Source organism: Bombyx mandarina, chromosome 09, assembly GCF_030267445.1.
Source record: "Bombyx mandarina strain Sakado chromosome 09, ASM3026744v2".
NCBI lineage: Eukaryota > Metazoa > Arthropoda > Insecta > Lepidoptera > Bombycidae > Bombyx > Bombyx mandarina.
In genome coordinates this window covers 8986523-9098095 of record NC_143216.1, presented here as the reverse complement: position 1 = coordinate 9098095, position 111573 = coordinate 8986523, and the positions used below count along the sequence as shown (strand labels likewise).

Here is a 111573-nt window from a genome sequence, read left to right as displayed (position 1 = left end):
GGGTAGGGCATTATTAAACCATGCGACCGCTCCTGACATCAAATCTACCTATGTATGCAAGGCAGTAATATATTCCAGTTCGTTAGGTGGGACAGCTGATATGTTAATACATTTCAGTTCATCCATACACCTGGTACCACTGATCCATAGTCCATTCCAGATATATTTTTCCTTTGTATTATCAGGCTCTGAAGTGAACTCCTCTCCACGGTGTTTTGAGTGCTATAACATATCCTTCTTCAGATGAGGCTTCCAAATAATCCTAAGTAGTAGGCACCAGCTTTTTTTTTATTGCTTAGGTGGGTGGACGAGCTCACAGCCCACCCGATGTTAAGTGGTTACTGGAGCCCATAGACATCTACGACGTAAATGCGCCACGCACCGTGAGAAATAAGTTCTAAGGTCTCAAGTATAGTTACAACGGCTGCCCCACTCTTCAAACCTAAACGCATAACTCCTTCACGGCAGAAATAGGAAGGGTGGTGGTACCCACCCGCACGGACTCACAATAGGTCCTACCACCAGTAATTACGCAAATTATAATTTTGTGAGTTTGATTTTTATTACACGATGCATCGCTCAACACGAATGCACCGGACGTCTTGTCTTTTCGGCCGCGACGACTTTGTGACGACTATGACTTTGCTGACGTTTATGAGTGTTTATGACCACTCACCAAGAGGTTTTTTATTATTGCCATTGAAGACAGACAGGCATACGGCCCACCTAATGATAAATATTCACTATCAGAAGCATAGCCAAATCCTATGCCTATTACCGGTGTACTATGTGCTCTCGTCTGCCTCCGAAAGTAACCGAAACAATTTAATCTTATTATAAAAATTATAGTTTGGAGGAAGAGACTGAAAGAAGAAACTAAAAAAACACATTTTAGTATAACAGTCATGTTAGTACACAATGCTTCTAAAGTAGAAAATACATTCCACTAAATTCGAAAGGATTTCAAACAAAACAGGCGTTAATACCTTCTATTAGTCTCTACTAAAAAAAAAAACGTTCAAGAAAAAAGAAACCCCTTTGACATGTAACGTTATTGTAAAATTTATGTGCATACATTAATACATGATTTCAGTGTGCGGTGATGTAATAATGTTTGAAAATCGTCCTTGTTATGTAGATTGGTATTAAAATTCATTCTGCGTGTTCACGTGTTTGCATATTAAATACGAGGAAAACCCAATTGACGCAGAGGTGAGGATCGCGTATGTACATATTTCTCCTTAAAACAGATATTGAATCGGCTAATTGGCCCAATTATATGTACGTATCATCATCATAGTGTACTGATTGAAAATTGCATATTTTGTCAGGCTTTCTCTTTTTGATAGTATTTTATATTATACAATAGATATATTTTTGGTGGGTAATACCGAGAAGCATTAACTCATTCCGTTTCTGTAGTATTGACGTTATTGAAGTGCAAAGTTAAATTGAGACCATATTTGCACCTAGTCCATAGCATCACCAAACTTAACTTTCTCGCCGGGTCTTCTGAGATATAAGTTCTAAGATCTCAGTATAGTTACAACGGCTGCCCCACCCTTCAAACCGAAACGCATTACTGCTTCACGGCAGAAATAGGCAGGGTGATGGCACCTACCCGCGCGGACTCACAAGAGGTCCTACCACCAGTAAAACAAACATAAAAACAAACAAACAAAACCATAAAATCAAACACTTTAATTACAAAACAACAGATGTCGGTTGTTTAGCTCTGGCTTATAGACTGTGTAGGCATCTTAATTGTGAAGGGCTATGAAATGTTCTCAAGTTGTAGTGCAAACCAAAATTCTTTCAACCAGATAAAAACAGGTATTGGTGGGTATTATTCGAAAAGGCCAATTGTGATTCGCGACCTTAATAATACCTAAGGTACCTCGGGGACGTCGGATAATACGAAATAAGCGAAAATAAGCGAAGGCCAGGTAAAAAAATCACTTTTATAAAAGAAACGTAGCCGAACCACAGCGTTATGATTATTGGATCACGATTATTTCCGATCTTAAACGATTTTCGATGTTTTTTTGTTTGATTTTATTGAATCAAGATTTTATTTCGTTATATGTGTTAATTAGATTATTCCGTATTGAGGAAGTCTTAAAATAAACTTATACTTGTATTCATTCATTTTTGTATCTATCCACCTTTTGTTCTTATTGCTTTGATAGGTGGGAGAGCTCACCGCTTCGGTATTAAGTATTAAGTTGAAGTCGTCGTGGCCTAAGGAATAAGACGTCCGGTGCATTCGTGTTGAGCGATGCACCCGGTGTTCGCATCTCAGGTGGGTACCAATTTTTCTAATGAAATACGTACTCAACAAATGTTCACGATAGATTTCCACGGTGAAGGAATAACATCGTGTAATAAAAATCAAACCCGCAAAAATTATAATTTGCGTAATTACTGGTGGTAGGACCTCTTGTGAGTCCGCGCGGGTGGGTACCACCACCCCGACTATTTCTTCCGTGAAGCAGTAATGCGTTTCGGTTTGAAGGGTGGGGCAGCCGTTGTAACTATACTGAGACCTTAGAACTCATATCTCAAGGTGAGTGGCGGCATTTACGTTGTAGATGTCTATGGGCTCCAGTAACTATTTAACACCAGGTGGGCTGTGAACTCGTCCAAACATCTAAGCAATAAAAAAAAATATATTAAGTGTGTACCTGAGTCCGTAGACATCACCAAATTAAATACCGCCACCTTGAGACATAAGTTCTATGTCTTAGTTTAGTCGGCTGCCCCACCCTTCAAACCGAAGCGCATTACTGCTTGACGGCAGAAATAGACAGGGTGGTAGGTAGTATTCTTACGGGCATAGAAAATGCCTTACTTACGCAATAATAACCACGTATTTTTTTAATGAAACAAGTTTTTGATCCCTTGCTCTTGGTTAACTCAGTGAAATACTCACTGTCTTATTCATATTTTATAATTAATTTATTTATTATAAAAAAAGAACACAATATTCCTAACCTTATCCGCAACATGCTTCGTCAAAAAGTACAATACTTACTTTCAGCTGCAAGCGTCGTCATGTCGTTTTTCATATTGAGTTAACAGGCTTCAAACGGAGTTAATAATAAGCTTGATAGAAAAATACTGTAAAAATAATCGATATTGATAATTTAATCGATAAAGCTAAAACGTATAGTCCGACAATGCCAAAACAGTCGAAACAGCGTTTTAAACCCTTTATCGACGTTCAACGTAGCATCAAACATTGCCGACTGATGGATCAATTCATGTCTATCAGATCAGTCAGTTTTATGTTTAGTTAGGTTTTCGATTTCCAGTCTGTCAACGTTTTTGTCAATTTTTCCTTTTGATTTTTTTTTTGTTTTCATTCATCATTGGACCGATAAATAACTCATACAGCCAAATATTTTTTACCGAAGGCCGAAGCTTAGAACGGAAAGAAGTGAAATCGATTGATATGTTATTAGTTATGGAATGATTTTATATGAAATTAAATGCCTAAGTAATGATAGTGACCTGGCAGTAAAATGGTGAAAATTTACTGACAATTTAATGGACTTTTAAAAATCTCAGAATCGATATCCAACGAGTTTGCTTCGTTTTCCCCTAATTCTACACTATCAAACTCTCTATACAGTTAATGGGTCATTATTATCACACGAATAAACCTAATAAAATACTAGATTAACAAAATGTAAGCATTCACAAAACTTGACACATCATGTTCCCGCCCAAAAGTATTTATTGTTTTGAATGAATAATTTTTTATTGCAAACTTGAGTAGATAAAACCCAAGATTGTTTCCTCACAGGTCAAATTAGGGGCTTAAAGTATGCTTTGGATCTGATTTAGACTATTTGACCATTTGATATTTCATCGTCAATAAAATACGTGCAAAGTATGAATACTTTTCAGAAATAGGTTATTTAATTTGAATAATAAAGTGAACAACCACAAAAGCGACAAATTTCACAAAAATAACTAACGTGTTATTAAACATGTTAGAATTGATTGAAATTATGATTAAATAAATAAATATTTAATAACAATCACGCCACGCTAACTGGTCCCGTGCTAAGTTCGTAAAGAACTTGTGTTACACGTACCAGATAACGGAAATAAATGTAAGATTTTTATTATACACGTACATATATTTTAATATTTAATATACATCCATAACCCTGGAAAAGAGATTTATATTTATCATACAAATATCTTCCCTTGGCGGGATTCGAACCCGCGACCCCCTTGTGTAGTGACCATGTCACTTACCACTACACCAGACGGCCGTTCGATTCGATTGTATTCGAGATTAGATTTACACAGTTTAACAAACAGTTTTTTAAATGAACACAAATTAATGGAAATCGATGGTCATCATAAGGTCAATGATAAAACGTAACGAGGTCGCAGGTCGACGCCTTGATCCGATTAGATTTGCACCACACTGAAGACATCGATATGTGACGCGTTGAATGTCACCTAGAGACGATAACGAATGATCACAAAGCAGAGGCTTTGCAAGACTCAACATAAATAGGTGGAATTAAAACAGATGAAATAATAAAATCACCCTATAAATGTCTAATTAAATAATACTGATTGTAGGATGTCTTGTGAGTCCAGCCAGGTAGTTACCACCACCCTATCTATTTCTGCCGTGAAGCAGTAATGCGTTTCACCTTGAAAGGTGAGCCAGCCGGTGTACTGTAAAAAATGAGACCTTAGAACTCGTGTCTCGATATGGGTGCCGGCATTTACGTTGTAGATGTCTATGGGCTCCGGTAGTCACTTAACACCAAGTGTGCCGTGAGCTCATCCACCCATCTAAGCATTAAAAATAATAATAATGATAATAACAATAATAGATTCTTTTGAGATAATCATTTTTCGTACCTATTTTAATAACCTTACAAAATGCCTGAACGTATTAACTTAGCTAAGATTGCTTAAGTCAAATCTTCTTTATATTAAATTTTTTTTTTTTGGCTATTACATAAAACCTTCTAGTTCTTATTTTATTATACGCACTATTAATGGAAAAGACTTGTTTACAAGACATCAACGTAACCTACAAAAACATAAAGAAAGCCAATCAACGACCTACGAAAACATATTCAGTGGTAATATTCTCTCGATATAATATTTTCGGGCAAAGAAAAACTAGATACAATGAAAATATTATTACAATTTCAAAGCAAAAGGTCTAAGCTTTCGGCCAAATACACTTGCGCGTATTCTATGAATAACAGAAGTGAAGGGTGTTACACAATTAAGCTAAATGTTACCAACAAGTTCGACGTGACATTTAAGAAAAAAATTGTTTTCGAAAGAAAAACAAGAATAATTGTGTTCTACAAATTTTGATATAATTTGCAATTGCTATTCCACACAATTATACTTAACTCACACTTACATCATAAATACGGAAGTAGATGTCTTTGCTGTTAATATTTTTACACGAAAAACAGATTTGATTAAATTCGCCATGGAAATAGTTTTTTTTATTGCTTAAAATTGTGGACGAGCTCACAGCCCACGTAGTGTCATGTGGTTACTGGAGCCTATAGACATCTACAACGTAAATCACGGCAGAAATAGGCAGGGCGGTGGTACCTATCCGCGCGGACTCACAAGTGGTCCTACCACCAGTAAAAAGTGTGTGTTTGAGATGATCCCTTCATCTCCTTTTTATCATCGCAACCCCCGCCATCGGAGCAGAGTTCATCCATATTAGCTGGAACCGCTGCGCTCATCGACAGTGCGTTTCCAGAGGTATTTTTTGCCACGCACCATCCGGCTATGGAATGAGCTCCCCTCCAAGGTGTTTCCCGAGCGCTATGACATGTCCTTCTTCAAAAGAGGCTTGTGGAGCGTATTATCTGGCATTACTGAAGTACATGGGCGACGGTAACCACTCACCATCAGGTGGGCCGTATGCTCGTCTGCCTACAAGGGCAATAAAAAAAAAACCTGTCTTTGTGAAACTGGAAAGTCCTTCTGGCCACCAGTAATATTCCTCAAACATAAAAAAGATACAACAGCTACAATTGAGAGTTGAATATAATTGAGAGCTCGAGCTTCATGTCTCAAAGTGGGTGGTGGAATTCACATTGTGACATCTATAGACTCCAGTATCTGAATACCAGATGAGTGGTAATTTCGTTTACCAATCTACTGAATTAAATAAAATCGATGCATTATTCAATATCGTCGTTATGAAATCTCACACTAACGCTAGTTTCAGCGATCTCTTAATTTTATCACTCTAATACAATAAATCGTTCAAAACACGTAGACGGATAACGAACATTATATATAGATCTACAGTTCGAAGTACCTCAGGAATTCGAAACGATCTCTCTATCAATTTCCATTGCCAGTCACGTTTTGGCTCAAATGAGAGAAAATCTAATCTTTTTTCTGCCCCGCTGAAGTGATTGGGCCCTAGTATAAAGTGTCTCTCGAATGGACGTGTTTCAACAACGCCGTCTGACTGTGAGACCTTTACAAAGCCGGATTAGATCTCGTTTGCATAATCGGACTCGATCCAGCACGGAATCATGCCGATATCCCGGACTATCTATTCTATTATCTGACGCCGTTTTCCGTACAAAGTTCGCGTTAAAATCACGCCGAAAAGTTTTATAGTAATCGTTTAAAACTTCGCTCTATCAACGACTAATTAGTTGTCGCAGATTATTTTCTGCTACAACACTAAAACGAAAATTCTAAAATAAGGTAATTGGTTTTTTTTTGGTTTGTTGGAAAATTGAATTCGAGCACAGTTGATCAATTAAATATTTTCATCATGGTCTACGATGGACAGGTACAAGGCAGTACAGGGCTTGTACTACAGGCACGGAACGATGAACAGATACAAGACTTTTCTGAAAAACTAAAAATGTATTGGCCGAGTAGTTAACTTTGACACATCCGACCTCCTACGATATTGTTTTAAAATTTTGACCGCAACTAATAATAAAAATAGAATTATGTTTTATAAGTACGAGAATGGTGTACAAGGGTGTAAGTGGTTTTGGAAGTTCATAGATGTCACTGTTACTGTCAATGTAGCTACCCTCCATTAGTAAGATAATATGTCGTTAAAATCGCATTTACATTGTGCTGTACAACGTTTTTCCTGCCGTTCAAACTGGAACGTATGCCTAGCTCGCGACAGAAATACGCAATAATACCAAGCCCGACTGAGTCGCTCACTAGATTAAGTATAAAACTATTCTAAATAATAAACTAAGAAAAGACGGTCTAAAATTAAGAAGACATTTGAAACTCTTACTACTAAGGTAAAATTCTTGTGATAAATTTAGGTGAAACAATAATCTTTGTTAGAAACTATCACAGAATTGTCGGTATTTAATCGTTTTCAACAACAAGAATAGCTTACTTTATTAGGGACTATGTATCCCGTTACATCACGTGTCTTTTATTCGTAATTTTAATATGACAATCACGTTTCATTCGAAACGTCCGCGGATTTAATAACGACGCGCTACATTTAAAGATCAAACATCGAGATATATTTACAATGAAAATTATAACTAGTACATGCGCACTTTAGTCTACAAGGAGACAGATTGTATATAAGAATAAACAGTATTGTATTTATATTTTATATATTATATTAGTTGGCTTAGATGGCGAATATCGTTTGCTTATTATAGATTATAGGCATCACAACGTGGATACAATTGCTTACGTTAAAACATAATTGTATAGTGTTTTGACATGTGTACGTCTCAATTGTATAGTTTTTTTTGTTAAGGGTTTTTATGACCTGGTAGCTAAGACCTTTAGGTCAAGTCTTATTTTAATTTTATTGATACGTAACTTTTTTATATGAAAATGATATTATGAAATGAAATGAAATTGATTATTGTGATACATGGCAATAAGTGAAATAAAAACGAAATTAAATGAGATGAGATGATATGGAATGAAGTATAATCTCAGTAAAATGGTGGTCATTTACTGTGACTTTTTCAGTGGACTTTTTGGAAGATCCCGAGAAGTTACGTTCAGTGACTTTGTTTCATTTTCCCACATTTATGCACTTTCACAGATACTAAACAGTTAATAAACCACCGCTATTACACATTTAAACCTGCAGAAACACTAATTAGAATAAAACAAACAACACAACTTCAATCCTCGCGTTCCCGCCGAAAAAAAAAAAAAAACAGTCTCAATTGTATTGTTAGAACCACCATAGATAATAAATACACTTAGTAAACCACTATCCTTCCACTAAAATCAGATCCCTTGAATGGTCGCTTTGTGGCTTTTTTTTGTAATACTTACTTAATGACTTCCACGACAAAGGAGAATAGCATCTGTAGTAAAATTCAAACCCGCAATAATATTAATTTGCGGTAATTACTAATGGCCGGACGTACCTAAGCCCAAAAGGGTAGGTACCACCACCCTGCTTATTCCTGCCGCGAAGCAGTAATGCGTTCCGGTTCAAAGGATGGTACAGCTTTTATACCATACAAAGTGGCGCATTCACGTTGTGATGCCTATGGACTCCGGTAACCACTCAACACAAGTTGGGCTGCTAGCTCTTTCACCCATCACGTGAAATAAAATAGTTATTAAACTCAATTACAAACTATTTACAAGGCTATGTATTACGTAATTTAACAAACTCAGTAAGCCAGCTCCGTGGGACTTTAATCCGTAGGTCGGAAAACAGTGTTCAAAGTTGAAACATTGACATTAGCTTTGGTGGAATTTACATAAATTCAGGTGAGATCTGCAAGTACAATTTGGTTGTGATCTCAACAGTTATAAATTGAGTTATCCGTTTCCAACTACGTTCTGTGGGGATCTATGACGTTTCGCCTGGCAGCTTAAACTATCTGTTGTTTATCTTAATACGATCTCTCGATGTTTGATGGCATGGAAATAATTCTAATTACGGATTCTAATTCTACGGATTCCTCAAAGAATCGCCATCTTTTAACGCTTAAACGTTAAACGCTTCGTAAAGCCACGTGTTTGACTTCTGTGTGCTTAGTGCGAGTTTCCTAACGTTCTCGATAGCGTAAAAGTTAAGCTCTTTTTGTATTTATGCAGTAAGCAGTAAGCAGCATGTAAGCAGTATTATTTGTATGCAGTTGGAACAGCGCTCCTAGTGGCAAACGTACACAAACGATCCCATTTCATACTTGTAACTTTTACGCTATCGAGGACGTTAAAAAACTCTCACTAAGCACACTGGTCTCCATAACCATATGCTATATAGGATATATATACCTAATCAGGTCATAAATTCTGTCACATGTTTAATGTAAAATAATTGAAACAAGTTTATTCATTATGTAACCATTCATATACCAAAATGAACTAAATAAAACATAGATTCTTATGACACTAAAGTTTATTCAAAATGATCTCCGTTATTTTGAATACAGGCCTTCAATCTGCGCGGCCAGTCGTCTATCGCAGCACGAACGAGGTCCATGTCAATATCGGCGGCTGCCTTAATCAAGGATGTATTGAGTGACTCAAAATTGGGATGAGGCTTTGAGCACGCCTTTTCCTCCAAGTGTTGCCATATCTTGTAATCTAACGGATTCAAATCTGGACTGGAGGAGGGCCAGTCTTCGTGCCGGATGAAGTCGATTTCACGCGCCGCCAGCCAGTCTTGTGTGCTCTTCGCTCTATGAGCTGGCGCCGAATCTTGTTGGAATACCCAGTGCCTGTTATTGAACATGGTATGAGAAACAGGTTCCACAAGGTTCGTCAGGACTGTATTTTGATACACAACTGCATTCGTTTTTACACCTTTCTCACAAAAATGTACCTCTGTTAAGCCCCAATAAGAAACTTCCAACCATACCATGAGCGAGGATGGAAAATGACCTCGTTGGACACGCGGAATACGGTTGCTCGTTTCTTCACTACTGTGTGCGTACACCTTATCATTTTGGTTGTTGTAGCTCTCTTCTACGGTAAAAAATTTTTCATCCGAAAAAAAAATTTCCCGATATTTTTTTCCCGCGTACCGCTTCAACAAAGCGCGGCATCTCTTCAGTCTCAGGTCCATTAGACGAGCATCCAAACGATGTCCTGTTTTTCTTCGATATGCCCGAAGCCCTAAGCCTTCATTTAACACCCTTTTCACCGTGGTTCTGCTTAACCCCATCTGAAGGGCCAACAGTTTCTGCTTACGTTTGGGATTTCTTTGAATTCGCGCCTTCACAGCTTTTATCCCTGCTGGAGTCCTAACAGACCGAGGGCGAGCCCTTCTGGACCTGTCATCTACACTAGAGTCTTCATTGTATCGTTTGATGGTACGATAAACGAATCTTTTGGTTATATTCAAATTTTTCAGTATGTTAAAAATTTGAATTGGCGCGTAACCGCAACGATGCAACGCAATAACTGCAACACGGTCTTCTTTAAGCGTCCACTCCATATTTAAAAATGAGTAAAATTCTAAAAAGTATACATTTTTATTTTCATGAACAATTGGAAATTCGAATTCAATAAACTTTTTTGTGGCCAGCATTCTAAAAGTAAAGTTTTTACTGTGTGACAATACTTATGACCTGACTAGGTATATATGAATCTATATTTGAATTAATTGGTACACCGCGTGTACTTCGTTTTCAAACGATTCTTGTCCACCTGATGGTTTTCTGAAAGAGAACGCTCTTAGCCATAAGACCGCCAATTGTACTTTTTTTTGTATTTAATCTTTCGAATTTTTGATTTTTATTGGTGTACAATAAAGAATTCTCTCTCTCTCTCTCTACATTTGTTAAATATGTATGTTAGGTCGCATGATTATGTTGTTGTAATAAAATTTACTTACTTTCAGTCGATTGTCTTGTTACGCATTTTAATTTGTCGTTCTAGAGACGAGAGTACGGTCTACCCCATTACCGAAGGCGGTATACTTCAGTGTGCATAGTGCGAGTTTTTTAACGTTCTCGATAGCGTAAAAGTTAAGCCAATTTTGTATGCAATTGGAACAGCGCCCCTAGCGGCAAACGTACGCAAACGATCCCATTCCATACAAATATGAACTAACTTTTACGCTATCGAGAACGTTAAAAAACTCGCACTAAGCACACTGAACGCGAATAAGCGCTATACCTACTTTGATATTATAAAACGGGAGTCAAACTCCTCAATTCGAAACTCGTGTCTTTTTCGCGCCAGAAACTGACAAGATGGCGGTACCGTGCGGACTTGCAATACCACAAATTAATTATCTTCTCCATCTCTATGACAGATTAAATAAATTAAATTATATATTAATTTATTTCTATAAATATTTTTAAACAAAAAATACTTTGAATTGCCTATTGGACACAAGTTCTACAAGTTAGAATTGATTACAACTATTTTTCACTTTAAAAACGTTTGAAATCCCGTATTTCTGACCATATTTTTGTAACTTTTATTAATAACTAATATGAAATACTGGTGGTAGGACCTCTTGTGAGTCCGCGCGGGTGGGTACCACCACCCTGCCTATTTCTTCTGTGAAGCAGTAATGCGTTTCGGTTTGAAGGGTGGGGCAGCCGTTGTAACTATACGTGAGACCTTAGAACTTATATCTCAAGGTGGGTGGCGCATTTACGTTGTGGATGTCTATGAGCTCCAGTAACCACTTAACACCAGGTGTACTGTGAGCTCGTCCACCCATCTAAGCAATAAAAAAAAATGTTTATTTCATAATAATAATAAAACAATTTTAACGTTTTTTTTTTTTATAATGACTGCTAATACAATACCTTAGTATTTAGTAGATACTAAGATATCTACTAATTAAAATAAACAAAAAACCTAAAAAAGAAAATATAAACGTCCAACAAATTCAACATTAAATGATGACTTAGAAATGTATTCGTTGCACATATTACGAGTATTGCATTATGTATACAAGAGATCGATTGATGTGAATTCCCGAAATTCATTGCATAATCGGATCTCGTATAGCCTAGTTTCATTTAACAAATCCCGGGTGTGGGCGCATTAATTCAGGCTAAAACTATGTACCTGCAAAGGCGCACCTGTGTTCAATGGGCTAATCTCTCATTACGGAAGCCGAGTGTGCTTGAGTGCAGCCACCGTCTTGTGTCCAATGGTTATTAAAATACACATTAAACTGTTTGAATAGTAAAATGAAATATTTCGATATTTTTTACCTGCTTATTACTTCACCCAAACAATAAAAATAATTAGAGAACAGATTTTAATGAGAAAAGTCTTGAGACGTAACCGTTCGCTAGAAATGACAACATTAAGTCCATATAAGACTTTGTCTTGAATTCGTCGTGCCCTGAAGGATATGTATGACGCCCGCTGTACTCATATCGAGCGATACGACTATGTCATACCCGATACTGTGGACCAAATGGTAAACAGTCGACGTCGCCATTACGGATCACTTAAGCACGTCATTACGGATCCCCCGATTCATTAGCGGTGCTTTTAGGTACATCAAGCACCGGTCACCATCATCGCCAAACCCGTCGCTTGCGACGAAGGTCTTGGCGAGTAAATTAACAAATAGACACATCCCACTGAGTTTCTCGCCGGATCTTCTCAGTGGATCGCGTTTCCGATCCGGTGGTAGATTCTGCGAAGCACTGGTCTTGCTACGGCCAGTATTAGCAAGACCTTCGGCTTGAGCCCCGAGAACTCACCTTACACGCTAGGGCAACGCCGATATAGTCAGTCTCTCAAGGCTATCAGATTAGGTAGGAAAAAAAAGCGACTGTGCCGGTTTTCGAGTCCGATCCACTTCCACAATGAAGTAATGAATGAGTAATAAAATTTAAACCGGCAATAATATTAATTTACGTAATTACTAGTGGTAAGGCATCTTCTGAGACCGCACGCGTAGGTACCATCATCCTGGTTATTTTTGCCGAGAAGCAGTACCTAATGCGTTTCAGTTTGAAGGGTGGTACAGCCGTAACACTATCTAAATAAGATTTTAGACCTCACGTCCAAAAAAAAACTTATCGTGCTTCGCTGTTACTACGACCGAAACCTTCTCTGAAGTGCCATCAACAACTTCACCAACTTCTGTAACAACCGATCAATCGTTTGGAAATCCTATACGGATTATCTACAATATCGATCGAGGAGATAATCTACAATAGATAACCATACAGGAGCGGAGAGTAATCTACATTGAGTAGATAAAATGTTTTAACTTCATATTGAGTATGGACGTATTGTAGTTTAACTTATTTATTTATTACATTTACATCAGATTTTGCATTTATATTACATTTAAGCCCAAACACTTTCTACTTACCGGTTCAATGTTCATGTATTATATGTTCCTAATTCGGCCCAGTCAATTAAACACCTATTACGAAAATCTTGCAATTTCTCAGTGAATACACTACGCTCTTGTGCTTTAATAAAGTTTAGTGTTGGAACGTGACCAGCACTTGTCCACTATTGTTTTATGTATTTCGCATTTAGGAACCGTAATCTTGAATTATCCGTTGAGAAACGTGACTATTTTATTTGAGCTGGAGTCCGAGTAATAGCGTCTTATTGAATATTGAAAAAATTAAGTAGAAATGTTACTGAGGTAATTCGTATGTTTGTATTACGTGATACCCATGTTCTCACCTCCTCATTCCTTTTAAAATAATTAGCAGAACCTAAAGACACGACAACGAGACACAGGTCGTATATCCTTTGGAGATTATATACTGGTGGTAGGACCTCTTAAGAGTCCGCGCGGGTAGGTACCACCACCCTGCCTATTTCTGCCGTGAAGCAGTAATGCGTTTCGGTTTGAAGGGTGGGGCAGCCGTTGTAACTATACCTGAGACCTTATAACGTATTTCTCAAGGTGGGTGGCACATTTACGCTGTAGATGTCTATGGGCTCCAGTAACCACTTAGCACCAGGTGGGCTGTGAGCTAGTCCACCCATATAAGCAATAAAAAAAAAGGATTAACCTTTTGACTAACATATAGGTCACCGGCACGCTACGCGGCGCACTGATGTAATTATGTCGATTTATGTTAGCGTCTGGATAGCCTAACTTTACCTTTGTAGGGACACAGTTTGTTATATAAACAAAATTGTTTTAGTCATGACATGCGGCTGCGCCTGCAAGCTCTGTTGCTTTTTACTTTTTAAGTTCAATCGCGAATAAACACTCCGATTTACCAGTTGTGTTACTTAATTATCTCACTTCCGATAACGCGCTGAACCTTTATTGACCACCACAAAGTAACTCCTAAACCTTCTTTGGTTTCAATGCATGTTTTGTATTTTATATCTCTTAGAAATAGATTAATTCTCAATGTCTTCGGATTCGTCGTTCCCAGAGTCAACTAGACATTCCGGCGCCTTAGTAAGAAAATTAAAGAGAGAAAACGACATAATTACTTCAGTGCGCCGTGTAGGGCACCGGTGACCTACATAGCAGTCAACGTGTTAACGACAACGCGAAGATCTTTTAGAGAGCTGGCGAAATTTCTTGGTAAATCAACAGTACGAATGTTATTGTTCGGAATTTGTATGTATGTAAGCTGATATTGAAAATGACGCAAACAAAATTTTCAGGCTTCCATCAAATATCTTCGGCATAATCCTCATAAAGATCTAAACAGGTTTTTCTGCAACGCCATTTTACGAAGTAGTAAATTATTATAATTTAAATATCAAGCTAATTCACTGAATTACCACAACAACCATAGAAGACGATTTTAAGTAGTGATATAGGACACTTCTAATATATTTTAATGGCTCCACAAAATGTCGTTACGTTACCGGAACCACGAACCCCGTAATTATTCCATCTCACATTTCAAATAATTCTCTTACGCTGAAGCATCATCCTAGTTTGACGTCTTTTCTGAATATAAATGAGTTCTCGAATGGAATTTGATAAAAGTTTTCTTGAGACAAAAAAATCCGGTAAAGCAGAAAAGTTTTGACGAATGTCGCGTTCCCCGCCTTTATCCATAATAGCTTTTGGACTTTTCAGTGCAATTATAAGAAAGAAAAGCGCTTAACAGCGATTACATGCATGCGGGTGAACATTTAAAAACTAACATACGTTTACATTTGGAAAACCTTTTAAATTTGGTAGTTAACCAGTTTGAATGAATCAAATTGAAATTTTACCCTAAATCAAATTTATTTGAATAGGTACGTCACTCAAAGCCACGCTCTTTCAGTGATTGTGAAGAATAATACGCATAGCCGCACAAACTCAAAGACTATGCAGAATTTATTAAATTAATAGGTATTCCATTACGGCTGTTACATGTTTGTTTTAAGAGTTTAAACGTGAATTGTATTCCGTGACGATTTGTTGGTTCTATTGTTATTTTGAAATGTTATGGATGGATGCACATTCAAGCCCATACATATTTGAATGCTGCCTTAAAACCTTTATATGATACTAGTGGCCCGCTCCGTCTTCGCTCGGATCTTTAACAAAAATTTCACATAAAAAAATTATAATACACACACATTAACCCTTATAGTTGCGTCAGGTTTCTAAAAATAGAAAATGTATATTTTGTTTGAATAATTATCATTATTTTAATGAACTTTTATTTTCATTTAAATAATATTTGTTTTTATCTACATTTTTATTATTTTTATATTATTATTTGTCTAATTTTCGTAACATTATTGGAGTTTTAGTAAGGATCCCTAATTAAAAAAAAGAATATAGCCTATGTCACTCGGGGATAGTGTAGCTTCCAAACAGCGAATTTTTTTTTTAAAATCGGTAGATTCGGAGCCTATTCTATATAAACAAACAAACAAACAAATCTTTCCTCTTTATAATATTAGTATAGACTAGCTGACCCGGCAGACTTCGTAGTGCCTCAATCGATAAATAAAAAACCTAAAGTTTTGTATAAAATAAACTTAAAACAAACAAAAGGAATCCGTCCGACGGGAGACACATCAAAGGAAAAAACAAAATTGTTATTTTTATTTAATTCCGAGCATTTTCATATTTATCTACCTCTTAAACCTTCTCTGGACCTCCACAAATAATTCAAGACCAAAATTAGCCAAATCGGTCCAGCCGTTCTCGAGTTTTAACAAGACTAACGAACAGCAATTCATTTTATATACTCGTATATAGGTGAGGTCGAGCTAACGCGTAACCACGCGTCAGAAATAGGCAGGTTGGCGGTTTCTGCCTGAGCGCAATAACTTTTCGGCACACTACCATTAAAGGTCAGATGCAAACAGGTTTATTAGAAAACATAGATTTGTAAACCATAGTGCTAATTCATTATAATGAACATATAAATATGTCTTTAAATTCCACTGGATTCTATGATGTGTGCATTACAACAATGATAAACAAAGCAAATACAAGGGTGGGCTTATCGCCAGCAATGAACGCTTTCAGATAACCTAATGGAATGATAATCATTGGAGAATGTAATGGCATATATTTAATAGTACGAACTACCTTTAAGATACATGCATCCTTTAACACTAACATCAAATATATTTTTATTGCCTTATTGTCGCAGTAATGCCAGGGACAGAGCCAAGGCGGTGAACCGTTAAAGTACAAGGTGGGCCAAAAGAAATCACCCTGTTGGAAGATGCTCTTATTTTTGAAAATGGCCGCTAATGTCAAATCTGTTTTGACATTTGTGGACTAGACAGTTGTAGAATACAAGTGAACAAGCCATGGAGCTATACACTCCCCAAGAATGCTGAATAATCGCGTCTATTTTTTTGCGTAATAATTCGTGCCTCGCAATTAGTCATTAGCCGGTCGTCCCTAAGGCGAATTTTGGTCAAAGACCTGCGCATGTTCCTGTACAAAGTCCAGTCCGTGCATCAGCTGCTGGTTGTCGACCGCCAAACACGTGTAACCTACGCCCAAGCCATCCTCAATCTCGACGACGAAGTGGACGATTTTTCGACCAAAATCATATTGAGCGATGAGGCTCATATCCACCTCAGCGGGTACGTAAACAAGCTGAACTATCGCTTCTGAGGCACAGAAAATCCACGTGTGATGCACGAGAAGCCATTACACCCGCTCAAAGTGACTGCATGGAGTGCTGTTCACGTTGGAAGAGTCATCGTGGATTTTTTTTTCGAGAACGCCGATGGTCATTCGACCACAATGGACGGGGCGTGCTATAGGGCCAATTAGGACTGGAGGACATGTGGTTCCAACAGGACAGAGCAATGGCAAACACTGCGCGAGCCACAACCGATATTCTGAAGGCAGCGTTCCCGGGTCGCCTCATCTCTCATTTTGGCGATTTGCACTGACCTGCAAGATCACCCGACTTAACCGTTCCAGACTTTTTTGTGGGTTTTTTGAAGTCCCGGGCTTACGTGAACAAGCTCGAGACCCTCAAGAACAACATTCGACACGAGTGCGAGAATCTGTCGCCCGAAGTTCTTGCCGAAGTGATGAAAACTGCCATAAAACGAGCCCGTAATGCAATCAATTGTGATGGCGCCCATTTGGCCGATATCATTTTCTTGACTTGACCAATAAAATTCTAAAGGTTCACATAAACATAATCAAAAAACAGAATCGAAGTTTTTCATTAAGAAAAAAAATGAGAGCCAAACAACATCGGATGACTTCTTTTGGCCCACCCACTTTTTTGGTATATATAATATGTATTGATAAAAGAAGTGAAAATGAATAGTCGGAATAACATTAATCGCTTTGCCACTTGGAAGGAAACAAAATTAATCATGTCGAAACAATAAATATGATAAATATTACAAATAGCCACCATAATACATTTGAATAAAATATTGTTTCGAACGGAACAAATTATAATTTTAATGGATACCCTCAAAACGTTTGTAACAAGATAAAATACCGGTATTTGAGCTCAAATTGAGATGTCAGCGTAATCCGTATAAACGAGCTTCCTAAACAGAATCCATTGGAGTTGGCTACCTTCATCACGGCTGCGTTTGCCTCTGACATCAATGTTAATACGTGTACTTTTTAATTAAAACTTCTCGGGCATAGCTGACTGATCATGATATAAATGTAACACTTAAGTTGTCCTATCATACTAGGAGATCGTTGAAACTTGTTTAGTTTTAAAATGATTTTACTTGAGACCGTGTGAACAGAAATATTAATCCATTGCAATGGTTTGAATAACAGAAATACAAACAATGTTTTTGAACTAACATACCCTATTCATCGTGTTCAATAAGTTCTAATCATTTTATTGGTAGCACAGTAGATGTGCCTCATATGAGGTTCGAAAAAGAGTCCTAAAGGACAAGTAAATCTCATTGTCCTCTTGAAAAAATGAATGGTAAAGTATTTCCCTAATTCACGTGCCAACCGTTTTTTGGACACGTCAATATAACGTGTAGATGATTTAGCAGATAAAATTGAAGTAACGTGCATACCTTAGCCGTAATAACCAATCTGATTGTCGAAAATATCTAAACAATCGTAATCTATCTAATCGTAGGTAATTTTTAAAAGATCTCTCTAGACACTATCCTACTATGACAGGTTGCTGCCACTTTAAATACTTCCTACTTGATCAGATAGCAGTTATACGACTTTCTTACCTACATTTTTATTAGAAAAAAAAAACGGTTTATTTCGACGTCGAGACGCAGATGAGCTTTGTGGTTACCAGGACCCGTAGATATTACAACGTGAATGTCATCACTCGTTTTGAAACTACAATCGGCTGTCCCACTCTTGAAACTGGAACGCAGAACTAGCTTCGGGCCAAAAATAGGCACGAATTTGCTAATTGTGTAAACTCTTATGAGCCCTTGAAGGTTTATGCATGGCGATTGTAATTTCTACATGAAAATTGATCCACCTATGGAAAAGACCCTTATTTTTAAGAGGCAAATTATTAATGCTCAATATACCTAGTCAGGTCATAAATTCTGTCACATGTTTAATGTAAAATAATTGAAACAAGTTTATTCATTATGTAACCATTCATATACCAAAATGAACTTAACAAAACATAGATTCTTATGACACTAAAGTTTATTCAAAATTATCTCCGTGATTTTGAATACAGGCCTTCAATCTGCGCGGCCAGTCGTCTATCGCAGCACGAACGAGGTCCATGTCAATATCGGCGGCTGCCTTAATCAAGGATGTCTTGAGTGACTCCAAATTAGGATGAGGCTTTGAGCACGCCTTTTCCTCCAAGTGTTGCCATATCTTGTAATCTAACGGATTCAAATCTGGACTGGAGGAGGGCCAGTCTTCGTGCCGGATGAAGTCGATTTCACGCGCCGCCAGCCAGTCTTGTGTGCTCTTTGCTCTATGAGCTGGCGCCGAATCTTGTTGGAATACCCAGTGCCTGTTATTGAACATGGTATGAGAAACAGTTTCCACAAGGTTCGTCAGGACTGTATTTTGATACACAACTGCATTCGTTTTTACACCTTTCTCACAAAAATGTACCTCTGTTAAGCCCCAATAAGAAACTCCCAACCATACCATGAGCGAGGATGGAAAATGACCTCGTTGGACACGCGGAATACGGTTGCTCGCTTCTTCACTACTGTGTGCGTACACCTTATCATTTTGTTTGTTGTAGCTCTCTTCTACGGTAAAAATTTTTTCATCCGAAAAAAGAATTTCCCGATATTTTTTTCCCGCGTACCGCTTCAACAAAGCGCGGCATCTCTTCAGTCTAAGGTCCATTAGACGAGCATTCAAACGATGTCCTGTTTTTCTTCGATATGCCTGAAGCCCTAAGTCTTCATTTAACACCCTTTTCACCGTGGTTCTGCTTAACCCCATCTGAAGGGCCAACAGTTTCTGCTTACGTTTGGGATTTCTTTGAATTCGCGCCTTCACAGCTTTTATCACTGCTGGAGTCCTAACAGACCGAGGGCGACCACTTCTTGACCTGTTATCTATACTAGAGTCTTCATTGTATCATTTGACGGTACGATAAACGAATCTTTTGGTTATATTCAAATTTTTCAGTATGTTACAAATTTGAATTGGCCCGTAACCGCAACGATGCAACGCAATAACTGCAACACGGTCTTCTTTAAGCGTCCACTCCATATTTAAAAATGAGTAAAATTCTAAAAGTATACATTTTTATTTTCATGAACAATTCGAAATTCGAATTCAATAAACTTTTTTGTGGCCAGCATTCTAAAAGAAAAGTTTTTACTGTGTGACAATACTTATGACCTGACTAGTTAATTCTAAATTTAAAGGCCTTTTTAAAATGGAAAAAAAAGAAAAAAAAACTTAATTATTTAAACAGTAGGTACAGGCGGGGCTGTAAGCTCGTCCAACCATCTAAGCAATAAAAAAAAGCGTTTGGCTAAAGCTGTGAAACTGTGAACTGATTTTTCTTGCGAATTTCTCAATGAATTTTGTTTATTTAGGTATATTGATTTTTTTTTGAGCCTTTGAACGTATCCCCTTTACATAGGTACCAACGGTTTCTGTATTCGCGTCATATATCCGAACATATGTTCCGGACATATGTTCCGGAAATATGCCCCACAAAAAAAGAGTTTTTGCCATCATTAAAAATATAAAATAAAAATACACTCTTCTTTTAATTCTTTTAAAGGGTAACAATGTAGTAAAAATGGTGGCCCAGTAAGCAATAATAAAATCGTGTAATACCACTGAATTATCGCGTTAAAAGGAATAATTTTAAAGTCGTGACCTAAAAAAACGCGGCGTATCTGTATGAAGCGACTATGTCCTATGACCCGCAGATAGGTTTTTTCTAAGGATAAGTTATGCACTTAACAGGTGTTCACAAATGATTTCCACGATGAAGAAATAGCATCGTGTAGTAAAAATAAAACCTGACAAATTTTCTCTATTGCTGGTGATAGGACATATTGTGGGCCCGCACGCAAGTATCATGTTTATTTTTTGCCGCAAAACGTGCGTCTGGTTTAACGACCCGTCTAATTTAGCAATGTTATGTAGGTGATGAGTCACCACTGGTGGAAAACATAATAAAGCTACCTAAAAAAGATATTATCAATCGCATAAATCAATAAAAGTCACTATTTATATCAATAGTTCAAAAAATCTTATCGCATTAAAAAAGATTACTCCATCAAATGTTTCAAAGCGTATCACTTCATTGGTTTATGATATTCAGCCACTTATCAGATGTAGAAACGTTTTTTTTTTTATTCCTTTGTTTATTTCCGCATGCGGGTTGATGACCTATCAACTTTGCAGGATTGATCGAATAGTATAATATCTAATTCACTATCAACTCTTTCAAATATCTTATAGGAATAACACAACCTAAGTATCTCTTGACTGTAGAGACACGCGATTTGCACGTTGATATGTATGATAGGAATATTCTAGAATTCAGCATTGACAGGTGTAATAATTTCAATCGGATATTTGACACCCCGGATGCATTGAGCACGAATTTACAAACAAAACGCTTTTCAATGGTAACTGTAATTTTTTCTGGACACGATACATGTGTGTGATAATATTGTGTCGTCAATAATTATTTTATAATTTTATTACAAATAAATTCTACAAAAAATTAAACTAATTATATTATATTATTTCATTTTTCTAGAATTTATTTAATTTTATGCATAATACAATTGAGACTTCGACCTCAAAACATAAGGTGGGCGGGAGCATTCACGTTGTGATGCCTATGGAATAGTAGCCGACTGTTAGAGAAGAATAATTTCATAGGGAGGTCGTTACACCTTCACATAGAGGTTGTTTATAGGTAAGTAGTTTCCGAATCGGGAGCTCTAAACGGTCCCGTCAACGAGTGCACAAGATGGCCGCGAGTGAGAAGAAGTGTCCGAATGTATCAATGTAAATAGAGTACCGTTCTCATTTCAAAGACAAAAGCGCCCTTTTTTTTATAGCTTACGTGGATGGACTCATTGGAGCCGATAGACATCAACAACGGAAATGGCACAACCCGCCTTAAGACGAGTTAAGTCTCAGTTTTATAGGTAAAGGACAGCCTACCCTTCAAACCGAAACACACTATTGCACCAAGGCAGAAATAGGTGGAGTGGTGGTACCTATCCTTGCAGTCTCTAAAGACGCTCTACCATCAGCAATTACGTAAATTATGATTTTTACAGATTTAATTTCTATTACATGATGTTATTTCTTCATCGTAGATGTCATTCGTGACCATGTGTTGTGTGTATTTCATTAGAAAAATTTGTACCTGCCTCCGGAATTCGCGTCTCGATCATTCGCATCACTTGATACAACTGCACCGGGCACCAAATCTTTAAAACCACGACGAAAGATTTCTAATGTGAATTTATTTATGAATGCTATTGAAATATTTGACTCTTACGCTCACGCCAAGGGTTCTTGCGCTTAAGATACTAAAAAATTAATAGTCGAGTTACAAGTAGAAGTTTATATTAGAAATCACGAGTCACGTATCGACACCGTTAATCTTCGGCAAAGATGCGTTTTTTAAAATGTACAAAATACGATGGACATACTAGCGTTCTCACAAATAGATATATTATTACATGTAAGTAACAGATTTATAATTTTAATACAAATGCGTGACGTTGCTACCACATAGTAGGTATTTATACAATGTACTTGTACCGTAGTTGTATCAAGATAAAATTAAAGGAAAAAACAAATTATTAAACTATATAACAAAACCAAAGCAAATACGGACCTCGCTTATGTTTACGAAAGACTACAACAATGAAAGATTAGAACGTCGCGGCGTTGGAGCGTATATTGTGATTTCAAACCGAAAGATGTTATCGTCAAGTCAATTTTTGCTGCAAAGCTATGATTCAAATGGCATAAATAAGGTCTTCGATTTTGTGTCTCGTAGTTATAAAACCACATTTCAATCCAATCATCTTATTGAACAACAACATATCACATCATTGAACAATAATGAATAAATGATACTATTTTCTTCCTTGAACTCAGGATGAGCCCCGTGAATTCACCGACCACTCATAGTGAAGCCAGAATAGTCCCTCAAGGCTACTGCTAGATAAATCTGAAAAAAAACCTTATCCTCAACATATATATTATTATATAGTCGAAAAACTGAAACAGAAAAATATGACGTTGGTAATAATTTGACGTATGTAATTATAAATATGTATAATTTTCTTTGGAAACACATATCAATGCAACGCAACGAAAACCGAAATTTAGGGTGGTTCAAATTAATAACTAAATAATGGTAATTAGCATCATTCTGATTTTGTTTTGCAAGAACTAAACGACTGACTTAGGTAACGAATGAATTTCAATTGCATGAATACACAAAGGAATAAAAAACGGCGTTTTATTCTGAAATTGTTCAGAACGAGTACAGTGCCATCATACGGCATCACGAAGGCCAATGTATGTAAATCTCCGCTGCTCGGAGTGCCAATCATAACGACAGCCTAATGAGTGACGTTAGACCTGATAAACATATTTATATCGGAACAACGCGCAGATCTCCAGATAACGTATCACCGTGCCTTATATGTATTTGTATGAAATATGTCTCCGCTTTTATAACACTCCATACGTTTCCATGATGCGAATCTGTTAAGTACAATATGTGACACTGTTCGAAAATAAGTTTTGAAATCGTAAAATGCAAAAGTGGATCACGTTCGCTTGTTTTTTTGTGTTCGCGTGCGCCGAGTCTGTCAGTGACTATGAAGGTATTTTATGTGCTAAAAACTATTCACACCATCTTTCTATCTCGTGATCTTACATGTTTTTTAATCCATTCCCATTAGTCTACGGTCTATCTCCGTTACTATTAGTTATTCACAACACAGTTAGTTTTACTACTAACAAACATCAAATAAAAATAGAATGTAATATTTTTCGACAATTTCGTCAGCATCGTGCACATTTGTGACTTAAAATTAATGGTCCTTTTTAGAAGTTTTTGTTTTTCTGTCATCCACAATGAACCAGTCCAACATCAGGAAAATAGTTACACCTAAGCTGCTAAATCCTTTAAAAAACAAGGTGTTATGGGTGCATCTAGGTACTTAATATATCACTATTAAACACGTTATTAGATTAGTAATTCTATGTAATTATTATTTTTGCGGTATTCAAACAACATAAATAGTACCCACATGAAGTGGTTTCATAACATTGTTAATAATTGAAAATTCCCACATGAAGTGGTTTCATAACATTGTTAATAATTGAAAATTCCCACATGAAGTGGTTTCATAACATTGTTAATAATTGAAAATTTTTGAGATAAAAATCCTACAGTAAATAAGCGTTTTGAATTCAGCGGAGTCGATTTAATGAGTTCAGTTAATCAAGTCCCAGTTGTACCTAACACCTATCTATTATCTCCATAATTTTGTATTATGGGTGTATTCTTTCAATCGGGAGCAAGTTAAGATCAAACGGCAAATTGTGCGTGGAATTCAGACTTCATAATTGAATGGACTCCCATCAACAAAAAACTACGCTATATGTCCACATTCCCAAAGATTGGCTACTAACATGTCTAGTCGTCCAGCAAGTTCGGGAATGTTCGGATATGTCGAACCATTGACGCCGTAATAATTAAATAATAATTATAAAATACATCGTTCATAAAATATTTATAACTATTTATAACTACTTTACCATGCACTCCACGCTTTTTTACAATAAAATATTTTTTTCTTACATTATTTTAATTCATATTTATTTTCTATTTTTTGTTGGATTTTCTATAAAAGCGTGTTTTGTTAGTTTTTTAAACTATTATTTATATTTCATTTTTTAGTTGAATTTCAATTGTTATCAATTTTTTTTAAATATTGTATTGTCATCGGTTCCTAATAGTATACCAAATTTCGACTTAATCCGTCGTTTTGAAGGGTGTCAAAATCATGTTCAAAGATTCCGTTACAAACATACATACATACGTCTGAAGCTAATAAAAGCGTATTAAAAATGCACTTATTCGTAAATTTTGCCACGGCGCATTTATGCAAGGTATGTTACCTATTCTAAATCCGCTATATCTCATTGAATGAATTTCTAATAATCATTGTAATAAGAGATGTTGTAATAGTCCTGACGGGAAACGATTAACGCAATTTCATTAGGTTTAACGTTTGTAAATGCAAAATAAAGAGGTTTATTCATTTTTATTTACTTAATTCATACTTTTTGTGCATGTAATTAAAATAAGTTAAAAAGTATGTACCATAGATGAAATTAGCTCGTACATAAGTTTTCTTATAGAAAGCAAGATAAATCGGTGAAAACTATTTTATGGAAAATAGTGTACAATAGTAAGTATCAACAATAAGAACAATCGCCTGTAGCGAATCCTTCTAATCAGTTAAATTATTTTATAGGTGATGGAAGTGCATAATAGTAAGTAAACAACAGTTGCTTGCAGCGAATCATAGCCGCTTTGTTCTATCTATCATAGTGTTAAAAGTAAGAGAGACTTTACAACACTTTTTCATAATCTCATTAAACCTATGCACAAATATTGTCCAACCGTTTTTACTACTTTGTTGTGATGGCAGCAGTTGCGACCTACAGAATGGATAGGGCAGCCATTCCCAAAGTGGGCGATAACGCCCCCTCGTGGGCGCTGCAGGCCTAAAGGGGGGGTCGGTAAGAGACCCAGAAAAAAAAGGGGGCGTTGTGTAGAAGGCTTAGAAGGCGATTTGTAATTTCATCTTGGAGGACACCGACTGAGCTCTCGCTATAATGGTTTATAGTGGGTGAAAAAATGGGGCGGAAAAAATAAATTATTCTCAAAGTGGGCAGTAGACAAAATAAGTTAGGGAGCCCCTGGGATATAATAAGATTTAACAAACTTCTAATCCAAAATCTCTAGTTACATAGTGTTGCTTCCCAACTAATTTATTATCCTCAACGCAATTATTATCACACACGTATCACTCAATCTTGGAAGCCTGAAAAATATCAGAAGCAAGATAGCCTGCATGTGTTGCCATAGAAGCTTCCAAAACGGGTTAACAAACTATATCTCTTAATTAATATTGATCAATCTAGCAACGGATTACTTATTTAATTATTACGTAGATACGAGGTATCTATTAAGGAAGCATTACCTAATTAAAACATAAGTACATATGTACGACTGCGGCACTACTAAAATTGTTTTCGAAACAGGCTAATATTCAAATCCGATGACGTTTTGTTTGTCTGGCGATACATTTATATTATCTTACCAAAATACGATAAGCTATAATTTTAGAGGATCACTATCGAATCTTGGTATATCTACCAAAATAATTCACTGTATTATTATTTTGTTCGCGAATATCAGCTGACATGGTCTGATTTATCACACAACCAAGTCAACGCCCACTATGTTACGTGTGGAACGTATATAACTTGCAATGCAATAAAGGTTACTTTTGTACCCTATAAATAAAACTAAAACACAAGATTGCTTTGCGGCAGTGATCGGCAGATCGATAATGCCAACCCGGGACCTAAAACACGCCCAGCCCCAGTTCGCCTAAGATATAAATTCTCCTCAAATCATGACTGAAACCAAACAGAATATTACAATAACCGGATAATAGAATTCGAAGACCTCTATGGGATCGGCCTGGGTGGTGTGGGGTTTAAGTTAAGATTCTGTCTTTAAAAAAATTCAGTTAAGTATTTTGGATCATAGCGACATTTGTTAAGAAATAAAAGAAACCACGATTATACTAACAACAACTGGAATTCGGATCGATTTAACAATAAAAATCCCGTTTGATGAAATATAAATCTATTAAGAAACGGAAAACCTAGGTATCCTGCAATTGTTTCTTGTCTCGACTAAAGGTTCTTTCAAAGGCACTTTAATTTTCAAGGATATGAATATCATAAGAAACAAAGGACTAAATACCATTTGTTTTATTACTTAACTAAACATAGTAACAAATCCTTAAATTCCGACATTTGTGTTCGTCATTTATTCCGTCACTTGACAAACAGAGACTTGGTTCAATGGCAAGATAAAACTTTCGCAACCAATCAGCCTTACTGTGATGAACGACAAATTACGGATGTTTTAAAACAAAATAACACATCTTTGTATACGATACACCAATTAACAAGACAATAAGCACTATTGAAATACTTCACGCGTAAAAACAGGCAGGAGTAATGAATGCTGCCTACTTGTTGCATTCATTCGTAGAAACCAAAAAAAATGTTAAATACGCGAAATCTTCGTTGCGTTGACAACAATATAAAAATATGTATGCATTGCCTCGATCGATAATTTACGCACTTTTACGCCTATCAGTTAAATGAGTCGATGCTGTTTTTACAGATACCGTATATCTAACATATCGGGCCACTCCCACTAAATGCTAAATGCCGAAATTTTAAATAATTGTTCTTAAATTCATGAGATTGAAGTACGAATGACAACTTGTTATTTACAAGTTTTTTATTTTTTATATTTACATATTTTAGTAGTGGGTTTTATTAGTTGACATTGATAAGTAAACGAGCCACCCAGTATTAAATGTGAAGACAATGATAACGACAACCCACTTCAACAAAAATAGTACAAAATTTGCATTATCATGAACAGTTTGCGAATACGGATATTTTATTAAGTTGTTTAAATATTTTCCATGTGTGATGAAAAACGTAATGTATATATCGTATTTATTTATTTATTACGTATATGGATGAACGCGCTCCATGCGCTTCTCGCGCTCCACCTGATGTGAAGGGGCTATAGAAGTACAAAGAACATGAATAACGATCAAGTATATGTATATGAATAACGATCTCGAGATATGAGACCAAAGTATCAATTGTATTGTATTATAATTAGTCTGGCCATAAATACAGCTACAATTAAAAATAAACAAAATATTACATTTGAATTTGGAATCTGTCATTTTTATATGATTGCTCATTGAGTTTGTAACTATACTGAGATCTTAGAACCTATATCTCGAGGTGGGTGGCACATTTACGTAGACGATGTCTATGGGCTCCAGTAACCACTTAACACCCGGTGGGCTGTGAGCTCGTCCATCCATCTAAGCAATAAAAAAAAAAGTTTTCTGATTTTGGCGCCAATACATTGTACAATATTTTGCGATATTAAAATGGAGTGGGGTGATAAAGAGAACCGAATCGCTGTGATGATTACACAAAGTAGGTATGGAGCCAAATGCAATTTTTAAAACTCTCCATACGCTTGGTATTAGTAAAATGTTTGTGTACCGGGCTATTAATAGGTGCAATGGGACCTCCTCTGTTTGTGACAGAAAAAGATCTGGCCGTCCACGTAGTGTTCGTACGAAAAAGGTGGTCAAAGCAGTAAGGGAAAGAATTCGAAGAAATCCTGTCCGAAAGCAAAAGATTTTATCTCGGGAGATGAATATAGCACCTAGAATCATGTCGCGTATTTTAAAAGATGACTTAGGACTTGCAGCTGCAGCCTATAAAAGACGTACTGGTCATTTCTTAACTGATAATTTAAAAGAGAATAAGGTGGTAAAATCGAAACAACTACTGAAGCGGTACGCAAAGGGAGGTCATAGAAAAATTTTGTTTACGGATGAGAAATTTTTTACAATGGAGCAACATTTTAACAAACAAAATGACCGCATTTATGCTCAAAGCTCAAAGGAAGCTTCCCAATTAGTCGACAGAGTGCAACGTGGGCACTATCCGACTTCAGTGATGGTTTGGTGGGGTATTAGCTAAGAAGGAGTGACTGAGCCATACTTTTGTGAAAAAGGTATCAAAACATCGGCACAAGTGTATCAAGATACCATTCTTGAGAAGGTAGTGAAGCCCCTTAACAACACCATGTTCAATAATCAAGAATGGTCCTTCCAGCAAGACTCGACGCCAGGTCATAAAGCTCGGTCTACGCAGTCTTGGTTGGAAACGAACGTTTCGGTATTCATCAGAGCTGAAGACTGGCCGTCGTCTAGTCCCGATCTTAATCCGCTGGATTATGATTTATGGTCAGTTTTAGAGAGTACGGCTTGCTCTAAACGCCATGATAATTTGGAGTCTCTAAAACAATCCGTACGATTGGCAGTGAAAAATTTTCCCATGGAAAGGGTGCGTGCTTCTATTGATAACTGGCCTCAACGTTTAAAGGACTGTATTGCAGCCAATGGAGACCACTTCGAATAAGCTTTTTATACTTTAAATTGTTTTATATTTATGTATTAAACTAACACGTAAACGTAATAAATGTTATTTGCAATAGATTTTTTCCCCTTTGTCTCAGTATTTATGGCAAGACTAGGTATGATTATGTCTCACCTATCAAATTGGAATGCAAGACTACAGTTTTGCCTATCGTCGTATCTACCCGTGTGTTTTTACAATATGCACTACCTCAGTAAACGCCGGCTAACGATCGCAATATGCCGGTATAATACTCAGAGAACTCTACTGCCCATTCTCCGATGAATCTTTTTGCAACATCAACGGACAGAGATAAGGTTGTGCTAAACCACACCGCACAGCCTGAATCTTTGTTTACGTAATCTGTTTGTTCGTTTTCATATATGGTACATCTAATATTCAAAGAATCTAATTGCAATACGCAACAAAACGAAACAGAAATGACTATTTATAAAATTAATATTTTTAAGTAAAAAGCAATACGCCTAATGTGAACTCACAGAAAAAATAATTTTATTCCTGCTTTTGCACCATTGTGAATTGAAACTAGATGAAACAGAGATTACACTGGAATTGTCGCTTCCAATAAAGAAAGACAAACATAAACTACTAGCTATACCCGTCCGCTTCGCTGGACATTTAAAATCAACATTATTATTTCTCACCCCACAAAAATTCTCATCACTAACGCCCCCGCAACTGGTGTAGGGAGTCCAACACTCAAATATATATTATCCTATCCATTAAGTACATGTATTTTCTACATGGAAACCAAGTTTCAAGTCAATCGGATGCATGGTTCAGTAGTTATAACGGAAAATCCGTAAAAACCACTGTAGATTTATATATTAGTATAGATGATACGATTTAGCTAGCGAGTGAATGAGATAGAAGTGGATAGAGGATAAAGTGTGAAATGCACCCATGTTTCTTTATTCACTCCTTACTTAGTATAATATTTATTTAATTAAAACCTTCTTTCAGAACAGTGTTTCGCTATAAATTGCATAGGAGTGGAATATGAATGTATAAAAGGGAAATGTTACTGCGCCGATGGATTCATACCAAACCAGTTCCATGATCATTGTGTGCCATGTCCAGGTAATTGTTTAGTTTTTCAGACACATTTTTTTCTGGCGCTAATGTGTTTTATGATCCCGCATGACCAATAATATCACCTCTGTGCGTAGTTGCTTTATGCAAATAAGTCGTTGACTTTTTACCTATTCGTCGGGGACCTATTCCAACTTCCCGCGGACCAGTACTGTATGTAACATAAAGTACTGTATAAACTGTATGTACTGTATAAACAAGTAATTACTTAACACATTTATTTTATTTCATAAATTACAAAATTACCTTAAGTTACATTAAACCAAATTGACAGCTGTTGACTAAATCGGTAGTTATTATCGACATTACCATAATTAACTAGGTCACAGTACTCGGGTGATGGTAGACCGCGTTCCCCCGACCGCTCTGGGGGAAAGTGTAACGCGGCGCCATCAAGGCGGGCTCTCGGCCCGCTGAACGAGGGAACCGGTGGTCGTGTCGCTGGCGGCCGCCGGTCCGGCGTCCGTGGGACGGTGGGATGGATGTAATGTGCTCTGCGTCAACCCTGTCCCGATGTCTCAATAGCCCCTACTGGGCTTTGGCCCGGTCCGAGGTAGGGCGCCGGTTGTGAGCGGCAGGAGTTTTTAGTGAGGTTCAACTCCCACACACCCCACCTGCCGCGCGGGTGGGGATCCGGCGATTTTCTCCAGTGGAAAAAAAAAAAAAAGGTCACAGCACCGCATTCCTCAGGATGGACACGAACTCGCGCGCCTACTGTAGGTAGGAGCTCACAGGCTCAACCTGAGAGAGCTGCTAACACTGGCCCTAGCAAAAGCAGTGCAACTGAGAATACCCGGCAAAAAACTCAGTGTGTTGATTGTTGACGAAATGCTCTTGTGCTCTACACTGATTTATTCTAGCAATGCAAAACGTTTTTTTTATTGCCCTTGTAGGCAGACGAGCATACGGCCCACCTGATGGTGAGTGGTTACCGTCGCCCATGGACTTCAGCAATGCCAGGAGCAGAGCCAAGCCGCTGCCTACATGCCAGGGGCAGAGCCAAGCCGCTGCCTACGTATTACCTTAGTACAAAGATAGTTTTATTGTATTGTTTTTTTATAGATATTCTATTGCGTAGACAGTGAGCGAGTTTATTGCCCACCTAGTATTTAATGGTTACCGGAGCACATAGACATCACAACGTGAACGCCGCGGGATCTATATTTACCTGCAGGATATGGCCGATACGGTTACGCCAGTCGTCTTATCCTTAAGGCCATGACGACCACATAATTACTCTATAGTAAAAGCTCTTCGAGAGGTATACGTTCCGTGAATATGCCGCGAATAAAGAAACAGTGAATACGGAAAAGCGCGTTGTTGGATACCTACATATTAGAATCCTTTTTATCAATGTCTATATGTACCGATTAGATTCGCAAATAAAGAAATCTTTAGCCGCGAACATAGAAATTGGGTCGCATTTTTTTAATCCGCGAATAGTGAAAACACGAATAAGCAGCTTTTACAGTATTACAAACCATATTTTTAAATTTTACAATTTATTTCAGGCCTGGGAGAAAAATGCTTCGGCCCCTGTTGTAATAGATACGGAAATGGCACACTTCAATGTTGGCAAGGAAAGTGTCAACAATGCTATGATTCTTATGGAAATTTTGTTTGTAGGTGAGCCGTATTTAGGATTTTAAGATTACCATTGACGACCCACGTCCTAATAGATCCACCTGATGCAGTCACAAAGCTTTTGGTAGCTCCTGGTGAAAGCATCCAGTCTCCGTACTCTTCGAAGAGTTCGACGTGAAAGCTAGCCTCTAGCATTAGCCCACTAAGCTTCCTGCCAAATCTACTCAGTGAGCCGCGATTCCGATCCGGTAGTAGATTCATTCACAAAGCAGCTGCTCTCAAGTTGTTACTCCTGACTGAGCCTGTTCTTGCCCGTCTGTCCTGGTGAAGCTGGAAAGGCTTCTGGAAACACAGGAATACCTCCATTCCTGAGTAAAATAAATTCATTTTCTCGACGTGCTTGTAATTTTATTCGGATTGACTAACCATTCCATTATATTTTAAGAGAGGGCATCGACCAAATTCTGCTGATTTCAACGACGCAAATAGTTATGGGATCTGCATTAATTTTCGGAATCATAGCTACATTCATACTGCTTTACAAATTATGTGCGGCGACTACCATCGGGTAAAAATCACTGGATTTTAATTTTATATCTATACTTTACATTAAGAGTATTAAAAAAACAAATACAGTCGAATTGAGAACATCCTCCTTTTTGAAGTCGGTTAAAAAGCCTTATACTAAACTTATCTTTATTATTATTCCTTAGATTAAACCTGTTAATACTATTCATATCAATATAATTTTAATACAGTTCAAATATTTCACTCTAGTTATTCGATCAGACCGAATTGTTTTAAATCAAGTTAAAACCAGACTTCCATAACATAGAGGACAAGACAGAAACAACAGACTATCGCAAACATGTGTTTGGGGAGGCTTAAACGACAAAGGGAAGATCTTCCACCGAGCGGGTGATATTTGCTCGGTAGACCGACGGTCCAGACGTTGTTGTTCGGAACTTGTTTATGCAAGCTTATCTTGAAAATGTCGTAAGCGAGATTCAGGCATCTGTCAAATATCTTGTGTTCTGTGATGGCTACCGCCACATGTGACAAAATAATTAGAATCTAAGAAGCATTAACCATTTCGTTATCTTTTATTACTTTATAATGTACTTACACTTTATTGCAAGCAGGCCTTTCGGGGGCGAATTTGAGCAGAACAGCCAACGTTTATCGATAGGCAGCCTCCAGGTGTACGTTGAAGAGAGATTACGGGATGCACCACCAAGGTATATTTACATTATCTACTTGAACCCCTATGTACCCAATGCCGAGTGTAGGTCTCTTCATATGCACTGCATTCTTTTCGGTCTCTTGCCATTCGCTTCTAGTCCCAACCAGCTATTTTGACCATCTCTTATGAGGTATATTTGCGTAATTACTGGTGGTAGGACCTCTTTTGAGTCCGCGCGGGTGGGTACCACCACCCTGCCTGTTTCTGCCGTGAAGCAGTAATGCGTTTCGGTTTGTAGGGTGGGGCAGCCGTTGTAACTATACTTGAGACCTTAAAACTTGTATCTCAAGGTGGGTGGCGCGTTTACGTTGTGGATGTCTATGGGCTCCAGTAAACACTTAACACCAGGTGGGCTGTGAGCTCGTCCAATCAACTAAGCAATAAAAAAAAGACATAGTTTATTGCTAATTCGTCCTAAAAAATATTATTTCGCTATCGTTACTATTTCGTGCACGTATTAATTATTATTATTTTACGTATTATTATTTTCGTATTAATTATGAAATATAAATAATGTTTATCATACTTTTTGCTTTAATCATGTTTTGTTTTAAATTACAGGTATTCCAGGACACCAACAACGGATATAGCCGTGTATCCAGCTATAGCATATCTGAACTCCGGATTTGTAAGTAGCCTTATTAATCAGTTAGAGTTACTTCAGATTTAATTTTTTTTTCCTACGTATGCTGATAGCCTTGAGAGGCTATTTCAGCTTACCCTAGCGTGTGTAGGTGAGCTCACGGGACTCAACCAGAGTTGCTAACATTGACCCTAGCAAGAGCAGTGCTTCGCAGAATCTACCACCGGATCGGAAACGCGACCCACTGAGAAGATCCGGCGAGAAACTAAATGGGCTGTGTTTATGAGTTAGTTCGCTCCTCGAGCCCTTCGTCGCAAGCGACGGGTTCGACGAGGACGGTGTGCTTGTGGTGCCTAAAAGCACCGTTAATGGATCAGGGGGATCCGTAATGACGTGCTTTGGGCGACGTCGACGGTTTACCATTCGGTCTGCTGGGTCGGGTATGTAGTTTCCAGCGGCTACAATGAGAGGGTTCTCATGTCGTACCGCCTTCTCAAAATGGCGCAGCGATGCCGACTGTAGATACTTACTAAACGAGTCGAACTCCAGGTCATCGTGGAGATCCACGTTCCTCAGGAACCATGGCGCTCCGACGGCTATCCTGCAGAATCGGGATTGAATAACCTGAAAGGATTTCAAGTGGGTGCGGGCTGCGTGAGCGAACACTACGCTTGCATACGTCATGACGGGGCGTATACAAGTTGTAGAGAGTTACCTTATTGCGGAGAGACAGTTTGCTTCGACTAGAAAGCATTGGGTCGAGTCGTCCTAGTATAAACGCGGCACGATTGCGTACCGTTTTAATGTGGGGACGGAATGTCATCCCTCTGTCGAGGGTGACGCCTAGGTATTTGACCTTCGAGGCCCACGGTATGGGCTGGCCAAAGAGAGTGATGGGGCTAACGGCGGAGGTGTTTGCGCGCCTATTAAGGAGTGGGATGCTCGAAGTGGTATTCGGAGGGCGACCCCTTTTGAAGAGCACCGCTGTGCTTTTCGTGGGGTTGATGTCGATTCGCCACTTCCGGAACCACTGTCCCATGGTAGCTACTGCGATCTGGAGTCGCCGATGAAGCAACGACATCTTCCTACACGAGTAGTAGATAGCCGTGTCATCGGCGAAGAGCGCTAGATGGTTCTCCAGAGACCGGGTAATATCATTGATATACAAACTAAATAATAACAGGGAGAGCGCGGAGCCTTGCGGGACTCCGGTAGTCAGATGACGGGGACGAGAGCGAGTTCCCTCTACTCGATATCGAAACGAATGGTTCGGTTTTACTATAAAAGCAGACTAATAACACATGTACTAACTTAATAACAAAAAAAATTATTGTTTTTAATATTCGCGGTTTTTTTTTATTGCTTAGATGAATGGACGAGCTCACAGCCCACCTAGTGTTAAATGGTTACTGGAGCCCATAGACATTTACAACGCAAATGCGCCACCCACCTTGAGATATAAGTTCTAAGATCTCAGTATAGTTACAACAGCTGCCCCACCCTTCAAGCCGAAACGCATTACTGCTTCACGGCAGAAATAGGCGGAAAAATATCTGCATTACAGATTTTTTTCTTTTTGTGTTTAATAAGATTGCATTCTACAATAGACGTGTATATAGCCCACATGATGGTGTGGTTACCCTCGCTCGAGACCATCATCAGTGACAATGTCATAACAGTCTTTAGCTATAGGCATCACGCAGCTGCGCTATTTTAGCATGGGCTACAGTGTAGCTGCTACACGATACAAGGATACAATGATATGATACATAAGCATCTCAAAGAGACAATCCCGAAATTTGTTAAAGATAATAATAATAATAATAATGGACCTGGCGCACGAGGTGACCGACATGTGGAGGGTGGTATCTACAGAAATAATCCCGGTAGTTGTGTCGGTGAATGGTTTGGTCCCTGAAAGCCTCTCAAAACATCTCGAGAGGCTTGGTCTCAACAAAGTCAGTGGTGGCCCAAATGCAAAAAGCAGTCTTGCTCGACAATGCCCGTATAGTTCGCCGGTTTCTCTCCCAATAGTCCCTAACGCTCCGGCCGATTGTTGCCCACCTCGCCGGAGTGTGTCCTGCCGTCTTCCCAGGCGTGGCAGTGTTTAATACATAATAATAATAATATCACTTTATTTAACACCATATGTACAGATTGAGCAAATAAAACAAATAATAGTCGGTAACATAAATTGGCGGCCTTATCGATGAAAGCGATCTCTTCCAGGCAACCTTGCAGGGAGAGGAATAAGCGAACTGGACGGTGCTATATCATAATAAACTTACATAAAAATATATACTTATATACACATGTGAAAAATAAATACAATATAAGATAGACTTACATACGATTAAATACAAATAAATACTAAAAATATGCAAGTAAATACAAAATAAGTAGCAACTTGTATACCTCTCATCATTATAATAATTTTATCAATTTTTTATTTGTTTCAGATACACGATAGTAGTATACCTCCTCCGCCATACACAGAAGAGAAGTTAGAAGAAAACACACATAATACAGTGCACATATAACTGAAAAGAAAATTGTAATTGGTTTTTAAAATTTGTACATACTTGTTAAATATATTGAAGTGATCTGCCACCTTTCGAAATAATTGCATTTTGAACTTAAATCAATCGAACTCAAAGGGATTCATTTAATATGATTAGACTTTATTGGTATATAAGAATAAGTGACCAAAATTATTATCATCATCATCATCATTTAGACTCCTATGCGGTAGGGTCTCTAATGCCCATAGCATTACTGGTGTCTATGAGCGTCAGTATCCACTCACCATCAGATAGGACACAATAATATTATGCTCGACAGCATTCAGAGCCATAAAAAGTAAAAAGGATACCCCAATTAATTGTTCACGTCATCTTCTTTTAACAACACACAATCCCCCAAGAGCCAAGCCGGGAGTTATCCAGCTCAGTCCACTTGGAACTGCTTTGTTAATCGAAAGTGCATTTAAAGGCAACAATTTTAGCATGACTAACGAGATTTGAAAGGAGTCTTCAGCAATAGGAAGCATTTGTTTACAATAATTATACATAGATTGATGTACCTACATAATTTTTTTTATGGAAAACTAATTACAGCGGCTGTAAATTTAAGATTTTTTTTTATTGCTTAGATGGATGGACGAGCTCACAGCCCACCTGATGTTAAGTGGTTACTGGAGCCCATAGACATCTACAACGTAAGTGCGCCACCCACCTTGAGATATAAGTTCTAAGCTCTCAGTATAGTTACAACGGCTGCCCCACCCTTCAAACCGAAACGCATTACTGCTTGACGGCAGAAATAGGCAGGGCGGTGGTACCTTCCCGCGCGGACTCACAAGAGGTCCTACCACCAGTAATGATGTTAATTATTTAATTTTTATTTTTTTTTAAACAAGAAGAACTGTCATAATTTTGGGCGCGTAATACATACTACTTAAAGCGCAATGACAGCCATAATCGGTTTCCTAAAACGTAATAAATTATCAATCAGTAAACATTCAAAGGCAATAAAAGGATATGGGAGGTAATTTTGTTGTTTTGCGGATATGCGCTTCCCAGATTAGAATTGGACGAACCCTTTTTTTTTTGCTTAAATGGGTAGACGAGCTCACGGCCCACCTGGTGTTAAGTAGTTACTGAAGCCCATAGACATCTACGACGTAAAAGCGCTACCCGCCTTGAGATATAAGTTCTAAGGTCTCAAGTATAGTTACAGCGGCTGCCCCACCCTTCAAACTGAAACGCATTACTGCGTCACGGCAGTAATAAGCAGGGTGGTGGTACTACCCACGCGGACTCATAAGAGGTCCTACCACCACTAAGTACGCAAATTATAATTTTGCCAGTTTGATTTTTATTACACTATGTTATTCCTTCACAGTGGAAGTCAATCGTGAACATTTGTTGAATACGTATTTCATTAGAAAAATTCCCCATAAAAAAAGAAAAATCCCATCGGGGTCGTAAAACGCGACTAAGAAACTTTTTCAGGCTTACAGTCTTATATCAACGATAGCATTCCCAAGGAAGGTCAACAAGCAGATATCAAGCAGACGGTCGGTCGTAAAACTCGTGCCAAAGAATTGTTGAATTCTTTGATGACTTTTGTTATATTCTTTTATATTTGTACTCATCAATTCATTTTAACAAAAAATTAAGGTCAGTATGTCAGTAGGTAGGTCAATGCAAGATTCCATTGTTTGAGACTTAATTGTACCATAAATATTTTTCTCAATCTTTTTAAAGCTTCCTTAATTTGCAGTAGTGTCAAATGTAAGTCACAAAGTTACATTGAGGCAATAAAAAAAGGTTTTTTTTGGCAAATACAAAATTCTATTCATTAAACAATAAATTTTTAACAGTTTTAAGAGGTGAGCATGCCAATTATGCCCGTATCAGTTAGTTAGTGTAGTCAGTGCTGCAACTACATCACCACTGTGTTCCCGTAATGTTCTCTCTGCCAGTGTTCTGGAGATTTCCAATTCCTTAACCTGTAAATAAAAAGACTTGCTTTAAGAGACATATTTAAAGGCTAGTTAAATTTCGAAATTTAACTGTAATTCTGACAGCATAAAGTTACTAGGACATCAATATGACAATACATTATATTTTTTATAGATCAGGTACTTTGTGAGATATTTTTTTTGTTCAGCCTATTGGGCACTCTCACTGTCTCTGTTGTTAATACAACCATCATTGTCAATGTAACGATCAGGTTTGAGACATTCACATTTTTATGATAGATATGGCCCACCTACTTGTGAGTGTCTATGAGTGCTTATAGACATAAATAATATTATGGAGCACAACTAAGCTGGTACCTCCGGTACATTCTAGATCTACAATAGGTAATATTACAATATTAAGATTACAATATAATTTTATTTATTGTTTTTGATTTATCAAAACAAGGAGCATATTTGGTATGGCTCTTGAATATACTACCATGTATGCTACATCATCTACATGCAAATGATTTTAGTAAATTTACAGCTAAAGTCAAAGTGATTTGAAGTATGCAAAAGTACTTTCAATCAAAATTTGATTAATTAGAATTTTATAAGCACTATAGATAGACAGTTCCTTCTCCATAATTATATACCTCAAAACCATAAACAAATTTTGAAAGCTACTAGATTTGATAGAAGTTGTTTGTACTTTTCATTTAGATTTTTACTCACAATTAACTCTATGTCATCTTTTTTGACTGAAACTTTTTGTAATTCTTGTTCTTTCTCTAAACGTTCAGCAGCTTCTTTGTTTCTTCTGTCTCCAATTAATGAAAGTGCCTGGAATTCAAATATACATCATTTTAATCACATATTTTGGATTTTTTTAATATAGCAAGAGAAATAAAAAACGTTTATTCTGATATTCATAAAACATTTGTTGAATATTGAATCTCCACCTTAAAAAGAATGTACTTCGTGAATATATCATGGAAATAGTATTTTCTGAAAATAGAGAAAACGAAATAATTTCAGGAAACAGTGAAGATGACAATATAATGAGTTACCTGCAGAAGGAACATTAATTGCTTACAACTTCAAACTAAATAACAGTATTTTTATAATTTAGTCTAACAAACAGTACATTACTTTAAGTCCCCTCTCTTTTGAACTCTCAAGTTTCAATCTTCATGCCATTTTCCTTTTTTTTGCATGTCACCCATTTTTAATAATGAATCTGGGGTTTTTCTCAAATATTTCCATGTGAATGGTATTTTATGAGCAGAATGCACCTCCTAGCACTGATTTTTGTGGCACAACTTTCAATATTTTGTTAACTTTAATCCCATCTTTTTTTTATGATTGAAAGATTATTGGTGGCCCGAAGGCCTTTCCAGTTTCACCAGGACAGGTGGGCAAGCAAAGGCTCAGCCAGGAGGGGTAGGATTTGCTAACAACTGCCTGAGCGCCTCGGAAGGAGACCTAACAACTCAAGAGCAATTGCTTCACGAATTAATCTACTACTGGATCGTTATCGTGACCCACTGAGAATATCCAGCGAGAAACTCAGGGGGCTGATGCATGGGTTAGGTTGCACGTTGACCTCTTTGTCGAGTATGACGAGTACGGTTACCTGGGTTCTTAAACCTACTCCTAGTGTTAGAGCTGAAGACGTCTAATGCAAAGATTATTGGATCTGACGGATCCGTAAGAACGCGTCTAGGGCGTCGGTGGTGACTGGCTCCTGCATGATCAGGATTCGGGAAATAGTCAGCAGCCGCAACGATAAGACGATTATCATGACGAATCCCATCTATGAACTTTAGTGTTCAGCCAGCCGCACAAATGCTTTAGACTGTTAAAACAAGCAGCTCAGTAATACATGTTGAATATCAACAATAACTATCAGCAGTGCTGCTATGTTGAAACTTTCGGAATGGAATTTACTTAAAATTTAATGAATTTGTTGTATATTAGTTATTTTTGATAGCATTGGTCACATAGTTCAAAGCATTTTAAAACCTGGTACGTAATTAAGAACAAGTTTTTAACATTAATAAAAATACTCACGCCTGATATGTCTTGGGAGGATATTTCCATTTCTTCAGCATAATCAGTAACTTTTTCCAAGTCCGCCACTCCGCTATCATGTTTTGCGGTTTTCTTTTGAGTTTTGTCTTTATCATGCTGAATATCATCAGTATCACCATTGATTTCTTCGTCTGCCATTTCTAGTTTATTATATTTACAAGTTCACCGTTATCCACAGAATGAAGTCTTTAAGTAAATTTAAAACTACAAAATATTATTTTAAAGCATTTTCGTAATATCTCACAAGATTCACGAAAGTTCGCATATAAATAGTCAAATTTTGAGGTTATAGTAGGGATAGCAATCTAAGATCGATTTTTTACGAACAAATTATGGATTTTTCCTGATATAAGCTAATTAATCGATCTTTTAAAGTAAAAAAAGAAAATTCAATGTTATGTTTCGGACAGTCAACAACCCTTAAAAAATTATAATTAATTGAGGTGTAGTCAATAAATAGATTATAAGTAATTATGATTAACGAACTGAAACTCACGTAAAACATTCCATGTTTACCTTAACAATCATACGTTTGATAAATAGATGACAACAACTCATTTTATCTCAACAAACACAAATATTAAAACCCAAATATATATGTGCAGTTCACTCGCGGTAAAAGAGTAACCTTCAGACGTACTCTATCTCATTTTCTCGTGGGCTAAATCCTATAGTTGCTTAAGTTACTCGTTTTATTGTAACTTTTCCACATCATAAAAATTCAAATCGTAATGGTGCCAAAAAAAGTTCAAAATATTTTCTTCTCGTGCGAAATGTGCTATGCTGGTTCGTATTGCGTCTTTTGTGAAATATGACTTCTTTCATGTGAATTATTTATTCATATGTCTAGATTATTTTCCACTTAATTAGAAGTTTGTACAGCTCGAAAGAAGATCGATGAATCGAAGATGAAGATCGATGTTCTAGACAAAATCTTTATTGTGAATCGAGTTTTAAGACTTCGATTTTGATCGATCTTTTCAGAAAACATAGTCATCCCTAGGTGAAAGTATCGCTTAGATTTTTTTAAGGTATTTTATGACCTGGTAGACCTTTAGACCTTTAAGTCATATCTTATTTTAATTTATTTTCTTATTTTTATGAAAAATGATGAAATGAAATGAAGATGATTAATTTGAGACATTAATCAACTAGGATGAAATCAAATGAAATGAGATGAGCATGGATGAAATATAATCTCAGTAAAATGGTGGTCATCTACTGAGACTTTTTCATTGGCCTTTTTGGAGGATCCCGAGAAGTGACCTCCAGCGGCTTTGTTTCATTTTTTCACATTTGTGCACTTTCACAGATATTAAACAGTTAATAAACCACCGTTATTACACATTTAAACCTGAAAAAACACTAAATAGACAAAATATGGTAACTAAGACCTTTAACTAAGACCTTTAAGTCATGTCTTATTTTACTTTATTTTCTTAATTTTATGAAAAATGATAATATGGAGTGAAAAGAAATGAAGATGATTAATTTGAGACATTAATCAACTGGGATGAAATTTAATGAAATGAAATGTTAAGAGATGAAATATAATTGCAGTAAAATGGTGGTCATATACTGAGATTTTTTCAGTGGACTTTTTGGAGGAACCCGAGAAGTTACGTCCAGCAGCTTTGTTTCATTTTCCCACATTTGTGCACTTTTACAGATATTAAACAGTTAATAAACCACCATTATTACACATTTAAACCTGAAGAAACACTAAATAGACAAAATAAAACAAATCACAAAACTTCACTCCTCGCGTTCCCGCCAAAAAATCCTATCGTTTAGAACACTTTTCCCAAGCATAGATTAAACACTTAACATATTTGAGGACACAAGTATTGATATTATTAATATTATGTACCGTATATACCTACTTAAGTAGTATTTTTATTAAATCAAAGAATGAATTGAGAGACTGAAGAAATTTATTAAAAAGCCAAATTAGAATGGTGCCTCACCGTCCTTGGATCGTTTGTAATTCATCGTCATTAAGTAATCATGTAACCCTTTTATCATAAAAATGTCTGCTAACATTTTTGGATTAATAATAAACGAATTTTATCATGAAACCTTTTCGTTTCGTAGTTGTATGTATGATATTTTTAAACTTTCATATTGGTGTAGATGGGCGAAAAGCTCACAGTCCACGTGTTAAAATAAACGTTAAATAGTTTCAGTAGCCCATAGACACCACTCTGCCGAATTCCTTGAGACATGAATATGATATGGGTTTAACGGTATTAGAATAATGGATGGACTTATGGCTAGCTGGCTTTTAGGGAAGGTATGGTTCTGTGTAACAGGAGGGGACAAGACAGCGGTACCAACCCTGCAAGCTCACAATAGGCCTTATTGATTGCATTATGCTAATTTGTTATATATCAGGGCGTTCCACTATGTTATTTCTTTAATGATGCAATAAAGGAGCTAAGCATACGACGAGTTCCTCATGGAAGTCAACAATTCCAGGGGCACGGCCAAGCTTTTAATAGTGAAATAGTGTATCCACTGAGCAAGTAATCACTACGTTTTATGAGTATCTATCCCACTGAGTACTCTCCCGGACCTCGTTTTAATCTATGCCTCGTTTGAAGAAGTTATAGGCTTATTACACTTGGCTGACTTCAGACGACTGAATTCAGTCAAGTGTAATAGCATTAAGTAAGTTAGTCTACTGAATTCAGTAGCAAGGATGGTTTCTGACTGACTGAATCATTTAGAAGCCTAATTAAAAACGCATTTAGGAAGATGTCGCATTTAGTTACTGAATGGTTTCATTCAGTCGTCCCATAGCTCTCCGTACATAAGGACGTTTTAGTTTGTTTTTTGCTTCCGAATAAAAAATATTAATTTCGGTCGCCTTTATTTAATGTGCCAGAAATTTATAAATAGCCCGACATGTTTCAGGGATAGTTTTTGTCATCAGGGGTTGGGATATTGAAGAACTAAATTTTAAATCTTGATATGAATTTCCTGTTGCAAGAAATCTGAATGTTACAACCAATCTTTCTTTTGGACTTATACTATCGTAGGATTAGATATGTAATAGTTATATAATAGATATATAATATATATACTATCGTAGGATCACATCCTGCTTTTGAATAAACGGTGTCACAAGGTTTAATATTACAACACACGAGATCGAATCCATTTATAGATAATTTTTGAAGTCTGCTGGTTCTAAATCAGTCATAATGTTCAAAGGACAATGCCCATTTTCTATGGGCGTTTGGGCCCCTAAAAAAAGTTGTCCTGTCATGATGGTTTTAACTTAATTTGATAGACAAAGAAATATCGTTTCATATTCAGAAAACGATTTTTATATTCTCACCCAGGTTTAAGAGAAATCTGTTTTTTTCTGCAGCTAAAATTAAGTTGTTAATTGTTTTCTTCGAAATCAATAATCGCTCTCATAATTATTTACAGTATTAAATAAGTTAATTGTGGTTAATGTTGCTAGAAATAAGCCCTTACGTACATTTTATTATTATTATATCCTCATAATAATAATAAAATGAAATGAAAATCCGGAAGCCGGCAACGATATTGTTGTTGTTGTTTTTAAATTCACCAATAAGCAGGCAAAGAGCGTAGCCTATACAGCCTAGTCTGTCGAAGTTATATATTTTTTATCTCAATAAAAAGCCGGTGTATCTCTTTTTATTGCTTTTTGGGAGTTTTGACGTCAACTCGACGAATACCACATTGACTGAGCATGAGTTTACGCAGACCTTTTATACACAATATTACAAATACAAATAATACAAATTACACAATAAACTATTAAAAAAACATTTAAATAAAAATTCAAGTGACTCTTCACTCGGGTTGCTGCCAAAACTCTGATCATATATAATGAGAAGAGTAATGGTAGGCCATTGATATTTTTACTAATGGAATCATTAATATCTAAAAATATTAAATAATTCATGGTTTTAAGTAATAATTATTATTACAATAAATATTGAATTGAACAAAAATAAACTAAGAAGCCTGTGAATTATAAGCATTAGCTTTTTTTTTTTTATTGTTGTTCAAGTCACAGACAGCTCTTTCGTTTGACAGCATATAGGTTTGCTATAAGGCTGTATGGGCTAAGCCCTTTGCCTATTGGCGAATTTAAAAACTATGGCATGGATAGTTTTGGGATGTTATCAATTAAGTAATTTATTTTTTTGGAAAACAATGCCAGGTTGAAAGAAATGTTGATACATAAACTAAACAACGTGAAAAAATAAGGCATAGTTTTTCAAGTACAAATAGTTTTGACATAAAGTTGGCCCACTTTTGGGCATTGTCCTTTGCTAACATTCCGCACAGCAATAAATATTTCTTCACCGATATTCTTGTTTTTATTTTAAGAAATTAAAACAACAAAATAAAACAAAAAATTTGTTGTTGCCTAGACAATACTGGGGCCATCCTCTTACGCACACGACACGTCTTACTTCGTCGCGTTTAAACTGACAATTGATTCAGAAACTGAATTTAGAACAGTTTAATCAGAAGTTTCTAAATTTGCTTCTGAAATCAGAGGTGAATGAAGTTAGCCCCTAAAAAAAAATTTTTTTTCCTATTTTATACTTATTCTCTATTAATTCGTTTGTTCATCATTTGTTCATGATTGTTCACTGTTAATAATTGTTTGTTCTGCATTTATTTATTTAAAAAAAAAAATTAAAAATATACCTACAAGTTAGCCCCTCTAATGCAATTTTTAATACTTTTTCATCCTTAATGACTCGTAAATAGTCATTTTCGATTGTTCTTATATAAAACATGTTTGTTCTCTTTCGAAATTACTCGTTTTTTGTTTAATTTACTATTTTTATTAGTTGAATAAATGTATGCAAAATATGTGTACTGCGCATGCGTCAACTATAATGCCTAAACTTTCTACACGGTTTTAATCGTGAAAAAAAAAACAAATATAAATCCTGAAGGAGCAGTTAATTGGTATACAGTTTAATTAAAAAAATTTAAAAATAAATAAATGAAGTAATGTGCATTGGCGTTAAGTTAGACCAAATACATTTTTGCCATCCTCTTACCTATCGTATTAAAATGTTATTTTACTAATGTTAGGAATATAATTTCGACTGTGTAAAAAAGTTATTATAATGTATATCTATATTATCTCTTGAAAGATAAATAATGAACATATTTACTTATTTGTTTATATTACCTATGTGAACTCCCTATCTTTTTTATACCTTCATAACGATAAGTAGGAGGATGGAAAAAATGTATTTGGTCTAACTTAACGCCAATGCACATTACTTCATTTATTTATTTTTAATTTTTTTTAATTAAACTGTATACCAATTAATTGCTCCTTCAGGATTTATATCTGTTTTTTTTTTCACGATTAAAACCGTGTAGAAAGTTTAGGCATTATAGTTGACGCATGCGCAGTACACATATTTTGCATACATTTATTCAACTAATAAAAATAGTAAATTAAACAGAAAACGAGTAATTTCGAAAGAGAACAAACATGTTTTATATAAGAACAATCGAAAATGAATATTTACGAGTCATTAAGGATGAAAAAGTATTAAAAATTGCATTAGAGGGGCTAACTTGTAGGTATATTCGTAAATAATTTTTTTAAATAAATAAATGCAGAACAAACAATTATTAACAGTGAACAATCATGAACAAATGATGAACAAACGAATTAATAGAGAATAAGTATAAAATAAGAAAAAAAAATTTTTTTTGAGGGGCTAACTTCATTCAACTTGAAATCAGTTGACTAAATTCAGCCAAATGTAATAAGCCTTTTATACCATAGTGCTTATTATAGAGTAATAGGTACGTAACTACGCGCATATATTACCTATTTCGTTTGTACCACCTTGTAGAGATAAAACACTACAATATCGAACATTAAATACTACTAAAATAAATAAAATCCTAGTATATTATTATAAAGTTATATATTATTATATTTAAAAAGTTCCATGATAAAATAAAAAATGTTTGCCCACAGAGATAAACTTTTTTGATGTTAGAAATTAAAAAAATTACAGTGACATCTGTTAGTCTTTTGTGTCAATAAATAATTTAGGGTTCTTTTTTACAGCAACAGATGGCTACTGAGCTTTGCCACTTTTTCTTTCTTTATTTCAATGGCATAAAGCTTTAATTTGGCAATTTTATATGAATAGAAATTTAAGTTTTGTAGTTTTCCGCGTGCATATTTTAACCAAAGTTGTGGTTGTGTACCTACCCTTGTCAGTGCTGCTGTGCTGTGACTTCTGCTTCTTTTGTTTTTGCAATTATTATTTGATTTATTTTTATAATTTGGGCACGTTTTCCCGTTAATTTTAGTTGTAATAATAGTTGTGAAGTGAAGAATATTACTTAAAAGTGAAAGAAAAACATCAAAGGTGAGTAAATTCGGTTTCCGTAATGTAAATGTCAACCTCTTCTATCTTGAATTTCACCACAGTTTATTTAAATTATTTATCAAAAGGTAATTTTTCACATTTAAGGGTATTTGTAGGTATACAAGTATGTTTTTCTTAAAATCTTAATAAAATTAAAATATCCAGTAATATGGAGTACTTTTCATTGATGTTACATCTTTATAGTTGCAAACCATTATATTTTTAAAAATAGTTACAGATGTGTTTTGTACGGATGGAGTTACGTTGTTGGAATTCTATGTTACTTAAATAAAAATATTCCTACTCCGAGCGTATATGTAGTTTATGACAGCTGAATATTTATTTTAAATGACCTTGTCTTTGTGATGAAGATAGATGTAGAGCTAAATTTTGTTGGAATACGTAATATTTATGTCATTCATTGGTCTATTGCTTGTGGTTACCAATTGAACATTTGATTAAAATCTGTCTAGTAATACAAGGTAGTTTTCATACTAAAATACTATAATCCGGAATTCATAAGTTAAAAGAACACACACTCTATACAATGCTCTCCAAGATACCTTAATTTTTCTATTATTATACCACATCTGTATTATATAGTGACTAATTTATCCACAATTTATCTGTGCTGAGAACTTAAAGAGCAAGAAGCCAATGTGGTTGTAAATTTTAATTAGGCCCTTTAGAAACCATACTCAGTTATCTGTAACTCCATTTGATGAATTATTAAAGTTGAACCTAGCTCCCGAATTGGTTATGCATGCCTTCATGAAAAATTCTACCTGTAAATTAATATTTGATGATGACAGAATTTGGTTCCTACAATATACGACAGCTACAAATAAATAAAATGTCATGTATTCATAGCATAACTTATTAAGTATGATTGTATTATGAACAGGCAGGAGTTCTTGCTTATTTATACTATTTATATATAGAAAGAAATACTAGTTGGAAGGATTAATTATTTTAATGCAACATTTGATACTTCAACTTCACCCAGCAAGGCATCGGAAAGTGCTCAAGTTGTAGTGTGTTTTCATATAGTAGTATGTGGCTTCACTTTATACGATCATGATCAGTGAATTTGCCGTACATTAAAGCTAACAAAAAAAAATACAAAATTGAAACTATTTTTAAAAGTTAGCATTTGTTGGTACTATTGTAGATGATGTTAGCATTTGTTGGTACTATTGTAGATGATGACTGAATAATGTTTTCAAATAAATAAGTTATGTGTATTATGTCACAATATTAGGGAATGTATTAAAAAACCATCTCATGTGATGTGTATAAAAATTATTCTAAATTTAAAGAAAAATGCAATAGAAAGCATAGGTTTTGGATTTTGGCGGACTTGGTTGTAGAGAAATGTAATTTTAATTTTCCTTTATTTTCAAATAATATTTATAATTTATCTAAACTTTGCAGTATAATCATGCGTAAAAGCTTTTCGTTGCCTAAACAATGTAATCCTACCTTAATTATTTAAGACTCAGTGTGATCCCTCAAATGTCAATGTCATTCGATAGATGGCGCTGAACGTGTCATAACGAAATCAATTGCGTATAAAATCAGAAATAACTAGGGTCGAAACTAATGGGTAAAACGATACCGAATGAAAAATTGTTATAATTAGAAAAACAAATCATCTAACTTTCAAAAAATTTATACGAATTGGTTAGCATGTTGACGTGGCTCACCACCTACGTATCCTACTAATATTAAAAATAAATTGTATTCCTACCTATATTAATATACGTATATAGTAATGTATTTTTATTTTTGAAGCGATTTAAACGAACGTTAATTAAATGTCTTTTTTTCCTACTTATGCTGATCGCCTTAAGAGGCTATATCAGCATTACCTTAGCGTGTAGGTGAGCTCTCGGGGCTCAAACCGGAGGTGTTGCTAACACTGGTCCTAGCAAGAGCAGTGGTTCGCAGAATCTACGGGTGTCTATAGGTTAATTTACTCACCGAGCCTCTCGTCGCAAGCGATGAGCTCGACGAGGACGGTGACTGATGCTGAGGTACCGAAGTGCACCGTTAATGAATCGGGAGGATTCGTAATGACAAGCTTAGGGCAAGGTCGACTGCTTACCACACAGGATCGGGTATGTAATTTCCGGCGGCCACGACAAGAGGGTTTTCGGGTCGTGCCGCCTTCTCAAATTGGGGCATCAATGCCGACTGTATATACTTACTGATTGAGTCAAGCTCCAGGTCATCACGGAGATCCACATTCCTTAAGAACCACGGTGCTCCGACGGTTATCCTGCAAGAAACGGGATTAAATGACTTAAAGAAGTTCCAAATTAGTGCGGGTCGCATGAGCGAACACTACACTTACATAGGTAATGACCGGACGTTTGCAAGCTTTGTAGAGTGTTATCTTATTACGAAGGGACAATTTACTTCGCTTTAATTAAATGCACCAAACTTTCTCACAATCAATGAGCCATCGGAAATGGGTTAACCACAATACAAGTATATTTAGAGGCTTGTAGCGTAGTCATTCTTTTTTTTCCGTTTGATGGGGAATGTGACAACGGACAGCCGTCATTCTTGAGCAATAGAGATTTCAAACTTCATACGTCAAGATGAGAGGCGTTAGTGATATGATGTCTATGGGATCAGTAATTGCTTACCACCAAACGGGCCCATCCGACGAAACTCCCAGTAAAAATGTCTTAAAGCCAATCCAAAATAATCTACGATTGAATTACTGATTGCGCTAAATAAAACATATCATAAACTTTTGTTTTGTATCCATTAAACACGAGAAAATAATCGCTAGCAGGGTTCAAATGTGGGACGTTTATTCCAACTAAATCCACTTCGATAAAGCGGCACGACACGAGAACCCTCTCATCGTGGCCGCCGGTAACTACATTCCCGATCCTGCGGAAAGAATGGAAAGCAGTCGACGTCGCCCAAAACACGTCATCTCGGATCCTCCCGATCCACTAACGGTGCTTCTAGGTACTTCAAGCACCGGTCACCGTTCTCATCGAACCCGTCGCTTGCGACGAAGGGCTCGACGAGTAAATTAACTCTCAGACACAGCCCACTGAGTTTCTCGCCGGATCTTCTCAGTGGGTCGCGTTTCCGATCCGGTGGTAGATTCTGCGAAGCACGGCTCTTGCTAGAGTTCGTGTTAGCAACGTCGTCAGGTTTGAGCCCCGTGAGCTCACTTACTAGTTAAGGAAGGCTGGAAGGCTCTCAAGGCTACCAGCTTAGGTAGGAAAAAAAAACCAACTAAATTTCCTTCAACATTTTTCGAAAATCGAACCAAACTCATACCTAGTATTAGAGTACTTAACATTAAACATTACCCGACATCGTTCTCGTCGACCCGTCGCTTCGCTTGCGACAAAGGGCTCGGCGAGTAAATTAACCCACAATTGGTCGCGTTTCCGATCCGGTGGTAGATTCTGCGAAGCACGGCTCTTGCTAGGGTTCATGTTAGCAACATCCTCAGGTTTGAGCCCCGTGAGCTCATCTACTGGTTAAGGTTACGCTGATATGGTCTCTCTAGACCAGAGGTCGGCAAAGTGCGGCTCCGGAGCCGCATGCGGCTATTTGAACTCTTGAGTGTGGCTCTGGCACAAATATCCTACGGACTTGCCTGGCCTCTAATATTATCCGGTTGTGGACAAAAAATCCAGTTAGTAGTATGTACGGTTATTTAATATCAGCACCCCTGACTGATATCGATTATTATATGTATTAATCGAAGCAATATACAATATAGCATTTATTTTATGATTTGCAATAATAATTTATTACAAAAAAGTGTATTATTTCAGGAAAATATATATTTTTATAATAATGTTAAATAATTCATATGCATTATTATAAATGAAATGTTAAAACAAACAATATGTACGTATATGGTTGAAAATTGATTTTTATATGAGTTTATTTAAAAATGGCTGTAAATTTTGTATTAACGTCATAATTTAATGAATCTCTACGATTATGATAAATGTTTACTACATTTAGAAACAGATTTGGCTCTCAATTTTTTAAATCGTTTTAATTTGCATATTTGGCTCTTTGGCTAATAAGTTTGCCGACCACTGCTCTAGACCATCAACTAAGATAGGAAAAAAATTATATTATCTAACCACATTTTAAAACATAAAGACTGGCCACATCAGCAAGAAAGTCTAGTCTGCATTTTTTTTTCATTTTATCATTATATAATCTTGTTAAATGTCACTCTACTTTCCAAATTTTATAAAGTCTGAATGGTTCGAATGAAACAGCTATGAGTTGCAGGACAATACAACCTAGACGAAATTATAAGGGATTTTTTTTTTCATTTTGCTATGGAACGTCAGAACGTAAGGTCGAATGTATTTTGCTAAATTTGTTGTTAGACTGGTTGGTTTGTAATTTTTCTTTTTATTTCGATTTCTAATTAGTAAATTAATAATTTTAAGTGTTCAACTTGTAAAGTTATAATTATGGATATGCTAATATTCCTACGATAGATGTCCACTAGGAGAGCTTATAAAATTATAATTTTTATCTAAGAAGTTGCCGATTCTAAAGTCCTTAAAAGAGCTATGCTATATTCCAGTGAGGAAGCTCTTCATAATTTTACCAATTCTAGCGATATGCTGCGATTTCCAAGTTGCATAGACCTCTAGGCGGGTAAGACAGCTGCCCGCGTCTGAGTGTGGTGTCAGATACAGGCCAATATCCACCACCTTGCGTCAACCTTTATTACGTCATTACGGATCCATTAGATCTTGATAACTCTTGCATTAGACGCCTTCAGCACTAACACTAGGAGCAAGCTTAGGGACTCTGGTAATCGTACTCGTCAAACTCGGCAAATAATTCGACATAATTATACAACCTAATCCATACATCAGCCTGCTGAGTTCTCAGCAGGTCGCGATTCCTATCCGGTAGTATGATTTATTCGCGAAGCAGCTGCCCTTGAGCTGTTAGGTCTCCTTTGGAGGCACTCGGGCAGCTGTTAGCGAATCCCCCCCCCCCTGAGACCGTGCTCGTCTACCTGTCATGGTGAAACTGGAAAGGTCTCGGGCCACAAGTGATCCTTCCATCCTAAAAAAAGCATGTCTTTCACACCTGGCATAGCCATCAAAAGTAACTGAGCCATCTAGACTTGCGTACTAACAAAAATGTACATAATATTAAGGTCTCTGTGATTACAAATTTTAAATTCGTTTTTCAATATTTTTTAGCATAAAATACATAAACAAATTACAAATTAATATTTTATAATTAAATTGTCAACGGAACACTACTACGATTTCAGTGCGTTGCTTGATTTATGAAAAATAATTTAATTTATCGTTTAGTATAACATATCGTATATCATAAGCCCAGCAGTACATTTTTAACCTTGGCTCGGTAAATAAACTGCAATCGGAAACGCAATTAAATAAGCTAATCTCTATTGATTACGTTTGTACTATACTATATAACACGGTAAAGTGAAATTATTCTCTGCCCACAAGCCAAACACGATTTACTTTCTCAAGATGTATCCGAAATGAAATTGCATGTGGAGACGTGTGTGTGTATTCGAATTCGTTTATTGTCCGGTCAAATGAATTTAAATACACGCATTATTCTTTAAAAAAAACAGGGTCTGTATTCCCACGAGAAACGTTACTCGATAATTTATTCTATGCATCATCTTAACGGTCAGAAAAGTGCATTTGCATAAATGTGCTCTCGTTTCTTCAATTAATTTTCTCGTCGCTGGATAATTAAATTATTCGGTTGCATTATGTAATCGTGAAAAGAATTTTATTTAAATTTATTTAATTAAATGCGTAACTTATAATAACATTAATTAGATTTCTCAAAAAATTCTTGTTTTAGGCTTGAGAAAAGGGATGCTCACATCGCCATTTTTTTATATTCTAAAAGCTAGTATGCAACGTGAATTGTAATTTGAGTACTAAGGCTTGGCAATATATTAGCAATGTACAATAGTTCAATTCATCTAAGAGCTTAAACGAATGAAAACATCATAACGAAAATTTGGGTTGCCCTAAAAACGTTAAAACCTACCGACGCAACGAAGCTACCTAATCTTCAGTGACCTTGATAAAATATGCCGAACCGTTTGGACCAATTGTGAGATTCGTCGGTTCCACAAAACGAGGTCGGCTAGACCTTGTATTATGAGCACAAGGGCTTTGCTCGGTTGAAGGATATTTCCGGGACTCGTTCAGCCTTGTGTAAGTTACCGCTCAAGGACTTTGAAAATGACGAATGAAGATCATTATTGTTTCTAGGTCCCCGGTCGCTCGTGCTCGGAATGCGAAAATATATTGCAAAATGTGCCGTAAAGTTTATTTCATTGAGTAGCAATTTAAACAATTAAGTTCAAACGTACATCATTATGTAATCACGTTTTCTAACCTTGCTAAATTAGCTTTCGTTGTATTCCGCGCTTGACTCATATTTGCTGCTAAACTTGCTACTAACCACCGAAATAAATTTCATTAATCGTTGAAATACCTATGGCAGTAAATTAAATATGTTTCGTAAGTCGGTATGAGCACAAATCATTTTTGAAGCTAAAAATATCGGTACGTTACTTAATACATTTCGCATAGAACATTTTAATCTACTTTAATAGATATGTCCTTTATCAACATTTGTTATCGGATTTGTCATCGTTTTACCTCGATCTAATTTGGTACCACAGTTCCACTATCTAACTGTATGTATCAATTTTAGGGTCATCTCTATATTATATCTATTATGGTTGGTATGGACTTTTCGGGTTTTTGTAAACATTTTATGTTTTTTTATTGATCACATTGATTGGTATCTGCTATATATAATTTATGATTTTAACCGACTTCAAAAAAGGATGATGTTCTCAATTCCACTGTGTTTTTTTATGTTTGTTACCTAATAACTTTTGAATGGGTGGTGAATCGATTTTGATGATTCTTTTATTATTAGAAAGCTCACACTTCCCGTGTGGTCCCATTTGAATTTAGTCCAGTTCTGATAATGGTATTCCATGAGAAAACCATATAAGTCTGAGATTTGCATTAAATACGTGCGCGACAAATAGATGAATAACTCAATATCACGAGAACCGATTTCCATGATTATTGTTTTTAGTGGCTATTAATTTGTTTTGGAACATTTTTTTTTCTATTTGAAGTCAGTTTTTTTTAAAACATGTCTATTTACAATTATTATAATTATAATAACATAATATGTTGTTTCTGCATAAAAATAATGTACAAATAATCCGGAGACGATAATAAAATATTTAACATAGAATTTATTTTAGAAATGAACAGTACTACTGCTCTATTTAGTCGTGCTTTAGTTAACACGTTGACTGCAATGTAGGTCACCGGTGCCCTACGCGGCGCACTGAAGTAATCATGTCGATTTTTGCTTTGCCTTCTTTTGTTTGTGTATGTTTTAGTCTTTTAGGTCTCTTAGAAATAGATTCATTCTCAGTATCTTTGGATCCGTTTTTCCCAGAGTTGTGGTAGGACCTCTTGTGAGTCCGCACGGGTAGGTACCACCACCCCGCCTATTTCCGGTTTGAAGGGTGGGGCAGCCGTTGTAACTATACTGAGATCTTAGAACTTGTATCTCAAAGTGGGTGGCGCATTTACGTTGTAGATGTCTATGGGCTCCAGTAACCACTTAACACCAGGTGGGCTGAGAGCTCGTCCACCCATCTAAGCAAAAAAAAATGTCTACTAGATATGCCGGCGCCTTAGTAAGAAGAAATCGACATAATTACTTCCTACATGGCAGACAACGTATTAAACAAAAAGTGAGAAAAAAGTTATCTAATTAAAAGTATTTTTAGAGTCTCATCTCGCTGTTTTTATTGTCATTACATTATTTCCGACGTTCCGAACACTTTACTATCATCGTTGTGGACAAATAAGATTAAGAAGCTACATGTTAATCCAGAAAAAAAGTACCAACGCTCTGAGAACGTTACTAGGCCTATGAAAAATAATTGAACATTTAGCATGTTATAAAACAGTAAAATTAATCTAAATGAGTTAGTCACTTTAAAATACACGATAAAACAATGTGATTCGAAAGTCTTGGAACACGTAAAACGAAAACAATACCCAGATGAAGAGTATTAAAGTTTAAGAAGAAAAGTTTTTGAAATTGATGATATATTTGAACGTGTAGATGTAACGAATCGCCTCAGGCGAAGTGCACACACACAATTCTTGCATCCGCGAAACGTTGACATACATTGAGCCGCTGATCGATTCTTATTCGACTGAATATCACCAAATGCAAGTTCTTAAAAAACAAAATTGTTTTCCATACGATACATCGACTTTTAAATACAATAAAATAATATCGGAAAACATAAAGTTTATTTTTGCGGAACAAATTGGGGTTCAGAGTAAAGATTTTTCAAGAAACCAGAATTCATTGATTGGCTCGCAAATATTTCAGGCTTACATTTTATTGATGAGTAGAAAATAAAGAAAAGTCTGGGTATGTAATAAGAAAAAAAAATAAGACAGGATTTTCTCAAAATACCCTTTGTCAGTATGCTTAAATAGTAAAGAAACCTTTGGCTTATGATGTTTAAGATTGATAAGCACTCGTGCACATCTGTTCAACTAAGCAAATAAATAATCATGTTTTAATATAATGATAATATGTATATTTTATGATAATAATTTTGTCTTTATGAAGCGAAGCTGCTGCATAATTTAGAGCTCGAACGTCATTCTATGAATTCTGAAAAAACGCTATCGTCATTATGACCTTTAACTTCCTTACTATAAACTGAACGAATTTCTGAAGATTTTAAATGTTAAATGTAAAATATAGCTTCAGCGAAAAGTATTAGTAAGTAAGTTAATTAAAGCATAAAGTTTCGCTTCTTACAGACGCCAGGCGAAATAGTATTTTTTCACGTTTTTCTTTGGTATTTCGCGAATCGTGGACATAATTATAAATCTACTTTTACGGCTTATAATCCGTTGCCATTAAAACTATAAAATATGTTATATCATCGGAAATAACATGATTGAAAATAAAATGCGCGAGACGAAACAGTAAATGTAGTTTTAAACAATATGTTTCTTTAATGATAGTATGAACCTTTTGTTTAGTGAATACAAAAAAGAAACTAATGTATAATTGTTAGAATAGATTTATTAAAGATTACAAGTGAAGATGCAATAACTATGAAATACTACTTTATTATCACATACTATAATATCAAATATCGATCAGCATGCATGTAAGTTTGTTTTGTTTAATTAGATTTCAAAAGACCCACACTTCCTGTATGAACACTTGAACAGGTATGTCGACGAGACATAGTACCTACGTACATACGTTTAAAAAGCTTAGTTCGTCTAAGTGAATCATAATGCGTGTGTTTAACGAAAAACATACCCTAAAGCCATGAAGTTGAAGTTGCAAACGCATTGATTATTGTTAGTACGGGACGGGTCAGTATTCAGCGGTTAACTTACTCGTCTGCAGGGCATCGACCTCGGATAGCACGCGGTCCTGGTTCTCCTGGACGCTTGTACTGTCTCGTCGACCGACAAGCTTTTGAGGACTGCAATGGTACGTTTTTTTTTCTGTTCATAATAATAATAAACACAATCATAACGTTTAAGAACGATGCCATGATCACATCGTACAATAGCTATGCTAATTTTGTTTAAAATATTACGTCAAGGGAATTCTCCTTAGAGTTTTCAATTTTCCTCAACTGCTCAATGAGTTCGTATGTTTACAGACGATTATTACAGATTATTCAATTTATATAGTGTGAACCATAGGTAGTATTTGTAGCGGTGTGTATATTCTCGATTCTAAAAGTCTAACGTTCTAAATATTTATTTTTTTAGACATTCGCATTCAAATCTTTGAAAGTATACAAATATTTTTCATCCAAATCATAGTTGCAAAATTATAATGACGTATGAAAATGAAATAAAAATAACTCTACAAAATAAATGTTTCTTTAAACGTTATAATTTAATAAAAATCTAACAGATTTTTTTCCCGATTAATCACAGCTTTGAAAATGAATTTTTAAAGTAACTTGTTTATCTTAAATAATGAGGTATAATGAGTACATTTGTATTTTGGAATGTATTTTTATTACCTTGTTAGACAGACTTGTGCATACAGACGCATTTATTATTTCTAATTTTATTGTTAACGCTCAGGAACTTTATTTAATTTTATTTATTGCCTCAACAGGCAGACGAGCATACGGCCCATCCGATGATGAGTGGTCACTGATGCTCAAGGATATCAGCAATCAAGAGTACAGTTGAACCGCTGCCTTCACACTGGGAGTCATTCGGAGCTCGATTAAAAAAGGACCCCTCATAGCGCTTGGGAAACACGGTAGAGGAAGAGACTTCGTTCCAAAGCCGGATGGTACGTGACAAAAAATCTCTGTAAACGAACTGTAGATCGCTGCTGTATTTTCAGTAATATGCATGAACCCCTGCTCTGTGCTAATGGCAGTTGTTTCCCACCTCTAGTTACTGCTTACTACTTTTTATACTAAATAGTATATACAATAATTTAAAAAATGACAGAATCATTTCAAACAATTACTTAAAGCACTCCCTATAACACATGATCAAAGTCCCCTCTGTAGATCTCTAGGTATTTGGGTCCTCTAGGACAATCCGTGAAAACGGGATTAACGACAATGGAAATAAATAAAAAAGGGATGTTTAAAAACTGTGCGTCATTAGTATTTCGTTTACATATTTTTTATACACGTGACCTCCACGTCTTTGACGCGAATAACTCAGGGGTCGCGACCCCCAGGCTAAAAAACAATTTTCTAAACCATCAAAAAACAAATTTATCTTTACCATAAAATCAAAAACTTGAGTAATGTGAAAGTGTATAAAGTTACTTAGCTTTATACAGCAGCTAACAGCAGAAAAAAAAATCTGAATATCTTCTATGGATTTTGTCGGTTATATGTAATGTGTCAATTATTAGCTAATGTAACGTATCTTTTACCTACATATATTGGCTACCTTAAAAGAATATCACAAAAATTTACAAAATTCTTAAAACATATTCTCGTTTTTTGTCACTATTAAAAACTAAGCAGATTTGATGTGTGCGGTATTCTTATTACGATCATAATAAAAAAATCAATTCAATTAATCGAAGGATAATTCAATGTCTTCAATTGAGGCAATTGACGTGTCCTTATTGAACTCCCACTTTATAAAATGTAACAAATATCTGGTAATAAGTGGTAGGACCTCTTGTGAGTCCGCACGGGTAGGTAACACCACCCCGCCTATTTCTGCCGTGAAGCAGTAATGCGTTTCGGTTTGAAGGGTGGGGTAGCCGTCGTAACTATACTGAGACCTAAGGACTTATATCTCATGGTGGGTGGCGCATTTACATTGTAGATGTCTATGGGCTCCAGTAACCACTTAACACCAGGAGGGCTGTGAGCTCGTCCACCCATCTAAGCGATAAAAAAAAAGAATTAGTGAAAAATATTTAAAAAATTAAAAAGAGCAAATATAAAAGCGTCGAATAGTTGAAACCAAACACGGGAATAACTTGTTGTATAAATAAACACTCCGTTATATCTTGATAATAAACGTACAAATATCGTGTCAACAACCAGACGCGAACAGGGTCATTATGAAAATTTATCGTCACAGGTCCAATAATTAAAAATTAGTTAATGCGGTTTTGTGTGATGTGGCGTATTGCAAATCAGGTTATCGATTTGTAGTAGTTTAGTGACACAGGCCGGACAACGACCCTATAAAGCCAACGAACACAGCAGTGCACCACCAATATTGGTGCTCAAACCGTTTCTATAAATAATTATGATAAAATTTGAATATACTAGAGGGGACCTCAGTAGTCGAAATTCGACTATAATTAAATGAAATTGTAAGTTTGTACACTATCATGATTGTATTTTATACTTCTATAATCACAAATTTCGCCAAGGCTACTTACTCTATAAAATAATATTAATAAAGACAAACAATATTTAATCTATTCTCAATTTGACCACAGTCGTCAAGAACAAAAGTTTGACAATAAATAGTATATATGCGTGTGTGCGTCAAATACATGGTATGTAGTGTGTGTAATGTTTTCTTTATTGATTTAATGTATCTTTTATGCATTATTTAAAAAAAAAATTTGCATTGTGCACTTCTTCTCTATATTCTCTATAAGTGTGGAAAATTTCATAGTCCTCCGTCCGCGCAATTTTCGTAAAAAGGGATACAAAGTTTTTGCTTCACGTATATAGATTAATCTGTCTCTGTGCAGTTGTGCACGTTATATCTACAACGGTTGAAGGTTTCATTAATGTATTGAGCAAGCTGTCAGTTGTGTATTTCAATTAAAACCCACTGATAAAACCAACGTCAATGAATTGTTAATGTATAATTATATAGATGCAGTGTGCATTGCGTTGGTGAAGCATGCCTGTGCTGTAGAAAACTTCGTGTCTAGCACGTGTATAGTAAAAGATAGCGTGGCTCTTAATATTTAAGGTTCGTATGTGAAAAAAATGAACATTAAAGCTGACATCTCTGTGTGATGTTTTGTTTATCTGTATGCATGACTTTAATTATGATGATTCTGAATAATAACGAAAAGAAACTTTGTAAAGATAAAATAAAATAAAATAATAAAATACATAAACTATAAAACTGGAAAAAAGCAATTAAATTTGAAAAAAAAAAACATTAATAAATGTTGTTTAAGTACTTTTAATTCAAAATAAAAAGTAGAAAAAAAAGGAATAAATAATTCAAAAATCGGTTATAAAATTTGATGTTTTACGTGAAATAGTTATTCACTAAGCTCCAAAATATCTTATCATGTCACCGTAATAGCTTATCAACATGATGGCTTGCCTAATAGCAAAAACTATAAACATTACAAGGGTAGTTATAAAAACAATAATAAATTTTATCTAAAGTAATATTGGCACAATTAAGTTATAACGATTCGCATTTTTCAATAGATGTTTTTCTGTTGCTTTTTACAGACGTACGATACTAGCCATTTTCGTTTTTTTTTTAATTAGAAATACAAGAGTATGTCCTAAATTTTATACAAAAGAATATGAGATGTATGAACATCGTACAAATATTGAATATCCATACAAACTTGAATATTCTACAAAATAAAACCGCTTAAATAAATTGGAACAAGCTCTTTTAATATTAACAATTTAGATACGATTGAGAAACCACGTAACTGTGATGAAAAATTTTCTGTACTTATATCTCGTTTACTCGTGCTGCTCGTGAAAATGGTACCTCGCAATTTCTTATCTGACAATGTTAAGCGCGGGCGGGGTCTCGAAATACGACTAGGAGGTCGACCGGGAGGGGGCTGGGTCACGAATTTACGGATACGGGTGCTCTCGACCCCAGCTTGGTTGGTAAGTGTGCCACCGATGTATGTAGGTTAACATCGGACGCGCTCGATACGCCACCGCTGCTGTTGTCGACCACCTAACCTAGATCAGGGTACGGAGAGATCGCTTATGAAATCTGGCGCACGCCGACTGCATAAATGAAATGCCACACTAAGTGATGTTTGATTTAATTTGATACAGCGTCAGTACAAATCTGAACTAAAGTGTTCTCACTAATATTGAGCCATTTTAATAGGTAACATTTGACGTCTGTCAGTTTTATCTTCATAGTGAGGTGACCTGCTTAAAAACATCGATTAAAATGAATGAATCGATACTGACTTGAAACATATGTGAATTTTAAAAATCATCAGGCGAATCCCTGTCTCATTATTATTTTTTCTTTCGTAAATTTAAATAGCAAAATAAGACGAGTACATAATTTAACAAAAATATTGCATTTCCCCACTGCTGTCAGCACTCAGAGATATTATTAATTCATTTTCAATTATATTGTCTATTTTTTTATCTATTTTAGTAAATTTTTAAAACCGTTTTCGATAAACGCAAACGTCAATTGTGTTTGTCCTTTTAAAGCTTTTACTGATGTAGTTTGTAGTGAACGATTTCATTTTTAGAGCAAATATTTTGTTTGTTATTAAACTGTCTTATATACATATATGTATAAACAAAAGAATTTTCTTATTGGTTTCTGTAACTATTGTTCTTATGATAATCGTCAAACTTCGTAACGCCCAACAATTGCTTGTGAAATTTTTGGTGACATAACTTGACTGCGGTTACCTAACCATTGCGATAATTTAAGTTCATTTGTCTACCGTTTTTACTTTTCGAAACTTGCAATAAGGATTAAATTTCTTTGGTGTCTTTTAACATTTTTGTACATTACCAAACAAATTGCTTGTGACGTAAAGCTTACGATTCCAAAATGTTGGTCCAAACATTAATGCTGAATTTAAATATATATTTTTTGATATTTACGCAGATTAATAAATTTTGAGGGTTTGAATTTAGTATTTTTTTTTTTGCTTTTTGAAGTTATTCGTCAATACGTTATTCCATAAATAACTTCCAGTTTACACAAGATAATATAAAATATAAAATTCGAATGAAGAAAAATGCTACAAATACGTCACTGCTAGGTACTTACTACTCAATCGCTAATAAACGTAAGTTCGCCGAAGAGCGTGACCGTATGTAACACTGTTTCTAAGCCGAGCTGGCGAAATTATGTCACACTCTCTATGTAGCAGTTATTGTAACACGAATTGCAAAAGTCGCGAGGCTAGCGGATACTGATTATACTGTTCAAGTCGTTCAGAAATATTGCGGATGTCTGAAATAGGAATTTGAATTTTAAAAAAAAACAGATATGATAACCTGTGCCACAATATGAGCTATTTTTTAAATAATAGCCTTGTATCAATAATAACCTAAATTCAATCACCCAGTAAATTTATGAAATTGTCCATATTGTAAAACAAAATTAAGTACAGTGATGGAATTTCAATTTCGTAGGCAATATTTCCATTAGAACCCGTTAATTAGGGTGCTCTTTAGCAATCGCTTCTTAGCCTTGCAGAATATAGGTCGAAACATCTGGAATAACTTAATTGAACATCCGTAAAAATCTTGCTTCCTATTTAGTAAGGCTTGGTGATACAAATATTACATAGAATAGTTCGTCATATAATTATAACATAGAGGAAAAGTTATTATTTAAATAAACTAGCTTGTTCTTTTCAAAAAATGTAAATGTACTCGTATTGTCTAGTTTTGAAAGCAGCATGTTACGATGATTGATCACAAAAAATATACCTTCTCTTAAAAGACGTTCAACCTATAATTTTCTCTAAAAAAAAGAAATGTCTGAAACAAACGTTTAATTTTTGCTTTCAAATTTCTGCTTCATTAATTTTAGAGATGAACAGTAGTAGCGTTTCGTAACAAATTCATTAGGTACCTATTCTATGTAATACAACATTTTTGCAAATACAAACTCGTAACCAAGTTAATGTGCAAATAAATAAATTTAGTATTAGTTCAATTAATTGGTTGTCTAGGTAATAATAGCTAAACAGGTTGTTAAATCTATATTTTCCAAATTAAATATTATTTTATGTGTTATAATAATGTAGTATAATAAAACTTAAATGTTATTCTAAAATAAGAACATGCCAAATGACCATGCTATTGTTAGGCTAATCGTTTTTCAATTGCCTGTTAATATAAATATAGTTGACTAGTTGACCCGGCAGACTTCGTTAGTGCCTCAATCGATAAATAAAAGACCTAAGTTTTTGTATAAAATAGACTTAAAGAAACAAAAGGAATCGTCCGACAGGGGGACACATCAAAGGAACAACAAAATTTGTTATTTTTATTTAATTCCGAGCATTTTCATATTTATCTACCTTTTAAACTTTCTCTGGACTTCTACAAATAATTTAAGACCAAAATTAGCTAAATCGGTCCACCCATTCTCGAGTTTTAGCGAGACTAACGAACAGCATTTCTTTTTTTTATATATATGTAGATTTATTAAGACACAGAGGATAAAAAAAATGTCCGAAGTTATGGTAGGTTTATATTTGGTGCTGCCTGCTTGCGGACCGCTTCAGTCACGATACGGCCAATTGTGCGCACCGATTTCAAAATGAAAGTACCGCGCGCATCTAGGACGGTGAACGTATTCCTCGCCGAGATCTCTTGCAATTCATCAGCGACCAGGTAGGCACTCTGTTAGAGAATGCGGCAAAGCTAGATTATTTGATATTCGTAACTTCAACGTTTATTATAAATAACCACACCGCCGCTATTAGTGAGAAACTTTCGAACTAGATAGTTTCTAATTAAAAGATATTTTATGTAGGTAGTAGTATGGTGTATCGTAATGTTTTTGTTTGGTTAAAAAATAAATATGCACAGAGGTAGTAAGTAAACAAAGTAGTGATGATTTTTTTTATATTTTACTTGTTTTACCAAAGTAAAAGCTAAAACTAATAGTAGTATACAAAAAAAGTATTATAGATATCTGAATTGATTGATCAGCAATGCTGTAAACAAACCACTTTACCGAAAGAACTGAAATTTTCATAACAAGTTTACTTTTCATAACATATGGAAGGTTTTTTTAATATTATAAATAACTTTAAGCATTTAAAGGTATTAAAAATAATAATAAACGATGATGCCACTTTATAGAATTTTAATTAAAAATACAGATTGTTTTTGCATTAGGTAAGTCGTCTATGGAAGAAGGATATGTAGCCCCATATAAACTATATGAACTAAATATATTTGGACACGTTTGAAACCTTTAGGTAAACGTTTGCTAAATATGTGTTTTTGAACACGTTATTCTCAGAAACCAACGATTTTCAAACATATTTAATACTAAGTAAATAACGTTTTAATTCAGGCTTCGTTTAATCTAAACAACTTACTACGTGCGATCTAAATTCCAAATGTAATTTGGGAGACGCTGAGCTACTTTCTATATCAAAATAAAATATTTTTTTAAGTTTATTGTAGAGTGACCAAAATAAACTTTATTTGAGTCAAAAAGCGTTTATAACTTTTAATCTTCACTTATTGATGTGATCGAAAAATACATTAGGTATGTCCAGTTAAGAGTTATTTGACGGTCAGTTTTAGAAGGGTGTTACGAAAGTCGAATGGGGCGTGAAATCGTCGGATACCACGTCTCAACTGCACCGCGCGGCGAGCAACGTTCTGCGGTTATATCACACGAGATATCGTAACTTTTGCTCGTTACTTTTGTTCGCTGTTCCTAATAGAAAGTGCACCAGCCTCTCGCCTTTCTTAAACTATTTATTGCTTTCAGATCTCGTTTCCGACTAGTAGTACTGTATATAAATTAAATATTTCTCTTGGCTTTCGATTTGAACTATTTGGTTTTACGCAAACGTATAGTTGGATAGATGTAACGATTTCATCGATATAAAAATATAGGTTTGAAAAATTTTTTTAAACAGAATAACGATATACGAATAACATTTTAAATAGCATCAGCTGTTACATTGTAAATCCGACACTGACTAATCACATTTCAATGACAATTGGTGAGCAAGGTGACCAAATTAAAAGACGGGTGGAACTTATTTCAAACGAAATCAATCACCATGTTTCGCTAACTCGTTTTCTTGTAGACTTGTGTACATTTTCATGTGGACTTTTTATATTGGATTTAAACGTAACCCCATGATGAGCTGGACTTGAATTTAGCCAATTTTTTACCACTAATGTAAATACATATTTTTTTATATATTAAAAACATGGTATCTGTACAAAACCATGTACTTGTTTAAATTAATTAACACCTTGGCATACGTAACCAATCAAAGACCCTTTTAAAACTTTCGTAAGTGATTCACATTTTTTAATAAAACTTTCTTTGACTCAAACTGGAACTGAAATTACAATACCAGTGAAATCGTAACATCGTAGTTTTGAAAATAACTCTGTGTCACATGTCACACGTGTCACCGACGCAGCCGCTGCTACCGAGGTTTGGATCGTCTTAAGAAAATTCGCTTGGATACGCTGATTTTTTAGTTGCTTTTTGTTCCTTGGCTTAATTCTGGAGTGTCAGTAAGGTTACATTACCTTCCATTTCAAAATCGTAGAACTCTTGTACTGTTTGCCATGCGTGCGGTCTATGTTAGGGTACGCAGTTTAAAAGATAATTTGTATAAGCAGTTCAAACATTTACCGTGTCACACAATTCTATTTGTGCGGCCCTATACTGCTTTGCGACCTCCGCATCTATATATGTATGTTCCTATAGCTGGTAATGTACTCATTTATTTTGCTTGATTTCATGGCCACTTTTTTAAAGAAGTAAAATCATTCAAAATACAAAGTTATCATGCGAGTCCTCCAGTACGCCTCCTGTTACACTAAAAAGTAAAATTAGATGTGAAATGTATTGATGTAGCGCCGATCGCTGTAAAATGGTCCCACACTTATTCACATACTGTCTTTGATATAGGGACAGCTTACTGAATAAGCCGGTTACTTTCATCGTCTCTTGGTGTTTTTTGTGATTCGATAACTATTTTTACATATCGACCATTCTTTATTTTACGCAATACCCGAATCACATACACACTTTTTGCATTTACTGATAAAATTGTGTCACTTCTCATTAATATTCTTAAGTTGCCCAGCTTTTTAGTGCTCGTTATTAGGAATTTTCAATGTATTCAGTACCTTCCATATTTCCTCTTATATGTATATCCCGATTTGAGTCATATGCTTCATAGGTGCTACATGTAGAAGAATGATAGTTTAAAATTATATTTATAAACGAATAGACATGATAATACGATTGTATAGAAAAATAAAATGCAACAGTACCAAAATACACACAATTTGCTTTTTTATAAAAAAAAGACCGTGTCCCATCGCAATAATTTTGTAATTTCAAAGTGCGTTAAGAAGAACACACTTCGTCACACGACTCTGATGAACTAATGAGTCTTTGTGATATACGGCTGTATCTAGACGTGCGTTCTCTCAACCTACTTCTTGAATGCCGCTGACTATCACCGTGAAATCGACTTTATAATAAAGAAAATAAAGATTAAATCATCATTTATTCGCAAACGTTCTCAATACTACATTTAGGAACAGCCGTAGCTGCGACGATGCAAATTAAACCCTGCGTTGTTTATATGATGGGTGATATTCTACTATTTCTTACATTTGAACACAGTACATGCTTCGTTCAACCATGAACTCCTTTGAGGAGCGTCCCGTGTTGAGACCTCAATTTTTTAACTCTCTCACTTATTGGTCAATCGGCATGACATTTGTATGGTAATGTTATTTTGGTTCTATCAATTGGTCATTGCATTAATACTGTAGCCTCCACCGCACTATTGACGTGTTTATTACATCTCAAATTCAATATTTTGTACATAGTATTTTTTTTATAATCAAAATATTATTGGTTATTTTAACTATGCAACTCTGTGCATTGATTTATATATATTCTCCTCTTTGTCTTATGTAGTGTGATAGAATATTTACTCACACACACGCAACCGTCGGTCTGTAAAAGTAAGAGTGTCAAGGCGGCTTAAACATAATTTATTGATTTTATGCTCGTAATGAGTTTGTATGCTCCAACTTTTATTATTGAAAAAATCTTATTAATTTTTATTTACATTATCATTAAACTCACCTACTGACCTACTGCCACAATAGATAGTTGATCAAAATGGCAACACTCATGCAATATCTTAGTTCTCAAGTTAGATAACAATCTCGTTTATTTTTATTTTTATTTTCAAAATATTTTGTTCATTTAATCTTTGTCTATTTCGTTTGTTGTAGTCTTGTTATTAATAAACGCCTCAGGAATTAGAACTACTCAGAATTAAAATATTTTGAAAAATACATATTTTATATCGGTACAGTTATTAAAGTTTGTAAAAACTAATTCATAAAAATTTTCAAAGTTCATCCAAATTCAAAATTATACGCTTTACTAAAATTCAAATTAATGTTTGTTCCAGATTTTTCCTCTAAACCTCTCCAAGTCTCAAAGTGTCACAAAAGTGTAAGTACAATTAAAAAATTCAAATAGAACCGAAAGTGTAGTCTTCGCCTTAATTAATTAGATTTTAAAATGGCGAAGTTCCAGAAGATGTTACTACGACGATTACATTAAGAAAAATTTAAATAGAATATGTTAATTAAAAATGAGAACCTCTATTAAAACAATTTTTTTGTGGCTCAGGATGGGTAAACAAGCTCACTGCCCGCCGGGCGTTGTGTTGCTAAAGCCCACAGACCTAATGTGATGCAAGCTATCTTCAGACACGAGGTTAAAGTCTGAATTATAGTGAATAGCAGATGTCACAAAAAAAAAAAAAAACGGAGCCTAAACACGTTATTGTTTCACGGCAGAAATAGGTAAAATATGGTAGTTAGTAGCTTCGCACAATGCATCTACCGTCAGCAGCGGGCTGTGAGCTCATTTGCTCAATAGTCCATGCTTTTGTTTGCAAAAAGGTATACCCAGATTCAGGCTCTAGTTTGTTAAGATCAGTTTTGGAAGTTATTACATAATGCGAATTTTCCATTAGTTTCTTCAATAACATTTTAATTTTAAAGCGCTCTGTTAATTTGTGTTAAACATATAGCAGGCACTTACTGGTCAACACTGGTTCAATGATTGTGTAAACGCAATATGGAGATTTCTCAATCAGGTGCATCTCATTCAATCGTCATGCGTGAGAGTCGGATTTCCCAATGTCTATCAGAGAGGAGGGTTCTTATTGCGGCTGTTTCCCAATAGAAAGTCCTCAAATGCAGGAAGCACACTGCAGCAGTGCACGTGCAGCATCTAACAGAATCTGGAGGGGCGCCGGCCGATGCACTTTCATGCCGATGACGTCACAGCGTACCTTTCGTCAGCGCCATGCCGCAGCCCGTAAGAGTTATTACGCAATGGACGCACGCTACTTAACTTTCCAATTTCGACAACGCGCTATTGTGCAGCGCTTTCAAATTTGACTATAGCGCCGTCGCTAGCGCTTTCATGCATTTCTCTCCTTCTGATCACGACTGAAAAACGCTCTAAATGCGGAGTGCAAAGGCAACTATACTGGAGATGCACTTTCACTATTGCGTTTACCTCTCATCTGAAAATTGGAACTGTTGTTTTTGTTTCACCATACACACATGATTTCACCGAAGATCTAGAATTGACAGAGTTAATGTCTAATAAAAGATGCTCTGAATTTAAAAAATCTTTTAGTATTTTTTTATCGGCTAGAAGTGAATATGACATTTAGGACAAATCAGCAATGAAAGGAGCCAGTCTAGTTATACTGATGCGGGTTTCACAATAGTGGTTTCGCGGATAAATTTGAAAGTTATTCTTAGTTAAAAGCACGCGTGTCAGACGCCAGTGGGCGCTTTAGGGTTTTCACTTAATCGTTATGTGAGCTTTATCAGTACGAAACTTCGTCGAAACATTGCTTCTTTGTACGTAAAGAGTACAGTTAAATTTAAATTATTTAATTTGTATCTGAAACTGGAATGAATACAATAGAAAACTGAACGTATTAAGGAACGTATTATTTTTACTGGTGGTAGGACCGCTTGTGAGTCCGCGCGGGTAGGTACCACCGCCCTGCCTATTTCTGCCGTAAAGCAGTAATGCGTTTCGGTTTGAAGGGTGGGACAGCCGTTGTAACTATACTGAGATCTTAGAACTTATATCTCAAGGTGGGTGGCACATTTACGTTGTAGATGTCCATGGGCCCCAGTAACCACTTAACACTGCCCACCTAGTGTGAGCTCGTCTAACCATCTAAGCAATAAAAAAAAAAGTTACCAAAGATTCAAAAATCTTTATCTTCGATATCAAGGCAACATGGCTGGTTTTTATGTTGCATATGTATATTAGACCATATCATTAACAACCAGTATTATTGGATATTTTCGTTTTTATCTGGAGAACATACATCTCTACTGCTAGGCTATCTGTTTTAAGAACAGTGTTTCTGTAGGTAGAAGAGTCATCACATACGATAAAAACATTTGGTTGAGTATCAAGATGGAAGTGACACGTGTTCTTATTCTAACCCACATTTAAAATCTGATTTGACTAACAAACGCTGTTTGTAATTAAAATACATATTCCAAACTGTCTTAACTTAGAAACATTTCATAAACATCAATTATTATCGAAATATTTTCATTGAAGAAAGCGTTTAGACGAACTTCATTGATGATGAACTTAGTTGATTGTCACGTCACTCTCGTTAAAGTTCTGTGTTCTTCGTTATCAAGTTAATTTTCTCGCAGATACTGATATAATTATCTGCATTGCTGTTTAATGTCTCTGTAAAACTAAACAAAGCTATTAAGATCTTAATAGCAATGATTAAAGGAAAATAATTGTAGCAAAAGTAAATACCTGATGAAGTTTCTAGTGATTCATTGACAGAAATTACTTACATGATTCATTTATTTACAATTGAGTGGACGTATCTGTAAAAAGAAGAAGTGGATTTTGTATTTGCTCTACTATATTAAAATATTCAAAAGAACATCTATTTTAAACATTCAATGAATACTAAGCGTTGATTTTTTCTCCTACCTAATCGTTGGTAGCCTAAGGGGCTATGCTAACTACATGCAGACTGGTAGGTGAGCTCAGGGGGCTTAATCTGGGAGCACTTGCTAACACGCTAGTCCTAGCAAAAGAAATTATTAGATTAGAATCTAACCACTGAAAGGCTCCGGTGAGAAACTCATTGCGAAGAAAAATTATAAGTGAAATAATATGACCCACAGGAGTTTCAATATAGAGTGCAAGCTCTGCGTTGCGGATAACATCTTATATCATAAACACAAATATCTACATCTTTCTTGAACTAATATTGTGAAGAAAGATATTATGTTTTTATACATATATGTTTGTTTCAATTAGCATTAACAGACATCTTAGTATTAGGGGTTAAAGTATGAAATTGTCGATTTGCACTGAAAAATTGAAATTCGTTTTTTTTCATTTAACATATTTATTTAATCAAAGTATCTACCATTATTATCTATAACATTGCTGTCATCCTTCCAAGGTCAATCCATCCTGCCAAGGTCATTTATGCCTTTGCGATAGAACTCTGGTGATCTAGATTCTACAAAATTTGTGAAAGCATTTTGTACTGCCTCCTGGAAAGAAACCTTTTTATCACGTAGAAAATTGTCCAAATCACGAAAAAAATGGTAGTCCGGAGTCCGTCGAGTACTGAGGGTGACGAATGGTTTCTAATTGCAGTTCCTGTAGATTTAAAACGGTTTCTCGTGCTGTATGAGGTCTCGCGTTATCAGGGAGCAATAATGGTGAAGATCGATTCATGTTTTGGAGCTGTTTAACTGCAAGTTTTGCTATCATTGCTCGGAGTTTGGCACAGTAGACATCTGCCGTTATTGATTGGTCAGATCGAAGAAAGCTATAGTGAAGAACACCATGCTGAGACCAGCAAACAGTTGCCATTACCTTTTTATTCAAATTGTAGTTCAGTAAGGCTAATTTTCCAGTGAGATAATTTAGAACTCGTCTTATCATGAAGAATAAAACACCTCATGTTGGCACTCGTCTAGTGCCCACATCGGGTATGGGTTCAGAATGCACATTCATTCTCATCGGTTGGTGATGTCTTTGATCTTCGGTAGTCACTCAACAAAAGTTGGACTGAGGTATTCTCCATTCGTCGAAAATGCGGGTAGTGGGTCGAGTGCCCATTTAACCTTTTTATGAAAGAAACAAACTTATAGTTTATTATACTATACAAATTCACAACTGCAAAAGTACATGCGATAGTACATCGAGTAGCGAGAAATTAAAAGCCTGTAAGACGTAATAACACCGCAATGTCTACTGTCCGACTAGTCGCGCGCGGTTCTCTTAACAAGACGAAAATCGGTACTATATACCTTAGATAAACACATCCTACATTGATCATACATAATAATATATTCACCCATTCTGTTTTTACATATAATGCTTAACTAGTGAATGAGTTAAATTCGCCCTTGCATCCCATCGTTTTTTTCATTAAATATAATAACTGGTGATTTATGTTTCCATATACAAAAACGAATACGAAATACAAATAATATGTACGTAGACGTTATTTCTTGACAGTAAATTTTGAAAATCAGCTCTTGTTTTCTGCGTGTTTTTTTATAATCGTACCTAACGCTTAACTATACGGTTCAGTGTAAATGCATACAGATCAGTATAACAAATCGGAATCAATTTATTATGAAAGTATGAACTAATATTTTATCATTGTTTTCGAAAATAACATCTATTGTACGCCATAGGTACATATTAGGTCCTTACATATGAAATTGGCGTTTTGTACGGGAGGAATATAAAGTCATTTTTTTTTGTAAAATATCTACACCGTTGCCATCTATGCACTTTTGCCATCTCAAATGTAGTTCATTGATCCTTTTACTAAAAAACCATGATGGTGAGAATCAATAAACTTTTTGACGGTTTAGACTGCCGCATCTGAGTTGAATTTTTTTCTTTGTAAGAAGTTGTCCAAATTCCGGAAAAAAGAGCAAGGTCCGGGGAGTACGATGGATGTCGCAAACATTCCAATTGTAGCTCATCTAACTTAGTTTGTTGTGCAGTGTATGGTCTTGCGTTGTCGTGAAGCAGCAGTGGCCTAGAGCGATTGACCAATCTCGGTTGTTTAGCAGCCAGTTCTTCTTTCATGGTTTGCAGTTGCTAACAATATATATCTGCCGTAATCGTTCGGCCGGATTTTAGAAAGCTGTAGTGAACGACACCAGCGCTAGTCTACCAAACACTCACAAGTACCTAACTTTTTCTGAGTCAATTTTCGTTTAGGGCAGGATTTGGCTGGGTCTCCAGGGTTCAGCCATTGCGACGAACGCTTCCGATTATCGTACAGTATCCATTTTTCATTACAAGTTATGATTCGATTTAAAATCCCTTCATTATTGTGTCGGTTGAGCAAAGTAACAGTAACGCGTATTTGCTAGTTCGATTGACTCAATTCATGAGGTACCCATCGTTCAAGTTTTTTTTACTTTCCCGATTTGCTTCCAGTGGATTAATACAGTTTTATCACTTACCCCGAAGCCTGCAGCTATCTCTGAAGTGCTTTGTGATGGATCCGCTTCCACAATAGCCTTTAATTCTTAATTTTCCACTTTGGTCTCCGGCCGTCCACGTGGTTGGTTCTGAAGGTCGAAATTTCCAGAACGAAAACGTTGAAACAAAATACGTACCGTGCTTTCTTTTGCGACACCAGCGCCGTACACTTCATTAATCCTTCGAACTGTTTCTGCAGGCACTGGTTTTTTTTTTTTTTTATGATTGAGAGATTACTGGTGGCCCGAAGGCCTTTCCAGTTTCACCAGGACAGGTGGGCGAGCAAAGGCTCAGCCAGGAGGGGTGGGATTTGCTAACAGCTGCCCGAGCGCCTCCGAAGGAGACCTAACAACTCAAGAGCAATTGCTTCGCGAATGAATCTACTACCGGATCGGAATCGCGACCCGCTGAGAAGATCCGGCGAGAAACTCAGCGGGCTGATGCATGGGCTAGGTTGCACGTCGACCTCTTTGTCGAGTTCGACGAGTACGGTTACTGGGGTCCCTAAGCCTGCTCCTAGTATTAGAGCTGAAGGCATCTAATGCAAAGGTTATTGGATCTGATGGATCCGTAAGGACGTGTCTAGGGCGTCGACGGTGACTGGCTCCTGCATGATCAGGATTCGGTGAGTAGTCAGCGGCGGCAACGATAAGGCGATTATCATGACGTGCAGGCACTGGTGCCACGGTAGAACTCGTACCTACTCTTAAATATACCGATATGTCATGTTTTCCATTGTGTGGTAATAAGCGACGCCAAAGAACTTTTTTAGGAAAAAACAAATGAATAGCTGTTTTCAAAACTGAAATGTACCAGCTAAATGAATTTATAAATTTGAATTTGGAATTTTTATCCAAAAAGGAGATATTTCAGATCAAAGTGGTCAGTACGACAAAATGCTTATTTCATATGTAAGGACCTACTATATAAAAATATAGGATTAATGGGTACATGTTGAAAACGTATCTTCATGTGGTCAACTTGTATAACTACTCTATAATTGGGTATATAAACGCATTAATCGATTACGAAATTGAATGACACGGCCAAAATTGTGTGCAAACAAGAGTATTTATTACAAGAAATGTTGCCTCGATTTACTGAGCAAAGGATTATTGCATACTTATAAATTGATAAACGAACGTGAGCTTTAAACTGACTCAATTTCGGTTTGAGCGCCATTATATAGAAACGAAAGGTCAACTCGTATTGTAAATGAGAAAGTTAATCGTGGAAAGTGCGAGTGAGCGGATCTGTGACTCTCGATGCAATTTCTAAAAAAGTAAAACATAGGTTTTCGCCCCGCTTGTATAGTTTGCATACTAACCGCCACCGAAAATGTTTACGGCATGTTTTTTCCCATGGTCCCATAGAGGCCTTCGCTTTGATGCAACCTTCAAGTATTGTAATCGGTTGATAAAACGGTCAAAGTGGGTCAGGGGCCGTTTACTCCATTAAAATAGTAGTTCAATCATAAAAAGCATAGTACCAATTAAAAAATATTAGATGAGTAAACTTTTTGAATGTTTATCCTTCTTGGTAAAATTAAATAAATCGCATTATTCCTCAATGTGCACTGTGATTGTAAGAGGATTTTCTAATAAAGGCTTTGTCCCACAAAGACTAAAGTCAAACAAAGAAAACGATCTGAGCAGGTAAGATGAGCTGTGGAATCCGAGGCCGAGGACTTTTTCCCCCGGGAGGTTAACCCTGAAGGACTGCGCCAAGGTCGACCACTAAGGTAGGTGATGCGTATGTTACTTGGGGGAGATGACTCGATGACTTTGAATAATCCTTGCAAACGTTTTGTTTTTTATTATTTTGTTGCTAAAGTGGTAAAAAATACGGTTTGTTAGGTTGCTGGCGAATTCGTTTGTAAACCATTATCGTGAAATTTATTGTTAATAATTTTCATTAGTACTTTTATTTCAAGTATTTTTGAAATATGATCGCTTAATATAATAATATGTATTCGTATACAATAGTAAATTGTGACAAAAAATAAATAAATAGCATACGAAAATTTGCCACGGAATATAAAACAGCGCTCTTTGGCGGATCTTGGATCTTCACGGCTCTCTCATTTTTAATTTCCAATAACTTACTTTTCACCTTCCTCCAAACGATGACATTTAAAAAGTGACTTTGTGAGAGCGTTCGTTGTTTAAATATTTTTACATTCTTTAGTAAAAACATCGCTGCGACTCGGGATTCAAATCAGAAGGATTTTTTTTCTTCTACTAAAACAAACAAAAACATTTTACATATTTATCCCTTCTTCCATTTTAATATTACGATTAAATTTAATTTCTGAACAACTGACCTTCTTTTAAAAACAGCAGACGTTGTCAGATTATGATGTAATTGAAAAACATTTCTTAAACGTTAATAAAAGTTTTGATGAAATGTTTCGGATCTTGAAATGAAAGGGTCATTTACTATAAAACTGCCCAATTTAGATTACAGTTCATAAGGACTTAAGCTTTCACTAACACAATGGAAAGGAAACAGAGAAAGGGTCCGTGGCGCGCAGCTGTCCCGCGGGTGCCAGTTGTCGGGCGCTACGCCCTCGCTGACCCCTCGCCTCCGTTCTGCTCTCCTCGAACTGCGAGAGAAGCGCTCACATTCACATTTACGAGTGTACTCCCAAACCGGCGCCGCTTTACACTACAGTGTATCGTACACCGTAGTCGCGGCAGTCGCCCGTCATTCGTTGAGCGTACAGCACGTACCACGCCACTTCGCTCAACCTATGTTGAAGCCATGTGGTGAAGTGAAACTGTCAAACGTGATACACTTTCGCATATAGGTGTTGATCGATTTAGTGATTTTTATTTTATTTTTTTAAATTAATGACTCGTGATCATATGAGTGCTTAAAAGTGGTGACATTTTGGAAAATTGGATTATACGAACGAATAATGGCCTTAGCCAGGTGAGCTATTTTGGTTGTTGGAGTCAACGCGGAACTGGTTTAATTTATCAAGTTCATCAAAGTAGTTTTTGTATAAAAATTGCTATGGTAATAAAAAAAAAAATTGAAAATCTTCCTTTCGATGTGACTCTACAATTATTGAGAAGGTTTAAAATTTTCGTTCCTTTGTTCCATTGTTGAGTGTTTCATTCGGAAATAATTACATTTTCCATACAAATATTATATCTACAATAGGCGAAAGTTGTTTCGCCCCGCACACGCATTTAACTTTCCTTGTTGTGTAAGCTGAACGTCAAACGACAAGTAGAGAGGGAGCAACGTAGAAATCGACTCACTTTTACTGTAACCATTATCATTAAAATTAATGAGCACACCGAGTTGACATTGTCGATCTAATTATAAATCGATATTTTATTTCGGTGTGACGGACATAAAATCGTCACTTTTTTGGCTGCGTCAAATCCTAGCCCATTGATGGTGTTTCAATGTTTTCCCTCATTCGTTCGCACCCTCGTTCGATCGTCCGTTACCGTAACCCCAAGCATTGAAACCCCTCTGCTGTCTTTTCGTAACGACATGTTTTATGTTTACTGTTTTAGCTATAAAATTTATGTACGTAAAGCTTATTCTATTATAATAATGACCTTAAATTATGGTGTAAAAATCAAAGAATAACAATACTTATCAGAGATGTTCATAGAAAACGTTTTTGTAACATAGCAGGTAGGCCCGAAAAGTGCTACCTTTTGAAGTTGTAAAGGTATGTTCTGATCCTCGTTTTTGAGATAAACTTTTTTATTCACCCTAATGGTTAGTTCCAAGGATGGCCCGTGAATGTTGTATTTTACAAATACATCTAAAGAGAGCAATGCTATTATAATAATGGCACGCTTCATTTTCTTGCCAAGAACAACGAAATGTAATGTAATATTGTATATTAATGTGGGTAGAATAACACAGATTTGCGGAGATGCTCCTCCCTGAGGTCGATGACATCTCTGCGCAAAATGCAAGTAGCAGCGTGTAAAACTGTGGGTTGATGCCTTCGTCGACCCTCTTACTTTATTTGTAACACTCTGAACTTTTAGTTAATATGAGCATAACTTTAAATGCGCTAAATTACCATTTTGTGCTTTCACGAATCGTTCGACTCTTAAAGAAAACTTTTTCATTTCGTAGGCTATGGAACTAATATTTTTATTATATTGTAATATGTTTGAAGTCTGCATGTAATCTGCGTGTTAATTATTTATATTGAAATCAGCTTTAAATAAATTATGACAGTATCGAAAGAAATAACAACGATCACACAAGTTAAAGGTGTATCTTGTTGATAATTAATATTTAAAAACGTGATGCATATAAGATAATGATTATACGAATTATGAATTGATTATAATAATTTGCATACAACGTTAATGAATCTAATAGTCTATAGTGGGATATGTACTCGAATAAATATCACAATGCCCAATAATCAATTATCTTTTCTATTCTTACTGATTGATACTTTTCAAATAATTAGTTACAATTTGTTTAGCTATTTAATTGTGATATTTAGATAAACATCATATTAGAAATCACACAATAATTGCATGTAATCACTATTACATTACAATAATAATGATCACTAAATTTTATTCAAAGCAGTGATTCGAATGGGTGCCATTAAGTAGGTACCATACCTTTACAATCTATGATTGTTTGAATAAGCTGGGCGAGGTTATTTCGCAAGAATGTATCAATTTAGCCGAGGGCCACAGAACGTTCACAAAGCGAAAGACTGTGGCCTGGCCCAATCTCGGTGCTCCTGTTTCGGCGGCTGGTATGCGATAACTAAGTGGGTTTCGGCAAACACAAAATCGAGCTAACCATAATACCTAGAAACTCAATCGCACACCCAAATTCGATAGCCCAAATATACATTATAATAATGTACTCGTGGGCTGATGCTTTTAATTTTTAAAACTAATATAGTATAGCGTAGATTTATTATATTTTCCTGCTCGTAAGTTTTCTATCAAATCAACGACAGTATTTTCAGTTCACCCGTGATTCCGACGCTTGCAATGAAATGTAAAAACGCGGAAACTTAGTTTGAAAATCTCGGTAAAAACCCTTCGAGTTTTAAACTTTTTCTTTTTTAAGAACACACCTAGACACCAAATATCTTAACGAAGATGCGTACGTTTTTACGCATCGAACCCGTGTCCCGTTGTACAGTATTCAAGGTCATTAACCACTGAACCAACGAGGCGTTCGGCAAGTATTTCTAATGAATAACTGTTAGATTGTGAAAGGTATTAAAGTACATTTAAATGTCATTGTAATAATATTCTTAATTGCATAGTGATAACGTTTCCAGCGAAGTGATGTAATGTTACAGATGTACAATTAGTAAAATAAATTCTGTTACGTTATATAACGTTTCTTAAATGTATATGTAGGTATATGTCATTACTTTGTTGATATAGATTATGTATATTGTATATTAACCAAGTATTTCCAAGTCTTCCTTATTAACGTATACGTCTCACAAGGCCAAGGTTAAAAAACACGGCTTGTTCTCGTTTATGAAAACAAATTTATTCTTTTTCGATCTTGCGTTGGGTTTTGTAGAGAAAAATGAGCATTCTAATTTGTAACAAAAACCAATTGAATTAAGGTACACAATTGTGAATCAACAGTAAAATGTTCATGGATTCTTACTGTATAAATACGATTATTTGACAAAACATTTCAAGAATTACTTTTATTCATATTGGGTTAAATGGTATAAAGTATGAAAATGTACTTAAATCAGTGTTCGATCGATTTTTGACCACCGACGCGCGTTCATTTTATGTGTTTCATTTTCTTTTTTCGTTTTGTAACTGACAAATAAATATTGATAACACTAATTACAAACATTATATTAAGAAACACACAACAACAAAAACAGATGAGAAAATGGCACTAAACGGTTTTGTCTTTGCCTAGTCATCCAAAGACACCAGAAATAAATTGCTGAGATAAAGGAACTGTTCTCCGATTAGAACGTAATCGGTGTATCGGACGTTTTGGAATCCATAATTTAACAAGGTTGTACTTATTAGTTTAACATTATTAAGAATTCTTATGATGGTTAAATAATCACCTAGTTAGTAAAATTAAGAAGCAGGCCTCAAACATTTGTATTATACCTACGTGATTAATTTGATTTTTTATTTTAACAAATGTGTTGGTTTGAAAAGTAACTTGCGTGAAACTCCGAATTTATCTGTGTACGGCTATAGATTGTCGATTTGATTTTTTTTTTGTCTTTTAAACGGTTTCCTGTTTACTATATCATTAAAACATCTAATTTATTGTCAGTGATTACAATAACAGTTATATGCCTACACTTTACTATGTATCATTCGGTGTTTTCGTTGAGGAAGGTCAGTGTGATTACAGTAAAAAACATATCACAGTACTAACAATGGATTAGACGTAATATTGAATATAAGATTGTTTCATAAATATTTGATTAATTTCGAACTAAGGTCACTGAGTTTTCCGTCAACATCTTTTTAAATGATCTCAGATCCTCAAATTTTAATTTTTACACATATATACTATCATATAACGTCTATACAGCTACAATATATACACAGGCGAAGTTTTTTTACTGATGTTATTTTTTAGTATGAAGGTGAAAGTTAACTATTAGAATATCTTATACCTTTAAACGAGCAATTCTTGAATATTAATATATATGTATATAATCTGAATCTTAGAAACGGCTCCAACGATTTTCATAAAATTTAGTATACAGGGGATTTCGGGGGCGATAAATCGATCTAGCTACGATTTATTTTCAGAAAATGTTGTTTTATTCGTGTTTTCAATAATGAACTCTTCCCGACATCTATTGGCGAATAATAACACTATTTTTCTTAATTGAGGGCAACTAACCGCTTTAAAGACACAACAAGATGGCGTTATCAAAAAAAAACCGAGCAAAGCTTGGCCATCGTCTAGTTTCGTTTTTATGTATGGAAAACGCGGTTGCTTCTTTTATTATAATATGATGCGTAGCGCGCATCTCTTTGTGTGCTGTTCTTGGGTAGTTTCACAGGCTTGCACTTTTGATGCTTAGTTTTCTATCCGCTTGAAACGTTTAAAATTTCAAACGTTTTCAATCGTGTTCCATTTTCACCAATTTTGATTCGGTATTTATCAAATAAAATAAATGACATAAAAAACATTCGCAACGAAAACCGTGTTTTTGTTTTCGCTTGTGATTTTGGAGCTCTATCATTATTTCTGAGAAGACTTTCTATTGCTTTTGTATAGATCGGTTACCCTCTTTTCGCAGATCTATGTGACTCATGATGTCAATACAATAGCAGTCATCTAGAGGGTATATATACACAGTGCCAAATCATTTTGAGATTTAGGACAGTAAAATAATGCACCTGTAAATTGTATTGAATTTAAAATTACACTTTTAAAGCCCGAGTTATGCCCTAATTGTGGTTCACGTTCATTTACATAAAGTGCTTTTGTATCAAGTTTTTTTGTGTAACCAATTTAGGGCAGGGTACCGTGATGCGTTAATTTGCCGAGAGAGCAATTCGAAACGGGGACATCGCGCGCTCTCCAAGCAGATGAGCGCGTTGACCCATTTTATACGTAACGTGGTTTGGTGCGTGGAGGAATCGTTGATGTAGTAGCAGAGTCCCGAGGCCCTTGCGGCGCTTCACTGATGAGTTCGGATCTGTGTCAGGGTCCTCCCCCGCGCGAACCTTGCGCCCTTCTTGCCTATACACCGCCCACCGACAGCCTCGGCATCTGTTGACCCGTAAAACTTGTGCGTTTGTATTACCTTACCTTTCTTACGTCTAGTTAATGTCAAGGGAATGATTGTTCTAATTTCCTCTTTTATTTAATCACAACAGAGGTCAGCTTAAAACGATTATGCCTATGGCATATTACAGTGTCTGAATAATGTTCATTTAACCATTAATTTATTAAACTGAATTAAGTGTGAAGAACATGCTCTTTGCTTTTTGTCTAATGATTTGTCTTTGGTAATCCGAATCTTGACAGGTGACATTGACTCGACTTTTCCAAAATGTAGTTGTAGCTACTTTTCGCTTTGGAATTAAGCTTTCTGTAAATGAAATTTATACTCTCTGTTTCTCATTTTGCTTCAGACCAATTGGTCTTGATAGAAAAAAAATTAATTCTAATCACTAAAATATGAATAGAATAATTACTAGAGCTAATAATAGAATAGGCAATTAAGACGATCGGTAAATAATGATCCGTGGCTAACCATATTATAATTATCTAAAGTATAAAAATCTTGCTTTTGTTTCCATCCTACTATTTAGTATACTATAGGGTAGCTATCTATACTACAAGCCAGACGTTCATAGAAACGATGGAATTGAATTTGGCAAAGCAGGATTGGTACTGCCGAGAGGGATAGTGGTAGAATATAAGATGTTGAATCGGTTACCTTTACTCAGATGATATACTCGTCCTAGTATTAACTAGGACCTGTATTGCTTACGTGACAGTAATCTGGCACATAAAATAAAATATTAACGATAAAATTGTTAAATCGTGGCACACATGAAGCCTTTTTACTATACTCTTTAACGAAACTGAGATGGAGGTCACTTATTTTGGGACGATGCATACTTGACCAAGTTTTTCTTATTCATAGTAACGTAATATTTCTCACTCGACGTCTTAGGGACATTGGATCGTTCGGATGCCGACCTTTCTAATTTTAAAGCAGGGATTAGGAGTTTTTATTACAAGGTGTAGGTAATTAGCACAAAAGCAATAGACTAAATCTAATTATTTATATTATTGTAAATTGACTGAAACAGGTAAAAATGTTTCGTTTCAGTTTAGTCGGCGGTCGTCGTAATGAATAATAATAAGCTTCAGTTTAGCGATTGAGTGGTGACCGACCTTTGCAGCTGCGTCACCTTCGTGGTAGTAGACGGCAGAGTTGGCATTGTCGCCTCGACGCCAATAGGAAGCAACGCGGCCGCAGATCGCTATTGGGCTTAAGGCCGTTTTCAATGCACCATCTTTTACCTTGTGCTCCTTACCGCGTCGTGACCCAAAACTTGTCTCTCTGAACGTGGCTGAACACCCACTTCCAATAGAATTAAAAGTTTTGATATCGTAGGCACTTTTCAAATTATCAGGACGGGTACCGGCGAAGGCGAACTTTCGGTGCGCAATATTCGGTTCTGTGGGTTCAATTCCCCAGCGTTAAAATAAAAGGCCCTTTTAAAATCCAAACTCATTGCATTTCAAATATTAAGGTTTTAAAATGTTGACAATATGCCTTCAACGTCTAACACAATGAGGCTCTGCTCTCTTGCAGGTTAATCAACACAAATACTTTCATCACACTGTCTATTAGAATTAAGGTTAAAGCTTCAGCATTGTCTAGTCAGACCGTGTTCTTATTTGCCATATAGGTCAAATTCATTTACGGCTTGTGTTTTCTTCTAGTTGAATAATTTTCATATCAATTACGTCGGATGATTTTACGATGTTACTCGTTATGTTAGATTTACTAAAACCATCAAATTTATCACAGAACAGAACAAGATGTAATGAATACACAGTAAGCACTCTTGTATTTTTTCCTTGTTTTAACACTTTTCCAAACTGTTGCTTTCGATAGAACATGTATATTATTTTGGTGGTTAAAGTATAAGAATTATTGGAAAAAGCTTACGTCCCGGCATAATCATAACTTTACACATCGTGAAGATGTAGGAAAGTAGAACGGGGGCGTCAAATTCAAGGTTACGAACGTAGCTGAACAAATTTATTTTGTACGGCCAAATTTGGCATTAACTTCAATATTGAGTTACCTTGAAAATAACATATGTCATTTAAGGAACAATGCGAAAATGTGGACAAACATTCATTTTCTATATACATTTTTTTATTTATTCAATAACTTTAACGCGTGTAAAATTATGATCTATAGTTATTGTAAATTTTACGAATACCCTCTTTAATTTTTTTTAAACAAAACCATTTCAAGTCTAATATGTAGTATTGTCTAAGGCATAATTTTCTTCTCTGATTTATTCATTTTTTAATGCTTAGATGGACGAAAGAGCTCTCGGCCCACGTGTGCGGTTACGATGAGACATGAGGTCGAAGTCACAATTGTTTTACATAAGGGCTGTCACACCCTTCAACTCGGAACGCATAAATGCTTGGTGGCAGAAATAACCAGGAAAAATTAAAAAATTAGTTGTTCTCTTACATGAATCATGAATAAAAAACTTTGTCGCTTATGCTCAGTGTAACGCAACCGTTAATAAGCTGCGAGCTATAATAAGTAGCCGATGAACTTGCAAACGCAACAACACGTTCAGGCATAAACGTTTTGCAATTTCGGATGTTTTCTATAGTTTCTTTTAAACGTTTCTCAATACTTACACGTTTCGCATACGAAGACTGAAAGTGTACGTCCGCCTGGTTGTGCGCGCGGCCTCAACCGAGTTTTGTCGATGCTTTCTCGAGCGTCGAACCAGGTCGCGTTCTCGATGCCTCGTGCTGAGCTGACTGGCTGGTACCGAGTGCCGACCATTGCCAGTTACCACCACTAACCGACTCGCTCAGCTTGACACACACACAACACACACACACACACACACACACACACACACAACCTCAACAACGCAATGTACACCCACTTTGTTTGAGATGTATTGTGTCAGGGCTAGTTTCAAGTTAATGATTCAAGTAACAGACAGCTGATACAGAGAACGTCGCTGGTAACTGTATTTATCTGTTATATACTTCAATAATGTTATTATTTTTTAATTAAGCGTATATAAGTACCTATATAACTGTTTATTTTGACCATTCTGAATGATTATCATAATATGTAAAAAAATTTAATAAATTAAAAGAAGGAAATGCGTCATAATACAGACCCTCAGAATGTTCTTGCAATAATGCGATCGACAGTGACGACGACCCTCAGAATGTAGGAAGTGGGGTCATACAATTTATATTAGGCTGAAGTCAAGGTCTCGCCAATCATTTTGGCCATCTAGTAATTCATATATCAATAAAAGTCTAGGTTGAACGCGTACGACCTTTTTAATAGAGTCGGTAACAGAAATAATAAACTTTGTGTATAACATTAAAGAGATAATAGTGAAATATAATTACATATTTAAATGACACGTATACGAAAAGTTAGACGCAGCTATCAGATTCGTACGCTTAGGCTTAATACATGTTTGCATATTCATGGCAAAACAATGTAGAATCTGTTGCAGTAGGGCCGAGGTGGCACAGTTTCTTGTTTAAGTTATAAATCAGTCTGTCCTAGTTAGATTAGCGTACGATATTACACGGCGATTGATGATTCTGCTTTCCAATCGTTGCCAAATGATGAGTTTTCGGGTTTTATGCTCGAGAAATCGTTGTAAAATTCTTGACAAAAACTAACCTAAATCGCCACTGCTCGGTTACAAAATCATGTTACCATCCATTATTTCGTTGGAAGATGCCATTAAAAATACAAATTTAGAAGCGTAATTGAATTGAATTTTACTGGTGGTAGGACCTCTTGTGAGTCTGCACGGGTAGGTACCACCGCCCCGCCTATTTCTGCCGTGAAGCAGTAATGCGTTTCGGTTTGAAGAGTGGGGCAGCCGTTGTGACTATACTGAGATCTTAGAACTTATAACTCAAGGTGGGTGGTGCATTTACGTTGCAGATGTCTATGGGCTTCAGTAACTTAACACCAGGTGGGCTGTGAGCTCGTCCACCCATCTAAGCAACAACAAAAAAACATGTTTCCTAGGAGATAACAAAAAAAAACACGCGATATAGATAATAAAATGTTTAACGGTTTACCGCTTTGGCCAGCAATGTTCGCAGTTTCTGAATTGGCCGTTCGTCCGTCCTCGGCCTCGCTCATACGCTTCCGCATCGCAACTTATCCTCGTTGAATATCGCCCATGATAATGTTTTATTGAAAAAAAAGATATGCGGTGTCGTGGGACGCCGGATAGGAACGAAGTTCCTTATTATAAAAATATTAATTTTAAGTTCTATTCGAAGTATAAAGAAAATAATTATTCGGGTATACATATTTTATTATGATTTTTTTATTGATAAAACAACTACTTTACAAAGTTATCAACTTTAATTATTCACAATGATTTATAAAAAAATGTATAATAATAATATAAAAAGAAACAGCTATTTATATGAATAATAATAATTAAGCCTAATTATGTTCTATCATAGAAATAACAATAACCGTCATCACGTAGACTATACATTAGACTCTGTATAACCATCATACTAAGACTATGTATAAATAATTAAAATCTTACGTTACGGACGTTTTTTCCCGGTTAGGGTACTCCTCCGCATCGTTCCATAAGGAACTTCGTTCAAAAAAAAGAAACATTGCTCCTAACATAAATACCCTTAAATTCGTGTGAAGCAAAATTGTACTTTAACGAAATTTTTGGTTTCCTTTCTAGGTATAATCAGCAAACCGCGCGCTCCTCTTGGTTGAAGTACGTAACATTTTATTATTATTTAGTATCTCTTACTTGACAATTTGTATTCTTAAAAGTGTATGAATTTTATATCTACCAGTACATACTTGTAACATTTAAGATGTATCTAGTTTTTACCCTGAAGCTGTAAATAGCTGATGTCTGGTTAATGAATATAGAGGAAACACTAAAAGATCAACTCCACCTTGATATTCATTGAGTAGTTGAGTGTGAGCAGTTTTGCTAATATTGTTGATTTTATTGGCCACGTGCGAACAGGTAGGCGTGAATAAGTCCACGTCACAACACCGGCCTATGAAGGTCGTGACGTAACGTTTTAGTCTCACCATTATTTAGTTTGTCGATACGCGATACATCGCTCGATTCCCGACGAGGCCGAACGTTCTATTACTCGACAGTTGAGGTTATATTATACGATTTTATAATTCTGTCTCGTTTCGTCTAACAATAACCTGATTTACAACCAGGAAACGTTAATATATAATGGCGCTGCGTCGTTGTCGTTACGCGAACGGGTCGGCCTTAACATTTGGTATCTCGGACCTTACGTAAATTTTAATTTTGTTTTTCAATTCAAATCTTTGTAAATATGTACCTACTTCATGATACGGTACATAATATATTACAGAACAGATGAGCTTCCGTACAGATTTTTTAGAAATTTTTGAAACACCGCCAAGACAATGTAATTTAGGAATTTCAAATATTCTAAATCGAACTGCAACTTCGGAACTTTATGTAACCAAACTAGTATTTCTAAGATTATAATGTAAGAATAAAACTGATTTGTATTAAATGTATAATGTATGCTATATATTGACTGAATATACTCGTAGTGGCAGCTTATTGATTATTATTATTATTTTATCTTTCAATGTCACACACTGATATGAAGGATAGATACTTAATGTGTTCACGTTTTTTTTTTGTTTCATAAGTTTGTCATTCTGCTAATCAACGCTCGCTATCATTTCCTGATGATAAAAGCATACTTGTTCATATATTTGAAGTGAAAATTGTTTTATATCGCTCGATTCTCACATTTTACACTACCTAAACATATATTAATACAATAATTATACATTACATACGAAGAGTACCCTGCGGATCTTACTATTAATTCAGAACAATCGAATGTAATTTATTATAAAAAAAAGGTATGCTAAGTGTTATTTCAGTGGTTAAAAGGTATATTAGTGTGAATTTTCGTCTAAATCCGTTGACCAATGTTTGCGTGTTTAAGTAAAATCGGTTTTTTTTTTTTTTTTTTTTATTGCTTAGATATGTGGAAGAGCTCACAGCCCACCTGGTGTTAAGTGGTTACTGGAGCCCATAGACATCTATCTACAACGTAAATGCGCCACACACCTTGAGATATAGTTCTAAGGTCTCAGTATAGTCACAACGGCTGCCCCACCCTTCAAACCGAAACGCATTACTGCTTCACGGCAGAAATAGGCGGGGCGGTGGTACCTACCCGTGCGGACTCACAAGAGGTCCTACCACCAGTAAAATTAATTGACAAATTAATCTAGTCTATCCACTTATACTAAACTATAAGAAACGCTCAAAATATATTTTTGTTCAAAAAAAAACTCAGCCCTTATGTTTTTGTAGACTTGATTCGGAAAGTTAAAGAGAAGTAACATAAAATTACCAGCTTTAAACTTTCAATTTAGGTTATAGCGTGTAGTTTACCTTAATTTAAATTTGATTGCTATCTTTTTTAGGTTTACGCTTTCAAACATACAAACACTTAAAATATAATACAACCGCATTTTGCCATAACGTGGCGTCGTTATAACTTTAATCATTTATGAACCTTGTTGCCACTTGCTGAACATTTCAAATCATATGAAATATTAAATAGGGAGCGGATCAACAATAAGACTTCTTGAATCAGCGGAATTTGATAGCCATTGACCCTCGACAGGTAGCGTTCGCGTCAGAGTCACATTTCACAATGACTTCAGACTACTTAGAATCTTGACCACGTTAGAATTCTCTTTATTTTGTTTGTGAAATATAAAAAAAATATATTACTGCTGAAGAGTAATATTTTTTTTTATATTTCACAAACTGAAGAGTTCTACTTGCAAATAAAAATTAATCGTACAGTATATTAAACACAATTTTTTTAAACATCGCGAGAGAGCTGCTGCTGCCTTCGTTAAGGTTTCGTAGAGAAATCAACTTATAATTTAATAATTTCATCATTCTACTTGCTTTAAATTTATAAGCTTTAAAATTATTGATAAACGTTATTAGTAGTATTAATATGCTCTACGCAATGAACTGAATGCACCCCCGCTATCTCTTGTGCTATCTTTTATAACTATTATAATGGTGCGATCACCTGTCCGCAATGCGCACGAACGTTTAGGAATAAGATCGACTATGTTAGCTGCACATGAGCACATCGTGACAATCAAAAATGGACCATACCCGATCCTGTGGACCGAATGGTAAACAGTCTACGTCGCCCAAAACATGTCATTACGGATCCTCCCGATCAATTAACGGTGCTTTTAGATACTTCAAGCACCAGTCACCGTCCTCGCCGAACCTGTCGCTTGCGACGAAGGGCTCGACAAGTAAATTAACCCATAGACACAGCCCACTGAGTTTCTCGCCGGATCTTCTCAGTGGTTGTGTTTCCGATCCGGTGGTAGATTCTGCGAAGCACTGCTCTTGCTAGGCCCAGTGCTAGCAACACTCCGGTTTGAGCCCCGTAAGCTCACCTACACGTCAAGGCAAAGCTGAAATAGCCTCTCAAGGCTATCAGCATACTAAGGAGAGTAGTAGTAAATAGTACTAGTAGTAGTACTAATGACAATTTTATTTTATTGGGATCGGTTTATTTGTCTCCTAGTCATGTATTCATGTGATAAAACACGTATAGATTAAATAGCGAGGCGTCGCGGTCACCTTGCGCGTCCCCATCTCGGACGAATAGAGGTGGTGCGATCCGTTCCGCGTTCATTAAAATCGACCCAACCGCGAATATATTCACGCGAATTCAGCATAATATCGTTTGCTGTTAATTCGATGTGACACTGTTTGATTGTTCGATGAATGTATGTATCTGTTTTTTATTAGGACAGTATGTGTTACGAATTTGCGATCCTATAACTTGGGATTGTTACGTATAAAAAATATACAAATTAAACAATCAACATGTTAGTATTTTTTTACCTCTTAGTAAAGTTTGTGATGATGATGTCATAGGTATTAAGCAAGGACAAAAAAAACAATACTAAGGACACCAATTAATGACAAAGAAACTATTTCATAGTGCAAACTATTAAACAACCTGGTATACTGTTATGTGATATTATCAATATAAAATAGGTTGTACTTGAATAAAACATTATTTATAAGCTCGGTAAACAATGCGAAGTGCGTCTCGAACCCGTAACAGCGCCAACGTCAATATGCAAACTGCATTGCATTTTAGAGCTTATTGTCAGAGGCAAATGGCTGAAAAACTCTACAGTGAGCTCGCAGCAAGACTCTCCTTCCAACAGTTCCAACCCTTATATACTTTACTGTATTGATGTCCCTGCATTTTGCTTTGTCTCTTTCTTTCATGTGCTGTTTCTCTTTCCGTTACCTGAGTTCGGAGCGAATAAAGGTTATATTATAAATACGTATTGTTTTAACGATAACCTCGTCGTGTGCTTTCATTTTCTAAGTGGAGGGGCTTGGGTTAACCTAACCACATCCAAACTAATTTGCATTTCAATAATATTCCTGTGTTGCAAACGATGTATCGAAGGACACTTCAGAATATCTTTGATTCGACATTGAGTTGTAAATGCTATATTTACGGCGGAGTATGAAACGATGACGGTTGCCGCAGCCTTGACTACATCATGTGTTTGATTATTCCACACGTCACACCTACATCTCACATTTCGCTATTTTTGTAAGGCCTTCTTGAAAAATGTTATATAATATAATGATTGTAATATGTTACTATGTTCAAATTACATCAAAAGACATATTCTGTCGTCACGTAATTTTACTAGAAATAATCATATTTTGATCTTTTAAATTTCTCCTCAAGTATTCGATTTTGATATTGCCGTTTTAATGTAATACATAGTCTGATATAAATGTATTTTTCTTAGAAACTTTTACATATAATTGTGAAAAGTACGCATTGTACGCATATATAGCGTTATGACTAATAAAATATTACATATGTACAACAAGGCGTTATTGTACTCAACGACACAACAAGATAAGGGTGAACTCGTTTGTAAGAATCTTTTATCGTTAGGAACGTTTCTGAAATACAACAACCTTATTAGTTATAAAGAATTTAAAAAAAAAAACGTATTGTCCAATATTGCCAATATGATACGACTACAATATGTAACTATTTAAATCGTTTCAACTGAGTTTGCATCACATTCGAATTATTAATGTTTTATAGCAGGAAAATACATAAATAAAACCAATGTATGAGACGAAATTACATTACTGTGATCAGAACGAACATGTTTATTTTAGATCGTAATTTAGGTGTTTCGTGTCGGCTAGGTTAATCATTTAGGTAACCTCGCCCTCCATAATTCCATATAAAAGTTGCGTCATCACCGGACGTGATACAATACGTCTGTTATTAATATGTCCAACAGACTGAATTGTTGAATGTCGTCGTTTACTAGCTTCGTGCTCGCAAGAAGCGGCCTTCCAACAATTTAAGCCTTCAATTCAATCAACCGACATGATATTCCCGGTGCAAGGAGCCAGTGTAATTGATGGAATCAAAATCATGCGGTCTTGATCGGAAGGTCAAGGAAGATGATTTTTTTTTTAATTGAAAACGTTTTCGGGTGCAAACGAGGCGTTATACGTTTGTTGACACAAAACTGGGTCCTCTGAAGGGCATCGAAAGCGTTTCAGAAAACGCGTTCTTATTGTTCACCGATCGATAGAGTTACAAATACGACTTCTTTAAAAATAAATTGGTGTTTTAGTATATGTACATAGTTGTATTTCCATAAATGCTGTGTTTCTGTGGAGAGCGTGCGTACCCCCCATGCTAAGATTTTTCTATTTCTCTCTTAAAATTAACTTTTACTGTGGATATATTTTGTTGAAAAAGCTAAACTGTATTTTTTCATAGATTGGTTTTGTTTTGAGTATCACGAAAAAATCACTGTCTGTGTTTAATTAAATATTTACATTAAAAAAAACCTTTCACGAAACAAAAAAGTGATTTTTTTTATCTCGCAACTCTCTAAATAGGGGTAAATGTTGAGGTGTGTGGTACATTTCTCATACGAACACTTTCACAATCATACGCAGCCAATGTCAATTCCGATGTTTACCTTCATAGCATCGATTACAAATTAATTGCAAATGGAACCGCAGTACATCTTACACAACAGCATATATCATTATTAATTTATTGATGCACTAAACAAATTACAGTCATTACAGTACATATTAGCTAAATCGTACAAGTATTTACCTAGATCTAATCTGGATTGCGATCTAAATAATATGCGCACTCAGCAATACCATATTAATGTGCATAGCTTTGGCTATTGAAAACACAATTGAAATTACAAATATTGATTAGGTACTAGCTATTCTTAAATAGGATATCCTTCACACATTTAACAAATCCTTAGTACCTTAGTTTTACAACACTATATAAATACAACAATATTTAAATACGACACTAAAATAATAATATTAGAATTGTAAAGCGTTTTAAAAATGTACGCGCGTCGTAAAATGATATATTAAATTATCACTAACAATTCTGTTTTCTGCAACTGTGAAATTCATTGACTCGTAATATTTCTGTTGTCCACATAAATAATTGCAGTCAACACTGTTGTCAATAAAATTGACATTAGGATTACAAACAACAAGGCTGAGATATCGTAGGACTGTATTATTGCGATAAACAAACCGTCCTTCAGATCCCAGTCGAGGACCCAATAATGTCGGGTCGTCCTCAGGGCGTCTGAGTCACATCACGCAGTCATCGTTAAGAGGGCAATGCTCACTTAGTTACTCCCCACTCTGTTAACGCGGTGCACCAACCACAACTACCATTTTCTGAAATAAAGTCACATGCGTATCAGGACGCTCATTGTTTGAACGTCCTTATTCCGATTCAATTGTTTCGCCAAGTGCGACCGGTATTATTATTGATTGCAAATTTATGGCTCGTATGTTATTGTCAACCGTTTCAGGGTGCCATATCAATAAAACATTACAATAATTAGATACAATATACATATGACATTGTATTTTGAATCAGACAATTTCAATAACATCGGATAATAAGGTGACCGTTCGTTGGAACGTTAACGTGTTCGGTTTAAAATTCATTCACCGTTTTGTATGTGAATTAGAGTTTAAAGCAGTAAAAACATGCGCCCAGCAAAACACATTTAATTTTAATTTCCAATGAAAGGTTAACCGCCTGTATCTTTATGACTGGTTATGGTTTGGAAGTGTACCGCAGAGCATCGTGATGTGGTGATACTAAACGCGGAGGACTTATATATAGAAGACGATGCGAGTAGGTCGGATGACATCTATAATAAGATCACGGGAGACCGATGATACGTGCGACGTAGATTGCCCAACGTTCACGGGTTGTTGACTTCGCCTACCTTTCACTTGTATTTGTATTAAAATTGAATACCAATTGACTGTGTGATAAACAGTCGGGGCGATCGAAGTTTACCTAAAAATAGTTTCATTTCTAAACAATATCTTTAGAACGTATCGAGTAATTGGACGTAAGATGTAATTAATTTGTGCTGAAGCCTAAGCTCTCATAAAAACCGATTTACGATATTGTATCAAATAATTCGGAACAAGCAAAGAAGTAAAAAGTACTTCTCAGTGGGCCTACCTGCGGGTGGTCTGTCCTAAAGACGGGCCAATATCATTGCAACAATCTCCCTTTGTGAATTTTGGCGTGACGAATGTTCAAGTCAACAGAAAACATGGGTATTAGTCACGTTGAACGATTACAGTTGACGCTCTTTTGAACCTTAATTTATTTAGGTCATAAAGAAACAGATGAGTTGATATGATTCACCTATTGTTAATCGCTATAGGAGCGGTTAACGTAGACCGAATGTAGGTCGGTCGGACCGCTCTATTTGCTACAGTGGCAAATTGTGGATCGACCTCGGGCAAATCGTTACGCGTACGGTATCTTATCTAAAAGAGAATGCGAAAAGTTAACTATTAAAATTAAATAGACACAATACATAAAGTAGCTGCGGTACAGTTAATGTTATGGTAAAAATAATTCTAGGTAATACAAATTGGTTTTACGGTTGATCGTCGGACAATCATAACACCAATGAGATTTATCTTTCTTTTAACTTATTTACCTATTAGTTCCAGTTAATACAACGTTCTTCCTTGAGTTCTTTGATGCTCGTTTAGTCAGTCGACATTTTCTGGGTCGTGCCGATTAATTCACTTACCCTACTTTATTTAGTGCTATGACACTTTTGTTTGACATACATAGTTTCATTACCCAAATACAATTTCAGTAATCTTCAGTTAAGCTTATTTCTGTTTAGCCCCGATATTTTTACATTGGGCTGATTTCGTTTCGACGTAATCGGTTTGCACAAATAGATTCTCTCACGCTTTTTGACATTAAAACATTGCATTTGACATTATTTTGTTCTTATTTTGTTTTACTAAATATAATCTAATTAAAACGGCAAATGACAAAATGTCTCGCTTTATTGTCTTCATGTTTAACATATTGTGCTAAATCCAACACTATTTCATGTCATGTTAGGGTAAGTTCGTAACAATTGTTGAATTATACAGTGCTTAATAAACCACAGACCGCTGTAGCCACGGAGATAGGCGGTATGTGGACAGTGGGTAATGCGGTAAACAAGACGTAACTATCACTATGAAGTCGTCACTACTATTTGAGGACGTCAGCGCAAAAGGTGCCTAACCAACAATTCATATTCGTGCTTATGTATTGTAATTTATTTAAAACATAATAAATTTTGATGCAAAATCGTCCTATCCCTAGTTGTATCCATAGATAACAGATGACTTTGTAAACATCATTTTAGCGCGTATTTTTTTGCCTATGAAGTATTGTAAAGGTAAATTCGAACCTCATTATCTCCATACTTACTGTGGTAAGCTTAGGCCACTTTTGCGCTGACGGCCTCATTTAAGGTACCTATAGTGAGAAATAAAAATAACTGTCGTTCGTCGAATTAAATCCGTGGCATGTGGCCCTTTGGTGAGATACAATACGGTGCTCGTCCTTCTGAAAGCCCGGTTACAACCGCATGGGCCACAGCTTGCGTAGTCTGATTACACGTTGGTTCACAAAAACCGACCGCACGAGGGCCGTGAGCGGATGCAGCGCTGTGATGAAACTGACACAGATTCTAACGCGTATTTGGTAATCGAAATACAGTTCGTGAAAGTCTCGCAGGACGGCAATATCTCGCGCATTGTACATGTCCCACTTATGTGGTGCTCTCGACATTTTGTCGGCACCGAAACCCAAAAGCCGACGGATACTTATATGCCTAATTCTTCTTTCGCCGAATCGTCATTGTTCGTTAACACAAGTACGGATATGTATGTAAATGTGTACGTGCATTTTGCGTATTGTTATGTGTTGTGTGCCAGATTTGGGGAGTGAAATTGCGATCTCTGATTGGCGTGTTACGACGACGTTGCTACATTTTCGCCTTGTATTCAACTCCATGAGAAGTTGCAGGTATTGCTTTACACCTACCAGGTCAATCGTTCGCGTATATGTACTAGATAATAAATTACAATATATAAGTAGGTAATGTGCACTGTACACACGCTACGTACGTGATTTGACGTCATTCAAAAGAATAATATAATTTCTCACTTCTCTATTATCCAAAGGCATCTAACAATAATTGTACGGGTAGCGTCATAAACCTTTTGTACAATTTGCGAACAACAATAAGATAATGTTCGATGCTGAAAGGGTTCATGGTTTTACACATTTTTAGAAGTATCGTGTATCCTACATACTACACATTTAAGGTAATTCATTAAAAATCTGTCTTAGTTCTGATAAAGTTTATTGATCGCCCTTATGTCATATAAATACTGCTTAAATAGCTTTCTATCAAAATCAAATTTAAGATTTAATTATCACTTGATTCGCACGTTTTCTTTGGTATATTTACTCTTGACTCGCACTCGACAGAGACCTGTGTCTTTGATCTATGGCTATCTTGGGATAAGTATGTGTGCTGGTAGCATACTATTGACATTAGCAAGTGTATAGCTAAATTGTGGCGCGTCCATCGAAACTGTAACCATTTTGCTTTACTTATTAACTACGGGTAGACTAGTCATATACCTATATGAACCGCTGTATAATCGCGGAATAAAAAGTGCAAGACATGCAGCGGAAAACAAAACAGTGCACATCAACTATTTCAGTATTTTACGGGTAGAAAGAACACTGAAATCTGCGAAGGCACGTATGCAATCTAAACATTGCTGATGATCTAGTCTGTAGTATTGTGAGGAGAATAAACAAATCTGCAAATACTGCGTCACTGCGACGCCTCAGACAACAAAAGCCACTGTCCTCGGAGAGCACATTCTTCGCCCTGAGGATATTTCCGAGGAAAGCAGTCCAGTTATGCTGGATTTGGGTTCGGATAAAAAAATCAGATATCTGTGAAAGTCACAATGGATCGATGTAGGTCGCAGTGACGGTTTATAGTTCAATCACGCGTTGTGGGCAATAACAATAATAAGCTTTAATAATGAGGCAGTATAATGATTTATGGGAAAATGCGGGTTGCAACGTATGTAAGAAAATAAAAAGATACGAGTGGATTTGGACTCATAAGTATTTTGAGTCCGATCTTCAGTCGTTCCTTCCTTGCTATGTTGGGGGAGGCTTGAAGAGGGGAGAAAGACATTTGAAATATATTTAAACTTTCTCAGCACCCATCTTATTTAGGACAAAGCATCTTGAATGGGCTGCGCTCATAATGAATGATCAGTCTTAAACGGGCATGCAACTTCGATGACCTCGAGCTACTGTTAACACTCTGCTTTTCCGTTCATTGTAATTGTAGTATTGATTACCTTGTTTTACTTATTTATACTTATGTAGCTATTCTCTTGTTCTTGGCTATACTGGTGATAAGAAGTGTTGAATTCTCACCAGTTTGTGTCGCCGTTTCGTCGAATTTCTACCACGAACCAATGAGGAGTTCCGATTGAAAGATCACTTAAGATCGTCGTCCACAAATTGATTATAAATATTCATTTGTTAGCTTAGTGGTGATTCATAATTATTACTTGCTCCAAATTTAGTCGTGGGACTTTTGAATAGTATTTTAAGGCCCAGTAAGTAATTTATTCAGGAACGAAAATGTCGCTTTTATATTTCGCATTTTATTTTGTTCGCAACGTGTTCGACAGCAAAGGGGAGACTGTTTGTATAAGTTTATCGTCTGGTATAAGATCAAATATCATTAAAAATTAAAAATACAATATGTATCTTTGTGCTCTCTGCTTACACAATGTTGGTTTGTAATGAGGACATTCGTAATGTCATCCAGTGTCGCCGCACCGGGCCACCAGCCACAACCACAAAACACAACCACCGACCTATTTCCTGTTGTTTTCATACAATTTATATGGACTCGCTGCACACGGTTGACGCCGGTGGCCGCCACACGTTACATATAAAATGTATGAAAATAATTGAAAATATGCCGGTGCGTATATCCGGCATATGGTATATGCGGTAATATGGTGCATATGCGTTTTGTGGTTGTGACCTGTGGCCCGTGTGCGGAGTGACTCTAAGGTGTTAATGCACTTTCCAGGCTCGGTTCGGGCAGCGAGTGCGTTGGCGGGTCGGGCGGCGGCGCGCCCTCTCCGCAGTCGGCGCGCGTCTCTTCGAACGGCGCTGGCGGGATGGCGGTGAGCCGCGTGCCCAGCCCGTTGCACGACGGAAATACGCCCGTCGCAGAAAACTGGTGCTTCACACAAGTAATGCCAACAAAAATTTACTTCGCTACGCGCTTTATAATATGTTTTAATCTTTTTAGTTTTTCTTGGAACGAAGTTCCTTATGGGACGATGCGGAGGGGTACCCTAACCGGAAAAAAAACGTCCGTAACGTAAGATTTTTTCTATTTAGTTTGTTATCAACAGATGTCGCTGCGCGTAAATTCAACAATAACTGAATCGCGGTGACGAGATGTTACATAGTTGATAGACGTTCTCGTATTTCTCTTGCTAAATCATACTTACCTGGCGTAGGGGATACCGTGATCATGCAGGCGGTTCCCCCAGGGCGAGACTGCTCCATTGCATTGCGGAGTGGTTGACCTATGCGATTATTTTTATTTTTATCAATAAAAAAATCATAATAAATAATATATAGCCGAATAATTTAATTTCTTTATACCTCGAATAGAACTTAAAATTAATATTTTTGTAATAAAGAACTTCGTTCCTATCCGGTGTCCTACGACACCACACATTTTTATTTCTTTACTAGTGATCTCGAGGGGTTATTCTAGATTCACCGAACTAGTAGGTGAGCTCACGGGGCTCAAACCGGGAGTGTTATTAACACTAACCCTAGAAAGAGCAGTGTTTCGCAGAATCTACCACCGGATCGGAAACGCAACAAACTGAGAAGATCCCGCGAGAAACTCAGTGGGCTTTTCATCGTTGCTAAGCAATTATATGTATGTTTATAATAAACTCGTTAATTGGTAACCTAGAGCATAGTCGCAGCCTCGCTGTGTTGCCTCGGACTTTTGACCACCATTTGAAGGCTGATGCTTTAACAATGTACATGTGAAATTACCGACGTAAACCGTAAAGTAAAATATTGAATAAAAATAGAGGGGAAGAAGAAATATCATGTATTAAATTAAATCTGAGGACGATTATGAATATTATTTCAGTAGCATACATTTTATTAAAATATAATTATAATAAACTAACGACCCGCCCTCGCTTCGCTTCGGAAACATTAAAACACACATGAAACAAAAAAAAAAAAAAAATTTAAAAAAAGTAGCCTATGTTCATCAGGGACAATGTCGGCTTCTAATGGAAAAAGAATTTTTCAAATCGGTCCAGTAGTTTCGGAGCCTATTCGAAACAAACAAACAAACAAATCTTTCTTCTTTATAATATTAATAATTAATAATTATAATTATAATAAATTGACAACTCTTTGTCTGTTTCCGGACAAATCCCTTTTCCCAGTCTTAGTGGCGCACAGCTCTAGTTTAAAGTAGTAATAGATAATACATCTGCATGGTCGTAATCATAAACATTCTACATACCTATACGAGCTATGTCATAATATTATATGGAGTTTTGAAGCGAACCAACGAATATTAAATGATAAAACTGTTTACCGAGGCCGTTATCGGTGAACTTGAAACATAACGCGCACATGCATATTGTATTTATATAACATAATTGTGTTTAAACAAGGAAGTACATGACGGTGGAAAACCGATGTGGACGCAGAGACTGTTTGTGCGTCACGTTTGAAGCTACTCGGATTTTGCGGAATGTCGCTCTCGCTATGTGCACAACGTGACAAGAAATTACTTAGCTTACACATGCGCTTGCATTATTACAATGAAACTTTAATTATTTAATACGAGACTGGTTCGATTAACGTCACGTGTATCATTATCGTCTTTTTTTTTTATTGCTTAGATGCGTGGACGAGTTCACAGCCCACCTGGTGTTAAGTGGTTACTGGAGCCCATAGACATCCACAACGTAAATGCGCCACCCACTCACAAGAGGTCCTACCACCAGTAATTACGCAAATTATAATTTTGTGGGTTTCTATTTTATTACACGATGTTATTCCTTCACCGCCTGAGATTCGAACACCGGTGCATCGCTCAACACGAATGCACCGGACGTCTTATCCTTTAGGCCACGACGAAATGCCGCCACCCACCTTGAGATATGAGTTCTAAGGTCTCAAGTATAGTTACAACGGCTGCCCCGCCTTTCAAACTGAAACGCATTATTGCTTCACGGCAAAAATAGGCAGGGTACTGGTACCTACCCGCGCTGACTCACAAGAGGTCCTACCACCAGTCTTAATCAATTTAGGTACGTTACGATGTTTCCTTATATCGTTCACGACAACTCGGATCTAGAAACAAAGCCGTTATTGGAGCGACCGTTGTGCGACTTAACCATCGACCCGATGCTGCCTTTTTTATATTTTTTGTCCAAAAAAATATCTATTTAGTTTGCGAGCACTAACGGTATTTTTCGGTTGCCGCCCGACGTAGCGGCACGTACACTTATTAAGGTCTCATTCAGTTTTGACGACCAACAACCTGCTGATGTATCATTTCTACACGACCGTTTTATAACGGAATCAAAACCCACTAATCTGCTACCATTTACTACCACTGCTAGATGTGGTAGTGCCTAAATAATATAATGGCTACCTACAGCGGTAAAGCCTTCGCTAAATACACGTGTAAGAATACTCCCGGTCGTTGATACACGTGTCAGCTCGCGATAACCATGTTCATCATTATTAAGTAAGTAATGCGTCACTAAAAAAATTGTCACAATATATTTGTAATGTACTTTTTTAAAGCGTTTGAAAGATTTGATCCTTTACTTAGTTATTCATAAAAGCAAACTTCTCTGTCTCATTTGCAGTATCAGACCAATGTAACTTAAGCTATATGTATGTATGAATATTTAGTAATCTATACTAATATTATAAAGCTGAAGAGTTTGTTTGTTTGAACGCGCTAATCTCAGAAACTACTGGTCCGATTTGAAAAATTCTTTCAGTGTTAGATAGCCCATTTTTTTCCTTTTGAAAGTTTCCGCTGCGTGCGCTGCGGAAACGGTTAAAGTTTCGCTTAAATAATGTATGACAGAATTGTTCCCCTTTAAAAGGTCTAAAAAAAAGTCCGCGACAGCATATGCAGTCTATATGTTAAGGTTGGCTCACTATAATGTTTTTTATGCTGTAAAATTTAGCGTTATGCCAAAGTAGCTATTCCACGCGGTCGAAGTCGCGGGCAAAAGCTAGTAATTTATATAATCTCGTCCGTGGAATTTGCAAACGGATGTTATCAGCGTATCCACAAAGTTACGGGGATGATGTGGTCGGCCTTGGAACGGGTCGGCGACCGGGCGAAGACCCCAGGCAGCACCGCAAGCCAAGCAACGGTCGGGGGCAACGACCAACCTGCGCCCGCCATTCTACGCCTATTCCTCCTGACCTTCGTCTAACTCCACATGTCCATATACTGTACGCCATAAAAAATACTCCATCGACCATGTCATAATTCACAAATCGTGATACGGCGCAACCAAACATTTTATCTCAGATAAATGCTTTATCTATCTGCTAAAATTAAATTCAATGTCAGCGGAATTACCTCGCAAAATATTGAAAAGGAAAAAATATCAATGTATTATGCTAGTCCCACAAAGTGATTACCTGTGGCATTCTAACCTTGAATCATGCATGAAGGTTTACTATTTAGTTCACAATAAAAGTTTATTTGCCATAAATAAGTCATTAAACGCTTGTCCGGCAATGCAACTTGTTTGTTTTACATAGCATGCAGCGATTAGAATCAAAACACAAAGGACTGGCTTTGTATTAAATAGCAACTTGGATCTTCAAGTAAGATTTGTTAGTGATGAGAAATCAAATATAAAAGTTGCTTCAACGACACATTTGCAAAAGCGTAATTTGTTATATATCTATAGAATATTCACTGCATAGTATAAAACAAAGTCGCTTTCTCTGTCCCTATATCCCTATGTATGCTTAAATCTTTAAAACTACTCAACGGATTTTGATGCGGTTTTTTTTAATAGATAAAGTAATTGAAAAGGAAGATTTATATGTATAATAGCATCCATTAAATAGTCGTTAGTTGAATATAAGTAACGTTTTTCAATTTCGAGTCAGTAGTAGATAGATAGACAGTTAATTTAGATTAAAAATTCGTTTTCTTTTGTTTCAGGTCAAAGTGGTGAAATTCAGTTACATGTGGACAATAAACAATTTTAGTTTTTGTAGAGAAGAAATGGGTGAAGTGTTAAAATCATCGACTTTCTCAGCTGGTGCTAGTGATAAATTAAAATGGTGTCTTCGCGTCAATCCAAAAGGACTCGATGAAGAGAGCAAAGACTATTTATCGTTATACTTATTATTAGTCTCGTGTAATAAATCAGAAGTGCGGGCAAAGTTTAAATTTTCAATATTAAATGCTAAAAGAGAAGAAACTAAAGCAATGGAATCGCAACGGGCGTACAGATTCGTGCAAGGAAAAGACTGGGGATTCAAAAAGTTTATCAGAAGGTGAGCGTTATCATCAATTCTTACCAACTCAGCTTTACTAAATTTGGTAACGATTATTTATAAACTGAATTAGAGAATTCAGAAAATAACAGTTTATTTAATAGTCTTATTATTTTACTAAACAAAACCGATCCACTTATTTGGTTTGACTTTGATTTCGTAACTAAAGCCAAACTTCACAGGATCATATGATTTTCTTATCGAAATCGCCCCACCATTTCGGAATCTATATGGAATGCACATACATACATCGACTTTTCTATGTATAGATTCGACCACGTACACCGTTATAAAAAAATAATTTCCCACAAACGGCTATTGATATTGAAACAAATTTTGTTACTAAGGTTGGGTTTTATTTGCGGCAACTGCGGCCCAATTAAACTAGAACGGGAAAAGACCCCCCTGATAATGCTATTTCAATTTCATTCCCCATCGTTGTTATCGTGTACGTTTGCGGGGCTCGTGCACCATTTTAATATGACCTCAGACTATGTACTCAAACTATAGTTAAACAGATCAATGTATATTAGTCGTCGATCGTAAAAATATCAGTTTGCAAAGGGTGAAAATCATTTATTAATTTATTTTGTTGACAAATTTTTCAAAGTCATAACGTTTTATTTGTATTAGCTGTTTATTTCAACAAACGATAGTCGTCATTTGTTTACCGTTAAAACACATAATTACCGCGAACATTATCATACCTAGATCGGCCAGGTACCAATTACGACTTCGAATAATTTCACTGGAAACGGTTGACTAATAAAAACAGGCTTCGAAGTTTTTGATAGTCGCAGGTGATTGACCCCCCGGTATTTGCGTATTTTATTCTTGTATATATACTAAAGAAGTGAATATATTTGTGACACGGTCGCACGTTCTGCTGCAAACAAGTCTACACGATATTGGCAAGACTTTAGGACGGTATCGCTGTTAGGTTAAGGAACTCTGCATAAGGCGGCTTTTATCAGTTTTTATTTAAAAAAAGAAACCGTTTTTATTACATATTATATATACATAGTTACGAATTGTTTTAAATTTTCGCTGTTTATAAATATTTTAATTGCTCAATTTAACGGGTTCTTACTACGCTTTTTAGTTCTTGTGCGATCCAAAACACACTTGTGCTTCTAAAACATACTATATGTTTATATCCTTAATGTATATTTTTAAATATCTTCAAGATGTGTGATTTTTAAATAATTTTAAGATGTAAGAAACCGTAATAAAAAAATAGCATTATTTATCGGATTCTTACCACGTATTTTAAATTAGATGAGTTTTCGATATTTCAGCCTTGTCACAAGTGCCCTCATCGTGGATAGACTAATATAATAAAAAATAAAAAGAGCAAAGAAAGTTAGGAGCAGAGAAATGTAGAAATGAAATACTCAATAAGATATCTAGAGATTGATAATGTGGTAATGGGTAATCCCCATCTTTCTTTAAATCGATGGAGTATTTTGCAAATCAGGAAAATTTCAGTTAGCTCTAAAGTAATCTGAAATCTCGGAAAAGATAAGTTAAGGATATTTTTTTGATAAGTGATAATAATAGGGTTTATTTTGTATAGTGTTAGGATTGTTGGTTTTCTATACAGTGGTTATAAAAATAGTTCACTGTCGAAATTGAACAAGGTAATTTACAGGTAAATGTCGTAGTCAACTCGGGACGAGTTATCGACAGCCAGTGTTGACACCCTAAAACAAACTGAAAAGAAAGTGGTTGTGGGGTGTCGACACCGCCTCAACTTTTCGCGTGGATGTCGTATTGTAAACACTAACGTGACCCAGCCTTAAGATCCTGTTTGAAGGATGTCAAACCGGAACTTACGGTCTATCCGTGATCATGGCGCTTGCAACAACGCCGAAATAACGGGAAATTTAGTGAATTAAAAAAATTATGTTAAGAATCCCTTAAATGACTATAATGCCTAAATCAACTATAAACGCAAAACATTTGCCAGTGGTAGGACGTATTTATAGGCCCGCTCGGGTAGGCACCACCGTTCTACCTATTTATGTGGCCGTGCTGCTCTGCGTTCTAGTAGAACAGCCTGTGTACAGTACAATCGCACACCTCTGAGTTTCTCGCTGGAGCTTCTCGCCGGGTTGCGATGATGATTCGGTAGATTCATTCAGCTGTTAGCAAATCCCACCTTTCCTGGCTGAGCCTATGCTGGCTCTCTTGCCCTGGTGAAACTGGAAAGGCTTACGGGCCAACAGTAATCCCTCAAACACAAAAAAAACAACTGGACAACGACCTCAACTCTCGCATGCATGACGGCATTCAGGATGTGATGTCTATGGCCTCTGGTAACCAATTCACACCAACTTCTCTGCGCAATAAATGCATTAAATATGTACAGCCAAAGGAGCCGTAACGTAGAATGTTATTTATTGTAGATATCGCGACACCACCCTGCCTATTTCTGCCGTGAAGCATTAATGCGTTTCGGTTTGAAGGGTGGGGCAGCCGTTGTAACTATACTTGAGACCTTAGAACTTATATCTCAAGGTGGGTGGCGCATTTACGTTGTAGATGTCTAAGGGCTCCAGTAACCACTTTACACCAGGTGGGCTGTGAGCTCGTCCATACATCTAAGCAATAAATAATAAAACCCTCTAGCTAAATACACAAAACGCGCAGAAAATATAACTGACATGTCTATTTGATTATTTCAGAGATTTCCTGCTCGACGAGGCCAATGGTTTATTACCCGAAGATAAACTGACGATATTCTGCGAAGTGTCAGTTGTAGCGGATAGCATCAACATCAGCGGGCAGAGCAACGTGGTTCAGTTCAAAGTGCCTGAGTGCAGATTGTCAGACGATTTAGGAGCTCTCTTTGATAACGAAAGATTCTCTGATGTCACGCTAGCCGTGGGCGGCAGGGAGTTTCAAGCGCATAAAGCTATATTAGCAGGTTAGTAAAGTCAATACAATAACATATATTTGGTATTATTGGTAATTTGGTAGTATTGTGTGCTTATAAGCCGTCGTGGCCTAAAGGATAAGACGTCCGGTGCATTCGTGTTGAGCGATGCACCGGTGTTCGAATCTCAGGCGGGTACCAATTTTTCTAATTAAATATGTAGGTACTTAACAAATGTTCACGATTGACTTCCACGGTGAAGGAATAACATCGTGTAATAAAAACCAAAAGACCCGCAAAAATTCTAATTTGCGTAATTACCGGTGGTAGGACCTCTTGTGAGTCCGCGCGGGTAGGTACCACCGCCCTGCTTATTTCTGCCGTGAAGCAGTAATGCGTTTCAGTTTGAAGGGTGGGGAGCCGTTGTAACTATACTTGAGACCTTAGAAGTGGCGCATTTACGTTGTAGATGTCAATGGGCTCCAGTAACCACTTAACACCAGGTGGGCTGTGAGCTCGTCCAGACATCTAAACAATAAAAATTAAAAAAAGCAGGCAGTAAGTTTGTACCAAAACTTTCTACCACCATACCTATGTCTGTGTCATGGGGAGGGACTAACCAATAATATCTCCACCATGATCATGATTTTTATGATTTAATTTACGTAATAATATTTACGTCCCATTTGCCAGCATAATAAACAAAATTTTAAGTTAAAACGATTGTTTTCACAATGTTAATAATTTCAAATAGTCCAGCCACGTGAATCATTTATTAATTGCGTCGTAACTGTAACTGTATACTGAACAAAAAAGTTATTAATAATATTAAATTAGGTTATAGGTACGCGATAAGAGAACGGACGGGAAATTGTAGGTTTTTTTTAATAAAATTACATTTTAATATTTTGGTTCATTTCTGTTTTAGACGATTTTTTTTGGGGGCATGTTTTGCTACCGTGTTCGTTTGACTATTGCACATGGTTCGGGGAATCAAAAACTGCTTTACTTTTTGTTAAATATATATTTAAAAGAATAATTTTAATTACGTAATTTATAAATCTTCAAAAACTTCAATAGGTGGAACGCTTGTGTGTTTTGTTTTAACTCCGAAGTCAAACATGTTTATAAAATAAATATATAGTTAACACGTCAATCATGCAACGTAATGTTCATGATATGATTACTCCTAATTTATGAATCGTACCTACCTTCCTTCCTACCTACCTACGTACTTACATACCTTCATATTGTACAGCTTAAATTGGCTTAATACAGTTGATTGAATTGTTTTAGCGCTTTGAATAAAACTATCGTTTTTTTTTTAATTCTAAACAAAAGACTACTTAGAGCATATGGCTATACGTATTGTTCTCTGAAATTTAGCAATGGGCGTTTTCCTATCGATAATATGGTGATGCTGAGATATCGCCAAATTACAAATTCCACCAAAATCTACAAAAACATCTGCCAGTATTAGTAATTGTTATTATAATGATAAATACGATCTAATTTCAAAATAGCAGTTCATTTAGAATGTGTTTTAATTTTCATGTCAATAAATTTAAAATGATAAGAGCTTAAATCGCTCAGCAAGGTTTTTTTTAAATCATTAATGTGGAATCAGTTTACTTGGGTTTTTTATTATTCCATAAATTGTTTTTTCCTATTTGCTATGAGGCAACATTCAAAAACTATTTTTTTTGCTAAGTTGTTTGGACGAGCTCACAGCCTACCTGGTGTTAAGTGGTTACTGGAGCCCATAGACATCTACAACGTAAATGCGCCACCCACCTTGAGATATCAGTTCTAAGATCTCAGTATAGTTACAACGGCTGCCCTACCCTTCAAACCGAAACGCATTACTGCTTCACGGCAGAAATAGGTAGGGTGGTGGTACCTACCTGCGCGGACTCACAAGAGGTCCTACCTAAACGCATTTTTTTTTTTAAATTATATTTATTGACATTTCAGCGCGGAGTCCTGTGTTCGCTGCGATGTTCGAACACGAAATGGAAGAGAGGAAGAGGAATAGAGTCGACATAACGGACGTCGATCATGAAGTATTAAGAGAAATGTTACGTTTCATATATACGGGCAGAGCGCCCAATTTGGATAAGATGGCCGACGATCTGCTAGCTGCGGCCGATAAGGTATTATTCTATTGTAATTCATTTTTCGTAATTAGTTACAGGCAAGCTCGAAACTGGATAAAATGATAATATGTTAAAGAATTTCCGTTTTTTTTTTAATACGCTTTTATTAGCTTCTGTCGTATGTATGTTAGTATGTAACGGAATCTTTGAACATGATTTTGAATCCCTTCAAAACGTCGAATTAACTCGAAATTTGGTATACTTTAAAGGACCGATGACAATTAAATTTTTAAAAAAATATTGAAAACATAGAAATTCAACTAAAAAATTTAAAATAAATAATAGTATAAAAAAACTAACAAAATACGCTTTTGTAGAAAATCCAACTAAAAATTAGAAAATAAATTTTAATAAATTTGAATTAATAATAGTGTAAGAAAAAATTATTTTATTGTAAAAAAAAGCGCAAACATTTGATCGTGTTACGTCTATGCGTTGACGGTACAGAATTGTCAGAGCCGAACTTCTCTCTTCTCTTCTCTTCTTCGACGAAAGGTCTCTGGAGGCTTCGGGGCAAACTCGAAGTCTCCTGGCTCCAAATTACTTTCCAAATAAAATGAAAAAAAAATTCAGTCTAGATTTTCAATAAATAATTTATTGTGTGAAACCACGTAGATTCTCTTAGTATTTAACAAAACCTGCATAAATATAATCGGAAACAAGAATTATCTGAAATTAAATTTTAGTGTTAACTTTAAGTAAAACAGCGAAAAAAAGAATATCGAAGGAGAACCAAAAGACGTTTACTAGTTGTTTACTTGTCGGAATTTGAAAGGATTTTTTTGATTGAAAGTCTCTATTGTGGGGGCTCTCCGTTTGTGGAGGCCTTGTTAGTACATCGATAGCTATAGAGTTCGGGAATGGAACGATTTGATGAAGACAATTCTGATTATGTCTTATGATGCTTATGACGACGCTTGTAGCTGAAAGTAAGTATTGTACTTTTTGACGAAGCACGTTGCTGATAACTCTGTTTCTATAATGTGACGAAGCGTGTTGCGGATAATAATATGTTTAAAAAAAGTGTTATTTCATTATTGCGAAAAATTATTCTGTTTCTGTAATTTTAGACTTGTGTGACAGAGACCTATGTTTAGTGGTTGATATCAAATCGTTGATGTGCCGACAATGGACTTTGTTTTTTTCATCTTCTATAAGAAGTCGAGCTCGTAGCTCGCCTTATGTTAAACGCTTATCGGACTTAGTGGCATTGGAATGACTGCCTCGATTTTGAGACCGGAACGCAAATGTATTTTATTTCATTAAACACACTCGTATAAGGAATGTAATGAGGATGACTAGTTAGGGACAATTTTACTTGCCTATTTCTACTGCGAAACAATAATGCTTTTCTTTACCTATGCCGAAAGCCTTGAGAGGCTATTTTAGCTTCGCCTTGACGTGTAGGTGAACTCACGTGGCTCAAACCGGGAGTGTTGCTAACACTAAGAAGATTCGGCGAGAAATTCAATGGGCTAAATAATGCAGTTTTCATTATGGAATACTCATACAAAACAATTGAAATTTGGACTACACGTCTCGAGATGTCTATTCACTAGATGGCCTCTCACCTCACAATCATATAAAACAACAAATAAAAGCTTGTAACTTTAGAACAACCGTCAATGTTCATTTCATTATAGTTTAGAAGCATTTTATAGTTTAAATAAGACACATACGGCTTTAATAGGACACAAAATGGTACGAATTTTTTTTTTTTTAACTCTAAACGCGATGTAAGAAATTTGTCAAGTAAATATCTTGAATGTGCAATTTAAGTTGCAAAGTTTCGAATGATGCAAACGTGTCTATTTGTTATCGCGTTTTGACACTATGCCAAACGTTGCTTTCCCGATGACTAAGAACCCTAAAAATAAGGGCACTTTGACACGAAACATAATAGAACGAGGACATGTTTATTATTATGATGCTAAGATGTGACACAGTGCGCTTTGAATATTTAAACGCCCATAAAATAAAATCATGAAATGTCTATTAATTGCTTAGTTGAATAACAAAAGCGATAGATAGAAACTGAATGCGTACAACACGTTGTTATTGCGGTAGAGATACACCACGAAGGCTACGTCAGGCCGATTGACCTTTTGACGTAATGTTCTCCACAAAAAAAAAAACATTTTAGTAAAACAAATACCTATAATTTTTTATCTGTGGTCACACTACGTAAATAGTAGACAATATATTTGCGGAGTATTTTGGAGTTTATCTCTGTTTGTTCAGAGACCGTTGGGCTTATATTATGAGGCCGTCGGCGCATAATTGGCCTAAGCTTACCGTAGCTAGGCATGGAGGTAATGAGGTTCGAATTTACATTTACACTGCATCGTAGGCAAAAAAACACTCGCAAATTTTTTTTTTACAATGCCACCTGTTTTCTTTTTATGAAACTAGGGATAACCCGGTTTTGCGTCAAAATTTACTGTTTTTTATATTTACATTTTATTGCTTAGATGTGTGGACGAGCTCACAGCCCACCTGGTGTTAAGTGGTCACTGGGGCTCGTAGACACAACATAAATGCGCCGCCCACCTTGAGATATAGTTCTAAGGTCTCAGTATAGTTACAACGGCTACCCTACCCTTCAAACCGAAATGCATTGCTGCTCTACGGTAGAAATAGGCGGGATGGTGGTACCTACCCGTGCAGACTCATAAGAGATTCTACCTACCTACCACCAGTTCTTAAATACGTTGCAATATAAGTATACGCACGAATATGAAACATTGTGGGTTAGGCCACTTTTGCGCTGACAGCCTCATATTATTGTACTCGTATTAACGAGCTTATCCAAGTGTCACTGTAAAATGTTTTCGGCGATGAATGCTTGATCACAGTTGACATTAGGACGTTGACGTTGACATTAGTTGACGAGATTTGTGTTCGAACGATCATACGCGGGAACAGGGCGCAGTAATGGAAATGGTCGAACAAGTGTCAATTATAATAATAAGTGTATGATCGAAATTCGATTATAACCACTCAAAATTTAGGTTTAGTTTATGTAACCAATTCAATTTCTCTAATTATTGGCATAAAAAAACATTTTTTACTCAACTATTTAAAAAAAAATCGTAATACGCGAGAATAGCCTAGTCACTAAACAAAAAAAGATAGAGAAAATCCGTTGACAAACAGAAAACAAAACCTAACTGTTTTTTATCTTTACCTATTTATACACATGTAGATAAGATTTCGATATAGTGAAGTTTGTTAGACTCCGTTTTAATTAAAACTACTATTACGGTCGAATCTCGCGCTTATTGTTTCGCTTAATACGCGACATTTATCTTTTTATTTAAAGGTCTGTTTTATTTGGTATTAGCATCTACGATTCGATGTTTCAAATTGAACTTAAATTAAGTTTACACCATTCAAATAGCTGAAGAGGTTTTTTTGTTATGGTATTTTTTCCAAATTTTAACCTTTAAATAGTTCTCCTATGAAATTGAAAAAATGTTGCTTAAACCAAATAGACTTTCACCCCTCGATATTCTTTCCGACATATGGAATACTGGAATACTTTCAAATATCGTGGTCATGGTCGTCCGTAAAATGAGTCTTATTTATGCATAGGAAAACCAGAAAAGAACTTCGTTAGCAGCATTTCAACTTTTAAAATTGTATTTTATTCTAAATACTATGTTTTTACGATATTTTGTTACGCGCTGGGGTTCGGTATAAATAAAAATTCTACAAATTAAAACTGTATTAAACACTTAGAACACTCAGGTGATTCGTTCGCTGTTTCGCTTCGAGTACTTAGTTCCGATTACTGACTTTGTGCCATCTCTGTAACGCTTTTATAGTCGATACGACATCTCTAGATTTATCGAGAACATTCTGGACAAGTCGAGTAGCTTCGATGTGTGTTTTCGCTATCTGATAATAGATGGCGTTGTACTTCTCGAGCGTACTAGATTTTACTAGTTCCTTTGATATTCGTTTCGGCGATAGATGGTGTTACACTTACCGGCGTAACGATGTAAAAAATTTTTTTATGGGAAATTTATCGTAAAAATTACGAGGCAGGGATTTAAAAAAAATATGGAAAAATATATTTTAATAATAAAATTGTGTCGTATTGTTACAGTATGCATTGGAGCGACTAAAAGTGATGTGCGAAGAGGCGCTGTGCTTGAGTCTCTCAGTGGAGACCGCCGCGGACACCCTCATACTCGCAGACCTGCACTCCGCCGACCAGCTCAAAGCGCAGACCATAGATTTCATTAACACGTCAGTCGTTTTCTTTATTACCTCACTGCGGTAGAATTAGTATACGAGTTCTCTTTGATTCTAGAGCTGTGGACATTAAGTCGAAGCTAGTGTCAATAGTTACTATATCAATCTTCAAACTGGACGATTTCCGATTGCTGCAATTGAAACATCAACCTTATATCTCGATGTGGACGGAGGCGGCATTCACATTGTGATATATTTAGTTTCCGGTAACCACTTAAACGGGTGGTCTAGGAACTCATACTATGATAAGTTACACACATAGTTGAAAACATGAGTGGATGAAGGGGGTTTGAGTGCAATGTTTAAGATGTTTGAGTTTTTATATTAAATGAAGGTGTTATGTGCCTATAAACCACATTAGACTTTAAAGCACCGGTTTTAAAGGCTAATTTTAGAAATTGCATGTAATGAAGTAGTTGTGCACGAAGAAAAGTACAAGTAACAATTTGTATCCATATCCCCTTCGTCCACTTATGTCTTCATTTAGATTAAAAAATTGGTAATCTCCTAAAAATCGACTCGTGGTATTGTGAAACGGAGACGCAGGCAATTGTTTAAGTGCGATTAAACTTATTGTTTTCAGGAGCCACGCGACGGACGTGATGGACACGGCCGGCTGGAAGAACATGATCTCGTCGCACCCGCACCTCATCGCGGAGGCGTTCCGCGCGCTCGCGACCCAGCAGCAGCAGATCCCGCCCATCGGGCCGCCGCGGAAACGTGTGAAGCAGGCCTAGTGAGTAGCGCGCGCCGCCCGCCACTCGCCCCCATACCAAAGACGCGCCCCTCGGCTCGCACCCGTCCGAGCCGTCCGAGCCGTGCGAGCCGTCCGAGCCGTGCGAGCCGCCCGAGCCGTGCGAGCCGTGCGAGCCGTTCGCCGAGCGCCGGCCGAACGCGCGGACCACTCGCCGACCTCGGTTCGCTATCATTGATCTCAGGAGCGTGCGGATCCAACCTGGACGCTACTATATGCGCGTTTGTGTAGTTTTATAATTGTAGGCTTCGAATTAATATTTTTACGTGTATGTCGTTTCGTGAACGTTCTCCCGGCCGTGTTTAAATGTAAATTATTGCTATGTGATGAATATAAATATACGGCTCGTCTCCGGACGGTGTCAGTGTGTCACGTATTGATCTGTGCCGATACTGTAAGTTGGTCGGTCGGCTTCCTTGTGCGGACGACGTGATTATTTTTTTTTTAAATTAGTATCCTGTGCGGTGCGTTTTAAATTAAATTAAAATTGGTGTTCCCCTTTTTCCCTTAGAGTTCAAAATTGTCTAACCGCCTAACCGTGTAAGGTGTAGGCATTTTCGAGACTAGCCGATGTGTAGCGAAGCGTTCGAATGCTATAGATTGTCTAAAGGATCGTCCCACGGCTTCGGATCGACTCTACGATTCTAACGATGCAAGTTTGACGTAGGCATCGCACGCATTTATGTATTGTACGTAGTACCGGCCCGTACGAAGCCGCGCGACTCGTAGACGTAGGGGACTCGAGTGATTGTATAAGTCTATTAAAATTGTTGGTATTGTATATAGATGAGCTACGATCCCACCATTAAAATATATTTCTAAGTACTAACTTGTAAGTGGTATCGCTGGTGACGCCATTTAATTTTTTTTACTGTATCTATAGGGATGCTATTCCAATGACATATTGTGATGTTTCTTTCGTATAATTTCCATAGGGTATAGAAACGAGCTTTCGTTTTGTTGTGGCGATTATCCTGAATAATTTAAAGAATTAAAATGTATAGTTGTTGGTTCCGCTTCATTGATTGTAAATTGTGTGTCATGCTCATATCGCCACCATGCACTTATCCTCTGTGATTTGCTCACTACATACATTTCTCATATGTATAAACATTAAGCAAATTGCGTCGTATCTTCGTCTATTTATTAGTATTATATTATCTTAATTACCTTAATTTTTCAATGACAACTTAGAAAACTTTTTAATACTTTATTTATCTAAAGTGTCTCCCCGTTTTATAAGTAAAAATACCGAAATGAATTAATAATTATAATTGTATGTACCGTGGCCAATAATATTTAATACCATTTTATACCCACTTTCAAAAATATAAATTGAATACCTACGACAGCCGTTGTCGTGTATTATAAAAATAGTTACATGAAAAACGATTGTCAAAAGTAACTGTGATTTTCGAAATTGTCAGTAAGTTGAGCAAATAAATGAAATGATGAAACTTGTATTCTTTTATTTATTTTCCGTTTATAATATACAGAAAGCAACAAGATCAATGCTTTTGAAATGTAGGTGTGGCGGAAGATGCTGCGAATACCATAGACTGCCATGACAACTAACGTGTCTATTTTAATAGAGCTAAACATCCAAAAAAGGCTCTTTGCCATCTATCAAGAATGTGTTATGAATTTCTTTGGACACATAGTGCGGTCTTCCAAACATTAATAAGGGAAGTTCATAATTTTAGGTCGCATAGAAGGCAAGCACGCCATGGTCAGAATACTAGCCAGTGACCTAACACTATGGAACACTATAAAAAAATCACGTGGTCGCGATGCTCAGCAGTAAGGGAACGATAAAGAAGAAGAATAATCTGTAATTTATGGTACTGAACAGTATACTTTTAGTAAACTATGAGTATGTAGTATGTAGGTGTA

General features: G+C 36.1%; 3 protein-coding genes and 1 long non-coding RNA gene across 17 annotated transcripts; 2 read left to right on the top strand and 2 right to left on the bottom strand.

The window, feature by feature from the left end:
* Positions 1 to 23461: 23461 nt before the first annotated feature.
* LOC114239791 (uncharacterized) lies at positions 23462 to 36268 on the top strand. 3 transcript variants are annotated; one of them, XM_028170180.2, is made up of 7 exons: positions 23466 to 23667; positions 30107 to 30223; positions 31747 to 31861; positions 32265 to 32387; positions 32962 to 33057; positions 33624 to 33690; positions 36105 to 36268. In XM_028170180.2, the coding sequence occupies exons 1-7, from the start codon at positions 23598 to 23600 to the stop codon at positions 36183 to 36185; spliced, it is 669 nt and encodes a 222-aa protein (XP_028025981.2). In that variant the 5' UTR covers positions 23466 to 23597; the 3' UTR covers positions 36186 to 36268. The 3 variants fall into 3 exon arrangements, with proteins under 3 accessions (XP_089585889.1, XP_028025981.2, XP_028025982.2); XM_028170181.2 differs by having other exon boundaries at positions 23479 to 23667; positions 30112 to 30223; XM_089729763.1 differs by lacking the exon at positions 32265 to 32387 and having other exon boundaries at positions 23462 to 23667.
* Positions 36269 to 38019: 1751 nt separating this feature from the next.
* On the bottom strand, positions 38020 to 40473 carry LOC114239777 (huntingtin-interacting protein K). Its single transcript, XM_028170159.2, has 3 exons — positions 40187 to 40473; positions 38849 to 38956; positions 38020 to 38158 (listed from the first exon to the last, which is right to left on the bottom strand). The coding sequence occupies exons 1-3, from the start codon at positions 40343 to 40345 to the stop codon at positions 38063 to 38065; spliced, it is 363 nt and encodes a 120-aa protein (XP_028025960.1). The 5' UTR covers positions 40346 to 40473; the 3' UTR covers positions 38020 to 38062.
* Positions 40474 to 46287: 5814 nt separating this feature from the next.
* rdx (BTB/POZ and MATH domain-containing protein rdx) lies at positions 46288 to 111137 on the top strand. 12 transcript variants are annotated; one of them, XM_028169972.2, is made up of 11 exons: positions 46288 to 46614; positions 56128 to 56214; positions 56860 to 57042; positions 66607 to 66650; positions 84203 to 84238; positions 95119 to 95284; positions 99295 to 99632; positions 102320 to 102561; positions 104485 to 104663; positions 108778 to 108920; positions 109510 to 111137. In XM_028169972.2, exons 3-11 carry the CDS (start codon positions 57040 to 57042, stop codon positions 109661 to 109663), a joined length of 1305 nt encoding a protein of 434 aa, XP_028025773.1. In that variant the 5' UTR covers positions 46288 to 46614; positions 56128 to 56214; positions 56860 to 57039; the 3' UTR covers positions 109664 to 111137. The 12 variants fall into 12 exon arrangements, with proteins under 12 accessions (XP_028025773.1, XP_028025775.1, XP_089585976.1 ...); XM_028169974.2 differs by lacking the exon at positions 84203 to 84238 and having other exon boundaries at positions 46297 to 46614; XM_089729850.1 differs by lacking the exon at positions 56128 to 56214 and having other exon boundaries at positions 46303 to 46614.
* LOC149502334 (uncharacterized) lies at positions 67834 to 69096 on the bottom strand. The gene is made up of 2 exons (XR_016323564.1): positions 69062 to 69096; positions 67834 to 68953 (listed from the first exon to the last, which is right to left on the bottom strand). It is a non-coding gene; the product is annotated as an uncharacterized LOC149502334 (long non-coding RNA).
* Positions 111138 to 111573: the final 436 nt, after the last annotated feature.

Bases quoted from the DNA above. Each gene is read 5' to 3' on its own strand.
- rdx (XM_028169972.2), top strand. The intron at 84,239-95,118 runs GTACGTAACATT...TGCACTTTCCAG, and splicing joins GCGCGCTCCTCTTGGTTGAA to GCTCGGTTCGGGCAGCGAGT. The intron at 104,664-108,777 runs GTATTATTCTAT...GTATTGTTACAG, and splicing joins TGCTAGCTGCGGCCGATAAG to TATGCATTGGAGCGACTAAA.
- LOC114239777 (XM_028170159.2), bottom strand. From the start codon at position 40,345: ATGGCAGACGAAGAAATCAATGGTGATACTGATGATATTCAGCATGAT. The intron at 38,957-40,186 runs GTGAGTATTTTT...TTTGAATTCCAG, and splicing joins CCTCCCAAGACATATCAGGC to GCACTTTCATTAATTGGAGA. The intron at 38,159-38,848 runs GTGAGTAAAAAT...TTTTATTTACAG, and splicing joins AAGATGACATAGAGTTAATT to GTTAAGGAATTGGAAATCTC.
- LOC114239791 (XM_028170180.2), top strand. From the start codon at position 23,598: ATGCAAAAGTGGATCACGTTCGCTTGTTTTTTTGTGTTCGCGTGCGCC. The intron at 30,224-31,746 runs GTAATTGTTTAG...AATTTATTTCAG, and splicing joins TCATTGTGTGCCATGTCCAG to GCCTGGGAGAAAAATGCTTC. The intron at 33,691-36,104 runs GTAAGTAGCCTT...TATTTGTTTCAG, and splicing joins CATATCTGAACTCCGGATTT to ATACACGATAGTAGTATACC.